Here is a 144179-nt window from a genome sequence, read left to right as displayed (position 1 = left end):
CTCTTGCTTTTTCGATGATCCAGCGGATGTTGGCAATTTGATCTCTGATTCCTCTGCCTTCTCTAAAACTAGCTTGAACATCTGGAAGTTCATGGTTCACATATTGCTGAAGCATGGCTTGGAGAATTTTGAGCATTACTTTACTAGTGTGTGAGATGAGTGCAATTGTGTGGTAGTTTGAGCATTCTTTGGCATTGCCTTTCTTTGGGATTGGAATGAAAACTGACCTTTTCCAGTCCTGTGGCCACTGCTGAGTTTTCCAAATTCGCTGGCATATTGAGTGCAGCACTTTCACAGAATCATCTTCAGGATTTGAAATAGCTCCATTGGAATTCCATCACCTCCACTAGCTTTGTTCGTAGTGATGCTTTCTAAGGCCCACTTGACTTCACATTCCAGGATGTCTGGCTCTAGGTGAGTGATCACACCATCGTGATTATCTGGGTCATGAAGATCTTTTTTGTACAGTTCTTCTGTGTATTCTTGCCACCTCTTCTTAATATCTTCTGCTTCTGTTAGGTCCATACCATTTCTGTCCTTTATCGAGCCCATCTTTGCATGAAATGTTCCCTTGGTATCTCTAATTTTCTTGAAGAGATCTCTAGTCTTTGCCATTCTGTTTTTTCCTCTATTTCTTTGCATTGATTGCTGAGGAAGGCTTTCTTATCTCTCCTTGCTATTCTTTGGAACTCTGCATTCAAATGAGAATATCTTTCTTTTTCTCCTTTGCTTTTCACTTCTCTTCTTTTCACAGCTATTTGTAAGGCCTCCTCAGACAGCCATTTTGCTTACCAGATACTAAAATTTAACTTATCAGATACTAAAATTTATAAGAAAGTTATTGAAAGCAAAATAGCATCATATGCTATATCAAGAGACAAATAGAGTTTTGATATTGTACTATAGTTATAGAAGATGCTACCCTTGGGAGAGTGGGGTGAAGGATACATGGGACTCTTTGTACCATTGCATAACTTTGTGTTAGTCTCCGAATGTTTCCAAATAAAAAGTTAAAAACAAACAAACAAACAAATGATATTCTGAGGATAAAAGGGAACCTTTGTAAAACATATGGATGTGTGTGTGTTAGTCACTCAGTCGTGTCTGACTCTTTGCCACCCCATGGACTGCAGCCCACCAGGCTCCTCTGTCCGTGGAATTCTCCAGGTGAGAATACTGGAGTGGGTTGCCATTTCCTTCTCCAAAACATATGGATAAAGATGAACAATTACTAATATTCAAACAGCTTTCACCCAATGATTAAAAAAAAGATAACTGAATAGAGAAATGAGCAGGCAATTCACATAAGGGAATGTACAAATTGTCAATAAACACAGTAAGATATTCAATGTCTAGAGAAGTCAGGGAAATGCAAATTAAACCATCGAAGCATGTTTTTCACTCATTACATTGACCAAAATTTGCAAGTGGAAGAATGATGATGTCCAGTTCCAGCTGACAGCATTGAGGAATAGGAATTCTACAACCTTTTAGAAAAGTAATCTGGATGCATCAATTAAAATTAAAAATACAAACTTCCACTGACCTAGATATCCTGCCTTTGAGAATCTATTTTACTGAAATAAAAGTCCCAATATACCCAGGTTCATCTCAAGGATACAGCAATATTTTTGTAGTTGCTGAAAATGAAAAACAACTTGTCAACTGGCAAGAGAATATTTAAATGAATAAATGAATGAAGCCTCACTCATCTGGAGGGATGTCCATATATTGTTAAGGGAAAAAAACAAGGTACAGAATAATAAGTACAGCCGGCCTTCTGCAGCCTTGCAGTCTGCATTGGCAGATTCAACCAATCTCGAATTAAAGATATTTGGGGAAAGAAATTTTCAGAAAGTACCAAAAAGCAAAACTTGAATTTGCCTCCCACAAGCAACTATTTACATAGCATTTACAGCGTATTGGTATTATTAGTAATCTAGAGATGATTTAAAGTATAAAGGAGAATGTGCATAGGTTATATGCAAATAGTACACTATTTTATATAAGGGACGAGCATCTTTGGCTTTTGCCATCCACAGGAATCCTGAAACCAATCTACCATACCAAGGGACAACTCTGGATCTTCTTTTGCAATTCAGGTGAGCTCAAATAAGCAAACGAATCAACCCTCAATAAGAGAAAGATATGTCAGGATACCCTCCTGTTTACCTGCCCTGGCTACTGCCAAAATGAGAGAGGACAGAAATTGTGACCTTTTTTCTCCTTTTTTTTTTTTTTTTGTTATTGTTCAGTCGCTAAGTCATGTCCAACATTTTGCAACCCTATGGACTCTAGCTTTTCTTCCAAGGAGCAAGTATCTTTTAATTTCATGGCTGCAGTCACCATCTGCAGTGATTTTGGAGCCCAAGAAAATAAAGTCTGTCACTGTTCCCACTTTTCCCCCATCTATTTGCTATGAAATGATGGGACTGGATGACATGACCTTAATTTTCTGAATGTTGAATTTCAAGCCAGCTTTTTCACCATCATCAAGAGGTTCTTTAGTTCCTTTTCACTTTCTGCCATTAGAATGTTAACATTTGCATATCTGAGGTTGTCAATATTTCTCCTGGTAATCTTGGAGAAGGAAATGGCAACCCACTCCAATATTCTTGCCTGGAAAATTCTGTGGACAGAGGAGCCTGGCAGGCTATAGTTCATGGGGTCGTGAAGAGGTGAACATGACTGAACAAACAGGCAATCTTGATTTCAGTTTGTGAGTCATTCAGCCCAGCATTTCTCATGATGTACTCTGCATGTAAGTTAAATGAGTAGGTTGACAATATACAGCCCTTGATGTACTCTTTCCCCAATTTTGAACCAGTATTGTTTAATGTCCAGTTCTGTAACCTCTTGGCCTGCATTCAGGTTTCTCAGGAGACATATAAGGTGGTCTAGTATTCCCATCTCTTTAAGAATTTTCCAGAGTTTGCTGTGTCCACACAGTCAAAGGCTTTAGCATAGTCAATGAAGCAGAAGTAGATGTCTTTTTGGAGTTCCCTTGCTTTTTCCATGATCCAACAGATGTTGAGAATTTGATCTCTGTTTCCTCTGCCTTTTCTAAATCCAGCTTGTACATTTAGAAGTTCAAGGTTCACACACTGTTGAAGCCTAGCTTGAAGGATTTTGACCACTACCTTGTTAGCATTTGAGATGAACTCAATTATACTGTAGTTTGAACATTTCTTTGGCATTGCCTTTCTTTGGAACTGGAATGAAAACTGACCTTTTCCAGTCCTGTGGCCACTGCTGAGTTTTCCAAATTTGCTGGCATATTGAGTGCAGCATTTTCACAGCATCATCTTTTAGGATTTGAAATAGCTCAACTGGAATTCCATCATATCCACTAGCTTTGTTTGTAGTGATGCTTCCTTAGGCCCACTTGACTTTGCATTCCAGGATGTCTGGCTCTAGGTGAGTGATCACACCATTGTGGTTATCTGGATTATAAGAACTTTTTTGTACAGTTCTTCTGTACATTCTTGCCACCTCTTCTTAATATCTTCTGCTTCTGTTAGATTCTTGCCGTTTCTGTTCTTTATTGTCCCCATCTTTGCATGAGACATTCCCTTGATAGCTCCAGTTTTCTTAAAGAGATCTCCAGTCTTTCCCATTCTATTGTTTTCCTCTGTTTCTCTGCATTGTTCACTTAAGAAGGCATTCTTATCTCTCCTTGCTATTCTCTGGAACTCCCCATGCAGTTGGGTATATCCCTTTCTCCTTTGCCTTTCACTTCTCTTTTTACCTCAGCCATTTTTAAGGCTTCCTCAGACAGCCACTTTGCCTTCTTGCATTTCTTTTTCTTGGGGATGGTTTTGGTCACCACCTCCTGAACAGCATTATGAACCTCTGCGCATAGACCTCCAGACACTCTGTCCACCAGATCTAATCCCTTGAATCAATCCTTGTATTCTACTGAAATTGTCTGTGTCTATATGTGTGTGCATATGTGTTGTGTCACCCTTCAATTGTGCTTGACTGCCATACAAAAAGTTTTTAATGCTTGCTGGATGAACTTATATTAATCAAATTAGTTTTTTAAGGACTTTCCTGGCAGTCCACTTGTTAAGACTCTCATGCTTCCAATGCAGGGGGCATGGGTTTGATCCTTCATCAGGGAGCTATGATCCCTTATGCTGTGTAGCCTAGCCAAAAATTTTTTTAAATAAAAAACACTTTTTTTAAATTTCGTGTTTTATAATGTCTGTGCTTTTTGACCTAACAAGAGTACCACTCAAACTGTTTTGATGATTTGTGTTTTCAATGGGCTCTTGTGGGTGCAACATTTTATAAATATGCTAATACAGTCTGATGGAATATTTTGTTAAAAGTTGAGACAGTTGCAATGACAACTTTTCAACAGTTAAAGTTCATTTTTAGTTTGGGTTAAATACCTGAATCAGTTCAGTTCAGTCACTTAGTCGTGTCCGACTCTTTGCAACCCCATGGACTACAGCACCCCAGGCTTCCTTGTCCATCACCAACTCCCAGAGCTTGCTTAGTCTCAAGTCCATCGAGTCAGTGATGCCATCCAACCATCTCATCATCTATCATCCCCTTCTCCTCCTGCCTTCAATCTTTCCCAGCATCAGGGTCTTTTCTAATGAGTCAGTTCTTTGCATCAGGTGGTCAAAGTGTTGGAGCTTCAGCATCAGTCCTTCCAATGAATATTCAGGACTGATTTCCTTCAGGATTCACTGGTTTGATCTCCTTGCAGTCCTGAATGGGGAATACAAATAAAAAAGAAGTAGTTCGACTTCTTTTTCTTTCTCCCAAAGGATGTGTAGGATCAGTCTTGGGCCTATTAGGACTTGCATCCATTCCCAGGCCTTTGCCTCCTCTGCTCTGTGTTGCAGAAGGGACTGGTCCCTGAAGCCTGCATCTCCAGGCTCCTGTCCCACCTGGCTGCCAGCCAAACTCAGCTCATAATGTCTAGCCCTGGTGGGAGACTGGAGGGCAAACAGAAGAGAGAAAGCTGGGTATTTCACTCTCTCTGCTTCAATCAGCTCTGGCTGCTCTGCACCTCTAAGCCTCCATGAGTCATCTCTGCCCTTATTCCTCTTCTGTTGGGTGTTCAGGTTACCCAGGGCCCCTCCTCCCTATGTCTCTACAGCCACCAATAGTAACAACCCCTACTGTTGCTAATTTCTGGATTACTTCATGTACTGGTTTGCTTTTGTTCTGAAACAAACTACTTTACAACTTAATGGCTAAAACAACAACCATTCTTTGTAGCTCACCAAGCATGCAGTAGCAATTTAGACTGAGATCAGCTGGGAAATTCTTCTGCTGGTCTTGGCTGGGCACACTCAGGCATCCATAGTCAGCAGCCAGATCTGCAGGGGCCTCCACTTAGGGAGCTGGCTGGCTGTCATCTGGGGTGATGGTGGGTCCATATGTCTCTCATTATCCAACAGCCTAGCCTAGATACATTCAGTTGGCAGCTGGTTCTAAGAACAAGAAGGGAAATAGGAAAGACCTCTTGAGGCCCATGCTTAAACTTACACAACATCACTTCTTTCCAAAGCAAGTCACAAGACCTGTCTCAGTTCCACAGGTAAAGATATAGGCTCCATTTCTAAACTGGGGAGAAAAAAATCTTAGGGCCATTTTTAGAATCAGCCATATCTTACCATTTTCTCCTCCATCACCAAGTCCCTTCATAAATTTCCTCTGTGATAAGTACTGGAAGTCATTATTGTTTCCCTAGTTAGACTTTGTGTGTATGCTTGAATGTACTTGAAAGATAAGAGTTAAGGAAAACAGGAAAAAACCTGTTCCTAGTGGGTTCCCCTTGAATTTGAATGTTTCTGTTTTAAAAGTTGCCTGCCCAGGCTTTTTTATAATTAATCAACATGACAATATAGATGAATCACAAATTCAACAGAGATGAGTTAAGTGTCTGCCGTGTGGCACACACGATGCTGGGCACAATGGCCCACGGCAGGTGTGGGGGATGGTACACAGAGTGAGTAAGGCATGGTGCCTGCCTTATTGGGAGTTAATATGTGGTACACACATATGAGCCAGGCACATAGCAAGTGATATATAGAGTTTGGTAAGATGAGAAAAATAACCACTATGATAGTAAAGCAGTTCATAACTTAGGAAGATAAATATTTCGTGAGAGTTTTTTGGTCTGTCTCTGCAACCTAGAAAGTAAGCTCCAGAGGGACTTCCCTGGTGATCCAGTGGTTCAAACTCTGCACTGTCTATGCAGGAAGCCCAGGTTCTACCCCTGGTCAGGGAACCAGATCCTGCATGCCACAGTGGAAGATCCCTTGTGCCACAGCTAAGACCTGGTACAGCCAAATAAATTTTTTAAAAAATGAAAATAAGCTTCAGGAAGGCTAAACTCTTATATATTGTCACACATCACTATTTTTCCATCGCCTAACAAAAGACCAGCACCAGTAACCAGTGAATATGCTATGCTATGCTATACTAAGTCGCTTCAGTCGTGTCTGACTCTGTGTGACCCCATAGACGGCAGCCCACCAGGCTCCCTGGTCCCTGGGATTCTCCAGGCAAGAATACTGGAGTGGGTTGCCATTTCCTTCTCCAATGCATGAAAATGAAAAGTGAAAGTGAAGTCGTTCTGTCGTGCCCGACTCTTAGCGACCCCATGGACTGCAGCCTACCAGGCTCCTCTGTCCATGGGATTTTCCAAGCAAGAGTACTGGAGTGGGGTGCCATTGCCTTCTCCGAACTAGTGAATAACCATGCATTAAGTATAGGAGTGAAAGTTGTATGCACGATGCTAACAGAGAACAAACAAAAAAAAAAGTTAATTCTGAAAACAGGGCAAACAATGCCAACAACAGGGGAAATTTTCATAAAAACAGATGATGTCTAAAATTTCTACTAAGATAGGGCTGTCAATATGTGGCAGCAGAGAAGGCGAAAGGGAAAGCAAAGGACTAGAGTGAATAATATCAAGGAGAATTGGAGGGTGGGCTAACTCCCTTGGGGGTGATGGAGGCACCCCCCTGCAGATCACCCCGTGTCATCACCAGCTGCGTGCAGACCCTTGGATGGAGGTGGCTGATTGTTGATTCTCTGAACCCATCTCACTGAGTAGTCAGAAAGTGACTTGAGGCCCAAACTGCTTGGATTTGGCAAAGGACAACTCTACTGTCCTTCAGGCTGTTGTGAAAGTTCCCTGACCCAGTATAGCTGGGGGGGCAGTGCTGTATGGATGGGTACAATGTGAATCTGGGCAAATTTCACCTCCTGGCTTGGGTGTTTTTGAACATGTGCCCAGAGACAGATGTAATAAATCCCTTTTTAGAATCTAAACAAACACAATGGGAAGGGAGGGGGCAGCCAGAGGCAATGGAAATGCCTCCTGGGGGGACATCTGAGTTGACAGGGAAGACATCTGGACCAGAGGAGGAGAGGAATCCTGGCAAGAGCTGGAGTGCTCAGCTTAAAGACCTTCACTGAGCCACCCTCTCTGCTTATTTCCAGCAGGAAATAAGTCAAACTGCTCCTTTTTTCTGCCTGGGATTCCAGAGATGGCCTAAGAAAGCTCCACGAGGACAGCACTCTTTATCTGGGAAAGACTACAACCCCTCCACACGCAGTAAGCCAGAAGGGACATGAAGTCATTTACAGGAACAGAAACTTTAGCTGTCCTTGCTATTATATTGGTGCTTCAAGTTCAAGGTATTTCAGAGTTTTCAGTTCTCAACCTTGGGGCTGAAATCTTAGAGTGATGCTCAACTTCTCTTCCACCTCCATACTGCCAAACTCCACAGTGTTACTAACCCATTGAACTTCAGGTTTCCTGTAGGTTAGAGGAGATTTCTGGTCTCATATCAGATTATAAATTGGAAATGGTTATAAGTGAGAGGTCAAGATGGTTATAAGAGGTCAGGAGGGGCGGCCGTGAAGAGATACCCCTCGTCCAAGGTAAGGAGCAGTGGCTGTGCTTTGCTGGAGCAGCTGTGAAGAGATACCCCACATCCAAGGTAAGAGAAACCCAAGTAAGACAGTAGGTGTTGAGAGAGGGCATCAGAGGGCAGACACACTGAAACCATAATCACAGAAAACTAGCCAATCTGATTACATGGACCACAGATGTGTCTAACCCAATGAAACTAAGCCATGCCCTGTGGGGCCACCCAAGGCGGGAGGGTCATGGTGGAGAGATCTGACAGAATGTGGCCCACTGGAGAAGGGAATGGCAAACCACTTCAGTATTCTTGCCTTGAGAACCCCATAAACAGTACGAAAAGGCAAAATGATAGGATACTGAAAGAGGAAATCCCCAGGTCGGTAGGTACTCAATATGCTACTGGAGATCAGTGGAGAAATAACTCCAGAAAGAATGAAGTGATGGAGCCAAAGCAAAAACAATACCCACTTGTGGATGTGACTGGTGATAGAAGCAAGGTCTGATGCTGTAAAGAGCAATATTGCATAGGAACCTGGAATGTCAGGCCCATGAATCAAGGCAAATTGGAAGTGGTCAAACAAGAGATGGCAAGAGTGATTGTCAACATTCTAGGAATCAGCGAACTAAAAGGTACTGGAACGGGTGAATTCAACTCAGATGACCATTATATCTACTACTGCAGGCAGGAATCCCTTAGAAGAAATGGAGTAGCCATCATGGTCAACAAGAGAATCCAAAATGCAGTACTTGGATGCAATCTCAAAAACGACAGAATGATCTCTGTTCGTTTCCAAGGCAAACCATTCAATATCACAGTAATCCAAGCCTATGCCCCAACCTGTAAAGCTGAAGAAGCTGAAGTTGAATGGCTCTATGAAGACCTACAAGACCTTTTAGAACTAACACCCAAAAAAGATGTCCTTTTCATAGGGGACTGGAATGCAAAAGTAGAAAGTCAAGAAACAGCTGGAGTAACAGGCAAATTTGGCCTTGGAGTACGGAATAAAGCAGGGCAAAGGCTAACAGAGTTTTGCCAAGAGAAGTCACTGGTCATAGCAAACACCCTCTTCCAACAACACAAGAGAAGACTACACATGGACATCACCAGATGGTCAACACCGAAATCAGATTGATTATATTCTTTGCAGCCAAAGATGGAGAAGCTCTATACAGTCAGCAAAAACAAGACTGGGAGCTGACTGTGGCTCAGATCATGACCTCCTTATTTCTAAATTCAGACTTAAATTGAAGAAAGTAGGGAAAACCACTAGACCATTCAGGTATGACCTAAATCAAATCCCTTATGATTATACAGTGGAAGTGAGAAATAGATGTAAGGGACTAGATCTGATAGATAGAGTGCCTGATGAACTATGGATGGAGATTGGTGACATTGTACAGGAGACAGGGATCAAGACCATCCCCATGGAAAAGAAATGCAAAAAAGCAAAATGGCTGTCTGAAGGCCTTACAAATAGCTGTGAAAAGAAGAGAAGTGAAAAGCAAAAGAGAAAAGAAAAGATATAAGCATTTGAATGCAGAGTTCCAAAGAATAGCAAGGAGAGATAAGAAAGCCTTCCTCCACGATCAATGCAAAGAAATAGAGGAAAAAACAGAATGGGAAAGACTAGAGATCTCTTCAAGAAAATTAGAGATACCAAGGGAACATTTCATGCAAAGATGGGCTGAATAAAGGACAGAAATGGTATGGACCTAACAGAAGCAGAAGATATTAAGAAGAGGTGGCAAGAATACACAGGAGGACTATACAAAAAAGATCTTCACGACCCAGATAATCACGATGGTGTGATCACTCACGTAGAGCCAGACATCTGGAATATGAAGTCAAGTGGGCCTAAGGAAGCATCACTATGAACAAAGCTAGTGGAGGTGATGGAATTCCAATGGAGCTATTTCAAATCCTGAAAGATGATTCTGTGAAAGTGCTGCACTCAATATGCCAGCAAATTTGAAAAACTCAGCAGTGGCCACAGGACTGGGAAAGGTCAGTTTTCATTTCAATACCAAAGAAAGGCAATGCCAAAGAATGCTCAAACTACCACACAATTGCACTAGTCTCACACGCTAGTAAAGTAATGCTCAAAATTCTCCAAGCTAGGCTTCAGCAATACGTGAACCGTGAAGTTCCAGATGTTCAAGCTGGTTTTAGAAAAGGCAGAGGAACCAGAGATCAAATTGCCAACATCCGCTGGATCATCGAAAAAGCAAGAGAGTTCCAGAAAAACATCTATTTCTGTTTTATTGACTATGCCAAAGCCTTTGACTGTGTGAATAACATTAAACTGTGGAAAATTCTGCAAGAGATGGGAATACCAGACCACCTGACTTGCCTCTTGAGAAACCTATAGGCAGATCAGGAAGCAACAGTTAGAACTGGACATGGAACAACAGACTGGTTCCAAATAGGAAAAGGAGTCCGTCAAGGCTGTATATTGTCACCCTGCTTATTTAACTTCTATGCAGAGTACATCATGAGAAACGCTGGGCTGGAAGAAGAACAAGCTGGAATCAAGATTGCCAGGAGAAATATCAATAACCTCAGATATGCTGATGACACCACCCTTATGGCAGAAAGTGAAGAGGAACTCAAAAGCCTCTTGATGAAAGTTAGTGAAAAAGTTGGCTTAAAGCTCAGCATTCAGAAAACTAAGATCATGGTATCTGGTCCCATCACTTCATGGGAAATAGATGGGGAAACAGTGGAAACAGTGTCAGACTTTATTTTCCTGGGCTCCAAAATCACTGTAGATGGTGATTGTAGCCATGAAATTAAAAGACGCTTACTCCTTGGAAGGAAAGTTATGACCAACCTAGACAGTATATTAAAAAGCAGACATTACTTTGCCAACAAAGGTCCATCTAGTCAAGGCTATGGTTTTTCCAGTGGTCATGTATGGACGTGAGAGTTGGACTGTGAAGAAAGCTGAGCACCGAAGAATTGATGCTTTTGAACTGTGGTGCTGGAGAAGACTCTTGCGAGTCCCTTGGACTGTAAGGAGATCCAACCAGTCCATTCTAAAGGAGACCAGTCCTGGGTGTTCATTGGAAGGGCTGATGCTGAGGCTGAAACTCCAGTACTTTGGCCACCTCATGTGAAGAGTTGACTCATTGGAAAAGACCCTGATGCTGGGAGGGATTGGGGGCAGGAGGAGAAGGGGATGACAGAGGATGAGATGGCTGGATGGCATCACCGACTTGATGGACATGAGTTTGAGTGGACTCTGGGAGTTGGTGATGAACAGTGAGGTCTGGTGTGCTGCAATTCATGGGGTCGCAAAGAGTAGGACACGAGTGAGCGACTGAACTGAACTGATAAGTGAGAGGGCTGGTACAGAGAAAGCAGTGAAGCATAGTCAAAGCTATGATTTTTCCAGTAGTCATGTACAAATGTGAGAGTTGGACCATAAAGAAGCCTGAGCACTGAAGAATTGGCACCTCAAGTTGTGGTGCTGGAGAAGACTCTTGAGAGTCCCTTGGACAGCAAGGATACCAAATCAGTCAATCCTAAAGGAAAGCAACCCTGAATATTCATTAAAGTATTGACGCTGAAGCTGAAGCTCCAAGCCTTTGTCCACCTGTTTCAAAGAGCCAACTCATCGGAAAAGACCCAGATGCTGGGAAAGATTGATGGCAAAAGAAAAGAGTGGCAGAGGATGAGATGGTTAGATAATATCACCAACTCAATGGACATGAATCTGAGCAAACTCTGGGAGGTACTGGAGGACAGGGGAGCCTAGCAAGCTGCAGTCTATGGGGTCAAAAAGAGTTGGACATGAGTTAGTGACTGAACAACAAGCCTTACCCTGAACATTGGAGTAAGGTTTCTATGGGCAGGTGGGCAGCTCCCTCAGGCAGCTCCTGTTTTATCTGTGTGTTTATTAACTTGAGTTATTAAAGCAGATGGCTTCCCCTTCCTCTCAGAAGGCATGCCTGCACGATCATTATATTTATTTCATATATAGTGCCCAACTGATATTCACTTCCTTAGAGTTCTTGCAAAAGCACAAAACGGCAACCACAGTGAAGGGACACCTTGAACAGGAAATGACCTGGGAAAACCTCATTTTGTGAATTTTTTTAAATTTATTTTTTTACTGAAGGATAATTGCTTTACAGAATTTTGTTGTTTTCTGTCAAACCTCAACATGAATCAGCCATAGGTATACATATATCCCCTCCCTTCTGAACCTCCCTCCCCTCTCCCTCCCCATCCCACTCCTCTAGGTTGATACAGAGCCCCTATTTGAGTTTCTTGAGCCATACAGCAAATTCCCATTAGCTATCTATTTTACATATGGTAATGTAAGTTTCCTTGTTACTCTTTTCATACATCTCACCCTCTCCTCCCCTCTCCCCATGTCCATAAGTCTGTTCCCTATCTGTTTCTCCATTCCTGCCCTGAAAATAAATCTTTCAGTACCATTTTTCTCGATTCTGTATATATATGTTAGAAGACAATGTTTATCTTTCTCTTTCTGACTCACTTCACTCTGTATAATAGGTTCTAGGTTCATCCACCTCATCAGAACTGACTCATTTTGTGAATTTTTTTATTCAAGTAGAAGCAGGGAAGAGCAGATTGGTTATGGCAGGAAAACAAATAAAAGGCTTAAAGGCCAAATACAAGAAAATCTCCAGAATTTCTGTATTTTTTTTTTTAAATACAGAGATAAAACTATTTGAGGACAGATAAGAGATAGGAAGGATAGATATTTGATATTCACAAAATGTATGTAGTAGCTATTTCAGATGGAGAGAACAGAAAAACCAGAATTGTAGCATTCAGCAATTTAGCACAGATTTGATGAGAGCAGACTCTAAAATCAGAGATACCCAGACTTGAATCTGAGCTCTGGCACTTTTATCTTTAAACTTTGACAATTTTCTTAAACTCTCTATTTCAGTTGTTTTTTTTTTTTTTTTTTTTTTTTAATAAATTGAGTTACAATAGTACAGACTTCTGGCTAGGTAGGAAAATTATGTGAGATGATTGACATTTGCAAAATATTAAGCATGAGGCTAACATGCAATAAATACTCAACAAATGTCACACATTATGGATTGCATTATGTCCCCTCAAAACTTCTATGTTGAAGCCATAAGCCTGTGCCTCAAAATGTGACTGTATTTGGAGAAAGGGTCTCTGATGAAAGACCATGTGAGTACACAGAGATGTTAGATGGGCAGTGGTCTACACGTCAAGGAGAGAGGCCTCAGGACAAACCAAACCTGCTGACACCTTGATCTTAGACCATCCACTTCCGGAACTGTGAGAAATAAAGTTTTTATTGTTTACACCACCCAGCCTGTGGTATTTTGTTATGGCAGCCTGAGCAGACTAACATATCCCCTATTGTTATTATTTTGAAATCCAGATGCAAAGTTGAGAAGCAAGGTGCCCTTGGTTTTCACTACTGATAAAGGCTCCCAGGCCAATTATGCAGAGGAAGGCAGAATCCACATTCCTTCCAGCCCTGTCACGTGGGCTGACTGGCTGCAGAGACCACCACTGTATGACTCAGGCCATCTCTGGTTTCCTTGCAGGGTGCAGATCTCTAGAGACCAGCTGACAACTGCTATGAGTCAGGGGACTCAGGGGAGTCCCTGAGATTCCAAGACATGCTCCATTACCCAGCCCCCGGTTCCTTGACAGATGCTGAGAACGTGTCACCCCCAAATAGTGAGGTTCTCCCTTGGTTTCTCAGTCATCTCGATTGCCTTCCCATCACCTTCTAGAAGGTCAGAAAGTCAGATTCCACCAAAGGCTGCCACAGATGTGGTTTTAAAATAGTCCCTTCAGAAGCCCACAATTAAAGCCTAATTACACATCTTTGCCAATTAGTGAAGGAGTTGCCGTATCCGATGATAGCAGAATCCCCCAAAATCCACAATTGCTCTTGCCTGCTCCCCCCAAAAACCACTGTAGCCTTTATTTGTAATCCTGGAAAAGTAACCAAACCTCTGATCTTGATGAATTATCTACAACATTGTGCTAACAACACCTCTCGTTAGAAGGGTGCTAAGAAGTCATTAATGTTTTAAAAAGTCATTAATTCAGTTGATATTTTCTGACTGACCTACTGTACATTCATTCTTTCATTCAGCAAATATTTACTGAATATCTGCCACATGTCAATTGAATAATATCTAGAAAGTTGCAGTTTACCTTCTCAAAGAGAGATCAGGAACAAGTAGACAAAATGACTTCAGACAGTGATACGCTATACAGGAAACAAATGCAGTAATGAGATGGAAATTAAACAAGAGATAGGTTAGAGATGGGATGACACAGAAGGCTTCTAAGAGGTCTGGTTGATAAGTTGGCCATGAGAGGGCCTAGAGAAAGAATATGCTCCTAGAACAATGCAAAGGAAACCACAGGTGAAGCAGCTCTGAAAAGAGAGAAGTATTTTATGAACAGAAAAACAGACAGAAGGGCAGTAGGAGGAGGGAGAGAATGTCCAGGAGAGATGGGACAGGTGGCCAGGTCACATAGGGTCTCCCAGAACATGGAAATTATGATCTTCCCATGATGACAAGTATGGAAAAGTCTTTGATCCACACAGACCCAAGATCTGCAAGACTACTAACTTAAGCTGAGTTAAGACAGGAGGGACCATATCAGTCAGGGCCTCCCTGGTTATGGTCAGTCATTTGGATTTAATTCAGAATCTAATGTTGGAGAAGGCAATGGCACCCCACTCCAGTACTCTTGCCTGGAAAATCTCATGGACGGAGGAGCCTGGTAGGCTGCAGTCCATGGGGTTGCAAACAGTCAGACACGACTGAGCGATTTAACTTTCACTTTTTCACTTTCATGCATTGGAGAAGGATTTGGCAACCCACTCCAGTGTTCTTGCCTGGAGAATCCCAGGAACAGGGGAGCCTGGTGGGCTGCCGTCTATGGGGTTGCACAGGGTCGGACACGACTGAAGCGACTTAGCAGCAGCAGCAGCAGCAACAGCAGCAGAATCTAATGCAGTGGTTCTTAATGTTGACCACAAGTGGGAACTATTGTAGGGAAGAGTCAATTGTGACTCCATGGTGGATCTATGTCACTGACTTTAACCTTTGTTTTTCATTGCTTTTGTTATTATGGCACTATTATTTAGTCACTAATTCGTGTCCAACTCTTTGTGACCCCATGGACGGCAGCACGCCTCAGTCCTCCACTGTCTCCCAGAGTCTGCTTGAACTCGTGTCAATTGAGTCAGTGGTGCCTTCCAACCGTCTCATCCTGTTACCCCCTTCTTCTCCTGCCCTCAATCTTTCCCAGCGTCAGAGTCTTTTCTAATAACTTGGTTTTTCTTCCCTAATAGCTCACCTGTTAAAGAATCCACCTGCAATGCGGGAGACCCGGGTTCAATCCCTGGGTTGGGAAGATCCCCTGGAGAAGGGAACAGCTACCCACTTCGGTATTCTGGCCTGGAGAATTCTTGGGTCACAAACAATTGGACATGATTGAGTCACTTTCACTTCACTATCCCATCAGGTGGCCAAATTATTGGAGCTTCAGCTTCAGCATCAGTCCCTCCAATGAATATTTAGAGTTGATTTCCTTAAGATTGACTGGTTTGTTATTATAATCATTCATAATGTCCTGCCTCAGGGAAACCTGCCCCTCTGCCTAAAGAGATTAACACGTTCCCTCCCTGAGGTTGGCCATTCCAGGAGATATTTATAAGATACTGGTTTTTACTTTCTCAACTCCTCTCCCTCTTTGTCCTATGAAAGAACCTGGCAGCCAAACCCCAACAATTAGATATTTTGAAACATCAGTCTGCCATCTTCTCAGTCAGCTGGCTTGCCAAACAAAGTCATATTCCTTGCCTCAACACCTCATCTCTCTGATTTATTGGCCTGTCATGTGGTGAGCAGACCAAGCTTGGACTCAGTAACAGAACAACCTAGAAAGCTTTAAACAAATGCTTATGTCTGAGTCCCACCCCACTAATGCTGATATGGTTTGTCTGGGGTGCAGCCTAGTCAGTGGGGTTTTTTTTTAAGCTCTCCAATTATTCTTATGGGCAGCCAAGGTGGAATTGTTGCTGTTTAGTAGCTAAATTGTGTCAGATTCTTTTGATATCCCAAGGACTATAGCCTGCCAGGCTCTTCTGTCCATGAAATTTTCCAGGCAAGAATACTGGAGTGGGTTGCCATTTCCTTCTCCAAGGGATCTTTCTGACCCACAGATCATACCCGCATCTCCAGGTGAATTCTTTACCACTGAGCCACCAGGAAAGCCAACCCAGGTGGAGACTGCTGGACAAAGATGCCACTGGGGGTGAGTTTCAAGCAAGAGAATGACATGGTCTGAATTCTCTTCAAGAGAGATCATGCTGGCAGCCTTATAAATATATAAAGCTCCCATGACAGTGCCTTGATGCTTCCTTCCTTCCTTCCCATATGCTTTCAATCTTTTAGAAGCATGGAATCGCTGAACATTGCAGAGAGAAAGCCCAACCAGATACTAAGAGGGAAGACTCTCACTGGCTCTGCCTCCAGCTAGAGACTGTCTTTTCCTTTCTCTGTCTCTGGAATTGTCCATCCATTTCCTCCACGTCCCCCTCTCCCAGCCTGAGACCTCATCTCCTGTGTTTTTCATATCCAGTCTATGCTTCTTCTTTGACAGCCCTGAGGGCCCCCCAGCCCCCAGCAGAGCAGCTCCAAGGAACAGTCAGAAGCAACTTAGTGAGTTTATTTTGATGAAATACAATAATTATCATGCTTAGCAGCTGTTGCTATTTAAAATAAGAAAAACCTGGGCTTGAATTTAAACTGTTTGGTAAAGCATGTGCCCCACCAATCTGGTCCAACGAAATCAGACATTATGAAATCTACAGAAGAACTGGAGCTTGTTACAGGAAGTTAAGATGCAAATCATATTTTGTTTCAAATGAGCCCGATGAATGCGTAATTTTCCACAAAGAAATACTTTTGTGTTGGGATCCTTTTGCCAGGAACCGAAGTTCTTGGGCTGCAGCTGTTAGCAGCGTCTGATTGTCCATTTCAAACCGCAGGCAGTTCTGCTTTTCTAAGGAGGATTTGGAGCAAAGACAGGAAGAGGGCAGAGATGCTCTTGTCAATTGTCTTCCAGAATATTCTCTATGAGATCTGCTTGTGCTTCCCCAACAACCAGACTTGTCCTTAGACTTTCAGGGACTAGACACCACAGTGAACCAATAGCTACTCCCAACATAATATCCATTCAGAAGGGATATCCTTTCTCCCAGAATCTTCTCTTAGCTTGGGTCATTCATTCTATTTGTCTGGAGTCTTTTGATTTCAAGTGGAAGAAACCCAATTCAAATTCAATAAACACTCCAATTAGACGGAAGAGAAATTGTTTGTTCTTCTAACTGCAAAGTCCAAACATGACTTGGCTTCAGGCCCGCTGAACGCAGGTTGAGGGAAACCAGAGAAGAAATTAGTTGCAGACAAGTGAAAGGATTTATGAGCAGCTCTGGGGGACCAGCATCTGTTGCCATGGATTTGCAAGGCACCAGTGTTCAAGTCGTGTGATTTTCTCCAGGGGTAGATGCAGAGATGTCCCACTGAGGAATTCGGATTGAATTTGGCTTGACAGGTATGATAAAAAGACAGACATGGGTAAGTACAAGGGAAATAATCCTTCAGAGGACCACCCCTGAGATGGGTCACAGCTGTGAAGGGATGAAGAGACATCAGACAGGGGCCAGGGGATTGGAGAGAATGGAGCTCTGGAAGTCACTCTAAGTTGGAAGAATAGGTGTTGTGGGAGGGATGGAAACAAAAGCCCTGCACAGATGGGAGATGATGGAGCCCGAGGGGTGTGATGAGGACAAATCATATGATGAATGGTTATAATTTCCCACCCACATGCACATCCATTTCCCAAGGAGAGGAGGGTTCTTTGATTGCTTGATCTGCTGATGAGGCAATGGATGAAGATGCAGAACACACGAAGAATCCTACACAAGGGCGTTTTTAAAAGATATAGACAAATATCATATGATGTTGCTTATATTTGGAATCTAAAACATGGTACAAATGAGCTTATTTACAAAAGAGAAATAAGAGTACAGATGAAGAAAACTAACTTATGGTTACCAGGGGGAAAGAGGCAGGGAGGGATAACTTAGGAGGTTGGGATTGACATATATACACGACTATATATAAAATAGATAACTATTAAGGACCTGGGTTTCCCAGCTGGCACAGTGGTAAAGAATCTGCCTGCCAAAGCAGGAGATGCAAGAGATGCAGGTTTGATCCCTGGATTGAGAAGATCCCCTGAGTAGAAACTGGGAACCCACTCCAGTATTCTTGCCTGGAAAATTCCATGGACAGAAGAGGCTGGGGTTACAGTTCATGGGGTTGCAAAGAGTTGGACATGACTGACGGACTGAGCACACAATAAGGACCTGTATAGCACAGCGGAGAAGGCAATGGCAACCCCACTCCAGTACTCTTGCCTGGAAAATCCCATGGATGGAGGAGCCTGGTAGGCTGCAGTCCATGGGGTCACTAAGAGTCGGACACAACTGAGCGACTCACTGTCACCTTTCACTTTCATGCATTGGAGAAGGAAATGGCAACCCACTCCAGTGTTCTTGCCTGGAGAATCCCAGGGATGGGAGAGCCAGGTGGGCTGCCATCTACGGGGTCGCACAGAGTCAGACACAACTTAGAGCAGCAGCAGCAGCAGGGGACCCTACTCGATACTCTGTAATGGCCTATATGGGGAAAGAATCTATAAAAGAGTGGATACATGTATAACTGATTCACTTTGGTGTTCGCCTGAGACTAACGCCGTATTGTAAATCAACTATACCTCAATTTTTAAAAAAGACATAGATCTGAGTTAAGGAGGAGTTGCAAAGAGGGGGCGAGGAGAGGAAAGAACGAGTGAGACAGGAGAACTAAGTGGACTTGGGGGTTGAACAGAAGGAAGGAGATAAGGAACTGCCATAAGATGTGGGACTTTGTGGGGAGAGGTGAACAGAGGTGATTTTTAGAAAGTCTTCTTGTATATTATGTGAGGTACCTCACCCCTCTGCCACTGTCTCAAGATCCTTTCAGGAAGAACTAGTAACGTTTTCCATGGCTCTCTCCAGAAGAATAGTCGTTTGTTTTTTTAACCTGTGAAATCAAGCTGAGAAACAGTCTTGAGGAAACCTGGTTTTGCCCTGTTTAGAGTGATACATTGAGCTTTAAGACTTTTCTTTTTGGCCACACTGGGCAGAATGCAGAACTTCCCTGACCAGGAATCGAACCTGAGTCCTCTGCAGGGGAAGCATGGAGTCTTAACCCCTAGACTACCAGGGAAGTCCTGGAACTTTTAAGATTGTTAAGGTGGAGCCCACACAAGTCCAAGTGGCTGAAGTGGGTTGAAGGTGAAAGTCAAAAGGATTAAAGCCAAAGAATGTCTAAGGGTCTAAGCATCAGGCAAACAGTGCAGCTGATGGTCAGTATTTGGCTTGAAAAAGCAGACAGTGGACCAAGTCCTAAAGTCTTCAATGAATGGAACGGGGGGTATGAGTGAACGACAGCAGTGAGAGGGAGGAAGTGAGGTAATCAGGTGGCGGGAGTCTCAAAGGACTGGGGACATTGATGTGCCAGTGGAAAGAGCACTAGGAATGAGGGTTCCAACACCCTGTTTCTGACCTGGAATCAATGGGGTGTGGAGAATGAGCAACTACTATATTGAAGCTGAAACTCCAATACTTGGGGCACCTGATGAGAAGAGCTGACTCATTGAAAAGACCCTGATGCTGGGAAAGATCGAAGGCAGGAGGAGAAGGGGACGACAGAGGATGAGACGGTTGGATGGCATCACCGACTCAATGGACATGAGTTTGGGTAAACTCCAGGAGTTGGTGATGAACGGGGAGGCCTGGCATGTCGAGTCAGACATGACAGAGGGACTGAACTGAACTGAACTATTTGCAAGAGCAGCAGGGGGAATCAATATCCTGAAAGAAGAATCAAGTGTCAGTTAAAACAATTTCCAAAAGCAGTGGAAATGGGCACAGGAAGAAGAGTCAGGAGGGAGGGAACCAGTGGGGGATTTGGGTCAGGGACTTGGCTTTTCCTATGCCTGGGTCCTTCTCAGCTCACAATTTCCTTGACTTCATCATCCAAAGTTCCCTGTCACCCTAGGAAATTATATATCATTTCTCCCTGTACATTTCTTACAAGTTACCTAATATTGAATACATAAATACAGTAATTTACTGCATTGTTCCCCAATCAGCAGCCACCATGTCCACTAGAAGATAAACTCCATGTTTACATTCAGAAAACATGAACAGAAAATGAACTGAAACTGGTCTGTTCATTCACAGACATTATCGTCAGTGCCTGGCACATAGTGAGCACTCCATAAATGTATGTCGAATGACTTAGCGAACAGATGAATAAAAGTAGCCCTATGAAATTGGAAACAGAGTTCAATGGAAGAGCATAGATGTTCATGAAGCTTCCACATTTGATGAGATGCCCTGGGATAAAAGGATGTGTTACCTCATTTACCTGGAGAATCCTAATCTGACACCTGTGGACAGATCCCTCTGGACTTGCTGTGCCCTGGGAGGTAAATCTTAAGGAGAGATGCTTAAATCTGGGCTTTCCCAGGGGCTCAGTGATAAAGAATCTGCCTGCAGTGCAGGAGATGTGGGTTTGATTCCTAGGTTGGAAAGATCCCCTGGAGGAGGGCATGGCAACCCACTCCAATATTCTTGCCAGGAAAATCTCGTGGACAGAGGAGCCTGGCAGGCTGCGACCCATGGGATTGCAAAGAGTTGAACACGCCTGAAGCAACTGAGCATGCATGCATGCTTGAATCTACACTCCTGCATTTGCGATGTGTTAGTTCCAAGTTCTAGCCTAAAAATACTCCTCTCTGATATCAAGGACAAAATTTATAAACATGAAAGTGGTTATTATGGTTTAATCACAGGCTTGGTGTAGTGACTCTTGGCAATCTCTCTGGGGTATTAACAAGAACAGAGTAAATATGTCACATAGGTGGTATTTTTAGTCTCACCCACCCTTCCAGCCCAAAAGGAAACATCCCTGCAGAAGGTCCTTATGACTCCCTGGGCCCCACCCCAGCCCTTGCTGCCCAGAAACCAGAGTCATGGGGGCCATGGTGGCAGCCGCTAAGCCAAGGAGAGTGAGGAGGGCAGTGGTGCCGCCTGGACCCACTTCTTCTTTTTTTTTTTTTTCACAATCCTTGTTGGATGGGCACCAAGTCCTGGTCCCAGGGTTAACCACCCAACAAATGCCTCCCAGTTCCTGTGGCCCACTCATGCACCCCTTCCCCAGGATGCGGCTGAAAGTTAAAGGCAACTAGTGGGAATGAAAAGACCCATCCCTGAAAACCCTCTTTCTGTGACCCTCTCCCCAAGATCATCAGCTTAAAAAAAAAAAAAAGGAAAAAAACAAATAATCCCTGACTGAGCCCTAGAGCCCTGAGCCCAACCAAGAGTTTCCCAGACTACCAATTCGTCTTTGCTTTTCAGTGCTAGAAGGGTTTAAACCTGAAATTCACACTCCAGTGTCAAGGGGTGACCTATGACAGGAGCTATGTATTGTGTGCGTGTGTACTCGGTTGCTCAGTCGTGTCCGACTCTTTGAGACCCCATAGACTGTAGCCCACCAGGCTCCTCTGTCCATGGGATTCTCCAGGCAAGAGGAGTGGAATGAGTTACCATTTCCTCCTCCAGGGGATCTTCTCAACCCAGAGATCGAACCTGAGTCTCCTGTATTGGCAGATGGATGCTTTACCGCTGAGCCACCTGAGAAGCCAGGCACTGCTGCTGCTGCTGCTAAGTCGCTTCAGTCGTGTCCGACTCTGTGTGACCCCATAGACGGCAGCCCACCAGGCTCCCCCATCCCTGGGATTCTCCAGGCAAGAACACTGGAGTGGGTTGCCATTTCCTTCTCCAATGCGTGAAAGTGAAGTTGCTCAGTCGTGTCTCTTAGCGACCCCATGGACTGCAGCCCACCGGGCTCCTCCCTCCATGGGATTTTCCAGGCAAGAGTACTGGAGTGGGGTGCCATTGCCTTCTCCTCACCAGGCACTATGCAGAGCCTTATGCTGTTAGGTACTGGGATCAAGGATTAGACTGCCTCTCCCACACATCTTCCACAGCATGCCTCCAGAGCCTGGCTCTTATATACGATGAGGCTTTATTTCAATAGCTCATTGCACCCTGCCCAGTAATTTATGGTCTACAGAACATATTGTTTCAGGCCCTACTGAACTTACTTCCTTACTTCCTTACCTTACCTTACTTCCTTACTTCCTTACCACTTACCTTACTTCCATCTGGGGAACAAAGTTCCTTCACTTTAAGAACATACACTTAAGACTTAACCTGGTGGTCCATGGTTAAGAATCTGCCTGCCAATGCAGGGGACACAGGTTCGATCCCTGGTCCAGAAAGATCCCATATGCCAAGGGACAATTAACTCTACATGCTCTAGGGCCTGAGCACTGCAACAAGAGAAACCATGGCTCAATGCAGAGAGACAAAGCCCATCGGCAGCCGTAAAAATATACACGCAAAAAAAAAAAATTGTGATTTTATTTTGGATCTTAGTTACCCAAGTGGCTGAACCTACACCCTCAGCAGTGAAAGTGTGAAGTCCTAACCAGTGGACCCCCAGGGAACTGCCAAGAATGTGTTGTTCTGATGGAGTTCACACTACCCCTCACTGAAAAGGTGACCGGGGACCCAGGCCCAGCCATTCACAACCTCCCATCTGCCCTGACCCCTGAGGGGTCAATGGGGTTGATCCAGGTATGAGTGTATGGTATTAGGTTGGTGCAAACGTAATTACAGTTTATGACCCTGAATTTTAAATCAGTATAACTAGGCTCAAACACATCTTTATTAATCAAAATAGAAACCTTTACAATCAACACATTTGTTGATTTCACATTGCCAATGAGAAATAAGTTTATTTATTCCTGTAGCGTAAAAATCCATGTTTTGGAATTCAACAAACCCTTGAATAGCATTTTCCGTGTCCTGCTGGTTGTGGAAGCATTTTCCCTGCAAAAAGTTGTCAAGATGCTTGAAGAAGTGGTAGTCAGTTGGCGAGAGGTCAGGTGAATATGGCAGATGAGGCAAAACTTTGTAACCCAATTCATTCAACTTTTGATGCATCGGTTGTTCGATGTGTGGTCGGGTGTTGTGGAGAACTGGGCCCTTTCTGTTGACCAATGCTGGCTGCAGGCATTCTAGTTTTCTGTACATCTCATTGATTTACTAAGCATACTGCTCAGCTGTAATGGTTTTGCCTCGATTCAGAAAGCTGTCGTGGATCAGACCAACAGCATACCACCAAACAATGACCATGACCTTGATTTGGTGCAAATTTGGCTTTGGGAAGTCCTTTGGAGCTTCTTCTCAGTCCAGCCACTGAACTGCTTGTCACCGGTTGTCATATAAAATCTACTTTTCATCACATGTCACAATCTGATCAAGAAATGGTTTGTTGTGGAGAATAAGAGAAGATGATACTTTAGATTGACGATATTTTTTTGATTTGTGGTCAGCTCATGAGGCATCCACTTACTGAGCTTTTTCACATTTCCAATTTGCTTCAGATGCCAAATGACCATAGAATGGTCGACTTCAAGTTCTTGGGCAACTTCTCATTTTGGTTGTAAGAGGATCAGTCAGTGATCCCATCAGTTGATCAGTTGTCAGTTCAATGATCCTCTCAGTTGGTTGTTGTCAACTTCTGATGGCCACCCACCGTGCTCCTTATCTTCAAGACTCTCATCTCCTTTGCAAAACTCCTTGAACCACCACTGCACTGTATGTTCATTAGCCGTTCTTGGGCCAAATGCATTGTTGATGTTGCAAGTTGTCTCCACTGCTTTATGACACATTTTGAACTCAAATAAGAAAATCCCTCAAGTTTGCTTTTCACTTAACATCATTTCCATAGTCTAAAATACATATAAAATAAACAGCAAGTAATAATTCATTAGCAAAAAGCACAAAGCAAGAAATGCGTGTTAAAATGAAGTGTAACATAACCACATTTATTTAAGAATATATTCTAATATCAAAAGGCAAAACTCAACAAGGCAAGACCAAAATTACTTTTGCACCAATTTAATATAAGCGTTGTTGACAAAAAGTGAATCAGTTGATCTAAGAAGAGATGGAAACTTTTATTCCAGTCAAATTGAGGATTATAAACCTGGGAACAACATCACAGAAAGCTCCAAGAACTCTTTCACCTGTTTGAAGTCAAAGCACAGTTATAAAAGGGTTTTTGAGATAAAAGGCTGTACGTTAAATGGCATATTATGGACAGTTTATACAATCCATATCCAAGCAGCATCATGACCTCTTACAAGATCATGAAGGAATGCTATCCATTTAAGGAGTTGTCTTGATGGGCTTCCCCGGTGGCTCAGAGGGTAAAGCGTCTGCCTGCAATGCAGGAGACCCGGGTTCAATCCCTGGGTCGAGAAGATCCCCTGGAGAAGGAAATGGCAACCCACTCCAGTATTCTTGCCTGGAGAATCCCATGGACAGAGAAGCCTGGTGGGCTACAGTCCACGGGGTCACAAAGAGTCAGACACGACTGCGCAACTTCAATTTCGCTTTCACGTTCACTTGTTGGTGCTAGGAGAATGCTGGTCTTTACGGTTGAGCAGGTATTTCTGCTGCCCAGGGAGGTTTGATTAACACAAAATGCAGATGCACAATGTACAGTAGGGGTAAGTAAGTGAGTGAAAGCTGATCAGTCGTGTCCGACTCTTTGTGACCCCATGGACTGCAGCACACCAGACTCCTGTGTCCGTGGAATTCTCCAGGCAAGTATACTGGAGTGCTTTACCATTTCCTTCTCCAGGGGATCTTCCCGACCCAGGAATTAAACCCAGGTCTCCCGCATTGCAGGCAGATTATGATCTCAGCCACCAGGGAAGGGAAGAGGCCAAAAGGCGGGGAAAATTTATGTTTAATTTTTCTTGTCATGTCACAAAATGTGCATTTGATTTCACAGAGCTAATACAGATCCTTGAGCCATCCATCTTATACAGTAAGTCTATTGACTTACTGTATAACCTTAAGAGAATCACTTATATCTGTGGGTGCCATTTTTCAAAATGTTACATTAGGGGATTTTCCTGGTGGTGCAGTGTTTAGGACTCTGTGCTTCCACTACATGGGCGTGGGTTTGATCCCTGGTCAAGGAACTAAGATCCCACATGTTACAAGGCCTGGCCAAAAAAAAATTTTTTTCCAATAAAAAAAAATTTTTTTGATAAAATATTAGATTAGATTAGAGCTACACACACCATGGGCAAGGGCTTTGGCATCACCTACAGAGATACAAATTTTGGGGCCCTACCCAAAATTTCTATATCAGAAATTCTGGAAGAAGGGACCAGAAATTTCATGCTGCAACAAACCATCCGGAAAATTCTGATGCACAAAGAAGTTTGAGAAGCCTTGGATGAACTGGTCTCTAAGTCTATGAGTCTATCAATCACTGTGTCAAGAAAATCAGTAAAAACAAACAGGGACCATCTAGCACTGACTATTCTTTTTCCTTTTTGTTTTCCTTTCCATTCTCACTTAACTACTACCTCCTACTTTCATTTCAGGGGCTCTCCAGGCCACTCGAGGGCAACAGGAAATGTGTGGAGAGTCTTATGCCCTTTCTGCTTTGCCACCATCAAACAGTTCCTAGGTTCTGGCTGTTACACTGTGGGGGTACAATGTTATATAATGCAAGCAGGAGCTGTGTCTCTTGGTTCACAGTTATATCCTTGGCTCCCAGATTGCCCCTCATTAAGATTTGTTGAATGGGACTGCCCTGGAAGCCCAGTGAGCATGGGGTTTGATCCCTGGTTAGAGTATTAGATCCCACATGCCACAACTAAGAGCTCGAATGCTGCAACTAAGACCCAGTGCAGCTAAGAAAATAGTTTTTAAAAATAATTTATTTATTTATTTTGGCTGTGCTTGGTCTTCGTAGCTGCATGCTGGCTTGTTCTCGTTGCAGTGAGCAGGGGCTACTCTCTAGTTGCAGTGCTTGGGCTTCTCATGGCCGTGGCTTCTCCTGTTGCAGAGCAAAGGCTCCAAGGCTCCCAAGCTTCAGTAGTTGTGGTTCCCAGGCTCTGGAACACAGGCTCAATAGTTGTGGTGCAAGGGCTGTGTTGCTCAATGGCGTGTCCGATCTTCTGGGGCCAGGGATTGATGAGAGATATCCCCAAACCTGTCCTAGAGTTTATGTGGGCTGCCGTAACAAGACATGACTTAAACAATAGAAATTTGTCTTCTCAAAGTTCTGGAGGCTGAAAAGTCTAAGATCAAGGTCCAATGGGCCCAATATCTCTCTTCCTGGCTTGCACACAAGCCCCTTCTCTCTGTGTCCTCACATGCACGTGGAGGGGTGAGGGAGCAGCAGCTCTCTTGTGTCTTCTTATAAAGACACTAATCCTATTGGGTCAGGGCTCCACCCTTATGACCCCATTTAACCTTTGTTGTTGTTCAGTCCCTAAATCATGTCTGACTCCTTGTGACCTTAATTGCTTCCTTATTCCAAACAAAGCCACACTGGAGTTTAGGCATTCAACACAGGAGTTTGGGGAGATGCAAACATTTGGTCTATAATACAGTCCCATTAATTTTCCCTTCCCACCTCTATCTCATTCTTACACTCTTTTCTTCACCTCTCTCCTAGTCCAGGGAATTTTTATCTCCTCTATCATCTTCTAAATCTAGGGCATAGACCATGACCTCAACTTTAGAGGCTCAAAAGCACTTCTGTTGTGACACTCTCCCTTCAGGCAACAGATGATTGATTTCCAGTTGTCCAAATGGAAGAGGGTCATTGGGTAAAGAGAAACTACAAGGGGAAAAACTCATCAGTTGATATAACAGATTATTTTCCCTCTATGTAAATAATCAAAATATAATACATGGAATAAATCATGAAGGTGCTGATTTTTATTCCATTTAAGTGCAGAAAGAAAAAATAAAATAAATAAGGTTGAAAGTGAGAACAATCATGACATGTGAAAAGCAACAGCAAAAAAAAGTAAACAAAGGTAAGATCAATAATGTTCAGGATAGTGTGATCTCGTTTCTAATAAAGAAATGAATGTGAGTGGTAACATGTTTATATAATATATCAGTTTACAGAAAACAAACAAACAAAACACCCGAATGGGGCAGACACCTAACCATTAACAGCAGTTACCTCTAGGAGTTACCCTTGAGTAACTAATGCATGCTGAGTTGCTTCAGTTCAGTTCAGTTCAGTCGCTCAGTTGTGTCCAACTCTTTGCAACCCCATGAACTGCAGCACGCCAGGCCTGCCTGTACATCACCAACTCCCGGAATTTACCCAAACTCACATCCATCGAGTCAGTGATGCCATCCAGCCATCTCATCCTCTGTCATCCCCTTCTCCTCCTGCCCCCAATCCCTCCCAGCATCAGAGTCTTTTCCAATGAGTCAACTCTTCGCATGAGGTGGCCAAAGTACTGCAGTTTCAGCTTCAGCATCATTCCTTCCAAAGAAATCCCAGGGCTGATCTCCTTCAGAATGGACTGGTTGGATCTCCTTGAAGTCCAAGGGACTCGCAAGAGTCTTCTCCAACACCACACTTCAAAAGCATCAATTCTTCAGCGCTCAGTTTTCTTTATAGTCCATTCTCACATGCATACATGACCACTGGAAAAACCATAACCTTGACTAGACAGACCTTTGTTGACAAAGAATATCTCTGCTTTTTAATATGCTATCTAGGTTGGTCATAACTTTCCTTCCAAGGAATAAGCATCTTTTAATTTCATGGCTGCAGTCACCATGTGCAGTGATTTTGGAGCTCCAAAAAATAAAGTCTGACACTGTTTCCACTGTTTCCCCATCTATTTCCCATGAAGTGATGGGACCAGACGCCATGATCTTCGTTTTCTGAATGTTGAGCTTTAAGCCAAGTTTTTCACTCTCTACTTTCACTTTCATCAAGAGGCTTTTTGGTTCCTCTTCACTTTGTGCCATAAGGGTGGTGTCATCTGCATATCTGAGGTTGTTGATATTTCTCCCAGCAATCTTGATTCCAGTTGCTTCAGTTGTGTCCAAGACTCTTTGTGACTCTATGGACTGTAGCCCACCAGGTTCCTCTGTCAAGAACACTGGAGTGGGTTGCCATGCCCTCCTCCAGGGTATCTTCCAGACCCAGGGATTGAACCCACTTCTTTAACATCTCCTGCAGTGGCAGGCAGGTTCTTTACCACTAGCGCTACTTAGGAAGCCTAGGAGTTACCTCTAGGGAATGCATTGGGAAAGGAGAACTTTTACTCTTTGTTCATACACATCTGCATTTAAATATATCTGTTAAAATTTCCAGGTGAATAATAAAATGCTAAAATGTGATGAGGGAGAAAATGAAAAGACTAGATTCTTAAGATACAATGATTATTTCATGAAGATTTCAATAAAACACAGCTGAGATTTATAAAAAGACAAAAATAGACATGACTTGAAATAAAAGAAGGGAAATCAATACAAAGTTACAATAATCCTACATTCAAAGCTTAAAGAGAAAAAAACACCCTATGAAAAATTAAAGATCAAAAGGTAAAGCTGTTTTTTCAAAAAAAGTTAAAGATGTAACAATAAGGGTGTATAATCTACATTTTTTAAAAAAGTTGTAGGAGAAAATAAAGCAAAGACAAAAGTTTAGAAACATAAAAGAAGGCAGAGAAAACAGCTGCCAGAAGCAGTTAAGGGTTAAAGCTTTGGTCACAGGATTTTTGTCTGGCTTCCCTAGTGAAAAGTCTCTCATTGGAAATACTATGTCTGCCAACACCCTCATCCCCTTTCACGGTCAACTCAGTCCCCACCGTGGCTTCAGTTTCTTTCTGCAGTTGACTTTCTTGAGCATGTACTTGTGAACATGGAGAAAGAAAGTGAAGTAGCTCAATCGTGTCCGACTCTTTGCAACCCCATGGACTGAAGCCTATCAGGCTCCTGGGTCCATGGGATTCTCCAGGCAGGAATACTGGAGTGGGTTGCCATTTCCTTCTCCAGGAGATCTTCCCAACCCAGGGACTGAATCTGGGTCTCCTGCATTGTAGGCAGACACTTTACCATCTGAGCCACCAGGGAAGTCGTGAACATGGAGAGTGTCTCCTCAAATTAAAAAAGAAAAACCAGAAGTCAACAAAAAATGATTGAGCTGGTGGATTCTGAACCAAAGAGGTACAATTTTGTTCTTTTCAGTGGCATCAGCTTTGTAGAGCTTTTCTGAAATCTTAGATCTCAGAAGGAATCCACACTCACCCTCGCAGGAGCAGAACAGAACTGAGTACAAATCCCAGGCAAGATACCTCTCTACACCTCCGTTTCCTCTTTTATAAAGTAGGATATAGAATAAAATTCATATTTTATTGCAAGACAAAAAAATGTAAAACATCTGCTCTGCCCTTTGTTCTCCTCTCTCCCCACACTGTGCATTGTGTACCTGCGTTATGCATGGACCAAACTTCCCCATTGGCAGAAACCTGCTCAGCCACAAAGAACAGCATTCTTCAAGCACCAGTAAGACAACTCTTTAAAAGATGACACACGTTCTTGATTTTGTAAAGGGTCACAATGACCCACTACTTTGTACTTGCAGAGCTGGATTGCACAAACTATCTACATCGTTTATCAAAGACCTGCATAACTGTGCTTTGATCTCAATGGACAGAACAGTCCTTGGAACTTTCTGAGAGGCTGTTCCTGTGTTATAATCCTCAGTTTGCCTTAAATTAAATTTTCCATTTCTCTCTCTTTTTTGGCCCCATTGCACAGCATGTGGGATCTTAGTTCCCTGACTAGGGATTGAACCCCGGCCACCTGCAGTGGAAGCATGGAGTCTTAACCACCAGACTGCTAGGGAAGTCCTGAAATTTTCTATTTCTTAAAAAAAATTTTTTTTTCATCTCTTCCTTAGATCTACTGGTTAATTTCTTTTTTTTTATTGACAAGGGGAATTAAGAACCCACCTCATGGAATTTTTATGAGGACTGAATACACAGAAAGAGCAGTAGAAAACACTCAAATAAGTCCAATTCTATCCTTTGTGAAGGAGTAGAATACAATTTGAAGATTTCTTCAATATCACAAAGTAAATATGCAGAGGAATTTACATTGAACTCAATGGCCTCTCTCTCCCAGGGCCACTTTTCATTATGCCAGGCTTGCTTTGGGGATTATATTCTTTGTTTGTTCATTGCCTTTGAGGGCCATTTCTGGTTGTGTGCCTTTAAAGTTTCCAAGGAGTAGAGATTTTCCCTGCCCTCCAAAACTATTTTAGGATCAGCTGCATCCCCTGAAGCTGGGATAGAAGTTCGGCGTTCACCCGAAAGGACTTCTCGCGTGATAAGAGGAAGACTCACATGTCCTTTCCCAAAGTAGGGGTGGACAGGCACCCTCGCCTTTCATTTGTCTGTCATTACAGACTAGAAGTTTAAAAGGGCAGTGTAATGGAGCCCTATTTTGTAAAATGAATTAAAATGATATCAGATCAGTATATCAGTCTTGTCCGACTCTTTGCGACCCCATGAATCACAGCATGCCAGGCCTCCCTGTCCATCACCAACCCCCAGAGTTCACTGAGACTGACGTCCATCGAGTCAGTGATGCCATCCAGCCATCTCATCTTCTGTCGTCCCCTTCTCCTCTTGCCCCCAATCCCTCCCAGCATCAGAGTCTTTCCAATGAGTCAGTCAACTCTTCGAATGAAGTGGCCAAAGTACTGGAGTTTCAGCTTTAGCATCATTCCTTCCAAAGAAATCCCAGGGCTGATCTCCTTGGATCTCTTTACAGTCCAAGGGACTCTCAAGAGTCTTCTCCAACACCACAGTTCAAAAGCGTCAATTCTTCGGTGCTCAGCCTTTTTCACAGTCCAACTCTCACGTCCATACATGACCACAGGAAAAACCATAGCCTTGACTAGACGAACCTTTGTTGGCAAAGTAATGTCTCTGCTTTTGAATATGCTATCTAGGTTGGTCATAACTTTCCTTCCAAGGAGTAAGCGTCTTTTAATTTCATGGTTGCAGTCACCATTTGCAGTGATTTTGGAGCCCCAAAAAATAAAGTCTGACACTGTTTCCACTGTTTCCCCATCTATTTTCCATGAATGATGGGACCGGATGCCATAATCTTCATTTTCTGAATGTTGAGCTTTGAGCCAACTTACATGGACCAAATAGTAGCTAAGCAGTCAAAGGAACTGCCATCTCCCAACCTGCAACCCAAGGCTGCTTTACATCCTCTTACGCCTGGCCTCAAAGCCAAGAGTGGAATTAACATGAAGAAAGCAGCACCAAGAGCTGGAGAGTGTGAGATGGAAACCTGATGTCCCATCTGAGTCGCCTGATCCAGATACCCCTGAACTCTTTCATTATATGAGCCGGTATCTTGCTCTGTTTCAAAGCCAGTTTGCTTGCTTTCCATCTGTCTAAATGGAAAAGATCCTTGTGAATACACGTGGCCTCCTCTACCTTTTCCAAAAAAAAAAAATCTTTCGAGCTAAACTTCCCTGCCTCAACAGTAGTCTCCCCATACCTACTGTCTCACCTAGGGACAAACGGGGTTAAAATCTCAGTAAAGTCAAATATTTTCTCTTTATTTGGTGTAACCCAAGGTCCAGGAGCGTCATCAGATCACTCTGGTACCATTCATCTAGCAATTTATTAACCATAATGAGGAGAAAACTCTGGGCCCTCTATTCCAGAGGTAGGGGCTAATCATCACATGAGGATTCAGGTAACACTGGGCTAAAATAGGATTGGCAGGCAGGGTCCACCTTCAGCCTGTCCTCCATCCAATGGGTGGTTAATGAAACCAAGCAGAGCCCTGTGAGGCTCCTGAGCATGGAGGCCTTTTTGTCCCCCATTTCTTATATGCAAGAGTCCAGCCTCCGTGACCTTCTCTGAGCTCCAAAGGGCAGATTTGAAGAGTTGCTAGACATGGGAAGAGCTGCCACAAAACCACCTGAGGCAAGGACAGAGAAGCTCCTCCAGATTAGGACCCCACCTGGGACCGTTGCGTGCATGGGTGCTCTGTCGTGTCCAAGTCTTTGCAACCCTATGGACTGTAGCCCGCCAGGCTCCACTGACCATGGGACTCTCCAGGCAAGAATACTGGAGTGGGTTGTCATTTTCTTCTCCAGGGGATCTTCCTGACTCAGGTTCCAACCCGGGTCTCCTGCATTGCCAGGCAGGTTCTTCACCACTAGCACCAATCTAAGACCCTGCACACCCCCTAATCTTGTCAGCAAGACACCCTTTTGAAATTTTACAGAAGAAAGAAGAGTGCAAGTTTGTTTCTGCCTTGATACTTAAAGTACTTCCCTGACCACGAGCAACTGACTGTAAGACCTCTCCCTTTTTCCCAGGGAGTGGAACACAGTGCTTGAGGTGCTAGCCTACTTTGGTCCCTCTTTGCCTGGCAAAAAAAGAATGCAACTCTCTATTTCTCCTCCATATCTCTGTCTCTGTATTTCTGTTCAGCCTCGGTGCACAGAGAGCCAAGATTTTGGCATCACTAGTACCATCCATCAAACAGCATGACATTTCCCTCTTGTGTGTTTCTAGGTGTTCTCAGAGGAGGTGGGTGGATGTGTCACATGCGAGCCAGCTTCCATATGCAGCATGGAAGTCAACTGCACCAGCTCTAGTCCTGTTTCCTCCCTGTGTCTCTGCTGCTTGGCCACTCCCAGCCCTGGTGCATCATGCTGTTGACAGAGCCAGTGGCCTGCCCACTATTCACCACCAATGATGCTGGAAACTCAGCTTCTCTGAACACTGCTGCCAAATCGAATCTTGGAGACGGAGTTTTGGATGAAGTAGGAAAGCATAGTGTTGAGTCCTCTCCAAGGCCGCAGGTGTGAGGCCTTGCACCAAGGCCACAGAAGCAGAGCCCAGAACAAAGGTCACCTCTGAAGCTGACTGAGCCCCATTGTAGCTGTTGCCAAAAGCCTCCCTGATCATCACTAACAGGCTTCCTGACTCCAAATTAGGTAAAAATGCCACCTTGGTACTCACCCTATAATAGCACCCTAACCAATCATCTGACTCTTTGCTACCTTGTGGAGTATAGCCCACCAACCTTCTCTGTCCATGGGATTTTCCAGGCAAGAATACTGGAGTGGTTGTCATTTCCTTCTCCAGGGGATCCTCCCAACCCAGGGACTGAACCCAGGTCTCCTTCATTGTAGGCAGATGCTTTAACTTCTGAGTCACTAGGGAAGCCCAACCAATCATCTAATGCCAGTCTTCCAGCAGGAACATTCTTTGTCTTGAGGCTCTGAAAACTGGCTACTAACCCACAAAAACCGTCGACTCTCCCTGGCCTGTCAGGAGTTGTTGGCCCACTGCCTCAAAGCACCCGTATTATCTCTGCTCTTTGTTCTTAATTAACTCACTCCTTTCCACAATACTCCATGTCTAGAAATTCTTTTCCAACTGGCGTTCGGACTCGTCAACAGATAGCTTTATTGCTTTACCAGGCAAAGAGGGGCACAGTGGGCTCCTGTCCTTAAAAACTATGCGTCCCAACTCAGGGGACTTTGGTGAGGAGTTTTATGGCAATGGTTCAAGAGTAGGGTTGCTGATAAGATTAGAGGGTGTGCAGGGTCCCAGGTGATCAGTCTCCTAATCTTTTTTTTTTTAATTATGTATTTATTTATTTGTGGCTGAAATGGGTCTTCGTGGCTTTCTCTTTTTCTGCACTGGGCTTTCTCTTGTTGTGGCGAGTGGACGCTACTCCTCTTTGCAATCCGTGGGCTTCTCCTGCTGCTGAACACAGGCTCTAGGCGCACGGGCTTCAGTAGTTGCGGCACACAGGCTCTGGGCTTGTGGCTGGCTGGCCCTAGAACTCTCGGGCTTCAGTAGTTTCAGTGCTCGGGCTTAGTTGCTCCACTGCACGTGGAATCCTCCCAGACCAGGGATCCAGCACTTCGCCCCTGCATTGCCTGGGGGATTCTTCTCCGCTGTGCCACCAGGAAAGTCTCGGTCTCCTCATCTTGATGAGCTTCTCTGGTCCCCTGAATCTTGCCTCAGATGGTTTCTTGGCTGCTCCTCCTTTAATTAGCAGCTGTTGGAATATGCCCTTTGGAACTAAGGGAAGGTCACAGAGGTGGGAGTATTGCCTTCAAGATACAGAGGACAAAAGAAAAAGGCCTCCATGCCTGGGAGTCCTTATTGCCAAATTCAGACTTAAATAGAAGAAAGTAGGGAAAACCACTTGACCATTCAGGTATGACCTAAATCAAATCCCTTGTGATTATACAGTGGAAGTGAGAAATAGATTTAAGGGACTAGATCTGATAGACAGACTGCCTGATGAACTATGGTTGAAGGTTGGTGACATTGTACAGGAGACAGGGATCAAGACCATCCTCATGGAAAAGAAATGCAAAAAAGCAAAATGGCTGTCTGAGGAGGCCTTACAAATAGCTGTGAAAAGAAGAGAAGCAAAAAGCAAAGGAGAAAAGGAAAGATATAAGCATCTGAATGCAGAGTTCCAAAGAATAGCAAGGAGAGATAAGAAAGCCTTCCTCAGCGATCAATGCAAAGAAATAGAGGAAAACAACAGAATGGGAAAGACTAGAGATCTCTTCAAGAAAATTAGAGATACCAAGGGAACATTTCATGCAAAGATGGGCTCGATAAAGGACAGAAATGGTATGGACCTAACAGAAGCAGAAGATATTAAGAAGAGGTGGCAAGAATACACAGGAGAACTGTACAAAAAAGATCTTCACGACCCAGATAGTCACGATGGTGTGATCACTCACCTAGAGCCAGACATCCTGGAATGGGAAGTTAAGTGGGCTGAAGGAAGCATCACTATGAACAAAGCTAGTGGAGGTGATGGAATTCCAGTGGAGCTATTTCAAATCCTGAAAGATGATGCTGTGAAAGTGCTGCAATCAATATGCCAGCAAATTTGGAAAACTCAACAGTGGCCACAGAACTGGAAAAGTTCAGTTTTCATTCCAATCCCAAAGAAAGGCAATGCCAAAGAATGCTCAAACTACCACACAATTGCACTCGTCTCACACGCTAGTAAAGTAATGCTCAAAATTCTTTAAGCCAGGCTTCAGTGATAGGTGAACCATGAACTTCCAGATGTTCAAGCTGGTTTTAGAAAAGGCAGAGGAACCAGAGATCAAATTGCCAACATCTGCTGCATCATCGAAAACGCAAGAGAGTTCCAGAAAAACATCTATTTCTGCCTTATTGACTATGCCAAAGCCTTTGACTGTGTGAATAACATTAAACTGTGGAAAATTCTGCAAGAGATGGGAATACCAGACCACCTGACCTGCCTCTTGAGAAACCTATATGCAGTTCAGGAAGAAACAGTTAGAACTGGACATGGAACAACAGACTGGTTCCAAATAGGAAAAGGAATACGTCAAGGCTGTGTATTGTCACCCTGCTTATTTAACCTCTGTGCAGAGTACATCATGAGAAACGCTGGGCTGGAAGAAGCACAAGCTGGAATCAAGAATGCTAGGAGAAATATCAATAACTTCCGATATGCAGATGACACCACCCTTATGGCAGAAGGTGAAGAGGAACTCAAAAGCCTCTTGATGAAAGAGAAAGAGGAGAGTGAAAAAGTTGGCTTAAAGCTCAACATTCAGAAAACGAAGATCATGGCATCTGGTCCCATCACTTCATGGCAAATAGATGGGGAAACAGTGTCAGACTTTATTTTTGGGGGGCTCCAAAATCACTGTAGATGGTGATTGCAGCCATGAAATTAAAAGACACTTACTCCTTGGAAGGAAAGTTATGACCAACCTAGATAGCATATTAAAAAGCAGAGATATTACTTTGCCAACAAAGGTCCATCTAGTCAAGGCTATGGTTTTTCCAGTGGTCATGTATGGATGTGAGAGTTGGACTGTGAAGAAAGCTGAGTTCCGAAGAATTGATACTTTTGAACTGTGGTGTTGGAGAAGACTCTTGAGAGTCCCTTGGACTGCAAGGAGTTCCAACCAGTCCATCCTGAAGGAGATCAGTCCTGGGTGTTCATTGAAAGGACTGATGCTAAAGCTGAAACTCCAATACTTTGGCCACCTCATGTGAAGAGTTGACTCATTGGAAAAGACCCTGATGCTGGGAGGGATTGGGGGCAGGAGGAGAAGGGGATGACAGAGGATGAGATGGTTGGATGGCATCACCAACTCGATGGATGTGAGTTTGAGTGGACTCAGGGAGTTGGTGATGGAAAGGGAGGCCTGGCGTTCTGCGATTCATGGGATTGCAAAGAGTTGGACACAACTGAGTGACTGAACTGAACTGAACTGATGCTGCCTTTGACTGCTTAAGTAGTGAAATTGAAAGTGAAGTCACTCAGTCATGTCAGACTCTTTATATCCCATGGACTGTAGCCTACCAGGCTCCTCCCTCCATGGGATTCTCCAGGCAAGAGTACTGGAGTGGGTTGCCATTTCCTTCTCCAGGGGATCTTCCCGACCCAGGGATCGAACCTGGTCTCCTGCATTCCAGGCAGATGCTTTAACCTCTGAGCCAGCAGGGAAGCCACCATGACTGCTTAAGCTTGTCAACAAATATTAATCAGTTCATCTAAGAAATAAATGGAAGATTTTATTTGAGCTAACCAGAGGTTTATAAATCTGAGAGACAGCCTTTCCAAAAGCTCTAAGGACTGTTCTACCCATCAGAGGTCAAAGCACAGATAAGTAGGTTTTTGAGACAGAGGGCCATACAGGAAATTACACGTTATTGACAGTTTACACAATCCACATCTACACACACACAAAGGAAGCAGTGGGTCATGGGTCCCATGACCCCTTACAAGGTTAAGAAAGAAGGTTATCTCCTAAGAAGTTATGACTCATGATGAGATTAAGAGGGAATGTTATCTCCTAAGGATGTCTGGTTAATGCAGGAACTTTAATAGAAGGGTTAAACTGTTTTATTATGGTTGTTACCTATTTAGGTACACACCATGAATCTATGTCCTTTGGCTGATTTTTCATATGTGGGTATTATTGAGGTTTTCCTATTGAATTGCAAGACTGTTTTTGATATTAAAGTGTTTTTCCCACAGTGCCTGCTGCCTCTTCATTTTTTGAACACATATTTGATTCACAGATACTTGAAGAATAGTGTAGTAAAATCAACCACTTTCTTCACAATTTCTCCCATTATTTTTATGTTTACCAGGGTTCTCTTTGTTTCTTTGTAATTTTTCTAAACACTGTTTTGAATTTTTATGTACTAAAACCCAAGGGCATTCTCCTTTACAGGTTTTCTTCTTGCTGTTAAGCTCAAAAAGGCTTTCCTCTTCCCAAGGATCTGATAAAATAATCACACACCTTTTTTCATAGTTCTTTTGCGATTTTCATCTTATGATTAACTCTTCTTGACTAAATTAAAATGAATAATATTTTATTATAAAAATAACATTTGTGACAAAATACAATGTCTGTATATGCGTCTACAACGTGATACTTAGGAAAGATATAAATGGCATATAATCCCAATCATGAGATTATTCAAACACTCCTTTAGCATTGTCTATTAAAGAGCATATATTAATTTTTTAATAATTCATTTGGTGCTTCTTAATGCCCCAGCTTAAAGTTCAATATTCTTTTTTTTAAATTAAATAATTAATTTACTTTTGGCTGTGCTGGATCTTCACTGCTGCATAAGGGCTTAGCACCAGCTTTTTCTAGTTGCAGTGGGTAGGATTCTCACTGCTGTGGCTTCTCTCATTGTGGAGCACAGGTCCTAGAGTGAGGGCTTCAGTAGTTGTGGGAAGCAGGCTTAGTTGCCTGCATGTGGAATCTTTCTGGACCAGGAGTCAAACCATTGTCTCCTGCATTGACAGGCAGATTCTTAAGCAGTGGACCACCAGGGCAGTCCCTCAATATTTTGGTCTTGATAGATAAAACCCTTCTTAAGTTTGGTTCTGTGGTATAATAAGAAATATATTTGATGTTTGTCCCCAGTTCTAGCACAAAGCTCCTAAAACCTTTGGAATTTCCTGAGTCATAGGGATGGCTTTTGTTATTCCTAAGGAGCATGTTTTAAAGGAGGCACCCTAGATAGCCTTGGAGTGGGGTTCATTGCCCGAAAGACCAAGTAGTTAAATGGCTGGAACCTTCAGCCCCACCCACTGACCTCTGGGAAGGGAAGTGGAAAGGGGCTGAAAATTAAACTTTATAAAAACTCTTGGACAATGAGATTTGAAGAGTTTCTTGGTTGCAAGATCAGGATTGTTTCAGACCTTGATCTATGTACTTCTTCACCTGGATGTTCATCTGTATCTTTTTCTCTTTTGAGGATTTTTTTTTAACATTTATTTTTGCTTATTTATTTATTTACTTGGCTGCACTGGGTCTTAGTCACAGCACACAGGATCTTCCATCTTTGTTGAGGCATGAGAGCTCTTTAGTTGGGGCAAGGAAACTCCAAACTCTAAGTTGTGGCATGTGGGATCTAGTTCCCTCACCAGGGATCAAACCTGGGCCCCCTGTATTGGGATTGTGGAGTCTTAGCCACTGGACCAGGAAAATTTATGTTCATAAACTTCAAAAAATGTGAATCTCTCTGTTGCACACCTGAAGCATGCATGCATGCTAAGTTGCTTCAGTCGTGTCTGTATCCTCCCCACCCCCCCCCCCAAGGCTCCTCTGTCCATGGGATTCTCCAGGCAAGAATACTGGAGGTGGGTGCTACGCCCTCCTCCAGGGGAACTTCCCGACCCAGGGATCAAACTCCCCATCTCATGCAGCTCCTGCACTGCAGGCAGATTCTTCACTGCTGAGTTATTAGGGAAGCCCACACCTGAAACGTATATAATATTGTAAATCAACTACACCTCAATAAAAAATAAACATACTGGTAAAAACAGTAAATGTTTTCTGAGTCCTGTGAGCCACTCTAGCAAATTAATTGAACGTGAGGGAGGGGCCAGGGAACCTCCAATTTATAGCCAGTTCATGAGATGTTCAAGTGACAACGTGGACTTGTGATTGCTGTGTGAAGCAGGGTGTGTGAAGTGTGAAGTCTCTCATGAGACTGAGCCCTTAACTTGTGGGATTTGGCGCTGTCTCCAGGAACACGGTGTAAGAACTGAATTAAATTTGTAGGACACTCAGTCAAAGTCTGCTGAAGACCGGAGAACCGCGTGGTGGTATTGGGAAAAACACATCAGAAGTCCCTTCTTACTTCTCCCACTTCTAGATAAGCCTGCACTTGTTTTCCCCCTACTTATGCTCCCTGATACTCCAAGTCCTTTAAAGATGCTTATCCTTTCCCCTGGTGCAGGGCTTTTCAGGCTTGGCACAATTGATATTTGGGGCCAGACAGCCATAGGGGCTGTCCTGGCACTATAAGATGTTAGCAGCAGCCCTGGCCTCTACCTACTAGATGCCCCTCCCCAACCCCGCCAAGTTCCAACAACCAAAAATGTCTCTAAGCATTGCCTAATGTCTGGGGAGGGTCAGGGAGGGGGTGTTACCCACTGATGAGAACCACTGTTCTATAGTGACCTTCCTCCTAAGGATCTCCCCTGCCTATTTTATGCTTACTTAACCCCTGAGATTGGGGTCAAGCCTTATCTCTGCCTAAACTTGTTCTTTGACCTCCCCAAGTAAATAAGGTACATCACATCCCCACGAACAGGTTGCAATCTCTTTCTTTCTTTCATTAAACTATCTTTTGGAGGTCAACTCCCACACTGGACTATTAGCTCCCCAAGTGTCTACATCTTTCAATCATGGTGCATGAAGAGGGCTTGTAGACTGTATGGTAATTAGTGCTTTAGCCTCTCAGTTGTGTCTGACTCTTTGAGATTCCATGGACTGTAGCCTGCCATGCTCCTCTGCCTATAGAATTCTCCAGGCAAGAATACTGGAGTGGGTAGCCATTTCCTACTCCAGGGGATCTTCCCAACAAAAGGATTGAACCTGGGTCTCCTACATTGCAGGTGGATTCCTTACCAACTGAGCCAGAGTGCTGTCAGCATAGAATGTACATAAAAGTCCTATCCTATGCACAGCCCCTCTGAAATGTCATCTCTCTGTACACAGGAAGTGGGACATTGGAAGTTCCTGGGCCCCAAGGATGGGTACATTGGCCAGACTCAGGGTCCCCAAATTAAAACCTTACATCTCTACATGTTATCCTCTTGAGAATGTCATGCTGTGGGGATCATAAATTATGTCCAGTCACTACCAATAGCCACGCTTACTCAGCTCCCGCAACAGATCAGGGAGTAATGGGCTTTCCCTCCACCCTTGGGTGACAAGAAAGAGATTGTCAGCCAGTCAACGAGTGGAAAAACACCCAGGGCTCCTTTTTTTTTTTCTTTTAATTTTTTAGCTCCACCATGTGGCATGCAGTATCTTAGTTCCCTAACCAGGGATCAAACCCTCACTACTTACAGTGGAAACGAGGAGTCTTAACCACTCAGCGCATTTTTTTTTTTTTTTTGAAGTACGGAGATTTACAATGCCGTGTTAGTTTCAGGTGTACAGCAAAGTAATTCAGTTTTTTTTACATATTTTCTTCAGATCCTTTTCCATTATAGGTTGTTACAAGATACTGAATACAGTTACTATGCTCTACAGTAGATCCTTGTTGTTTATTTGATATACAGTAGTATATACTTGGGAGAAGGCAATAGCATCCCACTCCAGTACTCTTGCCTGGAAAATCCCATGGACGGAGGAGCCTGGTAGGCTGCAGTCCATGGGGTCGTGAAGAGTTGGACACGACTGAGCGACTTGACTTTCACTTCTCACTTTCATGCATTGGAGAAGGAAATGGCAGCCCACTCCAGTGTTCTTGCCTGGAGAATCCCAGGGACGGGGGAGCCTGGTGGGCTGCCATCTATGGGGTCGCACAGAGTCGGACATGACTGAAGCGACTTAGCAGCAGCAGCCGTGTATATATTTGCAAATCCCTACTCCTAATGTATCCCTCCACCTTCCCTTCCCCTTTGGTAACCATAACTATGTTTTCTATGTTTGAATCACATCCTTTATAAGCAGGGCAATGAAATCTTGTTACTACAAGCTTAGTGCAGCGGTATTTCCTGAAGTCAGATGTTATCAAACATCCAGAGACATTCCTTTCTGTGTCTGGTGCCAGGAACCACCTGGACCTCATGCCAGGTCTGGGCTTCCAGAAAGTTGACAATGGTGCTTTGTGGGAGGCAAATCTTTCCCAGCATCAGGGTCTTTTCCAATGGGTCAGTTCTTTGCATCAGGTGGCCCAAGTATTGGAGCTTCAGCTTCAGCATCAGTCCTACAGCATCAGGAGGGCTACAGGCTTATCTGCTCAAAGATACCAACCTCCTGCCGCCTGTGCTGAATGAGTAAATGACTTAGCCCATCTGAGCTGCTGTAACAAAATACCATGGACTTATAAACATTAGAAGCTTATTTCTCACAGTTCTGGAGGTTGGGGAATCCAAGGTTAGGGTGCCTACAGATTCTGGGTCTAGTGACGACTCCCATCCTAGCTCACAGACAGCTGTCTTTTCCCTGTATCCTCACATGGCTGAAAGGGCAAGGGAGCTCTCTGGGATTTCTTTTAAAGGACACTAAGCAGAGACATCACTTTAACAACAAAATCCAAAGCTATGGTTTTTCAAATAGTCAAGTATGGATGTCAGAGTTGGACCGTAAAGAAGGCTGAGTGCCGAAGAATTGACGCTTCCGAACTGTGGTGTTAGAGAGGACTCTTGAGAATCCCTTGGACTGCAAGGAAATCAAACCAGTCAATCCTAGAGGAAATCAACCCTGAAAATTCACTGGAAGGACTGATACTGAAGCTGAAGCTCCAATACTTTGGCCACCTGATGCAAAGAGCTGACTCACTGGAAAAGACCCTGATGCTAGGAAAGATTGAGAGCAGGAGGAGAAGGGGGCAACAAAGGAAGAAATAGTTGGATGGCCTCACCAACTCAATGGACATGAGTTTGAGCAAATTTTGGGAGATAGTGAAGGACAGGGAAGCCTGGCATGCTGCAGTTCATGGGGCAGCAAAGAATCAGACAAGATTTAGCAACTGAACAACAATCCCATTCATGAGGGCTCCACCCTCACAACCTAATCGCCTCCCAAAGACATCACCTGCTATCATCATATTGGGGGTTAGACTTTTAACACATAAATTTGAGATGGGCGGAGGACATAAATATTCCATCTATTGGTTGGTAATCATCACATCCCCAACACCCAGAGAGCAATCTGCATATGCTTCTTAAGTTCCAGTACAAGAAACATTTCCTCAAGTTAATAAAAAATATCTTTTTCTTTTTTGCTATTACTGAAAACCTGAATACTTTTTCTGAATGGGCAAAAGTGATCTTAGTGGGACTTCCCTGGTGGTCCAGTGATTAAGACTCTAAGGTTTCATTGCAGGGGTTCAGGTTCAATCCCTGATAAGGGAATTAAGATCCCACAAGCCTCATGGTGCAGCCCAAAAACAAAAAACAGAATGGAAAAATAGAAGACAAAAACAGGTATTGACAAGTTTTTTTTTTCCTTTCTGTTTTCATTTGTGTATGAATTTTTAATTAAAAAAAAACAGGGACATAAAGCATTCATGCAAATCAAAATATTCAATGACCAATTCTATAATAATAATAAGTATACTAGTTAAGTATTTTCTAGATCATGCCAGCATTTGGATTTTTAAGACTGGTACTTAGGCCTCCTTGATGGTCCAGTGATTAAGCCACAGGCTTCCCCTGTGGCTCAGCTGGTAAAGAATCAGCCTGCAATGCAGGAGACCTGGGTATGATCCCTGGACTGGGAAGATCTGCTGGAGAAGGGAAAGGCTGCTGCTGCTGCTGCTAAGTCGCTTCAGTCGTGTCCAACTCTTCACGACCCCATGGACTGCAGCCTACTAGGCTCCTCCGTCCATGGGATTTTCCAGGCAAGAGTACTGGAGTGGGGTGCCATTGCCTTCTACCAGGGAAAGGCTACCCACTCCAGTATTCTGGCCTGGAGAATTCCATGGACTGTATAGTCCATGGGGTCGCAGAGAGTCAGACATGACTGAGCGATTTTCACTTTGATCCCGTCTGCCGTGGGGGAACTAAGCCATGTGCCATAACTGCTGAGCCTGAGCTCTAGAGCCTGGGTGTCATGGCTACTGATGCATGTGCACCTAGAGCCCGTGCTTGGTACCGTGAGAAGCCACCACAACGAGAAGCCCACGCAATACAAATGAAGAGTAGTCCCAGCTTGCCACAACCGGACAAAGCCTGTCCACAGGAACTAAGACCCCGCACAGCCAAAAATAAAATAAAATAAATAAGTCTTTTAAAAAATATTTTAAAAGACTGGTACTTTTCTTTCACTTCTTTCTGTCTTCTTTTCTTTCCTTCTTTCCCTTCTACCTTTTTAGTAGAAGATGACATTTATCTGAGTTTTGAGATATAGCACACAATTTCATTGCTTCACAGTATCCACTCTTACTCTATGACATTAGAGGTATATCCATGAAAATGTCTGAAAAGCATTAATACAGATTTTTTTAAGTTACCATTATCAAAGAATAACTAGTAAATGCTTCTAGCACTAACTAGAGAGACCAGAGAAGAAGGCATCAACATTTAGTAAAATAGGCATCCTATGATAATTGGTGCCCCATCCAGATGCTCTGTACTTGAATAGTGAACATCACACCCTGCTCCTGTATTAGCTGCCCATGTCTGCCTCCTATTATATAGATTTTCTCCTCCAATGAAAGCCATCTTAACGAGGCATATTTCTTATTCAATGACAACAAAATGATGTTGTAGCCCTTTGATTGAATAGTAGATTCCATTTATTCACTTTTTTTAATTTATTTTTTTATTGAAGGATAATTGCTTTACAGAATTTTGCTGTTTTCAGTCAAACCTCAACATGAATCAGCCATAGGTATACATATATCCCCTCCTTTTTGAACCTCTCTCCCATCTCCCACCCCTCTAGGTTGATCCAGAGCCCCTGTTTGAGTTTCCTGAGCCATACAGCAAATTCCTGTTGGCTATCTACTTTACATATGGTAATGTAAGTTTCCATGTTACTCTTTCCATACATCTCACCCTTTCCTCCCCTCTCCCCAGGTGCATATGTCTCTCCATTGCTTCCCTGTAAATGAGTTCTTCAGTACCATTCTTATAGATTCCATATATATGTGTTAGAATATGATATTTATCTTTCTCTTTCTGACTCACTTCACTCTGTATAATAGGTTCTAGGTTCATCCACCTCATCAGAACTAACTCAACTGTGTTCCTTTTTAATGGATGATTAACATTCCATTGTGTATATGTATCACAACATCTTTATCCATTCTTCTGCCAATAGACGTCTAGGTTGCTTGTATATTCGAGCTATTGTAAATAGTACTGCAATGAACAATGGGATACATGTGCCTTTTTCAACTTTGGTTTTCTCAGGGTATATAGCTAGGAGTGGGATTGCTGGGTCATATGATGGTTTTATTCATAGTTTTTTAAGGAATCTCCATACTGTCTTAGTGGCTGTATCAATTCTATTCCCACCAACAGTGCAAGAGAATTCCCTTTCTTCATACCCTCTCCAGCATTTATTGTTTGTAGGCTTTTCCATGATGGCCATTCTGACTGGTGTGAGGTGGTATCTCATTGTAGTTTTGATTTGCATTTCTCTAATAATGAGGAGAGTGAAAAAGTTGGCTTAAAGCTCAACATTCAGAAAACGAAGATCATGGCATCTGGTCCCATCACTTCATGGCAAATAGATGGGGAAACAGTGTCAGACTTTATTTTGGGGGGCTCCAAAATCACTGCAGATGGTGATTGCAGCCATGAAGTTAAAAGATGCTTACTCCTTGGAAGGACAGTTATGAGAAACCTAGATAGCATATTCAAAAGCAGAGACATTACTTTGCCAAAAAAGGTCCATCTAGTCAAGGCAATGGTTTTTCCAGTGGTCATGCATGGATGTGAAAGTTGGACTGTAAGAAAGCTGAGCGCCGAAGAATTGATGCTTTCGAACTGTGGTGCTTGGAGAAGACTCTGAGAGTCCCTTGGACTGCAAGGAGATCCAACCAGTCCATTCTAAAGGAAATCAGTCCTGGGATTTCTTTGGAAGGAATGATGCTGAAGCTGAAACTCCAGTACTTTGGCCACCTGATGCGAAGAGCTGACTCACTGGAAAAGACTCTGATGCTGGGAGGGATTGGGGGCAAGAGGAGAAAGGGATGACAGAGGATGAGATGGCTGGATGGCACCACCGACTCAATGGAATAAGTTTGAGTGAACTCCGGGAGTTGGTGATGGACAGGGAGGCCTGGCTTGCTGCAATTCATGGGATTGCAAAGAGTTGGACACAACTGAGCAACTGAACTGAACTGAATAATGAATGATGTTGAGCATCTTTTCATGTGTTTATTAGCCATCTGTATGTCTTCTTTGGAGAAGTATCTGTTTAAGTCTTTTCCCCACTTTTTGACTGGGTTGTTTATTTTTCTGGTTTTGAGTTGTATGAGCTGCTTATATATGTTGGAAATTAATCCTTTGTTAGTTGTTTCATTTGCTTTTATTTTCTCCCATTCTGAGGGTTGTCTTTTTACCTTGCTTATAGTTTCCTTTGCTGTTCAAAAGCTTTTAAGTTTAATTAGGTCCCACTTGTTTACTTTTGTTTTTATTTCCATTGCTCTAGGAGGTGGGTCATAGAGGATTTTGCTTTGATTTATGTCATTGAGTGTTTTGCTTATGTTTTCCTCTAAGAGTTTTATAGTTTCTGGTCTTACATTTAGGTCTTTAATCCATTTTGAGTTTATCTTTGTTTATGGTGTTAGGAAGCGTTTTAATTTCATTCTTTTACATGTTACTGTCCAGTTTTCCCAGCACCATTTATTGAAGAGGTTGCCTTTGCCCCATTGTATATTCTTGCCTCTTTTGTAAAAAATAAGGTACCCATAGGTGCACTGGTTTATTTTGGGGCTCTCTATCTTGTCCCATTGGTCTATATTTCTGGTTTTGTGCCAGTACCATACTGTCTTGATGACTGTAACTTTGTAGTATAATCTGAAGTTAGGAAGGTTGATTCCTCCAGCTCCATTCTTCTTTCTCAAAACTGCTTTAGATGTTTGGGGTCTTTTGTGTTTCCATATGAATTGTGAATTTTTTTGTTCTAGTTCTGTGAAAAATGTCATTGGTAGTTTGATAGAGATCTCATTGAATCTGTAGATTGCGTTTGGTAGTATAGTCATTTTCACAATCTTGATTCTTCCTACCCAGAAACATGGAATATCTTTCCATCTGTTTATGTCATCTTTGATTTCTTTCATTGAGTTCAGTTCAGTTCAGTCGCTCAGTCACGTCCGACTCTTTGCGACCCCATGAATTGCAGCACGTCAGGCCTCCCTGTCCATCACCAACTCCCAGAGTTCACTCAAACTCACGTCCATCGAGTCAGTGATGCCATCCAACCATCTCATCCTCTGCCATCCCCTTTTCCTCCTGCCCCCAATCCCTCCCAGCATCAGAGTCTTTTCCAGTGAGTCAGCTCTTCACATGAGGTGACCAAAGTACTGGAGTTTCAGCTTCAGCATCATTCCTTCCAAGAAATCCCAGGACTGATTTCCTTTAGAATGGACTTGTTGGATCTCCTTGCAGTCCAAGGGACTCTCAAGAGTTTTCTCCAACACCAAAGTTCAAAAGCATCAATTCTTTGGTGCTCAGCTTTCTTCACAGTCCAACTTTTACATCCATGCATGACCACTGGAAAAACCATAGCCTTTTTTGGCTAGATGGACCTTTTTTGGCAAAGTAATGTCTCTGCTTTTGAATATGCTATCTAGGTTGGTCATAACTTTCCTTCCAAGGAGTAAGTGTCTTTTAACTTCATGGCTGCAATCACCATCTGCAGTGATTTTGGAGCCCCCAAAAATAAAGTCTGACACTGTTTCCACTGTTTCCCCATCTATTTGCCATGAAGTGATGGGACCAGATGCCATGATCTTCGTTTTCTGAATGTTGAGCTTTAAGCCAACTTTTTCACTCTCCTCTTTCACTTTCATCAAGAGGTTTTTAGTTCCTCTTCACTTTCTGCCATAAGGATGGTGTCATCTGCATATCTGAGGTTATTGATATTTCTCCTTGCAATCTTGATTCCAGCTGTGCTTCTTCCAGCCCAGTGTTTCTCATGATGTACTCTTCACAGAAGTTAAATAAGCAGGGTGACAGTATACAGCCTTGACGTACTCCTTTTCCTATTTGGAACTGTCTGTTGTTCCATGTCCAGTTCTAACTGTTGCTTCCTGACCTGCCTACAGGTTTCTCAAGAGGCAGGTGGTCTGGTATTCCCATCTCTTTCAGAATTTTCCACAGTTTATTGTAATCCACACAGTCAAAGGCTTTGGCATAGTCAATAAAGCAGAAATAGATGTTTTTCTGGAACTCTCTTGCTTTTTCAATGATCCAGCAGATTTTGGCAATTTGATCTCTGGTTCCTCTGCCTTTCATTAGTGTCTTATAGTTTTCTGTGTACAGTTCTTTTGTCTCCTTAGGTAAGTTTATTCCTAGATATTTAATTCTTTTTGTTGCAATGGTGAATGGGATTGATTCCTTAATTTTTCTTTCTGATTTTTTTCTGATTTTTCATTGTTAGTATATAGAAATGCAAGTGATTTCTGTGTATTGATTTGTATCCTGCAACTTTGCTAAATTCACTGATTAGCTCTAGTAATTTTCTGATACTATCTTTAGGGTTTCCTATGTACAGTATCATGTCATCTGCATACAGTGAGAGCTTTACTTCTTCTTTTCTGATCTAGATTCCTTTTATTTCTTTGTCTTCTCTGATTGCTGTAGCTAGGACTTCCAGAACTATGTTGAATAATAGTAGTGAAAGTGGTCACCCTTGTCTTGTTCCTGATCTTAGGGGAATGCTTTCAGTTTTTCACCATTGAGAATAATGTTTGCTGTAGGCTTATCATATATAGCCTTTACTATGTTGAGGTAGGTTCCTTCTGTGCCCATTTTTGGAAGAGTTTAATCATAAATGGGTGCTGAATTTTGTCAAAGGCTTTTTCTGCATCTATTGAGACAATCATATGATTTTTATCTTTCAATCTGTTAATATGGTGCATCACATTGATTGATTTACATATATTGAAGAATACTTGCATTCTTGGAAGAAACCCAACTTGATCATGGTGTGTGAGCTTTTTGATGTGTTGCTGAATTCTGTTTGCTAGAATTTTGTTGAAGATTTTTGCATCTATGTTCATCAGTGCTACCAGTCTGTAGTTTTCTTTTTTGTGTGTGTTATCTTTGTCTAGTTTTGGTATCAGGGTGATGGTGGCCTTGTAGAATGAATTTGAAAGTGTTCCTTCTTCTGCAATTTTTTGAAAGAGTTTTAGAAGGATAGGCATTAGCTCTTCTCTAATGTTTGACAGAATTCTCCTATGAAGCCATCTGGTCCTGGGCTTTTGGTTTTTTAAGAGATTTTTTTTATCACAACTTCAATTTCAGCACTTGTAATTGGGTTGTTCATAATTTTTATTTCTTCCTTGTTCAGTCTTGGAAGATTGAACTTTTCTTAAGAATCTGTCCATTTCTTCCAGGTTATCCATTTTATTGCCATATAGTTGTTCATAATAGTCTCATAAACCATTGTACTTCTGCATTGTCTGTTGTAACCTCTCCTTTTTCATTTCTAATTTTATTGATTTGATTCTTTTCTCTTCCTTTCTTGATGAGTCTGGCTAAAGGTTTTTCAGTTTTGTTTATCTTCTCAAAGGACCAGATTTTAGTTTTATTAATCTTTACTATTGTTTCTTTCATTTCTTTTTCATTTATTTCTGCTCAGATCTTTACGATTTCTTTCCTTCTACTAATTTTGAGGGGCTTTTTGTTCTTCTTTCTCCAGTTGCTTTAGGTGTAAAGTCAGGTTATCTATTCGATATTTTTCTTGTTTCTTGAGGTAGGATTGTATTGCTATCAACTTCCCTCTTAGGACTGCTTTTGCTGTATCCCATAGGTTTTCAGTTTGTTGTGTTTTCATTGCCATTTGTCCCTAGAAAGTTTTTTATTTCCCTTTTGATTTCTTCAGTAACCTGTTGGTTATTTAGAAATGTGTTGTTTAATTTCTATGCTTTTGTGTTTCTTACAGTTTTTTTCTTATAATTGATATCTAGTCTCATAGTGTTGTGGTCGGAGAAGATACTTGATATGATTTCAATTTTCTTAAATTTACTGAGGTTTGATTTGTGACCCAAGATGTGGTCTATCCTGGAGAATGTTTCATGTGCACTTGAGAAGAAGGTGTATTCTTCTGCATTTGGATGGAATGTCCTGGAGATATCAATGAGATCCATCTCATTTAATGTATCATTTAAGACTTGTGTTTCCTTATTAATTTTCTGCTTTGATGATCTGTCTGTTGGTGTGAGTGGGGTGTTAAAGCCTCCTACTATTATTATGTCATGGTCAATTTCTCCTTTTATGTCTGCTAGTGTTTGTCTTGGAGAAGGAAATGGCAACCCACTCCAGTGTTCTTGCCTGGAGAATCCCAGGGACGGGGGAGCCTGGTGGGCTGCTGTCTATGGGGTCGCACAGAGTCGGACACAACTGAAGTGACTTAGCAGCAGCAGCAGCAGCAGTGTTTGTCTTATGTATTGAGGTGCTCCTATGTTGGTTGCATAGATATTTACAATTGTTATGTCTTCCTCTTGGATTGATCCCTTGATCATTATGTAGTGTTCTTCCTTATTTCTTGTAAAATTCTTTATTTTAAGGTCTATTTTGTCTGCCATGAGAATTTCTACTCCAGCTTTCTTTTGCTTCCCATTTGCAAGGAATATATTTTTCCATCCTCTCACTATCAGTCTATATGTGTCTTTAGGTCTGAAGTGGGTTTCTTGTTTACGGCATATATATGGGTCTTGTTTTTGTATCCATTCAGCCAGTCTGTGTCTTTGGGTTGGAGCATTTAATTCATTTACATTTAATTATTGCTATATATGTTCCTATTGCCATTTTCTTAATTGTTTGGGGTTGATTTTGTAGATCTTTTTTCTTCTTTTGTATTTCTTGACTATATAAGTCCCTTTAACATTTGTTGTAAAACTGGTTTGGTGGTACTGAATTCTCTTAACTTTTGCTTGTCTGAAAAGCTTTTTATTTCTCCATCAATTTTGAATGAGATCTTTGCCACGTATAGTAGTCTTGGTTGTAGAATTTTCCCTTTCAGTACTTTAAATATATCCTGCCATTCCCTTCTGGCCTGCAGAGTTTCTGCTGAAAGGTCAACTGTTAAGCATATGGGGTTTCCCTTGTATGTTACTTGTTGCTTTTCGCTTGCTGCTTTTAATATTCTTTCTTTGTGTTTAGTTTTGTTAGTTTGATTAGTATGTGTCTTGGCATGTTTCTCCTTGGGTGTGTCCTGTATGCGACTCTTTGTGCTTCTTGGACTTGATTGACTATTTCCTTTTCCATGTTGGGGAAATTTTCAACTATAATCTCTTCAAAAATTTTCTCATACCCTTTCTTTTTCTCTTCTTCTTCTGGGACCCCTATAATTCAAATGTTGGTGTGTTTGATATTGTCTGAGAGGTCTCTGAGACTATCCTCAGTACTTATCATTCTTTTTATTTTATTCTGCCCATCAAGAGTTATTTCTACCATTTTATCTTCCAGCTCACTGATTTGTTCTTCTGCTTCAGGTATTCTGCTACTGATTCCTTCTAGAGTGTTTTTAATTTCAGTAATTGTGTTGTTTGTGTCTGCATGTTTATTCTTTAATTCTTCTAAGTCTTTCTTAATTGATTCTTGCATTTTCTCCATTTTGTCCTCAAGCTTTTTGATCATCTTTACTATCATTATTCTGAATTCTTTTTCAGGTAGTTTGCCTATTTCCTTCTCATTTATTTGGACTTCTGTGTTTCTAGTTTGTTCCTTCATTTGGGTAGTATTTCTCTGACTTTTCATTATTTTTTTTAATTATTGTGTTTGAGGTCTCCTTTTCCCAGTCTTCAAGGTTGAATTCTTTCTTCCTTTTGGTTTCTGCCCTCCTAAGGTTGGTCCAGTGGTTTATGTAAGCTTTGTATAGGGTGAGATTTGTGCTGAGTTTTTGTTTGCTTGTTTGTTTGTTTTTCCTCTGATGGGCAAGGCTGAGTGAGGTGGTAATCCTGTCTGCTGATGATTTGGTTTGTATTTTTGTTTTGTTTGTTGTTTAGATGAGGCATCTTGCACAGGTTACTACTGGTGGTTGGGTGATACGATGTCTTGTATTCAAGTGGTTGCCTTTCTGTGAGTTCTCACTATTTTATACTCCCTAGGCTTAGTTCTCTGGTAGTCTAGGATTGTGGAGTTAATGTTCCCATTCCAAAGGCTCAGGGCTTGGTCTCTGGTCAGGGGTGAACATTCCACAAGTGGTTTGTTATGGCATTAAATGAGATTAAAACAAATATACAAAAACAAGAAACCAAAGATGAACCCCAGACAAATGGCAGTTACAAAATCAGGCAAATAATAATAAAGTAATGGAATATACACATATACATATACACCTATAAGCAAAGTCAAAACAGTCCAACAAAAAGTACAATAGATTGACCCAGTGAACAAAAGAAACCAAAAATTATATTCACCTGTTAAGAACAAAACTAACTAAAGCACAAAATGGAAAACAAAGCTAAAGAAGGTGCCAAGCGGGGAATAAAGCAATGAAAACAAAACTAACAAATATGTTGAGAAGAAAGGAAAGAAAGAATAGATACACAAAGTTAAATAGGGGTAGATGAAGGAGATTTATATGCATTAAAGATTAACTGCAAGGGGAAAAGAACAGTAGGAAAGGCAAACAAAGGAGTAAATGTAGAAAAAAATATCATAGGTTTAAAAAACTAAAAATTAAAATTACAAGAGAAAAAAATAACAGAAGAAGAAACAAAAAAGGAAAAGAAGAAAGAAAACTCCACAGAACTACAAAAGCCCAATGTAGAGGCAGAGGTTTATAACAATAATAAAAAGTGTGACTGAATATACATATATACATATACAGCCATAATCAAAATCAAAACAGTTCAACAAAAATAAAGTAGAATAGATTGAGCCATGAGCAAAGGAAACCAAAATTTATATTTACTAGCACAAAACTAACTAAAGCACAGACTGGAAAACAAAACTAAAGCCAGGTGCAAAGTGGGAAATAAAGCAATGAAAATAAAACTAACAAATATGTTAAGAGGAAAAGAAAGAAAGAAAGAACAGATACGCAAATTGCCAACATCCGCTGGATCATCGAAAAGGCAAGAGAGTTCCAGAAAAACACCTATTTCTGCCTTATTGACTACGCCAAAGCCTTTGACTGTGTGGATTACAATAAACTGTGGAAAATTCTGAAAGTGATGGGAATACCAGACCACCTGACCTGCCTCTTGAGAAACCTATATGCAGGTCAGGAAGCAACAGTTAGAACTGGACATGGAACAACAGACTGGTTCCAAATAGGAAAAGGAGTACGTCAAGGCTGTATATTGTCACCCTGCTTATTTAACTTCTATGCAGAGTACATCATGAGAAATGCTGGGCTGGAAGAAGCACAAGCTGGAATCAAGATTGCCGGGAGAAATATCAATAACCTCAGATATGCAGATGACACCACCCTTATGGCAGAAAGTGAAGAGGAACTAAAAAGCCTCTTGATGAAAGTGAACGTGGAGAGTGAACAAGTTGGCTTAAAGCTCAACATTCAGAAAACGAAGATCATGGCATCTGGTCCCACCACTTCATGGGAAATAGATGGGGAAACAGTGGAAACAATGTCAGACTTTATTTTTGGGGGCTCCAAAATCACTGCAGATGGTGACTGCAGCCATGAAATTAAAAGACGCTTACTCCTTGGAAGGAAAGTTATGACCAACCTAGATACCATATTCAAAAGCACAGACATTATTTTGCCAAAAAAGGACACGACTGAAGTGACTTAGCAGCAGCAGCAGCAGTCAAGGCCATGGTTTTTCCAGTGGTCATGTATGGATGTGAGAGTTGGACTGTGAAGAAGGCTGAGCACCGAAGAATTGACGCTTTTGAACTGTGGTGTTGGAGAAGACTCTTGGGAGTCCCTTGGACTGCAAGGAGATCCAACCAGTCCATTCTGAAGGAGATTAGCCCTGGGATTTCTTTGGAAGGAATGATGCTAAAGCTGAAACTCCAGTACTTTGGCTACCTGATATGAAGAGTTGACTCACTGGAAAAGACTCTGATGCTGGGAGGGATTGGGGGCAGGAGGAGAAGGGGACGACAGAGGATGAGATGGCTGGATGGCATCACTGACTCAATGGACGTGAGTCTCAGTGAACTCCGGAGGTTGGTGATGGACAGCGAGGCCTGGTGTGCTGCAATTCATGGGGTTGCAAAGAGTTGGACACGACTGAGTGACTGAACTGAACTGATGAAGATTAACATTAAAGATTAACTGCAAGGGGGAAAGAACAGCAGGAAAAGTAAACAAAGGAATAAATATAGAAAAAATAATAATAGGTTTAAAAAATTAAAATTAAAAAAGAGAGAGAGAAAAGAAAGAAAGAAAAAAAGGAAAACTCCACAGAACTGCAGAAGCCCATTGTAGAGGCAGAGATATAACAACAACAAAAAATGTGACTGAGGGGAAAAAAAGAAAACCTCAAAAACTTAATTGGATTTCATCAGTTCAGTCCCCACACGGCATGGCTTAGTATCATTGAGTTAGACACTGCTGTGGTCCGTGTGATCAGATTGGCTAGTTTTCTGTGATTATGGTTTCAGTGTTTCTGCCCTCTGATGCCCTCTCGCAACACCTACCATCTTACTTGGGTTTCTCTTACCTTGGACGTGGGGTATCTCTTCATGGCTGCTTCAGCAAAGTGCAGCCGCTGCTCCTTACCTTGGACGAGGGATCTCTCCTCACTGGCTGCCCCTCCTGACCTTGAACATGAAGTAGCTCCTCTCGGCCCTCCTGCGCCCACACAGCCACTGCTCCTTGGATGTGGGGTTGCTCCTCTCAGCTGCTGCCCCTATTGGATATGAAATTGGATTTCATAGTGCCAATAAATTCGACAACTACAACAGAGCAGGGCGGGGTGGGGGGGGAGGAGGAAAAAAAGAAAAGAAATCCAACAGAATCTACAGAACAAATCAAGACATAAGAATAATAGATGTTTTTCTTGAGTCACTGCTGTCAAAGTCCTTCCCTTCCTGGAATCACAGTCCACCTCACCTCCCTAGGATGCCCTCCAACACTGTTCTGATCTCTGGATCTGCTGTGGGGGCAGCTTAGATTCTAATCTGGTCCTACTCCTGTGTGTTCTTGCCTTCAGTGTCCACAGCTATCAGAACTAGTGTGTTTTCTTTTGTAGGAGCTCTCAATGACCTTTTATATATTCCATAGACACAGACTCTGCCTAGTTGATTATGTGGATTTAATCTGCAGCTTGTACAGCTGGTGGGGAGGTTTTGGGTCTTCTTCCTTAGCCACACTGCCCCTGGGTTTCAATTGTGGTTTTATTTCCACCTCTGCATGTGGGTCGTCCACTGGGGTTTGCTCCTAAGGCTGCCCTGGAGGACTTGGGTTTGCCCCTGTGAGGGCCAGGTGTGGAGGTGGTTGCAGGGGTTCTGGCAGCACCCGGTACTCAGGGGACTTGGCAGCTAGGGAAGCAGGAAATGTGGCGCTCTAGAAGGGTATGGCAACCAGCATTGGCCAATATGCTCCAGTATTCTTGCCTGGAGAACCGCACCCCCCCCCCACCACCACCACCCCCTGACAGAGAAGCCTGGCAGGTAACAGTGTACAGGGTTGCAAAGAGTTGGACACTACCAAAGTGATCCTGCTCACATAGACACAAGACTTTTTTGCCTGTGGCAGCTCTGCCCCAGTGAGAGTTGAGCATGAAGGTGGGGCAGCTGCTTGGCTTGCGGGAACCCTGGCAGCACCAAGTGTGCAGGGACACGGACTGTCTCCACCACAGGAGTTATGGCCCTATCAGAGTCTTCTTTCCAGCCTCTTGTAGCTGCGATCAGAAGGCCTCTTTGGCTAGTCTTTCTCCATAGCTCCACCCACTCAGGTCCTTAGAGGGCTTCCTTGCCTGGGGTCCTTCTCTGCTGTTGGGTGCATCAGGCACATAGAGGGGACACCCTGCCTGGGGTCCTACTCTGTAGATTGGCACATCAGGCACTTAAAGGGGCACCCTGGGTGGGGTCCTACTCTGTAGTTCAGTACATCAGGCATTTGATGGGCCAGCCTCTCTACTGTTCAGCTGCAGATGTGGCAGTGTGGGAAGAGAGAGGATATGGTGATGGCTCCATCCACTATGCGTGACTCAGCAGTATCGCCTTGCTTCCGTGGCTGCCTGGCTTTCCTCCACAGGCATTTCCCACCACAGTCTCCTCCCTCACGTCCCCTTGATCTGTCTCTCCACAGTTAAGAGCAGCCCTCACCTTGGGATTGCTCCACACTCCCTAATCTCCAACTCCCAGTTGCTGTGCCTTCCAGGGAATCTGCATCCCTGTCTGGGGTATGTATGGCTGTGGCAAGGACTGTCTGATTCTCATTCCATTTGGGCTGCCACAGATCAGCTGTTTCGCTCTCAGCCTTGAATGTTTCTCCTCTGACTCAGACAATTGCCCCAATATGGGGATTGGCCCGCTGCTTCAGTTCCCCCACTGCCTGAGGGCAGGTCCAGTCCTACTAACACTCCTGTTTTTCCTCCTAGTTCCTTCACCCTACCGAGTTTTGCATGGTTCTATATATTCTTTTCCACTGGTCAGGTACTCCTGTCCACTCTCAGCTAGTGTTCTGCATGCACTTCTGTGTCTGAAGGTGTATTCCTGAAGTATCCAAGAGAGAGATGTACTCCACATCCACCTCATCCTCCACCATCTTGTTGTTGTTGTTTTTAAGAGAAAAGCAAGTCATCCACCATGTAAGTACATGTTTTTAATGTACTTCTCTGTTGTTCTTGTGGGTTTGTTATTAAAACAGAGCAAGTTGTATACACTGATATAATTTTAATGCTGTGTGGAGGCTGGACAATTTTTATTTTTCTAATAAACTGAAGCCTGGTGAGGTTCAGGACAGTGCTTCAAAAGCTGTAATGTGCATCCAAATCACCTGGGAGTCTTATTCACATGAAAGTTCTAGTTCAGTAGGTCTGGACTGGGCCTTAGAGTCTGTATTTTTCACAGGCTCCCAAGTGATGTTTATGCCGCTAGTCTAGAGACCACACTTTGAGAGTGAGGGTTTATAATGATCAAACCTACACAGTTAATGTGTGCCTCTTAGCATGAGGATCCAGTCTCTTCCTCTTCCTCTAGTTATCTTTCAAGTATACTTGATAATGGACTTTAATAAAGTGATCATAAAATGCATCATCCTGACTTTTTTTTTTTCCTTCAAGTAAAAGGGGGCACCATTAACAATTACCAGGGATAAGGCAGAACTGTCCAAGGCAAACAGGGACTTACAGGTACCCTGACTTGAGCAGAAATGGAGATTACCTTCCAATGAACAAATGATCAAACATTTATTTTAAATCTACTGGGAAGAAATGCAGTGCTTTCTCCAAGAGGAAGTCAATCTGGAATATTTTGCAGTTGCTAGTGATGTTTGGAAGGGTAAATAAAGAAGGAGGATAAGAGGGATAAATTTAATTTACGTTGCTGTTCAAAAGGCTATTGATAAGGTTCTCCAGTAAATGCTGATAAAGATGAGTCAGCAGAGGATGGAAGGAATGTTTCCCCGTGATAGGAAACTGACTTAAAGCCCAGAAACAAAGGCGAGGGATAAACAGGCACTTATCTACTCTGGGATGGGTGGCAAGCCCGCCACAGCACTGGGGAGAAAAGAGTGATGGGATTGGCTGTAAGGAACCAAGAATGTGCCCTGGGCTTAAAATAAGGAAGTGAATGTACCAAAAAGGAAGTGTCGAGGTGCTGGAGTTTAGGAAGGGGTGAATGGAAAGCTAGAATAAATGCCAGATAAGATAACACCTTGAATAGGACCAGTCTTTTTTACTCAACGGCAAACTAACTTCAAGGAAAATGCAATTAAAAATAAAATGCTCAGCTTGTCAGCTTGGATGAATATTGGGGGTGAAGTGTGTGACTGAGGGGAATACTCTGCAGAAATTGCAATGAGATAGCAGGAGCTGAAACCAGAGGCTCTCCACCCCAGCTGCCTATCACTATTGCTTGGGGAGTGTCTGCAAACTAGCAAGGCCTAGCTAGGCTCCCACCTGGCTCTCCTGAAGCAAAATCTTAAGAGGATGGGCTCAAGCAACTATGTTTGGGAGGAAGACACACTCCCCTGGAGATTCTGACACACAGCCAGGGCTGAATACCAATGAGTTGACTAATAAAAAATGATGTAGAAACAAAGGTTAATATCTGTTAACCAAAGAAAGGGGATTTCAATTAGGTAATGGAGCATAAGAACATGGTGCATGATTCTTAATCTTCATTTTTCTTCATCATATATAAGAAATAGAATGTACTCTTTGTACATAAAACACAAATATACAATGGAACAAATTATATTAAGTGAATACCTATGAAACCACCATCAGGTTAAGAAATATGCTTATTGCCAGCATCCCCAGAAGTTCTTCCTGTGTTCCCTCCCAATTCCGACCCCTCCTCACTCTCCAGAGATAATAAACATCCTGATTTTTTAATAATCAATTCCTCAATTTGCCTTATAGTTTCACCACCTCTATGCTGCTACTGCTACTGCTAAGTCACTTCAGTCGTGTCCGACTCTGTGCGACCCCATAGACAGCAGCCCACCAGGCTCCCCCGTCCCTGGGATTCTCCAGGCAAGAACACTGGAGTGGGTTGCCATTTCCTTCTCCAGTGCAGGAAAATGAAAAGTGAAAGTGAAGTCGCTCAGTCGTGCCCTAACCTCAGCAACCCCATGGACTGCAGCCTAGCAGGCTCCTCCGTCCATGGGATTTTCCAGGCAAGAGTACTGGAGTGGTGTGCCATTGCCTTCTCCGATATGCACCCTTAAACAATATCGTTTCATTTTTACTGCTTTTGAACTGTATATAAACGGAAGATTTCTTTGTGTCTATCTTTTTTTTGTTTGTTTTGCATTTTGGCCACACAACATGCAGGATAGTTCCCTGACCAAGGACTGAACTCAGTCCTTCTCAGTGAAAACACTATATCCTAATCACCAGGCCACCAGAGAACTCTTATGTTTCTGTCTTCTTTCATTCAATAACTTTCAAAGATTTAGCCATATTGTTATTTCTAGTCATATTATTTCTGCCATTAGTCAGAAATAATTCTAGTCATATTATTTCAGTCATGTTGTTTCTGCTTTCTCAGTACTGTAGAGCAAAAGCCAGAAAACTGGGCCAAATCTGGGCCACCATCTGTTTTGTAAATAAAGTTTTATTGGAACACAGTCACACCTATCCATTTTCATATTGTCCATGGCTGCTCACACACTACAATGGCAGCGTTGTGTAATTGCAACAATGACTCTATGGCCCACAAAGCCTTGAAAGTGAAAGTGAAAGTTGCTCAGTTGTGCCTGATTCTTTGTGACCCCATGGACTATACAGTCCATGGAATTCTCCAGGCCAGAATACTGGAGTGGGTAGCCTTTCCCTTCCCCTGGGGATCTTCCCAACCCAGGGAACAAACCCAGGTCTCCTGCATTGCAGACGGATTCTTCACCAGCCGGGGCACAAGAGAAGCCCTTAGGTATTTGCTATCTCTATATCTGTCCTCAACTGAAATGAGAACAGCAATATCTATTTCCAGAGGAAGATCTATACCTTAATAAGGCTAGCCAGTACAACTTACTAGCTCAAAAACATCAATTACAGTTCCTCCCATTTGTACTCTTTTGTACATCCATTGTAAGGGCTTCTCAGGTGGTTCAGTGGTAAAGAACCCCCTGCCAATGCAGGAGACAGGGGCTCAACCCCTGGGTCAAGAAGATCCCCTGGAGAAGAAAATAGAAATCTACTCCAGTATTCTTGCCTGGAAAATTCCATGGAACGAGGAGCCTAGGGAGCTACAGTCCAAAGGGTCACAAAGAGTTGGACACAACTGAGCATCTGAGTACACGTGAACACATATGTCCATTGTACATCCATTACCTTAACTCATTCAGACAGTAAACATTTACTTTAACCCCACTACATGCTAAGATTTAGGTAGGCATTAGATCATCAGAAGAATGCTATATAATGATTAGCATTCATTGAGCATTTGTTCTGTGCCATTACATTAACCATTCTGCATGTTTTCTTCTTAGCTTTCCTATGGCAGAGACAATTATCTTTCCACCAAATGCTCATGCTCTCCATTCCATGGTTTAAGGTTGTTGGCTGTTTCCAACACAGTATGACATTTCCCAGCCACCTTTATAGTTGGGATACCATATAGTTGAGAAATTATGAAGAAAAGCTATTACAAACCTAGACAGTGTAATAAAAAGCAGCGATATCACTTTGTCGACAAAGGTCCATACAGGCAAAGCTCTGATTTTTCCAGTAGTCATGTATGGATGTGAGAGTTGGACCATAAAGAAGGCTGAATGCCAAAGAATTGATGCTTTCCAACTGTGGCACTGGAGAAGACTCTTGAGAGTCCCTTGACTGCAAGGAGATCAAGCCAGTCAGTCCTAAAGGAAATCAACCCTGAATATTCACTGGAAGGACTTACTGAACCTGAAGCTCCAATACTTTGGCCACCAATTCCAAAGAACTGACTCATTGGAAAAGATCCTGATGCTGGAAAAGAGTAAAGGCCTAAGGTGAAATGGGCAGCAGAGGATAAGATGGTTAGAGAGCATCAATGACTCAATGGACATGAATTTGAACAAATTCCGGGAGATAGTGGAGGACAGAAGAGACTGGCAATGTGTACATTTTCTTTTCCTGGTCCATAAACCCTCCCAATTTGGGGAGGAGCTCATTTGTGCTCTTGGATTTTAGTATTTTCTGCTTCAAGACAGAGGAAGAGGAAAGAGCACAGGATAGAAGGAGCTTAGTGTGGTAGCCAACCTCCAATATGGTTCCCAATGATGCTTATCTCCAGGTATTCATACTCATATATTCACCTCTGCAACGGAACAGGATTGAGTTGTGTAATCAATAGGATTTAATGGAAATGATGAAGTATGACTTCTGAAGATAAATCATAAAAGACATTGTAAGGAATTCCCTGGCAGTCCAGTGGTTACGACTCCAAGCTCTCATTGCTGAGGACTCAGGTTCAGTTCCTGATTGGGGAAGTAAGATCCCATAAGCCATGGGGTGAAACCAAAAAAAAAAAAAAAAAAATGTAGTTTCTGTCTTATCTTTAATCACTCCTCTGAAGGAAGCCAATGCCATGTTGTAAGGACGCTCAAGCAGCTCTAAGGAATTGAGGCTTCTTACCAATGAGCATCTACCTACAGTCACATGAGTGCATCGTCTTGGAAGCAGAAACTACAGTCCCAGTTATGTTTTCAGATGAGACTGCAACCCTGACCAATATCTTGAATATAAGATATTTTACTCGTGAGAGATTCTATCCATAATCACTCATCTAAGGCAGTTCCAAATTCTTGACCCTGTGAAATTATGTGACGTAACAAGTGTTTTCATTAGATAATTTGTTACACAGCGGTAGATAACCAATACAACTGAATCCCTGAATGATTACACGGAAAACTACCACTGACTAACTTCAGGCGTTGAATGAGTGACTCATAATGTCTAGAACATTAAGCCACTAAATAGCTGGGGTTTATGTTACACTGAATAACAACTGCTCCAGCTATTACAATATTATTAGTTTAAGTTTGATTCTTATCTACTGCTTTGCATGGAAGACATACATGACCCTAAAGGTCAAGACAATAATATTTGAGTTGTATGCACTTGTTTCTTCTTATATAACACTGTCATTTTCAAAGTGTATTTTGTAATGGAAATGTTTTTTCCAATAAGCGTTTTCAAAGCCCCCAGTAGAAATCAATTAATATCTAAGTTTGTTCAAATTGGAACAGGGTTGAACTAGTGACAACTTTACATCTTCTATCTACCCCAGCCTTCAACTCATCTCTTGAAGTTACTTTAGATTAAATTTAAACAAGAAGTAACAGCATTTCCACAAAGAAAGACATGGCTTGAGGATTGCAGGTCTATTGGATATGAAATTCTGGGACATTTTGTAATGAAAACAGTCCTTGAAAGGATTAGTCCTTCCCCCCTCTTCCCTCTCCCTCCTGTCCTCTATCCTTCCTTCCATCCTTCCTGCCCTCCCTCTTTTTCCCCAGCTAGTAAATTATCCTGAAATAATTGCACAAAGTAAGTAGGCATATGTGATGATGAGTTCCAAGAAATGTCATTTGATTAGGGGAAAAAATAAGCTCAACCAAAGTAGATACAATTTTGGAAAGTCAGAGAGAACTTTGAATGTTAAAAAGAGAACCAAATTATACAGCTCCAGTCGTTGTTAGCCTTCTATCTCTGGTCAGCTCAGCAGTTAAAATCCAGTTCTTGAAATTCTTTTAGTTATAAGACTTCCTTTTCTCCCATAGGAAAAGGCAAAGGTGATTCTAGTTAAAGCCAAAAATTGGCAGTGAGTTTGATGTTTAACTGCTCCCAGTTCACTTTCCAGGCAACTCTAGAAGAACATATTTTTTTACATTTTAATAATACATGTTAAAAGGGCAAAAAGAATCCCTTTTTTTCATGTTCAAGAAGAATTAACAAGTATGGCTTCATCTCTTCCCTTAGGAAAGCTTTTGAAGACAAGTAAGGGGAGGTGTTAACCACGTGAAGTAGATGCTGCTGTCAAACCCAGAGGGTTCAACAGTCTGGGAATAAAGCTTGCCCGAAGGAAGTGATCCAAGTGGTTTTCAAAGTTAATGACTTAACACCATTTTCCTTCTTACAGCCACATTATATGAAGATATATTTATGAAGCAAGAGTTGCAAGGTCAAAAATTTATCCACATTCTGCCTCATTTAGGATGCTTTTGGCTGCAAGTAGAAGATATTCATCTCAAACAGCTTTAACTTGGGGAATTTATTCTCTTACATAATAAGAGCCCTATTGAGCAAACGTGGTGGCTCAGCTGGTAAAGAATCCATCTGCAATGCAGGAGACCTGAGTTCAATCCCTGGGTTAGGAAGATCCCCTGGAGAGGGGAGCAGCTACCCACTCCAGTATTCTGGCTTGGACAATTCCGTGGACAGTATAGTCCATAGGGTTGCAAAGAGTCGGACATGACTGAGTGACTTTCACTTCACATTCTCTTACATACCAAGGAAGGTAGTAATAAGGTGGTCATTTCAGGAGTCCAAAAGCATCTTCAAGAACCCAGTTTCTGGGACCTCCCTGTTGATCCAGTGGTTAAGACTCTGTGCTTCCAAGGAGCACAGGTTATATCCCTGGTCAGGAAAGTTCACTCGCTTTCTTATTGGTGATGGTGGAGGGGTGGGCTAGGTGTTCCCAGGCACTGGGGAACTGTTAGGGTCTCAAGACACCAGCATAGGCCCTCTTGACATAGGCAACCAAACCCTCAATAGTATAAATACAACCTCCCCACAGTGGTGTGGTTCTCCCTACGACTTTTCACCCCAGAACCTCAAATGGGGATTATGCCCCAAGCACCACTGTTCTAGTATTTCCCCCAAATGCTTCTAGTTGTTTCTAACCCCCATCCTCCACCCTATCCAGCAGGAGCCTTGACCCCCAGGGAGGGAGACTGCACACACTGGTCTGATCCCATGTCCTTCCTCTTTTCTGATACTTTTAGGTCCAACCCCCCAGATCAGAAAGAAGGCATTTACTCCACTTCCCCTCCCTGTTCAGAACTCCTCATGGATCCCATCCTCCTTCTCCCCCATCCTACGGCCTTCCTCGTGCCAGCAGAGGTTTTCATCCCTCCTCTTTCCTGTGAACACAAATCTCATGAATGAGCCTTAATAGAGAAAACTGTTCCCCTTAAGAGGAAAAATGACTCAGATCACTGAAAGAGGAAAAACACTTCTGTTTGCAAAACAGCATTCATTGCTATGGGTTTTTAAAAAATATTATCCCTGCTCCGTCACTTGTCAATTGTCTATGTCAAATGCATGCTTCTCAGTTTGAAACAAAGTTTTATTAAAGGCAGTTTCTTTCACAAACATATTTATTTATGATTAGCCTTTAGAGCAGTGACTCAGAAGCCAGGGATTCATTCACAGAGTTCTTGTCCACCTGGTAGCAATGTTCTATAAATTAGCGTAGTTTAGTGGGTTATTATGATACATGTCCTTTGTTGAGCACCTATTACACACCCCAAGTTTTACATCCATTGATTCAACAATCTTAATTCTGACCCCTAACCCATAGGGAGTAATTATGATTTCCATCTTACTTCTTACTAAAGCTCAGAGAGGTTAAGTAACTTTCCCAAAGTCACACAGTGCTGAATTCAGAATTTAAGTGCAAGTCTTCTGACTCCCAAATCTGAATCCTTTCCTCTCCAATGGAAGCTGCAATGACACTTTAGCACAGTTAAGAGCACAGATTCTGGAATCTGACCAACCTGGATTGCAGTTCCAAGTAGACAATAATGTGTGACCTTGAACAAGTCATGTGACCAATTGAATCTTCAATTTCTCATCTCCAAAAGGAGGTAATAATAGTTCACACCTAGTATGGATGTTGTGAAGATCAAATGAGATAAAATACCATATGCCTTAGAGTTTAGGACAGCATGTAGGGAACACCCTATATTAATTTTGGCCATTATTCTTGTTGTTACTGCATCTCCCAAGGGTCTTCATGCCAAAAAGAACTTAGTATCTGTTTCTATTGCAAATTTTACAAGTGAGAAACTGAGAGCTTAAAAGTTTACTTATCCATATTAATATATACATGTGTGTGTATATACACACATATAATTTCATATATATATATATATATATATATATATATATATATATAATTTTTGTCTCCAGAACTTGTGATATATATGTACATCACAGACTTTGGAGACAAAAATGTCATTGCTTGTTCAAAGACAAACACTGCAAGTTCAGAAATATATGGATTCCTATTTGGTTCCTCTTCAATCCATTGGTTTGGGGGTGTCTGATGAATCCGTGGGGTCAGAAAGCTGTTAAAAGATGTCATGGGAGAAAAGCATTCATGGGTATGGGCAAAGCAATAAAAAGAAACTCTAGAAGGCCATTAAGAGGACTATGAAGGAAAACTGCCAGGGACCATGAATAGTTCATCTATCAGCAGAAGAAATCAGCCCATAATTTCAAAAAACAAACAAAAATTGGGCCATAATGAGGCCCAATTAACTCATCCTTCAAACACATTCTCCATAGTGGACATCTGTTGTTTTGGCTGCCTTTCTGGTAGTTACAGCCCCGTTTCACATTGGAGGAACTATATGACTGCCATAGAATTGTTTGGGGGTGACCCCATCCCTAACTCTAGGAGTGGGTCCTCATGATTTAAACCAATTAGCTAATCTCATCCCCAAAGCACAGTTTAAACACAGGCACATAGCCCTTCAGAGACAAGGAGACTTGAAGGCATGTGTCTGGGAGAGAAGCAGCTTTTGTTCTTCCTCTGAGTATGTCACAGCCATCTCATCATCATGCAGAGTCATGATGCAGAGCCTGAGGATGAAGCTGACTGACCTAGAGAGGAAGACAGAGTCACGATGGGAGCCCCGAATGAGCCTGAATGTAGGTAACTTCCGGAGCTTCTCTGTACCCTGAGCCTATACTGACCTCCCCACACAGGACATATATTATTTATACCACCAAGTGAGAGGTAGGATATTACCTCCTTTCTTCAGGAAACTCGGGGCTCAGATAGATTAAAAGAATTGCCTTTGTCACAGAAGCCAGGATTTGTACCTGGTTCTCTCCACATGCTCTCTAATCTTCTCAGCAAATGAAAACTCAGAGAGTTTACAGAACATGCCAGCGGTCACACAGTTGTAGGTAAGAGATGGAACTGGACTTCCCGTTCACAATTTTTTGTCTCCGAAGTGTGTGTATTCTGTTCTGATTTTAAACTATGAGCTGATTTTTGAATCAGAGCAAACAAGAAGGGGCTTCCCTGGTGGCTCTAGTGGTAAAGAACCCACATGCCAATGCAGGAGACATATGGGATGCAGATTGATCCCTGGGTAAGGAAGATCCCCTGGAGGAGTGCATGGCAACTCACTCTAGTATTCTTGCTTGGAAAATCCCATGGAAAGAGGAGCCTGGCAGGCTATAGTCCATGGGGTCACAAATAGTTGGACAGGACTGAAAGTGACTTAGCAACTTCAGTTCAGTTCATTCGCTCCATCGTGTCCAACTCTTTGCAACCCCATGAACTGCAGCATGCCAGGCCTCCCTGTCCATCACCAACTCCCGGAATTTACCCAAACTCATGTCCATTTAGTCAGTGATGCCATCCAACCATCTCATCCTCTGTTGTACCCTTCTCCTCCTACCCTCAATCTTTCCCAACATCAGGGTCTTTTCAAATGAGTCAGCTTTTCACATGAGGTGGCCTAAATATTGGAGTTTCAGCTTCAACATCAGTCCTTCCAATGAACACCCAGGACTGATCTCCTCCAGAATGGACTGGTTTGATCTCCCTTCAGTCCAAGGGACTCTCAAGAGGCTTCTCCAACACCACACTTCAAAAGCATCAATTCTTCAGCGCTCAGCTTTCTTTATAGTCCATTCTCACCTGCATACATGACCACTGGAAAAACCATAGCCTTGACTAGACAGACCTTTGTTGACAAAGAATATCTCTGCTTTTTAATATGCTATCTAGGTTGGTCATAACTTTCCTTCCAAGGAGTAAGCGTCTTTTAACTTCATGGCTGCAATCACCATCTGCAGTGATTTTGGAGCCCCCAAAAATAAAGTCAGCCACTGTTTCCACTGTTTCCCCATCTATTTCCCATGAAGTGATGGGACCAGATGCCATGATCTTTGTTTTCTGAATGTTGAGCTTTAAGCCAACTTTTTCACTCTCTTCTTTCACTCTCATCAAGAGGCTTTTTAGTTCCTCTTCACTTTCTGCCATAAGGGTGGTGTCATCTGCATATCTGAGGTTATTGATATTTCTCCCGGCAATCTTGATTCCAGCTTGTGCTTCTTCCAGCCCAGTGTTTCTCATGATGTACTCTGCATAGAAGTTAAACAAGCAGGGTGACAATATACAGCCTTGATGTACTCCTTTTCCTATTTGGAACCACTCTGTTGTTCCATGTCCAGTTCTAACTGTTGCTTCCTGACCTGCATACAGGTTTCTCAAGAGGCAGGTCAGGTGGTCTGGTATTCCCATCTCTTTCAGAATTTTCCACAGTTTATCATGATCCACACAGTCAAAGGCTTTGGCATAGTCAATAAAGCAGAAATAGATGTTTTTTTGAAACTCCCTTGCTTTTTCCATGATCCAGTGAATGTTGGCAATTTGATATCTGGCTCCTCTGCCTTTTCTAAAACCAGCTTGAACATCTTGAAGTTCATGGTTCACGTATTGCTGAAGCCTGGCTTGGAGAATTTTGAGCATTACTTTACTAGCGTGTGAGATGAGTGCAAATGGTAGTTTGAGCACACATGCAAATAAGAAAATGAATTCACGCTTTTAAGAGTAAGTTTCCAGAATCCATGAGGCTGGTGCACTCTAAACAAATTTGATATGCCTATATATCTTATTGTTAAATTCTCCCTCTGATAGGATATAGGGAGAGGGACAAGAAAGAGAAATATCATGATAACCTCATTATGTGCAGACAGATGCCCTGCTGGGTTTGTTCCCTGTTTGGAGGGTCCATTGGAAGCCACTAGCTTGCCTGCCAATCCATTCTCTCCTTTCTTGGTACCTGGCTGAACTATATTTCCTCCCTTGCAGTTAGATGTGTTCACATGATTCCCTTTCTGCCAATGAAATGCAAGTGGAAGAGATGTGCGCATAGGCCTTAAGCAGTGGGCGTGGCTCCACTGTGTTATTTCCCTTTTCCCTGGCCCACGCTGATGAATTTAATGCTAAGCAGCTAAAGGAAAGCGACATGATCACATAGGTCACTGATGGACCATGCAGATTAGAATTACCCCAGCATGGAAAGTGTTCGCCTCAGAACTGTTAAATGAGAGAGGAAAAACTGCTTTACTCTTTAAAGCCAAGTATTGTTTGGTATTTTTGTTATAGCAACTTAGCGTGTGTATTCTAAGAGGGGCGAGTCTAGTCATCCTGTAGGTGAGCTCAGGGCGTGTAAGTAAACTCAGCTCTTTACCTCAGGTGAAGAGTAGAGTTTCATACCTCTTTGTTAGTCTTTAGGTGTGAAACATGCCTCTTTGTTAGTCTTTAGGTGTGAAAGTCTACCACTGCGAACCTTGGCTCAGGGACGAGCTGCAGAGTCCTTGAAGTATGACGCCAGCATCTGTAGCAGACAGAGGAAGAAGGGGACCCTATAACTTAGAAGAGCTTCCTGAAATTCTGGTGCTGTGAGCAGAGATTTGGGAAGAACAAGTGGACCCCAGAAACCTCTCTTATGTGAAGACCAAAGATTAAACCTCTCTTCTGCCTGGGGGAAGCTTCTGAAAGTACTTTGATGCAGTTTCTTAAAAAAGAAATCAGACAGGCTAGTAATTCATTGATAGCCAAGAACTAGAACTTCCTTTCTCTCTCTTATAGTACCAGTGTTGCAGGAAGGGGGACCTCTTCCAGAAATGAATTGTCCCAGGAGTCACATGTGCTGACAAAGCAAAAGACTTTACTGGAGGGGGCACCCAGGTGGAAAGCAGCAGGGTAAGGCAACCCAGGAGAACTGCTCTGCCACGTGGCTTGCAGCCTCAGATTTTATGGTAATGGGGTTAGTTTCCAGGTTGTCTCTGGCCAGTCATCTTCTTTAGCCCATAGTCTGACTCAGTGTCCTTCCTGGTGGTATGCATATCTCTCAGCCAAGATGGGTTCCCCAGCACAAAGGATTCTGGGAGGTTGATAAGACATATGGACTGGCATCTCCTCCCTCCTTGGGCTCCTCCTGAATTCTTCTAATTAGTTTCAGTGGCAGCACCATATTCCTTCTTGAGACCTCCTCTTGTGAGACAACTCAGGCAAGCGGTTATGATCCTCCCTGGTCAAATTTGAGTGATTTCACTCAAGGGTTCCCTAATAGGTGGATTGATTTCCCAGCATAAATAGTATTTCTGAATAGTCACAATCCCTTTAAGCAGATAGATATTACGCCATTGTGGGCAACAGGAAAATGACCACCTCATACTCTACTGCTCAAAATGCTGGAGAAGCAGCATTGGTGGTACAGGAGTTAAGAGCTAGGAGTCCAAAGCCAGCTCTAGCACTTACTAGCTCAATGATCCAGCAACTGCTGCTGCCTCAGCTTCCTCTTTTTTGAAATGGGATGATAATAGTAGTACCTACTGCGTATCATCATCATGAGGATGTTCTTAGAATAGTGCCTGGCACATAGTAAGCACTAGGTGGATATTTGTTGGAAAATGTTGACACCTTTAAGAATGGGATTTTGAAAATGTGCATCAAAAGCCTCGACCCAGAAATTCCACATCTAAGAATTTTTTTCCTAAAGAGTAATCATGGGCATGTGCAAAGATTTATCTGCAAGAAAGCTCATTGCAACAACAGTGTTAGTTGCTCAGTCACATCCAACTCTTTGTGACCATATGGACTGTAGCCCACCAGGCTCTTCTGTCCAGGGAATTCTCCCAGCAAGAATACTGGAGTAGGTTGCCATTCCCTTCCCAGGGGATCTTCCCAACCCAGAGAGCGAACCCAGGTCTCCCACATTACAGGCAGATTCCTTATCATCTGAGCCACCAAGGAAGCCCCATTGCAATAATAAGTGGCCATCAATAGTGGGCTGGCTAAATAAACAGTAGCAGAGGACAGTCACTTTTTATGCAAGGGGTTGTACAGCTGGAGCTCACACAGAATGCAAAACTCACATTATGCAAGATTAAAATCCCTCCCCAAAATAAAGGCAAAGCAAGATTTACATTCTTTCAAATTTTGCCCATAAAACAAATCTTAATTAATATTTTATACCCTACTATTTCTAACTGTGTAATTCAAATTTGCATTAAATGTAACCTACTGTATATTTATTATGGAGCCACACAAAAGTTTATATTACAGAAGAATAAGTAATGGCTGAGCAAGACAGCCATGATACATCAATTTTTAGAAGTGTGACCCCATTTTTATCAGATAGACACTTTTCAAATGCTGGGAAACTATACATCAAAATTTAAAATGTGCCGGCAGTTTTACTGATAATTTTTGGTTCCTGCCTTTATTTATATACCTACATTTTCCAAATATTCTCTGGGCATCGTGTTATTTTTATAATCAGAAATAATAAGTGGAACTTTTAAGGAATAAATATATCATTATATCATTGATACTAACCTAATTTTGAAAAAAATTTACAAAACCATCTATGCAAACAAATAGCTTCATAAAAGAAAATACTTTCAGCTTGTTCAGTGATGTCTACAGTGAACTGGAGATATGTTTTTCTCTAATAGTTTGTCCCAGGAGTAGATCTGGACAGAAAATAGCAAAGTTGACCAGAGCTCAAACTGAGATTCCATTGATCTAATCCAGAACCAATTAAATCAAATTGTGTTTCAGAATGCATCAAAGAACAGTTTCTAAAATTTTGATTTTATACTGGAGTATAGTTGATTTACAATATTGTGTTAGTTTCAGGTATACAGCAAAGTGATTCAGTTTTATATATATATATATATATGTGTGTGTGTGTGTGTGTGAAGAGTTGACTCATTGGAAAAGACCCTGATGCTGGGAAGGACTGGGGGCAGGAGAAGGGGACGACAGAGGATGAGATGGCTGGATGGCATCACCAACCCCTTGCACATGAGTTTGGGTGAACTCCGGGAGGTGGTGATGGACAGGGAGGCCTGGTGTGCTGAGATTCATGAGGTTGCAAAGAGTCGGACACGACTGAGTGACTGAACTGACTGACTGATATACCTAATATATAAAAAAGATATATATATCAATACATATACCTATTTTTTTTCTCAAATTCTTTTCTCATTTAAGGGATTACAGAATACTAAGTAGAGTTTCCTATGCTATACAATAGGTCCTTGTTGGTTATGTATTTTAAATGTAATAATGTGTATATGTCTATCCCAAACTCCCAATTTATCCCTCCCCCTATTGCTCCTGAAAAGAACACTTTAGAAGCCAGATTACACTGGATGACTTGCCTGTGTGTGCTTCTTTCTGAGATTTGGCCGTATCATTAAACAAAAAAGTATGCTGTTTTGGTGACTCAAAGAAAGAGCTAAAGACACTAAAGAGCCTTCAGTTACCTTCTCTGAGCTGTTGCTCTGAGCAGCGCTGGCATGCTCCAGGCAAAGCAGGAAGGAAGAGGAACTACAGCTCTTCAACACCTGGAGGAGGGAGAGGGGGAGGGAGGGGGAGGAGGGGGAGGAGAGGGAGGAGGGGGAGGTCCCTCTCCAAGGGACCCCAGGGAACCAATGGTTCTACGTGACAGCCCAGAGCATGCTGTGGCCTCCTGAATCTTCTGTTACAGTTGGTAAATAGTGGGTATTAGTGCTCATTTGAGACTTTACAGACCTTACCTCGACACACACTAGGCATTGTGAACCCTCTTTAAGTTTTCATTTATTTTTCATTTTGAGTAAACACTCTGTGCTAAGTGAACATATTCCCATGGATTGTCCAGTTTACCCATCACAAAAAGTCTATGAACTTTCAGCTATGCAATGAGTGAGGTCTGAGGATTTAAGGTAAACTGTGGTGACCATACACAGACATAGAAAACAGACTTGTGGTTGCTAAGGGGGAAGGGGGGATGGAGTGGAGGTTCGGGGTTAGCAGATACAAACTATTGCCTATAGAATGGATAAACAAGTTTCTACTTGTTCCCTGTATAGCATAGGGAACTTTATTCAATATCCTGTGATAAGCCATAATGGAAAAGAATATTTAAAGGGATTATATACATATATGTATAACTGAATCACTTTGCTGTACAGGAGAAATTAACACAACATTGTGAATCAGTTACGGTGGTGGTGGTTTAGTCGATAAGTTATGTTCGACTCTTGAGACCCCATAGACTCTAGCCTGCCTCAATTTAAAAAAAAAAAAAATGAAAAAAGAAAAAATCGTGGTGACCATCGTTGATAACACTGAATTGTGGGACTTCTCCGGTGATTGAGTGGTTGAAACTCTGAGCCCCTGTCTATGGGGCCTGGGTTCAGTCCCTGGAACTAGATCTCACATGCAGCAGCTGAGAGCCTGCATGCCACAATGGGCCCAGTGCAGCCAAATAAATAAACAAATACTTAAAGCAACAAAACAAAAAACACTGCCAAGAGAGTACAACTTAGGAAACTTAAAACGTAAATGTTCTCACTTTAAAAAAAAAAAAAAAGGTAAATATGTGAAGTGATGGATGAGTTAATTAGCTACATGATGGAATCCTTTCCCAAAGACTATGTGTATCGAATCACCATGCGGTACAATTAAATATCTTACAATTGTATTTGTCAATTATATGTGAATAAAGCTGAAATAAAATAAAAAATAATTTGTAAACATTGTAAGCCTATAAGGCAAACATGATCATTCTTCTCATCATACAGAACTGAGAACAGCATGAGAGTGTAGAGGACAAGAACTTGGGCTCTGGTTTGAATCCTGGATTCACCAGGCTTCTGAGCTGTGAAATCTTCAGCAAGTTACTAAAGCCTTTGGTGCCCCATCCTTCCATTTCCTCAACTGTAAAATGGAGACAAGTCTTCCCTGATAGCTCAGTTGGTAAAGAATCCGCCTGCAATGCAGGAGACCCTGGTTCGATTTCTGGGCAAGGGAGATCTCCTGGAGAAGGGATAGGCTACCCACTCCGGTATTCTTGGGTTTTCCCTGTGGCTCAGCTTGTAAAGAATCCTCCTGCAACGTGGGAGACCTAGGTTTGATCCCTGGGTTGGGAAGATCCCCTGGAGAAGGGAAAGGCTACCCACTCCAGTATTCTGGCCTGGAGAATTCCATGGACTGCACAGTCCATGGGGTTGCAAAGAGTGGGACACGACTGAGCGACTCACAAAATGGAGATGATGATAACAGCGCCTGTGTAGTTTTCTTGTGGAAAGCTCCTAGAACAATACCTGGCGCAGAACAAATGAGCAGCGTATATTAGCTCTTATGCAACAGATGAGGAAACCTGGGCTGAAACAGATACATTAAGCTACGCACAGTTAACAGAGCAAGTGTTGGAGCCAAGATCTGCTTGGATTTCCTTGAGATTCTCAGATCTTACAGTTTGGTTTGGGTCCTTGTTAATACCTCCTGTGTCTTTCGTTAACATGCTCAAGCTTTCCTCTCTCATCCGGAGCATTTGGTGTGCATTTCTAATAGCTGTTTTAATGTCCTCGTCTACTAATTCTGTCATCTCTGACATTTCTGAATCTGTTTCCAGTGATTGATTTTTCCTCCTCATTATAGCTCATAGCTTCCTGTTTCTTTGTCTGCCTAGTAATTTTTTAATGGGTGTCACACATTTTGAATGTTACACTGTTGAGTGCTGAACTTTTGTTTCGCCAGGCCGCGCAGCTTATGAGATATTAGTTCTCCGACCAGGGATTGAACCTGTACCCCTGGCAGTGAAATCTCAGAGTCCTGACTACTCAACCATCAGGGAATTCCCCCTGAAGTTTTGTTTTGTTTTTTAATTCTTTTAAATACTTGGAGGTTTTGCTTTAGGATGTAGTTAAGTTAGTGGAAATGATCTGAACCTTTTGAGGCCTGTTTTTAAGATTGCTTGGCAAGATCCAGAACAGCCTTAGTCTGGGACTGATTTGGGCACGACCAAGGCAGTATCTTTCTCAGAATTCTGCTCTGTATTCCACATATGAGGCATTCTTTTCTTTCTGGTTGCTGATGTCAAGGAAGGGGAAATTTCTCCCTCTATCCCTTTCGAGTTCTTATGCCTGGACATAATAAAGTGGATGTAAGACAGATTAAGACAAAAACAAAACAAAAACAAATTTTAATTCATGCCCATGGAAACCCTATAGAAACGGGACCTAAGAAGTGGCCAAAGTAGGTAAATTTTACACTTTTCAGACAAAGAAACAATAGGTTTGTGAGGAATTGACAGAACCAAGAAACTTAGTATTTAATCAGTGAGGAATCTGAACAGAGTTTGGGCTTGGGTTAGGACAGTAAAGGAGTGACCAGGCTTGTCTCTACAGGCTTCTGGGCCTGATAAGTCCTGCCTCCGCAGGTACAGGTTGTCCTTCTGCCTCCGGACACAGGGGAGGCAGCTTTCATGTGAGAGGTTTATTTCTCGCTTTCAGGCAGACCCAGAGGAAGGCCAGAAATGTTCCCCTTGCATCAGCTGTTTCTTATTTAATTCAAAAAATCAATATGCCACTGAGGCATATTTGGGGGGTAGCCTGCCCGGGGCCCCAACAGCAAGAACACAGATAGTTCCCCCCACATGTCAGCTCCACCCAAGCCTTCTCGGTGGCCCTTCCTTGGCCTCAGGGAGCATGATGCATGTGCGCTAGTCCGCTCCCACTTGCAGATCTGAAGGGGACCCTCTGCACGTCTCCAGTCCTCTTCTCTGCAGGGAGAATTTGCTGCCAATCCCCAGGCCCTTAACCAGGATTTCAAACTTAAGAAATGTTCAGTAAATGTTCTCCATGGGTCAAGCAAACTTGGGCCAGGGCTTAACATTTGCCTTCTAGAAAACATCCCACAATTGGTCTGCAATTTCTTTGCAAACCAAGGACAGAGGCTCCACTGAAAGAGAACAAAGCTCATTGTTCCAGGAGAGACTTCAGAGCCACCGGTTGATATCAGTGACCAAGCTGCAGGACAGAGCGATCTAGGGTTTAGAGCTACATCATCCCATACAGGAGCCGGTTGGCACGTGTGACTTTTGAGCACTTGAAATGTGACTGGTTTGCAGAAACAGACTCACAGACACAGAGAACAGACTTGCGGTTGCCAAGAGTGAGAATGGACTGAAGAAGGAATGGGCTGGGGGTTTGGGGTTAGCAGGTGCAAACGATTATGTACAGGATAGGTGGACAATAAGGCCCTACTGTACAGCACAGGAAACTATATCCAACGTCTTATGATAAACCATAATGGGAAAGAATATAAAAACGAATATATGTATGTATAACTGACTCACTTTGTTTTACAGTGGAAATTAACACAACACTGTAAATCAATATACTTCCATCTTTCCAATTAATTTTTAAAAAAGAAATGTAGCTGAAACCATTTGGTGGCATCTCGGGGAGCTCTGAAGAGCTCCAGTCCTTTATGTCTAAGAATTCAGTGAGAAGCCAAGTGATGATAGAAGGGATTTGTTAGAATAAGATGCTTGTGAGGTTTACAAGCAGGTGGGCAAAGGGATGCCGTGCCTCCAAGAACTTACTGGGCTACAGGTTCACAATCAAAGGAAAAGTGGGGAGGGGAAGAAGACCTTCTTTTCTTTCTTGAGGAGATGCCATCCTTCCATCATCAGTTCCTCCTCCAGGTTGGGCAGGGGAGATTCCTTGTCCCTACATGGTCAAGCTGGGTCTATAAAGTATCGTTTTTCACGTGTGCAGAGAGCATGTGGCAACATACTGAGCTTCCTGGGCAGGATGTGGGTCTCATGCCACCAGTGTTTTCTTGTTTGGGGGCATGTCTCGTACTTCTGACGCATGGTTTTGTTGCTAAGCGAGCCTGGCTTTGTGGTTAAGCAAACCTGCTTTCTTGAGTGATCATTAACTTACAGGGGTCTGTCATATTCTTACAATCCTGTAGTGGGATTAACTGTTTAATCATCTACTTGGTTCCTTTAATCTATCCCCATAATAACTAGTCTGAACCGAAATGTGATTGTAAGTATAAAATGCACCCTGGCACTTTCCAAGATTTAGTATGACAAAAACAATGTAATGACTTTGTACTGTTAACACACCAAAGCAATGATAGTTTGGGTTAAAACAATATTAAAATTGGTGTCTTTTTTACCCTTTTAAGAAGGCTACCAGAATGTTTAAAATCTTGTGTGGTGGCTTACATGATGTTTAAAATCTTGTGTGGTGGCTTACATGATACGTCGCCCTGGTGGAGAGGGCATCCCAGAAGGGCAGGCCTGGACAGGCCCCAGAATCTTAGAACCCATCCCCAAGGCTTGAGGCTGACAGGAAGTGAAATCAAGTGAAGGCAGAGGAGGGGGGAAACAGGACGCTAGAGGCACAAGTGAGAGATTTCATCTTTTGCTGCTTGTGGTCCTTCCCCACCCCAATCCCCCAGGCAACGTAACATGAGTCACTCACCCACTGCCTTAAGGGAGAAAGTTGTTACTGTAAAAGCAGCGAACAATAGAAGCAGATTCTCAGTTGCTAAGATCAAAAGCCAAAGAAAAAGTCAGTCTCCAGACTGGGAAAAGCCACCCCAGCTTTCATCTATTTACAGCATCCAGGCAGGAGAATTGGACCACCTGGATTCAAATCCTAGCTCTGTCCCTTACAGCTTCCTATCAATGCTTCCTATCTGTGTTTCTCAGTTTCTTCTTCCATAAAATGGAGCTGATAACAGTACCATCACCGACTCAATGGACCTGAGTTTGAGCAAGCTCTGGGAGATGGTGCAGGACAGGGAAGCCTGGCCTCCTTGCAGTCCATGGGGTCACAAAGAGTTGGACACAACTGAGCGACTGAACAACAAGAGTACTGAGCAACTTAGCTCACAAGTCTGCTGTGGGAGTTAATTTACACCAGGACTTAGAGAATAATGACTGATACCTAGGAAATACAGCCAAAATGTTTACTATGCCCCGTGAGTGAGTTCTGTTCAGCAGCAGGGCTGACAAGCCATATAATGAGTCAAGTAAGGACAGCAGTAGCTGCCATGTGGCTGATCAATTATCCTAAGGAATGACATCTATGTGATGTGAACCCCTGTCATTGTTTTGGGTCCATCTGGTCTACCCAGAGATGGCCCAGGAGCCAGGATCCTCCCAATCAGCTGAGGCCCCTAGGTCTTAAGACAAGCAGGTGTGGCTGGGTTGTAATGTGTCCATTTGTATTTAGGATCCAAGACTGTGCACAACATGTGACATGTCCAAGTGTGGCTGGCTGCTTAGGAGCATTAGCAGGCGGCTTGGACTGAAGTGGGCTTCCCTGGTGGCTCAGATGGTAAAGAATCCACCTGCAAAGCAGGAGACCCAGATTTGATCCCTGGGTCAGGAAGATTCCCTAGAGAAGGAAATGGCGCCCCACTCCAGTATACTTGCCTGGAGAATCCCATGGACAGAGGAGCCTGGCAGGCTACAGCCCAGGGGGTCACACAACTGAGCAACTAATATTTTTCACACTTTTGGACCAAAAGCATGACTGTTCCTTGCCTATCCATTCAGAGAAGAGCCCAGACTGGACCCAGCCTGCCCATGGCTCTCTCTTTAGTTCTTTTTTTTTTTTAATTTCTTATTGAAGTACAGTTGGTTGATAATGTTTAAGGTGTACAGAAGAGTGACTCAGTTACACAGATTCGTAGATATAGATATGTGTTCTTTTCCATTATAAGTTATTATGAGATATTGAACATAGTTCCCTGTGCTATACAGTAGGTCCTTGTTGGTTATCTATTTTTTTTTAACTTTCTATTTTATATTGGAATGTAGCCGATTGACAATGTTGTGACAGTTTCCTGTGCACAGCAGAGTGACTCAGCCATTCATATATATGTATCCACTCTCTCCCAGACTCCCCTCCCATCCAGGCTGCCACATAACATTGAGAGATGCTCTGAGTTCTTGACATTTGGAGGCACCTGTTGAGACTGTCCAGCCCTAGAGCTGCTCTCCCCTTAACTGAAGAGACCACTGTTGAATTCTGCTTCTAAGCGGCCAAAAGTCAGATAAACATATGGGGGTGGCAGATCCAACAGGGGATGGGGCCAAGGAGACCCGGACTCACAATCACCAGCTTGTCTCATCTTGAACTTGAAGCTCTCAAGAGTAGGCCGCTTATGCCCCTTGGTAATCTCAGAAGTTGGTAGGAGAGAAGCACACATGTTTGAGAATGAGCGAATGAATGGCCTAACAGTCATTAGGAAATGATTGAGGTCATGTGCTTTCACTGGGAATATAGAAAATGGTGGTGGTGGGGGGTGGTGATGCCACTTCAAGGGACATCCAGTGGAGAGTCAGACACCCATCAAATATTTCTTGAGCACCTACTAGGTGGCAGGCATTGCTCCAAGCATTAGAAAGGATATACGGAGCAATGGAGTCTTCCCTCCAGGAGCTCACATGCCAGTGGACACAGAAGAGCAGTCAGAGAGGCTGGAGGATGACCTGTGGGAGGAAAGCTGGACCACTTGACAGAGGGGGAAACTGAGGCCCAGTGAGGTTCTACTTGCCCAGGCCACAGAGCTGGCAACTGACAGGACAGGATTTGAACCTATGTCTGTGTGATCTCAGAAAAGCCACAGTGAAAAAGGTGCGAGCAATCAAGGGCCCCATCTAGTTCAACACGCCCGAAAGATTTGGCCCAAAGATGGAAAGGATCCATGCCTGGGAAGTGCTCAGAGCCTTTAGTGGTTCTTAGTTCCAGGCCTGAAATAAATTAACTGGCTCCTCATGGCATTCAGGGGCTTCCCAGGACGCTAGTGATAAAGAACCCGCTTGCCAGTGCAGGTAGACATAAGAGACAGCAGGTTCCATCCCTAGGGTGGGAAGATCCCCTGGAGGAGGAAATGGCAACCCACTCCAGTATTCATGCCTGGAGAATCCCATAGACAGAGGAGCCTGGCGGGCTACAGTCCATAGGGTTGGACCCGACTGAAGCGACTTAGCACGCATACATAATTGACTCAGAATTTTTTTTTCTTTTGGCTGTACATTGCGGCCTGTGGGATCTTATGAAAATTTCCCCCAGCAGGGATGGACCCCGCACCCCATGCAGTGGAAGCTTGGAGTCTTAACCACTCCATCACCAGGGAAGTCTTTTTTTTTAAGACTCAAGAAATTATTATGATTTCCGGCTTTCTCCCTCTTTTGCCTCCTTTTGACGCTGATTATTTCTCGAAAGTCACTTCACATATTTGCCCTGTTTGGGTGTCTCCATGCTCTTAGCCTGGACCTGAGCGCTGTTTGGGAAGGACAGAGGCACACTTGGGAAACGCAAATACACGGACACGGGCTAAGTCCGCGTTTGCGTCTGCACACGGTTAAGGTGCTTTGAACTTTGGGGTTAGCCTGACCTCTAGTGGTCAGACAGAGAACTAAGCCGAAAGCTCCTGCCGCTGCTGCTACTGCTAAGTCGCTTCAGTCGTGTCCAACTCTGTGGGACCCTATAGACAGCAGCCCACCAGGCTCTGCCATCCCTGGGATTCTCCAGGCAAGAACACTGGAGTGGGTTGCCATTTTCTTCTCCATTGCATGAAAGCTCCTAGGAGAGGTTCAGACGGTAAAGAGTCTACTTGCAACGCAGGAGACCAGGGTTCAATCCCTGGGTCGGGAAGATCCTGTAGAGAACGAAATGGCAACCCACTCCTGTGTTCTTACTGGAGAATTCCCAAGGACAGAGGAGCCTGGTAGGCTATAGTCCTTGGGGTCAAAGAGTCGACACAACTGAGCGACTAACACAGACAAGGCGCTTTTGGAGGCAGCTTTTACTGAGAGCTTACTAAACGCTGAGTTGTACTAATCCACAGAAGTTACTCCCCGTGGTGACGTCCGCAGAGTTCATAAGTGGAAGTGGCTGCTGCTGCTGCTGCTAAGTCGCTTCAGTCGTGTCCAACTCTGAGCGACCCCATAGACGGTAGCCCCTCAGGCTTCCTGGTCCCTGGGATTCTCCAGGCAAGAACACTGGAGTCGGTTGCCATTTCCTTCCCCAAGGCATGAAAGTGAAAAGTGAAAGTGAAGTCGCTCAGTCGTGGAGAGGAGTTTAACCGAATCCCATCCGACTTGAGAACCCTCTTGTTTATCAAGGAGGCACAGCACCTGACTGGAGAGGGCCATCATCTTGTATTCAGAGAGATAGTCCTGCTTGTAAAGCCCTTCCAGAACATCGCCGGAACAGCACGAACATCCTGTGAGAGAAGCTGCAGTTCTTCAGGGCCTGCCCTAGAGTTACGTGCATAGCTGTCCACCCATATGGAGCGTTATGCAAGACCTTTGCGATAAACCAAAGCAAAAGGCACAGGATCCCTGCTTTCCGAACGTAAAGGCCACCATGTAGGTACCAGGATGGAGGTCCCCCGCTCACCAGCTGAATGTTCTTTTCTTGGGGACCTAGACAGTGCCGTGAAAAGCCATCTCGTTTCAGGGCACCCAGGCTAGAAATTCAGCAGAGCCAGGGATGCCTCCATTTTATTTCCTTTTTCTCCATCCGTGAAGCTCCGAGTGGGACCTGGCCTGCAGTCGGCCAGAGCTCAGGCTGCCCTCCAGGGATGGGGGGGACTCAGGTGTCATGAACGCCATCACCACTAGGATCAGCTGCTGCTGGTTAAGTGTAGACCCTCGTGGTAGGTGCTAAGCAAGCGTGACTTGCCTCCTCTCAGTTCATTCTCCCAGCATCCCAGTGAGGCAGGTACTACGGTATCATCATTTTACCAAAGAGGAAACTGAGGCTTAGAGAGGCTAAAACACTGGTCCAAGAGACGGTAGAGCCACGATCAGAGCTCAGTTCTGATCCCAAATCCCACACTTTGGGGAGGAGGGGGACTAGGGGGAGAGGGAGCTGGAGGAGAAATGGACTGGGAGCTCTGTACAGCATGCAGGATCTTATTTCCCCCGACCAGGAGTTGAAGCTATGACCCCTACAGTGCAAGACCAGGGTCTGAATCACTGGACTGTCAGGGAAGTCCTAAGAAGTTATTCCCATTTTTTAATTGAAGTATAGTCGATTTACAATATTATAAATATTGTAAATTATAAATATTGTAAATATCAATTTACAACATCTTTTTATTTAATATTCTTTTCCATTACGGGTTATCACAGGATATTGAATATAGTCCCCGATATATATATAGGGAATATAGAATATAGTATTCTATAGTTAAGACCTTTCTGTCTATCCATTCTAAATGTAATCGTTTGCATCTACCAACCCTAAACTCTCAGTCCGTCCCTCTCCCTCTGCCCCTCCCCTTTGACAACCTCCAGTCTGCTTTCTATGTCTCTGAGTCTGTGTCTGTTTTGTAGACAGGTTCACTTACGGATATTTTAGATTCCATGTCCCTTTCTTTAGAAAAAAAAGCCAAAAATTATTTTAGCCGAACCAAGTGGCATGCAGGATCTTAGTTCCTGGACCAGGGGTGGAACCCACACCTCCTGCCGTGAAAGGGCAGAGTCCTAACCATTGGACCACCAAGGAATTCCCCCCCAAATCTTTTTTAAGCCCTGAACTCTATTGCTGCATCCCTGACTTCTGAGCATTACAGATTGATCTATAAAGCTCTGTGCATCCCAAGACCTTCTCATCACTGGTCTGAGGGTTGGGTTCCTGGGACAAGGATTTGAGTATCAATTGTTTGTTTGGGAAGTGGTCCCAGGAGGCACCGGGAGAGGATTGGGGAAGCATCTGCTAGGGCTGGCATCACCACATTCCACACACTGGGGGACTTAAACAACAGAGGAGGTTCTGGAGGCTGGAAGTCCAAGATCCAGGCACCAGCCAGGACTTCCCTGGTGGTCCAGTGGCTAAAACTCTCCACTCCCAACGCAGGGGGCCTGGGTTCAATCCCTGGTCAGGGAACTAGATCCCACATGCTGCAACTAAGACCTGGGGCAGTCAGATAAAATAAATAAATAATAAAGATAAAATTACTTTTTTAAAAAGGTGCCAGCAGGCTTGGACTCCTCTGAGGGCTTCCCCCCTGGCTTGCAGATGGCCACTTTCTTGTTTCATCTCCACATGTTGTCCCCCTGTGTGCTCCCCTCAAGTCTCTCTGTGGCCTAAAGCCAGTCAGGTTGCGTTAGGGCCCACCCTAATGGCCTCATTTTTTTTTTTTTTTGGCCGCGTTTGCTGCTGTGGGTCTTCGCTGTGGTGCATGGGCCTCTCTAGTGGGGGTGCATGTGGACTCCGGAGCACATGGGCTCCATAGTTGCAGCACAGGGGGCTTAGTTGCCCCAAGGCAGGTGGGATTTTAGTTCGCCAACCAGGGATCAGACTCACATCTCCTGCAAGGTGGATTCTTAATCATTGGGCCACCAGAGAAGTCCCGTTCTCATTTTGTTTTATTGACAAATAGTTGTTTACCATGTTCTTTCAGTTTCAGGTGGACAGCAAAGAGGTTCAGTTTTAAGTATATCTTCTTGGAAAAACCATAGCCTTGACTAGACGGACCTTTGTTGGCAAAGTAATGTCTCTGCTGTTCAATACGCTATCTAGGTTGGTCATAACTTTCCTTCCAAGGAGTAAGCGTCTTTTAATTTCATGGCTGCAATTGCCATCTGAAGTGATTTTGGAGCCCAAAAAAATAAAGTCTGCCACTGTTTCCACTGTTTCCCCATCTATTTCCCATGAAGTGATGGGACCAGATGCCATGATCTTAGTTTTCTGAATGTTGAGCTTTAAGCCAACTTTTTCACTCTCCTCTTTCACCTTCATCAAGAGGCTTTTTAGTTCCTCTTCACTTTCTGCCATAAGGGTGGTGTCATCTGCATATCTGAGGTTATTGATATTTCTCCCAGCAATCTTGATTCCCGCTTGTGCTTCTTCCAGCCCAGCGTTTCTTGGTCATATATGGATGTAAGAGTTGGACTGTGAAGAAAGCTGAGCACCAAAGAATTGATGCTTTTGAACTGTGGTGTTGGAGAAGACTCTTGAGAGCCCCTTGGACTGCAAGGAGATCCAACAAGTCCATTCTGAAGGAGATCAGTCCTGGGTGTTCTTTGGAAGGAATGATGCTAAAGCTGAAACTCCAATACTTTGGCCACCTCATGCGAAGGGTTGACTCATTGGAAAAGACTCTGATGCTGGGAGGGATTGGGGGCAGGAGGAAAAGGGGATGACAGAGAATGAGATGGCTGGATGGCATCACCGACTCGATGGACATGAGTTTGGGTGAACTCCGGGAGTTGGTGATGGACAGGGAGGCCTGGCGTGCTGCAATTCATGGGGTCGCAAAGAGTCAGACATGACTGAGCGACTGAACTGAACTGAACTGATGTATTTTTTTTTCTGATTCTTTTTCATTTTAGGTTATTATAAGGTATTGAAGGTATATAGTCCTATGTGCTATACAGTAGGTTATTGTTGTTTATCTATTTTATGTATAGTGGTGTGTATCTGTTAATCCCAAATCCCTGATTTATCCCTCCTCCCATTCCCTGCTTTGGTAACCGTAAGTTTGTCTTCGATGTCTATGAGTCTATTTGCTTCGTAAATAAATTCACTTGTATCATTTTTTTAGATTCCACATATAAGAGATATCATGATATATGTCTTGGTCTGACTTGCTTCACTTAATATGATAATCTCTAGGTCCATCTGTGCATGTGTGCTAAGTCACTTTAGTTGTGTCTGACTCTATGCAACTCTATGGACTAGAGCCCACTGGGCTCCTCTGTCCATGGGATTCTCTGGGAAAGAACACTGGGGTTGGTTGCCATGCCCTCCTCCAGGGGCTCTTCCTGACCCAGGGATCAAACCTGCGTCTCTTATGTCTCCTGCATTGGCAGGTAGGTTCTTCACCACTAGGCCACCTGGGAAACCCCAGGTCCTTCCATGTTACTGAAAATGGCCTAATTTCATTCTTTTTGTGGCTGAGTAATATTCCTTTATAAATGTATACCATATCTTCTTCATTCATCTGTCAATGAATATCTAGGTGGCTTCCATGTCTCATGTAACTGAACATGCCAGCACTGCTGAATCTGGTGTTCAAAAAATAGAATTGGGAACTTATCTTTCTGAAATCTTGACTCCATTTTCTGTGCTGGTTTCATTTGAAGGAAGGTTCTCTCTATGTCGCAAGCAGCTCCAGAGCTACATTCTACCAGCCCTTTATCTGTTAGGATGCTTTTGGTTACTAGTAACAGAAAAGCTGGCTTGACAATAAAGATAGTACCCAGGGTCCAGAGAGGGCTGGTCATTCACTGTCTCACATTTTGTTTTTAAGTTACTCAGTCATGTCCAATGCTTTGCGACCCCATGGACTGCAGCATGACAGGCTTCCCTGTCCTTCACCATCTCCTGGAGCTTGCTCAAACTCCTGTCCATTGAGTCAGGGAAGCCATCCAACCATCTTGTCCTCTGTTTTCCCCTTCTCTTCCTGCCTTCAATCTTTCCCAGCATCAGGGTCTTTTCTAATGAATTGGCCTCTGTATCAGGTGGCCAAAGTATTGGAGCTTTAGCTTCAGCATCAGTCCTTCTAAAGAAATTCAAGGTTGATTTCCTTTAGGATTGACTTGCTTGATCTCCTTGCAGTCCAAGGGACACTCAATAGTCTTCTCCAACACCGCAGTTCAAAAGCATCAATTCTTCGGTGCTCAGCCTTCTTTATGGTCCAACTCTCACATCCATACATGACTACTGGAAAAACCATAGCTTTGACTCTACAAACCTTGGTCAAAGTAATGTCTCTGCTTTTTAATACGTAGTTATTCAGAAAATACCACCAAATGCGCCGACGATGACTCCAAATATGCAAAAAGCATAAAATATGAGTTTGGACTGGATCTATTCCCACCCTTTCCTCCAATCTATTCCCTACATAGAATCTCAAGTGACCCTTTACAGTGCAAATATAGCTATATGACTCCCCCAGTCAACACCCTTCAGTGGCTGCCTCTTGCTCTTTGGAAATCTTCGCTGCAAAGATGAACACAGCCTCTGCACTGGGTATATCTGTTGACCTGGCAGGTGAGTTCTTTTCAACCCCCATCAGAAAGGAGGACCTTGGGGCTTCTCTGGTGGAAGAGTGGATAAGAGTCCACCTACCAATGCAGGGGACACAGGTTCGATCCCTGGGTCGGGAAGACTCCATATGCCATGGGGCAATTAAGCCCGTGCACCGCAACAACTGAAGCCCAAGCGCCTAGAGCCAGTACTCCACAAGAGAAGGCACCACAATGGAAAGCCAGAGCAAGAGTAGCCCCCACTTGCTGCAACTAGGAAAAAAACGCCCATGCACAGCAATGAAGACCCAGTGCAGCCAAAAATAAATAAATAATAAAAAAAGAAAGAAGGATCGAGAGGCGTTCCACTCATTTGTTCACATTTGTGGTCTTGTCCAGAGTGACACCAACTCCCCTGCTCTTTGTTATAATGTCGTCCCAAGGGATCTCGATCTTCTGGATAGCCACTGGTCCACCATACATATCTCTCCGGTCCATTATACTGATGACACCATGCCCATCAGAGCTGATGAACAGGAAGTGGAAGATGTCTGGACATTCTGGTGTACCACGGGAGAGGAGACAAACTCAACAGAGACTCTGGAGTCTGCCACACTGGTGATGTTTTCCTTCCAGCCTGGTGGTCTAGGGCATAGCAAGTCATCCCCTCTGAGACAAAGGGAAGGATACTGCACCTCTCATTTCATATTACCAAGAAGATACAGCAGAAGATGTGCGCTCAAGGTTTTAGAGACAAATTATACGTACTTGGGGATGATGCTTCTTACTACCTCAGGGAGCTACTGGTTTTGAATTAGACCCAGAACAAAACAGGGCTGTGTAGTAGGGTTTGCACCTTACAGAGGGTCCTGAAACTGGAGCTGTATAGATTCCATGGAAGAGAGGTATCCATGGTGGAAAATGATACTGGGTAAAATCTCTGCAAGCCCCGATAGGAGAACTGCAACACAGACTCCTTGAGTTCTGGACAAAGGCCATGCCATCTGCTTCAGGGAACTCCTGAGAGTTTGAAAAACCAGCCCCTGGCATGCTACTGGGCTTTAGTAGAGACTGACTACCTAACCATGGGATAACCATCATGAGCTGACTATTGTTAGACCCACGAAATTATAAGATTGAGCGAGTGCCTTAGAAACCCATAGTACAGTAGAAAGGGCACATTTGGGACCAGTCCAGAGCAGGTCCAGAGGTCTTGATTAAATAATACAAACATGTGACCCAGATCTCCCTGTTACCTACCTCTATTGCTCTGACCTTCATCCTTGGCTCATAAGAGTTTCCTATAGGCCTGCTGAAGGAGAAAATACAAGCCAAAATCCTAGATGGGTTGGCTCAATATATTAAAATACTTAATATACTTAAATAAATAAATAATATTTATTTCATCAGTATACTTAAAATATACACTGCTCCTGGCTTCACTGGTGGCTCAGCGGTAAAGAATCCACCTGCCAATGCAGAAGACATGGTTCGATCCCCAATCCAGAAAAATTCCACTAGCCCATGCAGCACAACTATTGAACCTGTGCTCTAGAGTCTGGGAACCACAGCTACGGAAGCCCATGCACCCTAGAGCCTGTGCTCCACAAGAGAAGCCACCACAATGAGAAGCCCGTGCATGGCAACTGCAGAGCAGCCCCCACTTGCCTCAGCAAGAGAAAAGCCCACACAGCAATGAAGATTCAGCACAAGGGAAAATAAATACATAAGTAAATAAAAGAAAATGCAGTGCTCCTACATGACTTCTCCACTCAGGGGCAGCTTTGGAAAACTGGACAGAGCTTTGAGCAGTATATCTGTCATCAATTTTGTGAGAAGAGAGAAGTGGCCTGAGTTAAGGATATATGCTATCTTCTCGGCAGTGGCGAGTGGCTTCAGTGATTGGTCGGGAGCCTTGAAGAAGCAAGATTAGAGGATCAGAGATGTTAGAGCAGAAGTATGTGGGTGGATCTGATCTGTGGGAGAAGCACAAGTATGTGGATCCTCGTGCCTTTTCTTAATAACCATTAGAGGGCAAAAGAGAGCAGCTAAAAGCTGAGTGCACAGGGTGACTTGTCCAGTGGAGGCTGGCCAGCCTCTTCAATCAGCTGTAACCGTGCCATAGCTGTGAGCCCTTAAATGGAATAACCACCTGGCAGAGTTGGAGACTCAGCAAGGACCCAACAATGTGGACTCCCTCCCACCAAGGCTGGTCCAGCCACTGCTGCTGCTGGACACTTAGCCTGTCAGCATCATCCGTCGACACTGAATCCTATCTATGATGGCATCCCTGGAAGAACCCAACCAGCCCACAGGTGGCAAGGAGATTGCATTGGACCATTTCTCCCCTGGATGAGGCAGTGGTTTGTCCCTATTGGGATTCATCTGGATTTCAAGTATGGGTTTGTTTACCTTTCCCGTCCACAGTACTTTGGCCAGCACCACTATTTCAAGATTCACAAAGTGTCTGGGTTTCCATCATGGGAGCCTGGGTGACAAAGTCTTAGACCACGGGATTCCCTTTATGGTGAAGGACTTGGGCATAATATGCCACATCACTCAGAAGCTGCCTGTCTGATAGAACGCTCCAATGGCCTCTTAAAAGCACGGCTAAGACACCAGCTCAAGGATGACACCTTGGAGGGTTAGGATGCTGTCTCTCAAGATACAATATATACTTTGAACCAGTGGCCATTATATGATGGTGTGTCCCTAAAAGTGGTAATGCATGCATATGAGAATCATATTCCTCTCCACCATCACTCCCAGCAATGCACTTAGGGAGTCTATACTGCCTCTCCCTGCAACCTGAAGCTCTGCTGAACTGAAGTCTCTGTTCCTAAGGGAAGGTTTAGGGATCATTCCACTAACCTAAGGCTAATTTGCTACCTGGTCACTTTAAACTCCTTATGCAAGCCAAAAAAAAAAAAAAAAAGCAATTACTATATTGTGTTGTGTGTTCAGCCTCTCAGTTGTGTCCAATGCTTTGCATGTCAGATGATATAGACCCCATGGACTGTAGCCCACCAGGCTCCTCTGTCCATGGAATTTTCCAGGCAAGAATACTATAGTGGGTTGCCATTTGCTATTCCAGGGGATCTTCCCAACCCAGGGGTCAAACCCCAGTCACCTGCATCTCCTGCATTGATAGGTAGATTTTTTACCACTGCGCTACCTGGGAAGCCCAGTTACTATATTAGCAGGGCTAATTGACTCATTATTACAAGGACATAGGATTGCTGCTATCATATATAATGAGAAATATATAATGCTGCTATCATATATCATATATATCAGAGAAGAGGATTCTTAAACTCAGAGGATTTCTTGGGGTGCCCCCTGGGTGCTCCCATGGCCTATTTTAACTGTGAAGAGGCAATTAGAGCAACCCCAGCCTCCTTCCAGCATGGAAACCTAGGACCCAGAGCCTTCAGGGATGAAGATCTAGGCTAAACCACCACACAAGCAAAACTGGTGGCCAAAATAAGCCCAGGAAAAGATGTTCAGCATTATCAGTCATTAGGGAAATGCAAATACAAACCACAGTGAAATATCACTTCCCACCCACTGGGATGTCCACACTCAAAAAGAAGAACAAGCGAGGATGTGAAAAAATTGGGGATGTAAAATAGTACAGTTGCTTTGGAAACAGTGTGGTGATTTCTCAAAATGTTAAGCTTTGAGTTACCATATGACCAAGTAATTCCATGCCGAGGTATCTACCCAAGAGAAATAAAAACATATGTCCACACAAATACTTGTACACAGATGTTCATAGCAGCACTGTCCATCACAGTCAATAAGCAGAAGCAGCCCAAATGTCCACTGAATGGATAAACAAAACATCATATTCATACAGTAGAATATTATTCAGTCATAGGAGTGAAGTACTGATACATAATACAGCGTGGACAAACGTTGAAAATACTGTGCTCTGTGGAGGCCAGCATAGAGGTTCCTTAAAAAATTAAAAATAGAGTAGTATGGAAACATACATTACCATATATGAGAAAGATAGCCAATGAAGATTTGCCGTATGAATCAGGGAACTCAAACTGGGGCTCTGTAGCAACCTAGGAGGGTGGAATGGGGAGGAACGTGGGAGGGAGGTTCAAAAGGGAGAGGATATATGTATACCTACAGTTTATTTATGCTGATGCATGGCAGAAACCAACACAATATTGTAAGACAATTATCCTTCAGTTAAACATAAATTTAAGTGTTAAAAAACATTGAGAAAAAACTAAAAATAGGGTTATAATCCAGCGATCTGACTCCTGGACATATATCCAGAAAAGATGAAAATTCTAATTTGGAAAGATACACGTACCCCAGTGTTCATAGCAGCACTATGTATAATATCCAAGACCCGGAAGAAACCTACATGTCCATCAATAGATGAATGAATAAAGAAGATATGATTATATATATATGGTGTATGGGTATACACACATACATATCATATACAAAATGACTTCATTTTGTATATGAGACATAAAAAAAGAATGACATAATGCCATTTGCAGCAACATGAATGGACCCAAAGATTATCATAGGAAGTGAAGTAAGTCAAATATGTTATCACTTATATGTGTAATCACTTATTTACAAAGCAGAGATAGGCTCACAGACATAGAAAACAAACTTAGGAGGAATTCCTTGGTGATCTTGTAGTTGGGACCCCCCACACACCCTTTCACAGCCAAGGGCGTGGGTTCAATCCATGGTTAGGGAACTATGATCCCAAAAGCTGTGCAGTGCAGTCGAATTAAAAAAAAGTTCCCCAGTGGGGTTTGTGCCCCAGTTACCCACAGCAGTAACCTGTTCCATGAAACACTTTTAACTGGCTTCCTTCCTTTCCCTGTCTCATGACCCTAATTCCCTACTGAGGCTTCTTGGGATCAACTGCCAAATAAACTATGTGCATTTACATCCTTGTCTCAGGATCTGCTTCTAGAGGAACTCAATTCCAGGCAGGGTTTCCCCAGTGGCCATCAGTACATGCAAATTCAAATTTACATTTTATCCTTTCAGCAAACTAAACTGATGCAGAGGTGGGGGGCAGGGCGATAGATTGTTTCTTCTGAATTACTTTTTGGCCCTGGGAGGAGGCAAGTGAAAATCTCTGAGGACGCTAGGCATTTTCAAGTAAGAGGAACAACTCTTTGAGATTCTCAGAATTCCATTGGTCCCAGCACATTTCCAACAGTTGCCAATGTTCCCTAGACTATTTCGTCATATAAGAAGCTATCATTGTGGGGCTTCCCGGGTGGCTCAGTGGTAAAGAATCAGCCTGCCAATGCAGGAGACATGGGTTTGATCCCTGATCTGGGAAGATCCCGCATGCCACGGAGCAATTAAGCCTGTGCCCCACAACTACTGAGCCTGTGCTCTAGAGCCCGGGAGCCAAAACTACTGAGCCCATGTTCTCAACTACTGAAGCCTGCACACCCAGAGCCTGTGCTCTGCAACAAGAGAAGCCACCACTATGAGAAGCCCAGGGCACTGCCCTAGAGAGTAGACCCCTCTTGCCACAACTAGGGAAAAGCCTGTGCAGCAACGAAAACCCAGCACAACCAAAAAATTAATCAACGTTTTCAAAAAGAAGCTACCATTATGCATCAGCTGTACTTCAATTTAAAAAATAATTAAATTTTTAAAAAGGAAGCTACCCCTGTCTTGAAAGAATCTTGTCCCATAGGAGTGGACTCATGCCCTGTGAAATTTCCCCACGCTTTTCTTTTAGGAGAACCTTTTAAGATGTCTCTGGCGGGCTGACAAGTGTTTCTAGATGTATGCTGTGTACCTTCACTAGGACAATATACATGATCTGAAGCGGGTATTTTGGGACTTTCCTGAGGCCCAGTGGTTAGGACTCCATGCTTCCACTGCCAGGGGACCAGGTGTGATCCCTGGTGGGAGAAATAAGGTCCCTGCAAGTGCTGGGGCCAAAAAGGGGATTATTTTAAGTAAAGGAGCAAGTAAGCCTTTATATGTCACCCCAGAAGCTTAGATTGTTTTTGTGTGGTTCCATGAAGTTCATCTGAATGTGACTCTCAAGGGACCTGAAAACAGACTTAGACAGACGCTGCTTTGAGGCCATAAGTGGCTCAGTGGTAAAGAATCTGCCTGCCAATGCAAGAAATGCAGGTTTGATGCCTGGGTGAGGAAGATTCCCTGGAGGAGGAAATAGCAATCCACTCCAGTACTCTTGCCTGGGAAATCCTGCAGACAGAGAAGACTGGTGGGCTATAGTCCATGAGGTTGCAAAAGAGTCAGACACAACTTTGCGACTAAACAAATGGGGTCCTGGCAGACAGAGATGCCTGATAGTTTTCTTTCTTTTTTTCCTTTTTTAAGTGGATGGGTAGAAGGGAGGTGCATGAACAGTGTCTCTGGAGGGAGAGGAGGCACTTAATAAACCAACTCTAATTTACTGGGTAGGGTTTGGGGCAGTGTGACTAAGGGGTTAATTAGCTTCAGGTCTGGGCCGGGGCAGGCCTACCTGGGAATGACCTGAGATCTCTGAGTTCACACAGCAAAATAGAATACCTGCTATAGAAAATAGTTTGTTGGTTCCCCATGAAAGTTAAACATAGGGGCTTCCCTGGTGGCTCAGTGGTAAAGAATCTGCCTGCCAATGCAGGAGACATGGGTTCCATCCTTGACCCAGGAAGATCCCGCGTGTGGTGGAGCAACTAAGCCCATACACCACAACTACTGAGTCTGTGCTCCAGAGCACAGAAGGCACAGCTACTGAAGCCCGGGCACCCCGGAGCCAGTGCTCCAGACGAGAGAAGCCACCGCAATGAGAAGCCTGCACACCGCAACTTGAGGCTAGCCCCAGTTCACCAGAGCTAGAGAAAACCGTACGTTCACCAGTAAAGGAACGGATAAACAAAACTATACAACAGTATATCTTTCAGCCATATAAAAGGTGGACACTTAGTCAGCAAAAAGTACCAATACATGCTGCTGCTGCTGCTGCTGCTAAGTCGCTTCAGTCGTGTCCGACTCTGTGCGACCCCATAGACGGCAGCCCACCAGGCTCCCCTGTCCCTGGGATTCTCCAGGCAAGAACACTGGAGTGGGTTGCCATTTCCTTCTCCAATGCATGAAAGTGAAAAAATAAAGTGAAGTTGCTCAGTTGTGTCCGACTCCTAGTGACCCCATGGACTGCAGCTCACCAGGCCCCTCCGTCCATGCGATTTTCCAGGCAAGAGTACTGGAGTGGGTTGCCATTGCCTTCTCCCCAACACATGCTACAACATGATAAACCTTGAAAATATGGATGAATCTTCAAAACGTGATGCTAGGTGAAAGATACCAGACAGCAAAGACTACATAGAGCATCATTTCATCTATATGAAATGTCCAAATTAAACAAATCCATGAAGACAAATTATGGTTCAGGACAGGACTGAAGGAGGTGAGTTGGTGTTAGCAGGCATGAGTGGGGAATGACTGCTAATGGGTACCAGGTTTCTTGTGGGGTAATTAAAATGTTCTAAAATTAGTGATGATGGCTGCATGACTCTCTGAATATACCTAAAGCCACTGAACTGTATATGTTTAAAAGGTAAATCTTATGGTATGTGAATTATATCTCAAGAATTCTGTTGTTTTTTTTTATTCAATTTTAATTTAAAAAAAATTATACATGTGTTCCCCATCCTGAACCCTCCTTCCTCCTCCCTCCCCATACCATCCCTCTGGGTCGTCCCAGTGCACCAGCCCCAAGCATCCAGCATCGTGCATTGAACCTGGACTGGCATCTCATTTCATACATGACATTTCACATGTTTCAATGCCATTCTCCCAAATCTTCCCACCCTCTCCCTCTCCCACAGAGTCCATAAGCCTGTTCTATACATCAGTGTCTCTTTTGCTGTCTCGTATAAAGATTGTTGTTGCTCAGTAGCTAAGTCATGCCCAATATTTTGCGACTCCATATGGTGACAAATAAGCACTTGAAAAGATGCTTCTCATTATTAACTATTGGGACGTATACATGAGATACTCCCACATATCTGTTAGAAAGACTTTTAAAAAAAAAAAAGGAAAAAGACTGAAAATATCAAGAACTGACAAGGTCGTGGACCCGTGGGGAGTCTCATACATTGCTGGTGGGAATGCAAGATGGAGCAACTTTGGAAAACAGTTTGGCAGGGTTTTTTTGTAAAGTTACATGTACGATGGCTCAATAACTTATTCTTAGGTATTTACCAAAGATAGATGAACACATGTTCATACAGAAACCTAAACCTGAATTTTATAGCACTGTCATGCATAATCGCCCAAACAAGAAACAACTTAAGGACTTCTCTGCAGTCCAGCAGGTAAGACTCCGAGATTCCATTGCAGAGAGCATGGATTCAATCCCTGGTAAGAGAATTAATATCCCATAAGCCGATCCCTGGGTCAGGAAGATCTCCTGGAGGAGGAAATGGCAACCCACTCCAGTATTCTTGCAAGCACAATCCCACGAACTGGGGAGCTTGGCAGGTACAGTCCATGGGGCTGCACAGAGTCTGATGCAGCTAAACATGCTCACATGTTCACTAGTAAATAATAAGCTGCATACAGCCAAAATAAAAAGCAACCCAAATATTTCAGCTGATGAGTAACCAACCACGATGTACCCATACAATGCAAGATGAGTCAGTGACAGAAAGGAATGAACCATGGCTTCAACAACATGGATGAATGTCAAATTAAATAGGTTAAGTGAAAAAAGACAGCCTCAAAAGGCAACATATATATGGTATGGGGACTTCCCCTGGCAGTCCAGTGGATAGGACTCTGTGCCTCCAAAGCAGGAGGCATGAGTTCCATCCCTGATCAGGGAACTAAGATCTCACATGCTGGTATAGTGGAGCCAAAAAAAAGGCAAAATACAGTATGAAGCCATTTATAGGATGAATGGTAAAATAGCAGGAAGAGAAGACAGGTCAATGGTTGTCTGGGACTGGCAGTAGAGCGAGGGGCTGACTACACAGAGGAACCCATGGGAATTTTGGAGGCGATGGTGCTTGGCGATGTGACTGTATTCTGCCAAAAATCAGAAACCTGTAAGCTAAGATGAATGAATTGTTCTGTGTGAAAATTATACCTCAATGAATCTGACTTCAAAAGAAAAAATATGAAAGCAAAGTGGGAAATTACTCTTTCTGCTCATATGGCTGGACCAACCATCTAACTCCATCTTTCCTTCCCAGAAAGCAATCACTGTTATCAGCCTGTGTATCCTTTCAGCTTCTCAGAAATATTCTAGATATACACAAGTGCATATGTACATATGCATGTATGCACACACAATATGAAGTGAAGTGAAGTGAAGCCGCTCAGTTGTGTCCAACTCTTTGCGACCTCATGGACTGTAGCCTACCAGGCTCTTCCGTCCATGGGATTTTTCCAGGCAAGAATACTGGAGTGGGTTGCTATTTCCTTCTCCAGGAGATCTTCCCGACCCAGGGATTGAACCCGGGTCTCCCGCATTGTAGGCAGGTGCTTTACCATCTGAGCCACCAGGGAAATCCCATCCACAATATGCATACATATAATTTTAGAAGTCTATTATACACTGGGTTTTACTGTGCTTTGCACTTTAAAAATCTTGAACATCCTCCCATATCAATTCATAGCAGGTTGTCGCATTCCTTTTTTCTTTTTTTGAAGCAGGCAGACACCGTGGCTGAACTCAAGCTGCAGACCACCTCCCCTGGAAGGTAAGCAGCTGCTGAAGTGTAGCAATTCACTTTGTTTAACCACCACAGCTGGAGTTGACCTGTTTACAAGTGATCTGCTAGAGATTTCAGCAGGGGTCATGTATAGAATGTGAGGTTCCTCTTCTCTGGATCTCCCTTTCCAGGATTTCCCCCTCAATTTCCAGAGGCAGTGTTCATGAAAGGGAAGCCCATGGCTCAATCGGGAAAGAATCTGCTGGCAATGAAGGAGACCCAAGTTTGATCCTGGGCCCCGAATATCCCCTGGAGGAGAAAACAGCAACATACTCCAGTATTCTTACCTGGAAAATCTCATTGACAGAGGAGCCTGGTGGGCTACTGTCCATAGGGTTGCAAAGAGCCAGACATGAATGAAACGACTTAGCACGTGTTCATGAACACTCAGCCCTCTGACTCTTCAGGTCAGTAAACCCAGGAATTCTGGCAGAATTGTAGCCACCCCACCTCCAGCGCCTCCACTTAGCAAAGATTTGCGCTGCCTTTGAAAACAGGACATTCACCCGGTCCTGTCCTTTTCTTCTACGTAATAGCCACCACTAGAACCCGCCTATCTTTAAACATTCCGCAGTGCCCTCATGCATGCTAAGTCCCTTCAGTTATGTCCAGCTCTTTTCGACTCTCTGGACTGTAGCCCACCAGGCTCCTCTGTCCATGGGAATCTCCAGGCAAGAATACTGAAGTGGGTTGCCATGCCCTCCTCCAGGGGATCTTGCCAACCCAGGGATTGAACCTTCGTCTCTTAAGTTTCCTGCATTGCCAGGTGGGTTCTTTACCACTAGTGCCACCTGGGAAGCCCTCGGGTCATTAATTAATTCATTTGTTTTTAATATTTTGTCCAGCATTTTATCACTGTTAACTGCATGTGACTGATCTGGGGGTGTATAAGTCCTTGACTGGAAGAGGGACTTTGCCTCACTCTTTTTAACTGCCACATTTTACCTTCAGGACCACTCTGCAAGAAGGGTAATGTTCTTGCCTCCTGTCTGCAGAGCAAAGTGTCGTATGGGCCCATTGGACCCCAGAGCATTGGAGCATTTTGAGATTGAGTGTGATTTTTTCCCCAAAAAGATTTTATTTTATTTTTTAGCCATTTAAAAAAATTGAAGTGTAGTTAATTTACAATATGTTAGTTTGGCGTGTACAGCAAAGTGATTCAGTCATATATATATATATAATTATGTATGTACATACATACATATTATTTCCTTTTCCAGATTCTTTTCCATCATATGTCATAGCAAGATATTGAATGTAGTTCCCTGTGCTATAGGTCCTTATTGTTTATCTAAGGGGATCTTCCTCCTTCCTGATCCAGGGATCTAACCCACGTGTCTTACGTCTCCTGAGTTGGCAGGTAGGTTCTGTACCACTAGCACCACCTGGGAAGCCCATAGGTAGTAGTGTGTGTCTGTTAACACCAAGTTCCAATTCATCACTTTTCCTGTTTCCATAGATCGTTTTCTATGTCTGTGTGTTTATTTCTGTTTTGTACATAAGTTCATTTATATCATATTTTAGATCCACGTATAAGTGATATCATATGATATCTGTCTTTCTCTGTCTGACTTACTTCACTCAGTATGTTAATCTCTAGGTTCATTCATGTGCTGGAAGTGGCATTATTTCATTCTTTTATGACTAACATTCCATTGTCTATAGATTATACATCTTCTTTATTCATTTATCTGTTGATGGACACTTAGGTTGTTTCTTGGCTATTGTAAATAGTGCTGCTATGAACACCAGGACACATGTATCCTTTCAAATTAGAGGTGTTTTTGTGTATGTGAGTCTCTTCTGCATATGTGCCCAGGAGTCGGATTGCTGGATCATATGGTAATTCTGAATTTTTCAAGGAAACTCTGTGCAGTTCTCTACCGTGATTGCACCAATTTACATTCTCACCAACAGTACGGGAGGGTTCCTGTTTCCCCACACCTTCTCCAGCATTTGTTACTTGTAGACTTTCCTGTATGATTTTATTTGTTTGTTTCTGGCCGTACTGGGTCTTTGTTGCTGCGAGGGCTTTTATCTCTGGTTGCAATTAGTGGGGGCTACGCTCTAGTTTCAGTGTGCAGGCTTCTCATTGCAGTGGCCTCTCTTGTTGCAGATCCCAGGCTCTAGGGCACACGGTCTTCAGTAGTTGCGCACATGGGCTCGGCAGTTGTGACTCCCGGGGTCTAGAGTTCAGGCTCAATTGTTGTGGCTTAGTTGCTCCAAGGCATGTGGGATCTTCCCAGACCAGGGATCGAATCTGTGTCTCCTGCATTGGCAGGCAGATTCTTTAAAACCGAGCCACTAGGGAAGCCTGAGTTTATAGACTTCTTGATGATGACCATTCTGACTGCTGTAAGGTAATATCTCATTGTAGTTTTGATTTGCATTTCTCTAATAATTAGAGACGTTGAGCATTTTTCATGTGCCTATTGGCCATCTGTATGTCTTCTTTGGAGAAATGTCTATTTAGACCTTCTGACCATTTTTTTTCTTGCCATTTAAAAAAATTATTGGCATATAATTGCTTTACAATGTTGGATTAGTTTCCGCTCTACAATGAAGTGAGTCAGCCATATGTAAACATATATTCCCTCCCTCTTGGACCTCTTTCTCACCCCACCCCCCATTTTTTGATTGGGTTGTTGGGGGTTTTTTTGTTGTTGATGTTATTAAGCTGTATGAGATGTTTGTATAATTTAGAAATTAATCCCTTTGTATGAGCATCATTTGCAAATATTTTCTCCCAGTTGTAGTTTGTCTTTTCATTTTCCTTGTGGTTTCCTTTGCTGCACGAAAGCTTTTAAGTTTAATTAGGTCCCATTTATGTACTTCTGTTTTTATTTCTATTACTCTAAAACGTGGCTTAAAAAGGATATTGCTGCTATTTATGTCAAACAGTGTTCTGCCTATGTTTTCCTCTAGAAGTTTTATTGTATCTGGTATAACATTTAGATCTTCAACCCATTTTGAGTTGATTTTTGTATATGGTGTTAGAGAATGTTCTAAACTGTTTCTTTTACATGCAGCTGTCCAGTTTTCCAAGCACCATTTATTGAAGAGACTGTCTTTTCTCCATTGTATTGTGTTGACTCCTTTATCATAGATTAATTGGTCATAAGTGCATGGGTTTATTCCTGAGCTTTCTGTTCTGTTCCATTGATCTATGTGTCTGATTTTGTGCCCATAACATACTGTTTTGAATACTATAGCTTTGTAGTATAGTCTGAAGTCAAGGAGTCAGCAGAGGAGTCTGAAGTCAATTCCTCCCACTCCATTCTCCTTTCTCAAGACTGCTTTGGCTATTGCTTTGGGCTCTTTTGTGTTTCTATACAATTTTTAAAATGTGTTGTTTCAGATTATTGAAGAGATATATGCACTGTCATGGCTACTGCAGCATTATCCACAATAGCCAAGATATGGAGACAACCTCAATGTCCATGATTAAAGAAGATGTGGCACACACACACACACACATACACACACACTAGAATACTATTTATCTAGGAGAATAAAGGAAACCCAGCCACATGTGACAACTTGGATGGACCTTGAGGATATTAAGTGAGATAAGTCAGGCAGAGAAAGACAAACACTGTATAACAAGACACAGATGCAGAGAACAAACAGAGGACACCGAGCGGGAAAGAGAAGCGTGGGGTGAATGGAGAGATCGGGACTGACGTGTATACACTATGGGTATGTGTGTGTGCTTGGTCACTCAGTCGGGCTGACTCTTTGCAACTCCATGGACTATAGCCCATCAGACTGCTCTGTTCATGGGATTCTACAAACAAGAGTATGGAAGTGGGTTACCATTTCCTTCTCCAGGACACTATGGATACTATGTGTAAAATAGATAACTGCTGCTGCTGCTGCTGCTGCTAAGTCGCTTCAGTCGTGTCCGACTCTGTGCGACCCCATAGACGGCAGCCCACCAGGCTCCCCTGTCCCTGGGATTCTCCAGGCAAGAACACTGGAGTGGGTTGCCATTTCCTTCTCCAATGCATGAAAGTGAAAAGTGAAAGTGAAGTCGCTCAGTCGTGCCCGACTCCTCCCAGCGACCCCATGGACTGCAGCCCACCAGGCTCCTCCGTCCATGGGATTTTCCAGGCAAGAGTACTGGAGTGGGGTGCCATTGCCTTCTTCAAAAATAGATAACTAGTGAGAATTTACTCTATAGCAGAGGGAACTCTACTCCATGCTCTGTGGTGACTTATATGGGAAGAAAATTTTTAAAAAGAGGGGATATAGTGTATGTAAAGCTAATTCATTTGGCTGTACAATAGAAATTAACACATTGTAAAGCTATTATACTCCAATAAAAAATTTTTTTAATAAAAATGTTCTAGTTCTGTGAAAGATGTCATAGGTAATTTGATAGCGATTGTGAGTGTGGGTGTTGTATTTTTGGTTTGGGGGATTTTTTGAGGGGGATCTTTTTATTTTGGCAAATGAAATACTTTCAGTGTGACCTTGGAAAGGTCACTTAACTTCAGTTCTCATTTATAAATCTGAATAATGATGATGTTTTCCTTACAGGATGAACCTGACGGTCAATGCAATAATGCAATGATGTTTACATGGCACTTAGTCTATGCAGGTATTGCTCTTGGGTGCTTTAGTTTTTCCAGTAACCTGTGAGTGAGGTACTATTATTATCAGCTGCATTGGACAGTGACAAAAACCAGGGCACAGCAAGTTTACCTGGCTTGTCCAGTGCCCCTCACGTAGTACATGGCAGAGCTGGGATTTCCACCAAGACTATGCGCTGCCTGCATCTGTGCACTCAACCACGTGCAACCAGGAATGTGGAGGCTCTTTATCCTAGCTGTTCATCAGAAACACCTGCACATCCTGCCAAGTCCTGCTGAATCAGAGCCTTCAGGCTCTGCTTTGGAAGCCAGCTCTGTGCCTAGTCACAGAATCAGGGCTCAAATATGGGCATCCCTTTCTCCTCCCAGTCTCCCTCTGCCAGCCTCACTGGGGAGGATGTCTACCCCCAGCTCCTTCCTCTACCAAATCACATACCTAAACGATTAGGGTTACCTTTGACTCATTCCTGCCAGATCTGTGTTACCAGCTTGCACAACAGGTGGAACAGGCTCCAGGAGCTACCGGAAGAAACGGCTCTCCTTTGCATCATCCTTCCCCACCTATCCTCAGTGTAACCCTGGTCGCGTGACCACTGGGAATGATGCTATGAGCCATGGTGTATGTGCCACCCAAACTCTGCCTTTAAACAGCCACACCTGACAGCTCCATGCTATCCCAGGCCCCTCCAAGTTCCTGGAAACTCCCAGATGCTTCTGAGGATAATTATAGTTCAGCTGTGGTATCAGTCATACTCAAATTGCTCTGAATGTTAACACGAGAGGGTCCTGCCTGAGTTCTCATATTTCTCTAGAACATTCCTCTCTAAATCAAACTTTGTTTAAATGGCTTTTATGGTCCTATGTGATTGGGCCCCTGCATATGCTTGTGGCCTAAGCTCGGACACTCCCCATCATTATCCGTGCCTCAGCCATCCCAGCCTTTTGACTGTCCCTTGATTACACCTTAGGACTCTTGCACAAGGCATTCATCCTGCCGGGAATCTTCTTAGAACCTCACACTCAAATGTCACCTCCTCACAGAGGCCTCTCCTGACCATCCAGTGTTAAGTCACCCTCAGCCACCACTCCCATCACTCTCCATCTCCCTAACCTGGTTTAATTTTCTTCACAGCACTTATCACATTCTACAGTTGTCTTCTCTCTACTTGTCTAGTTGCTTATTGTGATATTTCTCGACTAGAACAGAAACTCTAGGATAGCAAAAGCCTCGGCCGTCATGTTCACAGCCTTATCCCACAGGCCTAGAAAAATGCTAGGAACAAGCTGTCACTCAATAAGCATCCATGAGATGAATGATGCCTTTGTCATCAGCAGCAAATTGAAAGCCGGGTAGACACCAAGACAGGCACAGGGGGTAGACACAGCAAGGAACTCCCAACAGAGAGACTCAGTGCACCCACTGGGTTTAAACCTGGCTCTATCACTCCTAACTGTGACCTGGGCCTCACCTCTGAGGGATGCGACCTTGGGCTTTCTTCTCTGGGCCCTGGTTTTCCTCCTGCATGAAATAGGAAAAAGAATCAGACCTACCAGATCAGCAATCCTGGGTGCAGAGTCAGGGGGAGGGGCACACACAAAGCCTGAGAGATGGCCTGTGCACCTAAAGGCACCCCATTTGTACTTCCTTAACAGGTAGATTCAAGGCCACAGCCCTGCTTTAATCTACCAAGCTTGTTACTGCTAGAGAAGCCAGACAGAACCACTTATCAGGAGTCATTTTGTTGTTGTTGTTGTTGAGTTGCTCAGTCATGTCCAACTCTTTGCGACTCTCCATGAACGGCAGCATGCCAGACTTCCCTGTGCTTCACCATCTCCCAAGAGTCATTTTGGGACTCTACAAATAATTATCCAGCACATTCCAGGTGCCTGCCGGGAGACATAGCTGAAGCAGATGCAGTCTGTGCCCTCTGAAAACTTAATCCAGGAGCAGAGATAAGATAAAACAGGGCTGAAGATAACAGAAAAGAAGTGTGAGACGAAAGAAGGTGGGAGACAGTCTGTTGGCCGTGGATCAGCTTTGCTCCTGGTACCCAAAGACGGGGAGCCTCTCCTCGTGGGCCCCTCCGTAGGATACCCCTGCTGTCACATAGAGTCATGGTTAGGAGACCCCCCTGCCCAGCCAGGCACACCCTGTTTTAAATGATGGATCCTATATGACATCAAGCACAGCTTAACCTCTCTGAACCTCATTGCCTCGTTTATAACATGGGGATAATATTAGGATTTATTCGCAGGGTTCTTGGGAAAATTTAAGGAGGGTTGCATTGAAAATACTTGGCACAGGGCATGGTGAATAGGAAATGGGTGGCAAATGCCAGCCAGAGCTGTTGTGTTGTTGTTATGTTTACCTGAACTGGAAGCGCTTCAAAGAAATATCTCTAGCATTTGCCACATGTATTTATGTGGTGCTTCTATGCCAAACACTGTCAGGGAATTATATTAACAACCTTATGAGGAAGATACTAGTTTTTGTCTTTTTTTCACACATAACATAAAATGTAAAAATCATTTTTAAATGTACTTAGTAGTGTGAAGTGTATTTACTTTGTTGCGCAACAGATCTCTAGAGCTTTTTCGTCTAATGAAACTGAAACTCTTCCCATTTCCCCCTCTGCCAATCCCTACTTTCTGTTTCTGTGTGTTTATAGTCTCTCAGTCGTCTCCAACCCTTTTCGACCCCAGGAACTGTAGCCTGCCAGGCTCCTCTCTCCATGGATTTTCCAGGCAAGAATACTGGAGTAGGTTGCCATTTCTTACTGCAGGGGATCTCCCCGACCCAGGGATCAAGCCCGTGACTCTTGCATTGGCAGGCACTGGCAGGCATCGGCAGGCAGATTATTTTATTGCTGAGCCACCAGGGAAGCCCACTTTCTGTTTCTAGGAAAGCACAATTTTAACTCTGTCTTACACAGCAAGAAACTAAGACCGAAGACTTCCTTGATTGTCTGGTGATTAAGAGTCCCTGCTTCCCATGCAAGAGGCTCTGGTCTATCTCTGATTGGAGAACTAGGATCCGGCATGCTGCAGGGCACAGCACCCACCCCCACCCCCCAACCCCCAACGTGAAGTCGCTCAGTCGTGTCCGACTCTTTGCGACCCCATGGACTGTAGCCTACCAGGCTCCTCTATCCATGGGATTTTCCAGGCAATAGTACTGGAGTGGATTGCCATTTCCTTCTCCAACCCCCAATCCCCGCCCAAAAAGACAGGAAACCAAGACTGGCTACACACTCTGTGGGACTCAGGGCAAAATGAAAATGAAACTTGTGAGAAATGTCTAGACAGCAACAGCGCAGCATTAAACCAAGCACAGGATCCTTCTGAGTGCAGTCACGTGAGCCCATAAAACATCCCCGGAGGAAACCAAGGGCCAGAGAAGTTAAGGTACTTTCCTAAGGTCACACAGCAAGTTTGGGAGCCTCTAAAACTACACGACTTTCCTTCCTTATTGTAAATTTCCGACAGGCAGGGGCTTTGATAGGTTTACTGCAGATTGCCCAGCAGCCAGCACAGTGCCTGGAACATACTGACGCTCATTACAAACTTCATATCTGAGGGAATGAATGAATAGGTCGGATTCACCCTAGACAGAAGAAGCTTCTCGGAGGTTCTGAGCTTTGCCTAGGCTCTGGCATAATAATATTTCCATTCCTGTTTCTCTTCTGTGTTTATCCAGAACCCTTGCATTCCTGGAAGAAGTAAGCGTGGCATGTGTCTGTCTATACATAATATTCCCTGATGGCTTTTATGAGGCCTCACCTCTTCAAAACATTCCTGGTTTTGAGTCCCACTTTTATGGGGTGGAGTGAAGTTAGAAGACACAGGACAATGTGAGGTCACCGGTGCCATGTTCTAGCTCCAGGTCCCCCAGGTCAACCCGAGTCTGATGGTCAAGTAGACTCTGATCTGAACACAAGAAAACTAGAACCAAAATATACAAGTATAAGCAAAACATGAGGTTTGTTTGCTTGTTTTTACAGTTATGGCTTTAAGTGCTACAAGAGTTTAGGGAGCTAGACTAACTTTGGTTTCTTTGAAAGAGGCTTCATTTTCCTGTCTGTGAGATTCTTTGCCGGCAGCAGGAAGGAGGGAGGGCTGAAACCTCAGGGGCACATCAATGAATTAATCATAACCCTGATCCCCTGACCACTTGCTATCATTGTTCTGTGCATGACTCCCTTTTAGTTTAATTGTTCTTTATTTTCAGTAAAAGAATGAATACCTGCGAACCTATCAGCTTATCTGGTGGCTCAGATGGCAAAGAATCCTGCAATGTGGGAGACCTAGATTTGATCCCTGGGTTGGGAAGATCCCCTGGAGAAGGGAACGGCAACTCACTCCACTATTCTGGCCTGGAGAATTCCACGGACAGAGGATCCTGGTGGGCTACAGTCCATGTGATCACAAAGAGTGAACCTATCCAAGAACAAGATCATTCCAACAACTCTGAGCTCCTCCTCTGTATTTTATCCTTCCTTCTTAGAGGGAATCACTCTCCAGTTGTCTTGTATAGATGTGTTATATCCAAATGCTTAACTAAATTATACATTGTTTAGTTTTACCTGTTTTTGAAATTCACAGAAAGGGTATTGCATAATATACTATCTTCTGAGACTTGCTTTTTTGATTCAAGAACAGCTAAAAAGATTCCTATCACCATATTATTGCACGTTGCTATATTTTATTTATTTTCACTGCTGTACAACATTCCAGTGTCTGGATAGATTTTAATGTATCTCTTCTCACAGCATGGGCATTTGGGTTGTTTCATCTTTTTGTTATTAAAAAGAGAGCTTCCATAAAATTCCTGTCCAAATTCATGAGCTAAATTTTGCCTTGTGTTTATAACCAATATGAGAAAGATACTATATATATATAATATATATATAAAGTTACTATGTATATATAGAGAGATATTATATATACTATATACATAAAGATACTACATATATAAAAGTGACATATATATATACTAACTCTATACTCATTGAACATCTTCTCATTTCTTCTCCTACAATCCCTTACTCTTTCTAGGAAAGTACTATTTTAACTGTTTCACAAATCAAGGAGGGGAATTACTGATTCATGGGGTAAAGGAATGCTCAGTTTTGCAAGAGAATTCCACTTTTTCTCCAAATGACTGTTCCAGCGTATACCCCGCGATGATCACAAGGGATCTTACTCTTCCCTACACATGTCTTCTATGCATGGTATTGTCATATTTTTTTTTCTGTTTTGGATCACACTGCCTGGCTTGTGGGGATCTTAGTTGCCTGACCAGGAATTGAACCTGTAGTGAAAGTGCTGAGTCCTAACTACTGGACAGCCAGGGAATTCCCAATTGAATGAGTGTTGAGTGAATACATGAATTAATAGTGGGGAGGAAATAGGTTGCTCATATCAGTTTTCAAAAACTCAGTTCATGTGAGGACTTAAATAATCAAAGACCTTTAGCTTACAGCAAATTAAATGTGCCTTAAAATGCTGTTAAGAAGACAAAAGAGAAGGGAGTCAAAACTAATGTAGCAAAAATCTTCTAAAAACTAAAATCATCTATGTATTATAGACATAAGATTTAAAACAACAGTTAAAAAACAAAAGACAGAAAGTCCCTTGCACAGTTTTAAAAGGGATAAAATGATCTTTGCTCTGTGTAGAACCCTTCAAACAGATTACAGAATTTAAACTCAGGAAGTTCATACATAAACTAGAAGGAAACATAGCAAATAAACATCTAAGGTGGGTGCTGAATGGCCAGGAACTGTACAGAAGTAAGGGTAAACACCTTGAAGGAGGGAATTCCCTGGCAGTCCAGGGGTTAGGACTTGACACTTTCATTGGCAAGGGCCCAAGTGTAGTCCCTAGTCCACTGGGGAACTGAGATCCTACAACCTGTGTGATGCAGCCAAAAACAACAACAACGGCAACACACGCACACCACACACAAACACAAAACACACGAAGGGGAGAAGACTGACGCATTTTATAAAAAATGCGAAAACTTTTGTAGCCTTAATGCTAAATAAATAAATACCAAAGTCATATAAGGGCAATCAACCATCTGGGGAAGATATATTGGTAGATCGGCGGTGTGGGGACATACATATCTACCTTTGATGAATTTGGTCTGAGAGCATGCAGACCAGACTAAGAATCTGATGATCTGGGGCATTTGGGAGATTGGATTATAACTGTAAATAAACTGCAGTCTCCATGAGGGCAGTCTTCACCCTAACTTCTGGAGCCTGGGTAGTAGTCCATGTTCCCTGCAGTGGACAGGCAGAGCTTTGTGGGTCTCCCAGTTCACAAATTTTAGCCAAAGGAACTAAGGTAAGGAATCTACTAAATGCACGTGTTTGGTGGAGGGATGAGGTACAGTGGGCTTGAGAAGGACAAAGTTATAAAATCCTAGCTATAAGAGTCCCAAAATTGCTACAGAGGAGACACTTGGAAGGGCTTCCCTGGTGGTTCAGATGGTAAAGAATCTGCCTGCAGTGAAGGAGACCTGGGTTTGATCACGAGGTGGGGAAAAACCCCTGGAGAAGGAAATGGCTACCCACTCCAGTATTCTGGCCTGGAGAATCCCATGGACAGAGGAGCCTGGTGGGCTACAGTCCACAGGGTCACAAAGAGTTGGACACAACTGAGCCACTAAGAGGCTCTTGGAAAGGGAGGCTTCGTTCACCATAGGTATAGCACAAAAGGCTTCTCAAGGACTTACAAAAATATTGGAGAGGGCTTCCCTGGTGGCCCAATGGTAAAGAATCCACCTGCATGTAGGAGACACAGGTTCCATTCCTGATCTGGGAAGATCCCACATGCTGTGGAGCAGCTAAGCTCCACCTGTTGAGCTTGTACTGTAGAGCCCAGGAGCCACAACTGCTGACACTAGAGAAAGTCCTCCAGCAACGAAGACCCAACGGAGCCAAATAAATAAATTATTTGAAAAAACTGGGGAGATGGGTACAACAGTGGCAGGGAATGTAATTCTGTGCAACCAAAAGAAATTTACAAAATTGATATTAATAAAGGAATTTAATGAAATTTTGTCATTAATCAAGCTACTTAATTAAATCCCATCAAAAGTATATTTAATGTGGATACATTTGACCTGTTTGGCGTGATCCAGAGTGAGGTCTCCAAAAATAAGTGCCCAGAGTAAACAGAGTTTTATAAAGGGCTCTTGGTTGTTGGATCCAGTCACATCACTGATTGTGTATTCTTTCAGAGAACTCTTAGTGCTCTTCTGACAGGATTCTGATCTACTCTACCCTAAGGGTGTGGCATCCTTTGAATCTCATCAAGTTGACTGATTAAATTAGGGTTGGTGGGATTAGCTAAAGACTAGTGAAAGGATACAGATTCACCATTTTGGAGGCAGAGATACTAGGATGATTTGTCATTTTCTTTCATTATATGTGATTTTTCCCTCATTCATTCACACAGAAATTTTTTTTTCAAGAAAAGCAGCCCTTCTTAAGTGGACCCAAGAGCAAGAAAATTTTAGTGGGTTACTGAAGAAGATAAAAGAGAAATGTGTTACATGTGAAAAGCATTGATGATGATGTGGTTGAATTAAATTGTATTTGTATCTCTCGGACTGTCCTTAATTTGCCAAAATCTTAAAACCATGCTATTACTATAGATCACATTAAAAATGTGTTAGTTATTCAACACAATGAGTGCCTACTATGTCCAAGCAGTATTCTGAGGCGGAGATACAGCATAAGCTGCTGCTGCTAAGTCACTTAAGTCGTGTCCGACTCTGTGCGACCCCATAGACGGCAGCCTACCAGGCTCCCCCGTCCCTGGGATTCTCCAGGCAAGAACACTGGAGTGGGTTGCCATTTCCTTCTCCAATGCATGAAAGTGAAAAAATAAAGTGAAGTCGCTCAGTCGTGTCCGACTCCTAGCGACCCCACGGACTGCAGCCCACCAGGCCCCTCCGTCCATAGGATTTGCCAGGCAAGAGTACTGGAGTGGGTTGCCATTGCCTTCTCCGATAGCATAAGCAAAAGAGACAAAGTCCCTTTTCTCAGAACAGACGATTTAAAAATAGACATAAACTCTGTGGGTAATGATGAGAGCTTGGAAGAAAATTTAAGTGTATAGGAATGGAGAGTAATGACGGTCCCATTTAAATAAGGTGGCCTCCGGAGACTTTTCCAATAAGATGACATTATGAATTGTATGGATGTAATAGTAACTTCCCCAAGCACCAAGGAGAAAAGATGCCAATCTACTGAGGGGGTTCTTAGTCGCTTAGTTGCTGCTGCTAAGTCGCTTCAGTCGTGTCCGACTCTGTGCGACCCCATAGGTGGCAGCCCACCAGGCTCCCCTGTCCCTGGGATTCTCCGGGCACGAACACTAGACTGGGTGGTGCTTAGTTACTGCCAATTAGCGAAGGAATTTCGGACCCCGCCACCGAAAAGACGTTCCTCTGATTCTGCAAATTCAGAAAGTGCACGACCCCTAGCCTCAGTTTTCTCATCTATAAATTTGAAAGTAGTAGTGCTGACCACCTCGGGTTTTTTGTTGACGTTGTTAAACTGACATTTATTGAGCCACATTAAACCATGTGCTAGGCACGGTCCTGAGCAATGAAAACGTATTCATTTAATCCATGACAATCCTGTAAGCCAAGTACGATTTTTTTTTTTTTAAAGAGTATTTTATAACCTAGGAAACGGGAGGCACAGAGGAGTAAAATCTAGGGTCCCACAGGTAGGGTTTCAAAGCAGGAAACTGCTCAGAACCTGGAAGTGTTGTAAAGCGCTTAGCCCCATGCTTAGCACGTAGTAAGAGCTCAGTAAATCTTCCCAGTAGTGGCTGTTATCTGTTCTAGCCCGGGGCTGCTCCAGAATTTCTCCTGAGGAAGAGCTTTAGATAGCCAGTCTGTTGTGAGGGGAAGCTAGGGGGTGCTTACATGGCAACCATAGTTAACTGCATAGCAACCATAATGTTTACTTAAACTGGGGGGCTCGGGAGGATCGATGGGGGTTGTGTGGAAGGAGGAGTCAGCTAGGTGCCCCTCCCACACGCCAAGTTTCAATGGGAACTAGCCAGGCACCAGCGGAAACCTAAGCTCCCCTCCGGAACCGCGCTATGAGCCGGTCCTCTTTGCTGTCTGTCACCCCGCCTTTTGAGGCAGATGGTTTCTTCCGTTCACCCGGCTGGTTCAGGTTCCGCGCTCGGGAGTCACAAAGCGCGGGGTCACGTGGGCGGGCCGGTGCGCTTTGTGACGCCCAAGCCTCGCCCCTCGGCCCGCCTATCGGCGCACGCCAGCCCCGCCCCTCGCGCGCCGCCCGTGCAATCCCTGCTTAAGAGACCCCGGAGTGGGGCGCTCGCCCGAAGCCAGGCCGCGTCCGCCATAGTGCCTGGCTCAGAGGTGTCGCCGGCGCCTGGTGAGGGCCCGAGAGCGGCAGAGGGGCGAAACAAAACAGGGAGCCGGCGGAGCCCTCGCCGTTGCTCGGCGGTTTCCGGGCTTAATCTCGCGGTACTGGGCCGAGAGGCGACGGAAGCGAAAGGCGAGAGAAGCTCGGAGCACTCGGCGAGAGGAAGCGTCAGGGAGCCTTCGGCGGCGTCGCGAGGGTCGGCCGAAGCCCCCCGGCCGCTGGCTGGGGCCCGGGGTGGTGAGGAAGTGCTGCGAGGCCTAGCCGAGGCCTAGTACCGGCTTTGTGTCTGAGCGGCGTTGGCGTTGGCGTTGGCGGCGGCGGCGGCGGCGGCGGGGGGGAGGCGGAGCCGGGGGCGGCCTGCGGGAAGGCCTCTCCTCCGCCGACCGCGCGTTTCGGCCTAGGCCGCGGGGCCGCCCGTGGCCCTGCGGGGAGCAGGCGAAAGGGGTCTGTTGCGTGGCGGGGGCCTGGGCCTGGGGCAGCCGACGCCGGTCGTCCGGAAGCCAGGAGGAGGCGAGAGGCCGCTCGTGGACTCCGGGCCTAGGCCCTCTCCCCTCTGCCTTCTCCCGGGGCCTGGGTCACCCCCATCCACGGAGAAAGAGACCATCCGGGAGGTGCGGCCGCGCTATGGACCCCTGACCCCACGGGGTCACTTGGACTCTTAACGTGTGGACTGACCGCTACTGACTGCACCGCTGCCCCTGTCTCCTGCCGGCCCTTAGCATGAGCGAGGGGGACCCAGCCGGGTGACATTGTGCCGGTTGGCGGATTCTCGCTTGCCCCCTTGCCCCGTCCTCGTCCGCCTCCTCCCACATGAAGCGATTCTGAATATCCGGGGGGAGGGGCGGGTTCTGAATTATTGTTTTTACGAACCCCTGCTTGTGGTTGGGGGGGTATTTAATCTGAGGCTTTTTAGGGTCCTTCGGTGTCTCTGAGTGTTTTGTGTGTGTACATATTTTGCTCCTAAGTTTATAAATATACATATATTGAGCGTGTCCACGTCTCCTCGCTGAACCTTAGGAATCCTTTGGCACCATGTCCTGTGTGCATTATAAATTTTCTTCTAAACTCAACTATGATACCGTCACCTTTGATGGGCTCCACATCTCCCTCTGCGACTTAAAGAAGCAGATTATGGGGAGAGAGAAGCTGAAAGCTGCCGACTGCGACCTGCAGATCACCAACGCACAGACGAAAGAAGGTAAGAGCCGCCCGGGCTCCGGATCCTGGCTGGTGGAAGAGAGATGCTGGTGGCGAGGTGCCTGGCAGGAGGCTAACCGCCATTATGTCTCTTGTGGGACTCTTCGTTCTAACACTTTGGGGACGACTTTCATTGATAGCCAGGGGTTGCAGCAGTCAGCCCCCCGAGTTTAACTGACTTTGATTTGTTTTCTGTATACTTGGGTCATCTGCAACCGGCCGATCCCCAACTGTCTGATGATTCCTCCCAAATGATTTTTTTTAATGATGGTTTTGATGGTAAGGGGTGGGGACGTCATCCAGGTTGTCTGAGTGCTTACCCGGGGGCATTTCCTAATCTGTTTTCCATCTGAAGGAGGAGAGGAGAGCAAGAGGAAGGCTTCTTTGTAAAGCAGCGCTGGAGAACCTTCTCTAACTTTCTAACTTAATCACCGTAGGGGGTTTGATGGCAAATTTTAAGTCCTCCTCTTCTCCCTTCCCCGATTTATTTAGTTTTAATTTTGGAGTTGCCTGTATTTGGAGAAAGATCCTCCCTTTGATGTTTTTAATCCAGCCGGTTTTTAAAGTTGGAATTGCTTTTGGAACTTGGTATGTTCTGGTGTGACCACTTTTGTCTGGTGTGTTAAGTTTAGAATTAAGTAGTTGAACTCTGCGTTCATCACATTGCTGTTAAATTTTAGCAGTTTCATAAAGATCAAAAGTACATATTTTTTAAAATAGTGGTTGCTTGATTTTATATGATTATATTGATACTAGGATACGGAAAAATAGTCTGCTGCGCTACCATATGAATATACATAAGCCACTAATTGGAATCTTTAAATTTTTCTCTTTTATTAAAGCTTTTTCTATGATACTGAGAATTTAACATAGATACGAGAATGAGAATGGCCTCTTAAGAGTTTCTATTTTCAGATTCTGGCTTTGAACTTCGGTTTCTTTTTCTCAGGACTGCAACGCTGATGTGTCGTTTTGTGTCTTTTGAGTTTTTTTTGATAAGATGAGAAGTAAAGTGAAGTTCTAGTTAGGGTAGTTTATTGATCACTAAATTTGGCTTAGTGGAACATGGGTTCTTTTAGTTGAAATTGGGGGAGGTTCCCCCACTTGTCAAGTACAAGAGCTGTTTTTTACGTTTACATCCAGACATAAATATAATTGTATTAAGGAACAGCACTCAAAAATAGTAAGAAAGAACTTGTGTACTAACTTGATAACATGTACAGGAATATTCTCCGCTTCCCCCCTTTCCAGTTTTTCAGTGTATCAGACCTAAGAGACGCTTCATGTGAGGCTTTGGAAATTGTGATTGTGAGGAAAATTGCTGGTGATCATGATTAGTTGAGAAACAGCTTTTAAAAACATTATTCAAGAAAATACCTTTAAGGAAATATTTTTTAAGGCCACAAAAGCCTTCCTTAAGCATTACAGTCACACTTAACAGAACAGATGGATTTATAATAATTTTAGGACATCTGGATATGTTAATGATGCTTAATGAAGGAGAGAAAATAAACTATTAAGTGAAATTAGAGAATATTAAGACAGTTTTAATCATACAGAGATTTCATATTTTGCTTAAGTATAACACAATTAACTCATTTAAGATTAAACTCCATCAATCTTTTCCATCTAATAACTGATTACAGCTTTGTTAGACTGGAATAAATTATTGTTGATTGAATTTTTGTCCATGAATTTAAGAGTTTGTGATGTGTTATGTTTTTTCTAAGCTAGGAAAGTATTTAATACCTTATTTTTACAAATGCTGAAAGCAGGAAAGTGCTTTGCGCAGCCCCGTGTTTTTTGTTTGTGAACTGTCATTATTGGAGAAAACTTTGCTGTAGTAAGCTTTGCTATTGGATTGGTTAAGAGAAGAGAAGGTTTGCATCTTATGCTGTCCTCAAATTAGGAGAGAAAAAGATATTTAGGCACTTAATGAATTTTATGGCAAGTAGTATCAGTGTCACAAGGCAGCTGAGTAGGAATGCCACTTGCTTTTAGCACCATCCAGTGAATTAAAGAGGACAGAATAAATATTTATAGCTTCATAGTTAGGAGATTGCCTAGGAAAGAATGGCGCACTGGATCACTTTAGTTTGTTTGAATTAATGTTTCTCTCATGTTTCTATAAAAGATTCTGGACAGTTTTGGAAGTCTGTCCATGTTTAGGACTCTTAAATCTTAGACTGCAATGCTTGAATCAGAATTTCATGTTTCAGATTTAAGAATTCTGCTTCTTTGTTTCTAGACTACATTTCAAAATAAATCTCAAATTATCTTTTTGTGTTTTTCCTATATAAACTTGTTTTTCTAAGTTTACTGCTTATTTGCAATTATCCCCCCCCCAAAAAAAAAACACACACACAATAAAACAGCCTTTATTCTGAACTTAGGGTAAAAAAGATTTGGAAGCTGAGGAAAAAGGATTTTCAAAAGACTATTTCTCCATTTCTTAAATTTGTCTTGTTTTTCATTTCATCCATATTCTTCATGTTTTTGGATCAAAAATGGCAGTGTCAAATAGGATCTTTTGAAGCTAACAGGTTACTTATTGAGGTATTCTAAAGGTAGGAAATCATCACTGTAATTCAGATACTTTAAAAGGTCAATTAGAGAGCATGTGGCATCAGAGCCAGACTTTAAGCTTGACAGCACTGTGTTGATGAGGTGAATAAAGTCGTCTTGGAAAGCTCCTGAACACAGTTGCTATTTGTTCCTACAGTGAACTCTTTTGACAGTTGTTACATAGTCAGCAACTTAATTGTCTGGTATTTGACATAAAGTTTTAGAGTTGTTTTTTTTTTTTTAAAGATTCCTCATCTCCCATGCTTCTGGGTGTTTCTTTCTTAGAGCTTGCTTGAAACTTGGAACTATCCTGAACTATGCAAAAGATAATGATGGTAGTCTTACATTAGAAAATTGTATCACTCTAATTGGATACTTATGAAGATAAAGCTTACTACTTGAAATATATATACCAAAAAGAACCCTTTCCTGAACAATTTATGTGTATGTGCACTCAGTCGTGTCCAACTCTTTATGACCCTATAGACTGTAGCCCTCCACTCCTCTGTCTGTGGAATTTTCTAGGCAAGAATACCGGGTAGGTTGCCATTTCGTCCTCCAGGGGATCTCCCCAATCCAGGTATCGAACTTGTGTCTCTTACCACTGTGCCACTTGGGAAATCCAGTTTATGATAATGTGATTAGAAAGGATAGAGTCCAGTACATCTATAAAAGCTTAAAATGCTTACTACATATTTGATAAACTTAAAATAATTAGAACAGAGGTTGATAAGCTTAATAATTAGAGCACTTGGTGCTGAGTAACTTAAGTGAGTCAGGTAAACTCAGTAATTTAAAGAGTGAACCCTAATACTTGATTGTTTGATTAAGGGAGATGGTTACATTTTTACATATATCCCCCTGTAGTGGATTATTTTTGGTAATTTTGCAAATTCCTTTCATAGGAAATTTTTTTTTAAAACCATCGTTGAATTCACTGATTCATTTTTTGTTTGAATTTCGTTCTTAGAGAACTAGTCCAAGTAATAGTCCCAAGAGTAGGATAATTCTTCCTGTCTTGTCTGCTCAGAAAGTAGCATCTGTGTTCGTCCAGTTGCCTAAGCCAGGAACCCAGGAATTCATGACTGATTTCTCTTTCTCCTCCATCTCTGACCCCACCCACATCTGTCGGAAAGCCTTAAAACATTCTCTTGATTTCTCGGTCACTTCCAGAGCAGATCATTATTCTCTCTTAACTGAACTACGCAGCAATCTCCTCCTTAGTCACCCTGTTTCTGTTCTTGTTCCTATACAGATTCATTCTTCACTTAGATACCAGAGTTTTTGTTTTTAATGTGAATCAGATTGTCATCATTTTTATTTAAAATCCTTCAATGATTTCCTGTTGTACTTAGAAACAAAATATAAATATATGTAACCTGCACCTGTGTTTCTGGTCATTCTGTCCTTTTCATCAGCTCTTCTGGCCTTTCTGTGTCATTTTTTCCCACATGCTTCTCTGTCTGAAACATTCTTTGCCAGTGTTTTTGCATATCTTGTCTTCTCAGTCTTCTCTAAGTCTCAGATGTCAGTTCCCCAGAGGGGCTTTCCTTGAATCAACATTCTATCCAGAGTTGCATCCCACTTAGAATTCTTTATTACAAAGCCCTTTTTTCTTTGACTACAAAGTATTCAAAATGTGTCATACTTTTTAGTCTGTCTTCCCCAGTAATACTCTTGTACAGCCCAGGAAAAGAGAAAGTGAAGTCGCTCAGTTGTGTCTGACTCTTTGCGACCCCATGGACTGTAGTCTACCAGGCTCCTCTGTCTATGGGGTTTTCCAGGCAAGAACACTGGAGTGTGTTGCCATTTCCTTCTCCAGATCATCTTCCCAACCCAGGGATTGAACCCAGGTCTCCCGCATTATAGGCAGACGCTTTACCGTCTGAGCCACCAGGAGAGAGAAAATATTTTCATTCTAAATGACAACTTTTTCCTCATATAGTTCAGATGTTCAGCATTACTGGCTAAATAGAGAATGACTTAGTCTTCCTGAGACTTGGGGTTCCACTTCCATCTCTGGTAGAGGTGCCAGAGGCAAGAACCTGTTGACATATTTGGTGTTAACTCCTTATGGCTTTGGATATTTGTTCTGACAATAATCTCGATGCAAGGAACATGTGGTTATTAATGCTCTTTTATATTTAAGATGATTTCCCATAACATTTATGTCTGGTTGAAGTTTTCTAATTCTTGAGGACTATAACTTACCCAAATCTCTAAATAGAAATTCAACTCTTTATCCTTTTATTTACAGAATATACTGATGATAATGCTCTAATTCCTAAAAATTCATCTGTAATTGTTAGAAGAATTCCTATTGGAGGTGTTAAATCTACAAGCAAGACATATGTTATGTAAGTATTTATTAAATTCCACATTTGCAAGTTCTCAAAATACTTTTTACTTTGTGAGAAGGAAAAGGTATACTTTAGAACTGAACTCATTACTTTGTGCTAATGAGTATGTCTTCTTAATCCTTAAAATTACGAGAACGTTTGTTTTCCTGGTTTCTTTCCCCAGTTAAACTGTAGTCAGAAGTAAGAGTGAGTAGGCTTTTTGATCTATATAGGTAATACTAACAAAAAGCAAATGATCTTCAAATAAGTAAATCTTTCCCCTTCGTTGGTTTTTATTACCTGGGCACTTTTCCCCCCTACCATTTTTTCACTACAAGAATGTAAGTGTCTTGAAATCTGTCCTAAATATTTTGTCAGCGTCAGGAGTATTCAGTAATGCTAGTATTTGCTTCTCATTAATAAGGGACTTTGTTGGAAAGCGATGTTTATAGGATTCATGAGCACAGACACTGAAATCAGGCTTAGATTTGACTCCCATTTATTGCTTCACACCAGTTGTGTGAAATTGTATTTGGGTAAATTACCTAAAGTCTGTACCTCAGATTCCTCAAAATAAAATATATGTAACTCCAAGGAATTGGAGGAATTCAGTAGTGCCTGGCACATGGCAAATGCCCTTTATTGGAGTAGGAATTACAGTGGTAATACTTAGGAATGGTCTAGAGCTTAAGGAGTTCACTAAAAGGGCAGGATTATAACTTTATATCTAACTTTCTCTGCTTTCTTGCCATTTTAATGCTGATAACAGTTACTGGGTTGGCCAAAAAGTTTCTTCAGGTTTTTCCAAACAATGGAATGAAAAAACCGAAACGAACTTTTTGACCAACTCAGTATGATCTGTGAAGAGGATAGCAACTTGGGCTATTTAAAAAATACTCAGAGGTAAGATAGACTTACTTGAAATTCTGGCAAATTCTGCTTTTGGTCAGTGAAATTCTGGCAAATTCTGCTTTTGGTCAATGAAACATTCTGGAATTTGCCAGTCCTAGGAAATGGAATGTGTTCTTGGAATTGAGGTAAAATAAAGTCATTTCCTGGAGCTTTGCTTCATGTGGGCAAGTTTTCTTTCTAAGACTGTTCTCATTTAGTTTAAAGTTCTATTCCATATTTTAACATTTGGAGGTTCTTAAATCTTTTGTATAGTAACTTTAAAAGCTGAAGACTTTTTTTTTTCCTTCTGTAAATACCAAGTGAGCTATGTACCTTTAACTTTATATAATTTTGAGACATTATAAGGGAAGAATTATTTCCTAGAATTTAGTGTGAAGTTATACCTTAATTTACTAAGTGCTTTGTAAAAATAGCAAACATTCAGTTTCAGGAGATTGTTTTGATATTCAGAAACTTTAGGGAGAGAATTGTTTAAAGTACATGGGAAAATAGTTGCCTCTTACAGAATTGCATGTGTAATTCACTATGTATTTGGTTTCTTTTATAATATACTTGCCTCATGAAGTGTTTTTGAGTTTGTTGAGCAAATACTAGTAAATGAAACTTTCATTTTTATCTCAGGATGTCCCAGTCATGTACAAACCAGAAATTCCTTTCATATCCTATCTAACATTTTTCTGTCAGGATAGCATAAACTTAAAACTAAAACTAAGCCTTTACAGGCTATATTTTAGCAACTTGACCCTCATACCCTTTCCTGTGTGGACTTTTAAAGGAATTTCTTCTTGAGCTTACTTGTGTATATATTTTTAAAAATCAGTTCAATTCTCCATAACCAACTTATTAAACTTATTCTTTTAACGAAAATACACTGTCAAACTGTTGATTTTTCTGGAAGATAGCGTTCCTATTTTATCTTGGTCACTGTGTTGAGACTTTTAAAAAGATGAAACTGCCAACCTGTCTTTTCTGGATTTGAAATTTAGTTTTTGGAGCATAACAGTTTCTCAGGGCTCCAAATTATAAAGTATTTACAGCAGCAGTCTTGCTGTAAGGTAATTCAGGGTATGAAAATTCTCATCTGTACCTATTAAAAAGTGAGGATTAATATACTTGTTCAGCCTATTAAGAAATAGCCACAAAGTTTCTTGAATAACAAAATCCTCATACTGCCTTTCAGAAAACATTTATTTTAGGTAGAAAGATACACATCTATTCTATAATTACCAAGTATGGATTTTTTTTTAAACCAAAAATGCATCTTAAACTGTTCAAAGGTAGTAAAAATTAAATAAGGTAGTATATTTATTACTTCTGAAATTGGTTGTTTTTAAATCTTTGTGCCAAGGAAAAGTTGTGATCCTAAAAAATTTATGATTGGAGAGATGTTTTTAGCACAAAAATTGATTAATAGCTACTCAGAGAGTTAATGCTGTTTTTCTTTTTGTCTTTTTAGAAGTCGAACTGAACCAGTGATGGGAACTTCAAAAGCAGTATGTAAAAACACAATCTCACACTTTTTCTACACGTTGCTTTTTCCTTTATAATGTAGCAGTGAAGTAAATCATTTTTAGAACGTAATATCCAGTTGATCATAGTACATATTGTAAATAAAATGTATTTTGATGACAGCTCAGTTGAATATGGATATATGTGGCATAATTTACACACTTTATTTTGTAGAAATGGGTAATTTGTGCCCAAAAACCACTGTTTCATATTAAATATGGTAGCATTCTCCCTGTATGACACTGTGTTGTACAGTTAATGTATGATCCTTTTTAGATCGTGTAGGTTTTACACTGATGAACATGGTAACATGTTCTGCATCTGTCTGTCTATAGTTAGTATTTTGTATGTATGTACAGGCTGTTGTGTGCTTTTTGTTTCCTGCAATAAAAAAAATGTTTGGAATGTATATTTTGCCATTTTCACGTTGTATCACTTAGTTTTTTTTTGGTTTTTGGGTTTTTTTTTTTTCTTTTTTTCTGCCTGATTGATGGCTTTGAAAAATGCATTAGCAACATCCAAAGCTTATATTTAAAGTTTGATGCTTTCTCCAAGTTCAGACACGTCATAGAGCTTTCCAGAGACCATTGACGCAGCTTTTATTATTTAGTTTTGCTTTATTTGGCAGTTTTGAGCTCCTATTCTTTGTTTACATCTGTACTGTAAAGTGAAACCTGGAATTGGGCCCCCTACAAGTATACAATGTTTCGTCGATGATTTTGATGATTTTATACAATTGAGTACTCAAGTTTTAATAGAGATCTTTTACTTCTAGTCTGCTCAGTTGTCCGAATTAAAATAATTCCCTCTTTCTCATAAGGTATTAAAATGCTGCATTAATTGTAAGCTAACTGAAAGCTGTAGCTTATCAAAGGTAACTCCTCTTAACCAGGTTAACATCTTAGTAACCTTAAGTATGACACCTTTTTGACTTTGAGCTTTTAAGTAAAAGGTAGCAGCATTCCTGAGTTATAGGGTGAAACACCCGGTTCAGAACAGAGATCTGTAGTAATTGAGTTCTGTAAAACTTGATGGTTCTCTAAACGTTTGAGTGCTCAGGCTTGATTTGTACACAATACAAGATGTCTGAAATCCTCACTTAGAATTTAAGGGTATTGCTTGCTCTTTCAACTTTATCCTTTTAAAATACTAGTGATCTTTTAATTGTGTATCAGGTATTTTCACTAACCTTGGATCATTGAATCTTAAACACGATAACATAGAATATCTGAACTTTGGACTTGTTTTCTAAAGTATATGGCCTTTAGTTCTCATGGAACTAAATATAGTGATTCAAAAATCAAAACTTAGTGTTTTGGGAGTTTTTTTCCCTCTTTGGGGTATATGGTTTTTTGGGGGTTTGGGGTTTTTTTTTTTTTTTAAAGCATAATGCTGTAAAAACTGTCCACAAGTTTCTGTTTTGCTGGTGATTGGTTTAAAACTGATTTTTATGTATCCAAATGCTAGCACAAATTAGATTGACTATACTGGTGACTGTAGTAGTTAATGTAACACATTTTGTATAAAGTACATTTTATACAGTATTTAAACTAATTCAGATGAAGTTTTATTTCTTGAAAACAATTATTTCCTTTTTGTTTATTAGCATGTGTATAAGCACAGATCACATGTTCATAAATAAAGTTAACATTCTTTTAGCCTTGTGTGTTCCCTGGCATGTCTGTATTACACTTATAAGAAGCAGTTTATTTTATGCTTATTTAGGTTTCTCTTTTCTTTCTTCTTTTTTAAAAAAAAAAATAACTAAAAGTGGCTTTAATTTTTAGGTAGAATTATTTGAAGTGGAGAAATTAGATAACATAATATCCCCATTATTTGCTTGGGGTACATTTGCTGACATTTAAAATACGAGAAAATATATTCATAAAGCATCATTAGTGCCCATCTTAGGAGACTTAGGTGTCCTATGCACATTCACAATTAAGACAAAATCACTAAAGCCAGATTTTTTAATTCTGATTAGTAAAAGTAAATGTATGTACATTTTTGGTAACTTAAGCCAGCTCTAATCAAGGATGGCTGTTTCTATATTGCACAGCTTTGCTGTTTGTAGTTATCCTTCCGTGTTCCAAAGCTGTGGGCCTTCTGCTAACGTCAGAATTACATTTTGTAAGATCCTTTAATTTCAGGCAAGTATAGTTGACATAAAAGATTTCAGATTCTTGCTCCCAGAAGCAAGACCACAAATTAGATGTGAGAGAGGTAGGTTAATTTTAATCATGTCCACAGTGTGCATATTAATCAGTGTTTCTAGAGACTACTTTTTTAAAGTAGGGTTTTTTTAATTGATGTTTAATACATATAAATTCCTACTCATTTTTAAATCATTTCTTGTCAGTATTTTCACTTATTTCTTAATATCTTGCTATATGTAGAAAACAATTGGATGCCTTCCTAAATTTGTGGTAAATTATACCTCCTTGTATTTTTATAGGGTATTAATGTGCTATATATAGGGGCTTCCCTTATAGCTCAGTTGGTAAAGAATCCACAGATTATTTGATGGGAAAAAAGTGATTTAGATGCTGTTGAATATCTAAAAGCACTCATAACTAAATATATGCTCCTAATAACAAGTTGGCCCAAAGGAAGAATAGGAAAGCCTGGCATAATAACAAAAAGACAGCTGTATTTGAGGAGAAGAAGAACAACAAAAAAGTTAGGTTTTTTTGGTTTCAGCAGTAAAAAAGTGTAATATAACTGCTGCTTTCTTTCTAAGGAAGTGATCAGCATGCATATTCTGTATAGTAAAAGGCTATTTTAAAAGGCTATTTGTTTCTTTGATTAGAAACATAGTATAGATGATGGTTGACAGCAGTTTGTTCAGTCCTTATTTCTTAAAATTCAGGTAATTCCTGGTTGATATAAAATGTTATGCTCTTCAAAATAGATTGAATAGGTCAGAATTTTTCTGGGTAAAAATAGGCTGTGTTCTTTCAATTTTTCTTTCCTAAATTTACCTCTTGAGATATTCATTCTTTAAGGAAAGAACACTTCAACCCACTGATAGATTATATGGCTAGGAATGTATATGGGGTTAGTGCATTTATGGACTCTATAGTCCCTCAATGTGGAGCTGAGAACCTTTTGTTTAGATAAACATCCCAACAGTAATATCCATCAAACTAGCTTTTAAAACTCTTAAGACATGTATAAGATGTATTTTAAATTTAGCCAACATTAGTTTTATTTCCATTTATTGCATTCCTGCTGTGGTGGCATTAAGCTAAGAACTACATATTGAAACTGGTTACATTTCTATTTGGGGCTCCAAGTCATGCTGCTTTTTTTTTTTTCTTTTTCAAATACTCTCAGTTCTTTGGAATCCTTGAAAAATGCATGATGAAGACTCACTTTTTTTTTCCTTTGATCCAGACATCTCTACATTCTCTCCATTTTAAAGAAGAGTTCTGACCAGTAATGCATGAGAAATTTGTAACATGTTGAATAAGCAACCCACTTACTATATAGGAAGCTGATAATGTTTTCATTTTGGTACACTTGTAGGGAAATCATGTCTTTAGAGTTACACGCTAAAGATTGTGTGTGTGTATACATTTACACACCCATGCATAAACACTTTTTAAAAACTGATATTAATATAGTTCAGGGAAACAAATAAGCACTTTTAAATACATTTGAACATACGTGTTTTAAAGCCCTCTTATATCCATGTTTAATACTTGCTCCCTTTGATTAAAGTAACTATTTCCCCCGCATATTGAAGTCCATCCTATAACTGCTCTGTTTGCCCTGCCCCGGGATGCCTTTTGTTTCCCTTTATTTGGCTTAAAATTTTTGCCCTGATAAAGCTGTGGTTTCTTTGGCGAGATTAGCTACTGATGCTTTGCATGGGAGAATAAACTTATTCAGACCGAGCAGTACGTACTCAAAAGAGGGGAAAGTAGCAATTATTTGGGAGCTGTTTTATTAAAGCAATTATCTGAGCCTTTAAAGAGCTGCTTGTTTTTACAGGGTTGTATACTGGCATTATAGGAAAGTTAGATTTCTTATTCTCTCTTCTAGTGTACATTGTCTTGAGCATCATTAGTTTTAGAAATCACTGATAAACCTGGGACTCTTAGTATTTAATCACCACACTGAGCAGCTTTCCTATCCTTTTCTTTACTGTTTTCTCATTGTAATAGCATCCCCTTCAACCATTAACCTTTATTTATTGTATGTGAGATGTGTGGAAAAGGATAAGTTGGGTGAGCTACATTTCAGCTTAAAACAAGATAACATTCTTTCGAAAACTTCTAATAAAAATACCCAATATTTGAACATTAAGTGGCAGTAGGGAGTAAATGATCACTTTCAGATGTTTTCAGTGTGGAACTTGAATGTGTGTTTAATTTTTTATGAACAGATTGATGACTCTTCTGCGTCTATTTCTCTGGCCCAGCTTACAAAGGTATATATATATTCTTGAAAATATAAATCTTTTTCTAACATCGTAATTTTTTTTAATGTGGAGCAGTTGTTTTAAGAGGGGTTGGGGGAGGAAATACTTTGCAGAAACATTTGTACATATTATTACTATCCTGTAAAGAGTAGCTGCTGTTTTGAGAAGATAGGGGGAGTATTTTGCTTCACCATAATGTTGGAGTTTCATCTTCAAGACAGAAGAAACAAATGAAGCTACACTTACTTGCCTTTTTTCTCATACATTTTGTTTATTTATACATTGGAAACTAACAGATTTCTGGAGGAATTCCCTGATTTTGGCTGTAATTTATGTGGACTTTATACAGCCAAAATAGAAGCTTTCCTTTACATGGACAATTGCGTGGTTATTTCTTGAATATTTGAATTGATCCCTTGAAAGTTAACGTTTTAAATGTGATACAGTTGTTTCTCTATGCTATAGACTTGTAGTCTGTCTGCATTAGAAAAAGTTTTAAACAACCTAATTTGTTTGAACACAGACTACATGAATTGTGTAAATGTATAAAGTTGTTCGCAGGAATATACCAATGTGTATGTTTGGCAGAGGGGCAAATTGTTACCTCCTGAAATCATTGTATATGCCATGTTTTGCGATAAGATTGCTTGCAGTTTTCTGCTCAACAGTGTGTACCTTTTGTTTGGGAAAGCACTAGTGATGGATTAATTTTTAAAACAATAGACTTAGTTTGCAAATTATGCCTTTAGGGGAAAAAAGGCAAATGATAGAGAACAGGTAGTGTTTTGAGGGCCAAGAAGGAAGTTTTCCAAAAATCCTTTTTTCCCCTGCTATCAGAAATATAAAATTATATTTAGCAACCAAAGTGAATTAGTAGACAAGTTTTCCATTAGTGCTGTCCCTATCTTGTCCTTGGCTTTGTTGTAGGTTTTGTCCTTATCCCCTAGAATGTATCCCCAAAATGTCCTAGTAACAAATACAGCTTTTTAAACTCCTGTTGTGGGAAAAGTATAAAGTTGATAATTCTAAAACCAACCTCAATAATTTTTTAATGCAAAGTGGTTTAGCATAGAGTTAACATCTTTAGCAACTTATAGTTCACTGTTTAAAGTCTTCTGTACTGTAAGGACCATATTTGAGTTCTGGTCTATTCCTCCATTGTTTCTTTGTGGGAAGCAGTTGGGGAGTTTTGGAGGTTTGGGGGACTTTTTTTTTCTTTAACTATTTGTAAGTTAATGTTTGGGTTCAAACAAATTAGTTGTTCAACATCTGTAATCCAGTTTTTTGTAAATGTTGCTGTTGTTCTAAGCTCTGTTAATGTTAAGCATTCTTTGTATATAAAATTACAATAAAGTGTTAAAACTGGTTGCTTGTTTTGTGGATGAATGTAAAGCTAAAACCTAATGAATGGCTGATAATGAGTGCTAGATGCTTGAAGATTCAAGTTATTAGGACTCACTCCCTTAGACCCTGCTTATTATCTAGACTACTGTATGTAATACCTCAGAGATGAAGTTCATAAATCTTTGGAGAGTTGGATTTATAATTTGAATGCTCAATGCATGTGCTTTGCACTTAATTTTAAATTTGGCACCACTACTTAAAGAGCCTTCTGATTTCTAGTATCTGCTGCATAATATGTTCAGTGTCCTGTCCCCAACCCTACCTCTAAGTCGTGTGCTTGACACTTGATGCTTAATGCTATGACACTTGAATTATTTTTAATATTTAAAAATGTCAAGTGTTTCTCTAACTTAATCTCAGTTTTTAACTTAGAAGAGTAGTATGTAAATCTTAATGTAAGGTACAAACAGGGTCTAAGGTTTGAGTGCCCCCAGAAGGACTTTCTTCAACCCATAGACACCCAAACATCATGTAATGACCTAAGGCACTCCCCATGCCTCTTCTAGGTTATACTTGTTAATAACTGTTTTTATGCAAGATTAGATATTGCTCTTTACAGGATGAGTGGTGTTGTCTTTGGCTGTGTGGTCTTAAATGTGTTTCTAATGTGTGTGTCAAATAATTACCTGTTAAACAGACTGCCAATCTGGCTGAAGCCAATGCTTCTGAAGAAGATAAAATTAAAGCAATGATGTCGCAATCTGGCCATGAATACGACCCGATCAAGTAAGTTTATAAGTACTTTATTCTAGTACGTATTTTGGGGTGGTACTTAACAGCCCCCCATGTCAAGAGCTTTTTTTTTTTTTAAAAAGTCTTTGTGTTCATGTAATCTTTTTTTTTCCCCTTTCAGTTACATGAAGAAACCTTTAGGTCCACCACCTCCATCTTATACTTGTTTCCGTTGTGGTAAACCTGGCCATTATATTAAGAATTGCCCAACAAATGGGGTAAGTTCAAACTAAAATTTTTCCTTAGCCATATTATTTCTCTTGGTAAATATTGGCTTCTACGTTATAGTGGCAAATGAGCACAGCTTCTGGAGCCAAACTACCGGTGTCAAATCTTGACACTGCCACTGAGTGAGCAAGTTACGTGAATGTCTCCAAGCCTGTTGTTTCTTCTCTGTGAAATGAAGATAGTGATAGTACTTACCTCACATGGCTGTTGTGAGGATTAAATGAGATCATACATGTAAAGCTCTACAAATAATACAAGCAGATAGTAAATACTGTGTGTTAGCTAATATTATTAAATAATGGTAACTGCTTTTTCTCTTCCTCCTCTCTCCTTTCCCCTACCTGTAGGATAAGAACTTTGAATCTGGTCCTAGGATTAAAAAGAGCACTGGAATTCCCAGAAGTTTTATGATGGAAGTGAAAGATCCTAACATGAAAGGTGCAATGCTTACCAACACTGGAAAATATGCCATACCAACTATAGATGCGTAAGTATTCAAATTGGGTATGATCTGTGGAGATTACAGTCAATCCCGGTGATAGTGTTTTATTTAATCTTGGGCTTGTAACTTGGCTACTTGGATTCCTTACAAACATTGTATACCAAGTCTTAGTCTATATGTCGCATTTCTGTGTTAAGAATGAGAGGCTGCAGTCTGCTCCATTTAAAGCAAATTAAAAATGTATTTGGGGTTTTTGTTACCAGTGAGTGCCACTTTCCTTGTGGTCTTCTAATTTTTCTTTTTTCTGTCATTCCCTGCTTTCTTCCTCATTCACATACATACTCCTACATAATCTTGTATGCTATTTGCATCTTTTAAATGAACAAGTTAAGTGTCTTAGACTTTTTAAGAAACAAGAGGCTTAAGAATAAAAGTTCTGCAAGATATCAAGGCAGATTTAAGTGTGAAGATTATAGGAAATACTCAAGTATCTTGACTAGTTTGGATATACTATGTGAATCTTAAGATTCTAAAGTATGGTTTATTTTATAAACTGTTAGTTGAGATCTGTTATATAACAGTTCAGAACTATTTTTCTGTTATAAACTGTTTGTAGCTCTGTAAGCCATACCTTAATGCTTATTTTTCACATGTTTTCAGGTTTTATTTTAGGAGCCAATTTTTAATGAAATGAATAGACAGGAAACCTAGTGGCATAATTCAGTTGGGTCACTTCCCATTTTATCTGCTTTTATTAATACATTTAGTTATCTTTTGATTACCCTCAACTGTTGCAAACTCACACAACATAAAACACAGTATTAAGTGTTCCCTGAGACTGTGACTCTGTAACTTTATTGTACAAAAGAATCTCTTGCAGAAGTGTGTTAAAACAGTCTAGGTGCCCTGTCCCACTCCTCTCCCCACCCCCGAGGGATTATATTCTCAGTCTGCATCTTTAACAAGTCCTCCAGGAGAATATGAGGTTAGAGGATGCTCAAGGCATGCCTTGAGAAACATCAATTTAAAGAATAGATATCCATGTTCCCAGTGACAGAATATTTATTAAGAACAGTTTTTGTCGGCTTTGTGCTATATTATCAAAATGTGATGAGCAGGTAAGGACAACGAAAATGCTACGCTTACAGAATGATTCTGAAAAAAGATTGTTTTTGAGTAGGTAAATACATTGCTTTAGTTAACAGATAAGAATTAATGTTTTTCTAAACTCCCAACCCTGCTCACTTTCTCAGCTTCACTCCCATCTATTTTTTATCAGTCTACCATTGTGTGTTTTTGTGGTTCATCTTAGAGCAGTTTGTTGTATGCTGTTTCTAATTCAGACATTTCATACATGCATCCAAACAGTTTTAGGTTGAAATTGATGGCTTTTTACAGACAAAGTTTAAGAGCAGACCGCTTCATCTTAATACAATAAGATGTAAATGTAAAAGTATTTAAGTAGAAATCTGTGTTGGAAGAATTAACATCACCTGTAAACTCATAACTAATAATTAACTTCATTGCTGTTTGAATCCTGGAGTACAAAAGTGCATTTGTGACAGACACACAGCAAATACTGGGGAAAATGGGAACCCAAATATTTTAAATGAAACTTTCACCCTCTCCACTAACACCACTGATACGCAACTCAGACTCTTCTTCTGTTTCTTTTTCTATCCTCTGTTCTCCTCTTTTTTTTTTTTCTTTTCTTTTCTCTCTTTTGGGCAGTGGGAGACTCCTCTTTCACAAATTGGGAACAATGGGGCATAAGCAAATTGATACTTATTTCTGGAATCGTGGTGATGTCTATGGAGCAACTGCAACACAAATAACACACCTAAGGTACCCTGCTCTGTCCAGATGAGATTCTTTCATTTTTAGCATTGAGTTGAACACACTCTGTTCCTGAATGAAAGAGAAAAGATTTCTCTAAGAATTCCTATGTTTTACAAATGTGCCTGATTACAGAGAAGATGGGGGTATTGGAAGCGGTGGTGATAAGTCTGAGAATGGCTTATTTTTTTCTTTGTTTTTAATGTATTTAATATCCAACATTTCCACAAAATTTTTACAAAAAAATGGACCCCCCCAAATGTCTAATGAGGTGTTACTTTTAAGTTTTTTACACATTTTTCTAATTAAATCATTAATATTTCTTGTGCTCAGTCATGTCCAACTCTTTGTGACCCCATGGACTGTAGCCCACCAGGCTCCTCTGTCCATGGAATTTTCTAGACAGGAATGTTGGAGTGGATTGCCATTTCCTACTCCGACTGTCTATACATAGATTAATCTCTCATAATATTAAGTATAAGACCACTGTTTTGAAGTCTAATTCTGTTTATTAATTATAGATGTGATTAGTGACATATTTCCTTTGAATTATCCACCTTAATTGTGTAATGTCAGTACCAATTTTAGTTTCCCGTATTGTGACATTCACACTAGTATTTTCACAGGTTTGGAGACTGTTAGACTCAGGGGGAAAAAAACTTTTCCAGGAAACATGGTAGGCTGGAGAGCAGTGATTAGGGCGTTGTCATCACTAAAGCTCAAATCCTGTCTCTGCCATTTAAATATAACTTTGTGGTACTTGATTGTGTCACAGTACCACTCTGACTCACAGTTCTTAGAAATACAGAATCTAAGATCCTTTTAGCCAATTTTATGGCTTTTTTTTTTTCTTTCTGTTTTGTTATACTCTCTTAGGATTTTGTTTTATATCTTTTTGTTTAGGGGAGGATATTCATAACTGCTTTCTTATTTTGGAAAGTACTACACTTGTATAAACTAATTTGGCATCATACTAGATTATAAGTTCCCACTGTTGTATAGTAGAATATATAAATATCTTGGAAATACTTTCCCATAACAGTGTTAAAACACTAAGACCTTCTTTTACAGAGAGGCATATGCAATTGGGAAGAAAGAAAAACCACCTTTTTTGCCAGAGGAACCATCATCATCTTCAGAAGAAGATGATCCTATCCCGGATGAGTTGTTGTGTCTCATCTGCAAAGATATTATGACTGATGCTGTTGTCATTCCCTGCTGTGGAAACAGTTACTGTGATGAATGTAAGAAATGTTGAACCTTTGAAGATATGTATTTTAGAGTGTGTGTATTTCCTTGGAAAGGCTCTTAGAACAATATATATTTAAATGATAAAATATGAATTATTGATACATGCATCTGAACATTTAATAACTTTTTGTTGCTCCTTTTTTTTTTTTTAAAAAGTCTGTCCTTTAGAATTGACCACTTTCTTTACCTTCATCAAGGTGTCTTTACTGAGGTTTTATAAAATGTAGGATTTTTGTTTCAAATATGTTTTAAATGGTATCAGTATAGAGAAATTTAAAAGCTTTTGGGGCCTTAGACATTTCCAAAGTATTTTTTAAAAATAAGTCCTTTTCTAGGAATGTGAAAAATAGCTTACTCTAAAATTCCTAAGGGTGATTGAGAACTACGGTCTGTAAACATATTATCCAAACAGTTGCCAGGGGGTTGCTTGTGACTTTTTTTTCCTAGTCATTTATCTTATATTAGCACTTGATTCTCTTCTGCCACTTACCTTAAGTTTTTCCGTTCTTCCCCAGATGAAAATAATGTCATCTAAAAATTTCATTGCCCAGTCCTGCTTTGGTCCTTTTCATTTCTAAAGATTGTTTTGGGGGACTTCCTTTGTGGTCCAGTGGTTAAGACTCCTTGTGTTTCTGCTGGAGTCAGAGGGTGTTCAGTCCCTGGTCAGGGAACGTAAGATCCACTAAGATCCTGTATGCCATGTGGTGCAGCCGAAAGAAAAACAAGAAAAGAGAGTTTTGGAATACAAATCTTTGTTATGAAGCTCTTCAGTGAAGACAAAAGTCAAGAAGAGGTTACTTAAGGCTTGTTTCAGAGTGTGTCTTAAATTTACAAACCACTTTATATAACTGGAATTTTTTTTTACTATACTGAATCATAATCAGTACATCTGTAATTTGGTATTCCTTCTTACCTGCTGTGCTATAGATGTTTCTGATTTCCTTGCCTGAATAATGCTTCTGCTATATTAATGCCCTTTCCTAGTGATGCCTTTTTAAATTTTGTTTATGCCACATAGCTTATAAGATCTAAACTCCCTGACTAGGTATTTAACCCTGGCCCTCAGCAGTGTAGAGTCCTAACCACTGGACCACTGGGGTATTCCTAAGTGATTGCTTTTTTTAAAGCCCTGTATTTACAACATAATGATTTTGTCTTTTTCTAGGCTATATTTCTATTTTCTCCCTATAATACATTAGATGTTAGCTAACCAAAGAGAATGGTATTTGAGAAAGAGTGTCCTTTCTCTCAATTTAAATGTTTGTTTAGCTTATATCCATTACTTCTGTGTTTAAGGTAGAGGTTAGAGCAGAGGAGTGATAACCAGGAGAGAAATTTTACTTTTAAATTTCTTAAATTTAAAATTTACTTTTAAATTTCTTAATCTAAGAATAGAAGTGATGAGTAATGTGTGCTTGGAAAATAGTAGTGTAACTGAACACATATAAGCCATCTTTTCAATTCATGGCCAAAAACTGGGTTCCTAACTGTGCTTTTGTTAATATTTAAAATCTTATACATAGGTATAAGGACAGCACTCTTGGAATCAGATGAACATACATGTCCAACATGTCATCAGAATGACGTCTCTCCTGACGCTTTAATTGCCAATAAGTTCTTACGACAGGTAGCTATATTTATATTCCTTTTTATGAAAATTTTTAAAAAATCTTTTGATTTAACTGTACTTGAGTAAATACTACATCTTTTTCTGCATTTTTATGTTTGGTGTCTATAGGCTGTTAATAACTTCAAAAATGAAACTGGTTATACGAAAAGACTAAGAAAACAGTTACCCCCACCCCCTCCCCCAATACCACCTCCAAGACCACTCATCCAGCGGAACCTACAGCCTCTGATGAGATCTCCAATATCAAGACAGCAGGATCCTCTGATGATTCCAGTGACATCTTCATCAACTCACCCAGCTCCATCTATGTCTTCACTAACCTCTAATCAGTCTTCTTTGGCCCCTCCTGTCCCTGGAAATCCATCTTCTGCCCCAGCCCCCGTACCTGATATAACTGCAACAGTCTCCATATCAGTCCACTCAGAAAAATCAGATGGACCTTTTCGGTAAGTCTGTATTTCTCACTGTTAGGAAACAACTGAGACCAGAGATGGTTTTTTTTTGTTTGTTTTTTTGTATATTGCTTAAATTGTTGTTTTATTGACTGGCAGTCTGTAGCATCCTACTGTATTCAGTAAGGTGGGTGACTTGTAAGAAACGGCTTAGTCTTTTGGAATTCCCTGGCAGTCCAGTGATTAGGACTTGGCTCTTGAATTGCTGGAGCCCGGGTTCAATCCCTTTTGGAGATCTGAGATCCCATAAGCCACACAGCATGGCCAAATGAAAAAAAAAGAAATGACTTAGTCTTACTGGAGGAATAAACAGATGAAGCAGATTCATTTGTAAATGATTAAATGTCCCAAAGTCAAAAACTATACAGATTGCCAGCAACCCCTCTTAAATGTTGAATAGTATCCCATAACAGCTTTGCAGTTCACAGGAGGGAGCGTTCACTTGTGATCATAATGATGGTATTAAAAAACAGTAGATTTGAGTAGAACTAAGAACAGAGGGGACGGGATGAAACACTGGTAGAAAGGTCAGAAATAATTGTTTTGGAGCATAATTATGTAGGAGAGTAGCAAAACCTCACTTAAATCCTACTGCTTCTGAAATGAAAGGGACCTATGACTATATAGTCCAGTGGCTCTGTAAGTCCAAGTCTTAAAAAAATGAACCAGCTTTGAAAAATTAAGATGCCAGGGGTATTTTCCCAGAAGCAAAATTTTTAGGAGTAGGACCTTTACAAGTATACTAAAGAGATCCCTGCAAACTACTTGTATATATAGGATGGGTAAACAACAAGATCCTACTGTACAGCACAGGAAACTTGAGTATCATGTCACAAATCATGATGAAAAAGAATAAAATCCCACTGATCTAGTTCAGCCTTTCATTTGATTAATAGTGGGAGTGGTCTTTTATTCATTGACTTACCTTAGAGTACCTTTTTGACTTACTAGAGCTGGAAGTAGAATTTAACTCTAAATCCTTTTTTTCTCTTTTTGGTTTTGCAACATTTTTTTTTTAAGCTTTAATAGTCTTAAAACTGCACCAGTTTCTATCATTTCATAGATTGTACTTTTTACAAGATTCCTTCATCATACATTTTACTTACATATGAAGAACTCTTCCAAAGTCCAGTCTGGCTCATTTTCCCCAGAAGTTTACATCACCTTTGATTTAAGTCACTTTAATGCAAGTGTGATGGAGAACAGTGTTAGGAACAACAAGATGTAATTTAAAACTTTTTTTCCCGTTAATAATTTTTTAGTTACGTGCAAAAGGAAACCTTATAATCCTGTCATCACAGATAATGCATTCCTGAAGTAAGAATATTTGTGTACTGCAGACATTTTCTGCAGACCTATTATTTTTTGAACTCTGCAAGTGTTTCAGTTCAGTTCAGTCACTCAGTCGTGTCTGACTTTTGGGACCCCATGAATTGCAGCACACCAGGCCTCCCTGTCCATCACCAACTCCCAGAGTTCACCCAAACTCATGTCCATCAAGTTGGTGATGCCATCCAGCCATCTCATCCTCTATTGTCCCCTTTTCCTCCTGCCCCCAGTGCCTCCCAGCATCAGGATCTTTTCCAGTAAGTCAATTCTTCGCATGAGGTGGCCAAAGTATTGGAGTTTCAGCTTCAGCATCAGTCCCTCCAGTGAACACGCAGGACTGATCTCCTTTAGGATGGACTGGTTGGACCTCCTTGCAGTCCAAGGGACTCTCAAGATCTCTCTTCCAACACCACAGTTCAAAAGCATCAATTCTTTGGTGCTCAGCTTTCTTCAGAATCCCGGCTCTCACATCCACACATGACCACTGGAAAAACCATAGCCTTGACAAAGTAATACCTCTGCTTTTCAATATGCTATCTAGGTTGGTCATAACTTTTCTTCCAAGGCGTAAGCGTCTTTTAATTTCATGGCTGGAATCACCATCTGCAATGATTTTGGAGCCCCCAAAAAATAAAGTCTGACACTGTTTCCACTGTTTCCCCATCTATTTGCCATGAAGTGCCATCCAGCCATCTCATCCTCTATTGTCCCCTTCTCCTCCTGCCCCCAATCCCTCCCAGCATCAGAGTCTTTTCCAGTGAGTCAACTCTTTGCATCAGGTGGCCAAAGTATTGGAGTTTCACCTTTAGCATCAGTCCTTCCAATGAACACCCAGGACTGATACCCTTTAGAATGGACTGGTTGGATCTCCTTGCAGTCCAAGGGAGCCCTCAGAAAATAAAGTCTGACACTGTTTCCACTGTTTCCCCATCTATTTCCCATGAAGTGATGGGACCAGATGCCATGATCTTTGTTTTCTGAATGTTGACCTTTAAGCCAAGTTTTTCACTCTCCTTTCACTTTCATGAGGAGGCTATTCTTAGTTCCTCTTCACTTTCTGCCATAAGGGTGGTGTCATCTGCATATCTGAGGTCATTGATATTTCTCCCGGCAAGCTTGATTCCAGCTTGTGCTTCTTCCAGCCCACCATTTCTCATGATGTACTCTGCATAGAAGTTAAATGAGTAGGGTGACAATATACAGCCTTGACATGCTCCTTTTCCTATTTGGAACCAGTCTGTTGTTCCATGTCCAGTTCTAACTGTTGCTTCCTGACCTGCATATAGGCTTCTCAAGGGGCAGGTCAGGTGGTCTGGTATTCCCATCTCTTTCAGAATTTTCCACAGTTTATTGTGATCCACACAGTCAAAGGCTTTGGCATAGTCAATAAAGCAGAAATAGATGTTTTTCTGGAACTCTCTTGCTTTTTTGATGATCCAGCGGATGTTGGCAATCTGATCTCTGGTTGCTCTGCCTTTTCTAAAACCAGCTTGAACATCTTGAAGTTCATGGTTCACATATTGCTGAAGCCTGGCTTGGAGAATTTTGAGCATTACTTTACTAGCGTGTGAGATGAGTGCAATTGTGTGGTAGTTTGAGCATTCTTTGGCATTGCCTTTCTTTGGGATTGGCATGAAAACTGACCTTTTCCCAGTTCTGTGGCCACTGTTGAGTTTTCCAAATTTGCTGGCATACTGAGTGCAGCACTTTCACAGCATCATCTTTGGATTTGAAATAGCTCCACTGGAATTCCATCACCTCCACTAGCTTTGTTCATAGTGATGCTCTCTAAGGCCCATTTGACTTCCCATTCCAGGATGTGTGGCTCTAGGTGAGTGATCACACCATCGTGATTATCTGGGTCATGAAGATCTTTTTTGTACAGTTCTCCTGTGTATTCTTGCCACCTCTTCTTAATATCTTCTGCTTCTGTTAGGTCCATACCATTTCTGTCCTTTATCGAGCCCATTTTTGCATGAAATGTTCCCTTGGTATCTCTGATTTTCTTGAAGAGATCTCTAGTCTTTCCCATTCTGTTGTTTTCCTCTATTTGCATTGATTGCTGAGGAAGGCTTTCTTATCTCCCCTTGCTATTCTTTGGAACTCTGTATTCAGATGCTTATATCTTTCCTTTTCTCCTTTGCTTTTTGCTTCTCTTCTTTTCACAGCTGTTTGTAAGGCCTCCCCAGATAGCCATTTTGCTTTTTTGCATTTGTTTTCCATGGGGATGGTTTTTATCCCTGTATCCTGTACAATGTCACGAACCTCTGTCCATAGTTCATCAGGCACTCTATCAGATGTAGTCCCTTAAATCTATTTCTCACTTCCACTGTATAATCATAAGGGATTTGATTTAGGTCATACCTGAATGGTCTAGTGGTTTTCCCCACTTTCTTCAATTTAAGTCTGAATTTGGCAATAGAGTGTTCATGATCTGAGCCACAGTCAGCTCCCAGTCTTGTTTTTGCTGACTGTATAGAGCTCCTCCATCTTTGGCTGCCAAGAATATAATCAATCTGATTTCGGTGTTGACCATCTGGTGATGTCCGTGTGTAGAGTCTTCTCTTGTGTTGTTGGAAGAGGGTGTTTGCTATGACCAGTGCGTTCTCTTGGCAAAACTCTATTAGCCTTTTCCCTGCTTCATTCCATACTCCAAGGCCAAATTTGCCTGTTATTCCAGGTGTTTCTTGACTTCCTACTGCATTCCAGTCCCCTATAATGAAAAGGACATCTGTTTTGGGTGTTAGTTCTAGAAAGCCTTGTAGGTCTTCATAGAGCCATTCAACTTCAGCTTCTTCAGCGTTACTGGTTGGGGCACAGGCTTGAATTACTGTGATATTGAATGGTTTGCCTTGGAAACGAAGAGATCATTCTGTCATTTTTGAGGTTGCATCCAAGTACTGCATTTCGGACTCTTTTGTTGACCATGATGGCTACTCCATTTCTTCTAAGGGTTCCTGCCCACAGTAGTAGATATAATGGTCATCTGAGTTAAATTCACCCATTCCAGTCCATTTTAGTTTGCTGATTCCTAGAATGTCGACGTTCACTCTTGCCATCTCCTGTTTGACCACTTCCAATTTGCCTTGATTCATGGACCTAACATTCCAGGTTCCTATGCAATATTGCTCTTTACAGCATCGGGCCTTGCTTCGATCACCAGTCACATCCACAGCTGGGTATTGTTTTTGCTTTGGCTCCATCCCTTCGTGCTTTCTGGAGTTATTTCTCCACTGATCTCCAGTAGCATATTGAGTACCTACCAACCCAGGGAGTTTCCCTTTCAGTATCCTATCATTTTGCCTTTTCATACTGTTCATGGGGTTCTCAAGGCAAGAAAAGTGAAGTGGTTTGCCATTCCCTTCTCCAGTGGGCCACATTCTGTCAGATCTCTCCATCATGACCCTCCCATCTTGGGTGGCCCCACACAGCATGGCTTAGTTTCATTGAGTTAGACAAGGCTGTGGTTCTTGTGATCAGATTGGCTAGTTTTCTGTGATTATGGTTTCAGTGTGTCTGCCCTCTGATGCCCTCTTGCAACACCTACCATCTTACTTGGGTTTCTCTTACCTTAGATGTGGGGTATCTCTTCACAGCTGCTCCAGCAAAGTGCAGCTGCTGTCCCTTACCTTGGACGAGGGGTATCTCCTCACTGGCCAACCCTCCTGACCTTGAACATGGAGTAGCTCCTCTCGGCCCTCCTTTGCGCGCGCAGCCACTGCTCCTTGGACGTGCGGTGGCTCCTCTCCGCAAGTGTTTGAGGCCTTTAAATATGACTCAATCTTTGGAATAATAGAATTTTTCTTCAAAAATACGGAAAATATTCTCATTGAAATTTAAGGCACACAGTGTGCTGATTTGACTTACACATATTGTGAAATAATTACTGCAGTAGGATCAGCTAACATCCGTCTTCTCACCTAAATACAATAAGAAGTGGAAAAAAGAGTTCTCACCTCCTTGTGATGAGAAGTCTTAGGATTTAATCTCTCTTAACAGCTTTCCAGTATACCATACAGCTGTGTTACCTACAGTCATCATGTTGTACATTGCATCCTGAGTACTTATCTTACATAACTGGAAGTTTGTACCTTTAATTCTTTATTTGTAATGACCTTTTAATGTTGTTGTAAATTATTTTATTTTCTAGGGATTCAGATAATAAAATACTGCCAGCTGCAGCACTTGCATCAGAACATTCAAAGGGAGCTTCTTCAATTGCAATTACTGCTCTTATGGAAGAGAAGGTAAGTTTCATTGGCTTTTAAATTTGGAGACCTTTTTATATTATTACAGTAGTTTTTTGTTTTGTTTTTTAACTATTTGTGTTTTTTTCTAAAGGGTTACCAGGTGCCTGTACTTGGAACCCCCTCTTTGCTTGGACAGTCATTATTGCATGGACAGTTGATCCCCACAACTGGTGAGTATAAAATCATTTTGGTTTGAATTTTTTCCCTTAAAAAATAATTTTAGCTTTATTCAGCATATAATTGTATATTTAGTTGTTCTTATTTTTTTGTCCAAGGTCCAGTAAGAATAAATGCTGCTCGTCCAGGTGGTGGTCGACCAGGTTGGGAACAGTAAGTATATGTTTCACATAATCTTCAGATGATTGCTTTCAAACCAGAGATAGAAATTACAATCTAAGTAGTGTGTTGCTGAGTGTCTTTTATTATAAACTCTCTTATATGCCGTAGTTTACAGTTTTTATGTAAAATGTCACAAACTCAAGACTATATGAAGAATTATTTTCTAAAAGAATGTGTTTTCTAAAATAATTATAAACTTATAAATTCTTTTTAAAGTGTATCAATCACAAAATTTCTCATTTTGAATAGTTCAGTTAATTAAATTCTATTACATATTAAAATCTATGAAGTTTGAGCGACATGCTTTGTGAACAGTCCCTGTAATAAGTCCTTCCTCCTCTCAGAAGAAAAAGCAAAAAATTCTATAGGGTATAATTTTTTATGGCATTAAAAATCAGATTTGTTTATTGTTTTATATAATATTTATGTTTATATAGCTCATATATTTAATTCATATAAACTGGCTTATATTCTAAAACTTTGATCTTTTTGTTTGAAAGATAAATCAGACTCATAGAAAAAGTATGTTAAGAATGTATCAGTAGAAAAGGCTTCCCTGGTGGCTCAGATGGTGAAGAATCTGCCTGCAGTGTGGGAGACCCAGGTTCAATGCCTGGATTGGGACGATTTCCCTGGAGAAGGGAATGGCTACCCACTCCAGTATTCTTGCCTGAAGAATTACATAGACAGAAGATCCTGGTGGGCTAAAGTCCATGAAGTCACAGAGTCAGCCATGACTGAGTGACTAACACACACACATACAAATCTATCAGTAGAAAGAATACAGGATTTGAAGACAGATCTGGGTTTGAATCCCAGCTCCTGCATTTACTAGCTGTATGACAGTGAGTGTGTGATTGTACTTCTCAGCCTCCTCTGTAGAATTGGAATGGTGCTACTTACCTTAGCCTCATCTGTAGAATTGGAATGGTGCTACTTACCTCACATGTCAGACACCTCCACATAGTTCCCAGCAGATAAAAGGACTCTTTTCCTTTTCTGTAACAGTTAAGTTCAAGGCTTCCCTGGTGGCTCATTGGTGAAGAACCCACCTGCCAACGCAGGGTTCTGATGCCTGGTCCGGGGACATCCCACATGCCTAGGACCAACCAAGCCCATACACCACAGCTGTTGAGCCTGTGTTCTCTAGAGCCCAGGAACTGCAACTGCTGAGCCCAGGGTTCGTAACTGCTGAAGTACATGCGCCCTAGAGTCCATGCTGTGCAACAGGAGAAGCCACCCCAGTGAGAATCCTGCACACTGCCACAAAGACCAGCCCCTGCTCCCCACAAGCAGAGAAGAGCCCGAGCAGCAATCCAGCACAGCCAATAAATAAATACTTAACTTTTTTTAAGTACATGGGATCTTTTTAAAAAAAAAAAACACACAGTTCAAAGTAACGTTATAAAATGCTAATTAAAATGTACTACATGAAGTTTATATTGAGGCTTCATTGTTTATAATGTTAATCAGAAAAAATATTCAGGTACATATAATGCTTGCTCATATCTCTCTATCTGGAACAAGCAAGAATCAGGGAGTAAGGAAAAGTTTCCGGAATAGTTAAAAAATAGGTGTCTTAAAGTCTGTGCACCAAAAGATCATGTATTATACTCAAGCCTATTTTATCTTTCCACATAGTTCCAACAAACTTGGATACTTGGTTTCTCCACCACAGCAAATTAGAAGAGGAGAGAGAAGCTGCTACAGGTAGGCTTGCTAAAAGTCGTGAATAACAGTAATCTGATGACACACTGAAAAATACAGCAAAAATTAAAGCATAGCAGTGGCAAGGGAAATGAGTTCATTTGGTTTGCAGATACCTCACTTAAATCTTGAGTTGCGCTTGAGAGGCCTATAAAAGAATAGGTTACATTTAGTATTTTAAATATTGGGTTTTTAAGGCTACATCTTTGCTACTCCTTCTTAAGGACTACTTTCTCCTTGTCAGCACATAGCAGAATATTGGCTTATCTCTGTTGAGTGTAGAGGGAAGTCAGTAAAGCCTATACAATGTTTAAGATGTTGTCATTAATTTAAAGTGAATGTTAACCAGTTCAACTCCTAATGTAAAGAAGAATTGCACATATTTCTCTCCTAGACTCAGTTGTCCCAGTCTTCTGCCATCTTTTCTTCTAAAAGAAGAGACAGGAGATTGTTAGGGACCCTTGCTCTGGAGATACACAAGCAGTGTCAATCTAAGAAGTAACCCATATAAGTTTTACTCTCTAGGTCATTCTTAAGGATATCTTCTAGTGCACCAAAGGGAATTGCTAAGCTTATGAAGGATAACTACTGTTTTGTTGCTAAATCACGTATTTAATAGGATATTTACTAAATCAGACTCTCTGAAAAGAGGCTTAAAATCTAAACCCCTACTGCTGCTGTTGTATACCAGTTACCTGTAATTTAAAGATCCTTTTAAAAAGCTGAACAGAAATAAGCCCACTTTTTTTTTTTTTTTAAACCACTGTTTCTTTGATGAGGCAGAATTTTAGCACTTAATTTTAACTGTGTGAGAATAAAACAGATTTTCAGTTACTGATTACAACTGTTAAACTAATAATTGTTCTAGTTTGAAGGGTCTTTACATATTTACTCAAAAAGATTATAGGAAGTGGGTTTTCTTCATTTAAACTTGATCTTGGAAGGCATTTTGGGGAGAACCAGATCACAGGCTTTAACCTATCAGCTCCTTTAAATGATGGATTAAGAAGTAACAAGAGATCATTGTGAAGTGATAATTGGAACTTCACAAGAGAACATAGTGTCTCCATATAAAGAAGGCCTTGTAAACGTATATCTTCTCAGTCCCTAACTGGCCTGAAAAGTTGTTTTTAACATGTGAATGATGTTACCTTTACATTCAGTTTATATCAGTGTCCTGATGCTTATTTAAAGAGTTTTGGGATAGAAAAGATAAGCTTCCTTATCTCAGATGCTTTAATATCTTGGAATTATTTTTCCAGAAGTATAAACCGTGGACGACACCACAGCGAAAGATCACAGAGAACTCAAGGCCCGTCACTGCCAGCGACTCCAGTGTTTGTGCCTGTCCCACCCCCTCCCTTGTATCCGCCTCCTCCCCACACACTTCCTCTCCCAGGTGTTCCTCCACCACAGTTCTCTCCTCAGTTTCCTCCTGGCCAGCCACCACCTGCTGGGTATAGTGTTCCCCCTCCAGGGTTTCCTCCAGCTCCAACCAATTTATCTGCACCTTGGGTGTCATCTGGAGTACAGACTGCTCATTCTAATACCATCCCAACAACACAAGCACCACCTTTGTCCAGGGAAGAATTCTATAGAGAGCAACGACGACTAAAAGAAGAGTAAGTGTTCTAATTTGAAATTACTCTACACGTTCATTTTCTGATGTAACATTAAACAGGTATCTTTGGAAGCATTTTCCAGTGTTTCCAGTTAGTGTAAGAAAAATCACCTAAAACTTAAACCAAGTCATACAAGCAACTTCCTCAGGGATTCCTAGTTATTTATAGTTTTAAAGTGGAAAACTAATGGCAATTTCATTCATTTCATTCATAATCTAATTACATTTGTCTTGTTAGTTTTCTTAAATGGTTTTTGTTAACTTTCACTCTTTAACTTTATTTTACTAGGGAAAAGAAAAAGTCCAAGCTAGATGAGTTTACAAATGATTTTGCTAAGGAATTGATGGAATACAAAAAGATTCAAAAGGAGCGTAGGCGCTCATTTTCCAGGTTAGTGTTTTGCAAGCCTTCACAACAGAATTGCAAATGGGACTTTGAATATCCAGGGATTAGCTATGGATATAAATAACATCACAGTTATGGAATTTTTCTGATTCGGTCTAGGTTTATAGAAATGGAAATGTAGCTTATTTCCCAGTATCTGTTTATGGAAATAATATCTCACTGTAAATTCTATTGTGTAGAACTAGCAGTTATGGGGATTAAATTACCCTTGTCCCTTGAAGTTATTTATAGTATGAAAAAAATTGGGAAATGTTTATAGAAGGAAAGAAATAGGGGAGTAGCCGAAGAATACATTTCTGAGGACCCTCTTAAGGCTACAGCTTTCTGCTGGAACATTAACCTGTGTGATTATGAAATAACAGTAGACTACAAATTGCTTTATTGATAGAAAAACTGAATTATAAAAATTCCCTAGAAGCTTGTTTAGAAGACTTCTTTTTTAAGCTTATGCTCAAAATATGGTTCCTTTTAAAGCTAGACTGTTGGCCAGTAAAGGACAAAAAGAGAAAAATCAGTGCTACTTAAAATAATCAGATAGGAAGTAAAATTTAAATTTAATTGGCATTTTGTCTAGTGTTGATTAGCTCATATAATTCACGGTACATTAATGCACTTCACTCTAATTATTAAGACTTCACTTTTGTTTTGCAACAAGTGATTGCTCTGATCTTTGTGTACTTTATTCCATTCCAGTAGAGGTCACTGTGCCTCTTTAATCATCTAAGATGAAACTTGATATAAAGAAATATGGAACCATGAGGAGAACATACTTGAATGCAAGAATCTGTATTTTATTTAGTATATATTTCTCAACTATCAATTATTGTTTTTTTTTTTTTTTTTTTTAGGTCCAAGTCTCCCTATAGTGGTTCATCCTATTCAAGAAGTTCATATACTTATTCTAAATCAAGATCTGGTTCAACGCGGTCACGTTCTTATTCTCGATCATTTAGCCGCTCACATTCTCGTTCCTATTCACGATCACCTCCATACCCCAGAAGAGGCAGAGGAAAGAGTCGAAATTACCGTTCACGGTCTAGATCGCACGGGTATCATCGATCTAGGTCAAGGTCACCTCCATATAGACGGTATCACTCACGATCAAGATCTCCTCAAGCATTTAGGGGACAGTCTCCTAATAAACGTAATGTACCTCAAGGAGAAACAGAGCGTGAATATTTTAACAGATTCAGAGAAGTTCCACCACCTTATGACATGAAAGCTTATTATGGGAGGAGTGTTGACTTTAGAGACCCATTTGAGAAAGAACGTTATCGAGAATGGGAGAGAAAATATCGAGAGTGGTATGAAAAATATTACAAAGGCTTTGCTACTGGAGCACAGCCTAGACCATCAGCAAATAGAGAGAACTTTTCTCCAGAAAGATTTTTACCACTTAACCTTAGGAATTCTCCCTTCACAAGAGGCCGCAGAGAGGATTACTCTGGTGGACAGAGTCATAGAAGTCGAAATGTAGGTGGCAACTATCCAGAAAAGCTTTCATCGAGAGACAGTCACAATCAGAAGGATAATACAAAGTCAAAAGACAAGGAAGGTGAAAATGCTCCAGGAGATGGTAAAGGAAATAAACATAAGAAACATCGAAAAAGAAGAAAGGGAGAAGAAAGTGAAGGCTTTCTGAACCCAGAGTTACTAGACACTTCTAGGAAATCAAGAGAGCCTACAAGTGGTGAGGAAAATAAAACAGACTCATTGTTTGTTCTCCCAAGTAGAGATGATGCTACACCTGTTAGAGATGAACCAATGGATGCTGAATCCATTACTTTTAAATCAGTGTCTGAAAAAGACAAGAGAGAAAAAGATAAACCTAAAGCAAAAGGTGACAAGACCAAACGGAAAAATGATGGATCTACTGTATCCAAAAAAGAAACTGTTGTAAAACCTGCTAAAGGACCCCAAGAAAAACTAGATGGAGAGCGTGAAAAATCTCCTCGATCTGAACCTCCACTTAAAAAAGCCAAAGAGGAGACCCCGAAGACTGACAATGTGAAATCATCATCTTCCTCTCAAAAAGATGAAAAGACGGTTGGTACCCCCAGAAAAGCTCACTCAAAGTCAGTAAAGGAGCACCAGGAGACAAAACCAGTCAAAGAGGAAAAAGTGAAGAAGGACTACTCCAAAGACATCAAGTCAGAGAAGGTAGCTAGTAAGGAAGAAAAGGCCAGGAAGCCTAATGAGAAAAGTAAACCACTTGATAGCAAGGGAGAAAAAAGGAAGAGAAAAACTGAAGAAAAAAGTGTAGATAAAGATTTTGAGTCATCTTCAATGAAAATCTCTAAATTAGAAGTAACTGAAATAGTGAAACCATCACCCAAGCGCAAAATGGAGCTTGATATTGAAAAGATGGATAGGACACCTGAAAAAGACAAAATTTCATCATCAGCTGCTCCAGCCAAAAAAATCAAGCTTAACAGAGAAACTGGTAAAAAAATTGGAAGTACAGAAAATGTATCTAACACAAAAGAACCCTCTGAAAAATTGGAATCAACATCTGGCAAAGTGAAACAAGAAAAAGTCAAAGGAAAGGTCAGGCGGAAAGTGACTGGAACTGAAGGATCCAGCTCAACACTTGTGGATTATACCAGGTATCTGATAATTGGGGAGGGGTGGGGTGGGGGAGGGTTGCATTGTGGATTATACCAGGTAGCTGATAATGGCAGGGGTGAAAAAAGGAGAATATGTTTCTTAAGAATGTATTGATGTTAGGGGTTAGCTGGTTACTCTTGTCTTTGAGGATAACAATTGTTAAAAGATAACAGATGTTAAGTAGATTTTGGGAGTGAGCCACACTTACTTTTATGTAATCATACACACATATCTTAGAGCAGAGTAAGTGGGCTTTTGAAACTTGAAAGGGCATTTATTATATTTAAGTTAAGTCTTTTTATACTCATCAGTGTTTAACAGTTACGAGTTCTTCATTGAATAAAAAATATTTTAATTCTTTTTAGTACCAGTTCGACTGGAGGCAGTCCTGTGCGGAAATCTGAGGAAAAAACAGATACAAAGCGAACTGTCATTAAGACAATGGAAGAATATAATAATGACAACACAGCTCCTGCTGAAGACGTTATTATTATGATCCAGGTTCCCCAATCCAAATGGGATAAAGATGACTTTGAATCTGAAGAAGAAGATGTTAAATCCACCTCACAGCCTATATCAAGTGTAGGAAAACCTGCCAGTGTTATAAAAAATGTTAGCACTAAACCACCAAATGCAATCAAGTATACTGAAAAAGAAAGTGAATCATCAGAGAAAATTCAGAAACTCACCAAGGAAGTGAGCCATGAAACTGCACAGCATGAGGTCAAAAGTTCAAAAAACTCTGCATCTAGTGAAAAAGGGAAAACCAAAGATCGAGATCACTCAGTATTGGAAAAGGAAAACCCAGAAAAGAGAAAGAACAACAGCACTCAGCCAGAGAAAGATAGTAATCTGGACCGTCTGAATGAGCAAGGAAATTTTAAAAGTCTGTCTCAGTCTTCCAAAGAGACTAGAACTTCTGGGAAAGAAGATAAGCATGATTCCATTCGAGGGTCCTCAAATAAAGACTTCACTCCCAACAGAGACAAAAAAACAGATTATGACAACAGAGAGTATTCAAGTTCCAAACGTAGAGATGAAAGGAATGAATTAACAAGAAGAAAAGACTCTCCTTCTCGGAGTAAAGACTCTGCATCTGGACAAAAAACTAAGCCAAGGGAGGAGAGAGATTTGCCTAAAAAAGGAACAGGAGATTCCAAAAAAAGTAATTCTAGTCCCACGAGAGACAAAAAACCTCATGATCATAAAGCCACTTATGATACTAAACGCTTAAGTGAAGAGACAAAATCTGTAGATAAAAATCCCTGTAAAGATCGTGAGAAACATATGTTAGAGGCAAAGAACAGTAAAGAGTCAAGTGGCAATAAATCACTTAATATACTTAACCCACCTGACCCACAGATTGAGAAAGAGCCAGTTACTGGGCAAATTGATAAGAACACCATCAAGCCTAAGCCCCAGTTAAGTCACTCCTCTCGACTGTCCTCTGACTTAACTAGAGAAACCGATGAAGCTGCTTTTGAACCAGACTATAATGAAAGTGACAGTGAAAGCAATGTGTCTATAAAAGAGGAAGAAACTGCAGGAAAGGTTTCTAAGGAACTGAAAGATAAAGTAGTGGAGAAAGCAAAGGAGAGCCTGGACACGGCAGCAGTCAGCCAGGCAGGCGTCACCAGGAGCCAGAGTCAGAGCAGCCCGAGTGTCAGTCCAAGCAGAAGTCACAGCCCTTCTGGAAGCCAAACCCGGAGCCACAGCAGCAGTGCCAGCTCTGCAGAAAGTCAGGACAGCAAGAAGAAGAAGAAAAAGAAGGAAAAGAAAAAGCACAAGAAACATAAAAAGCATAAGAAGCATAAGAAGCATGCAGGCACTGAAGCAGAATTGGAAAAAAGCCAAAAACACAAACATAAGAAAAAGAAGTCAAAGAAGAGCAAAGATAAAGAAAAGGAGAAGGAGAAGGATGACCAAAAAGTGAAATCTGTCACTGTGTAGAAGGGCAGATTTTTAAAAATTGACTTAATTCCTAAGTCATCTGTATTAAATTTTGTTATAATGTAAAGAGATTCAAGCCTTGTAAATAATGATACGGAAGACCCTGTGCTGCACTTAAAATATTGCTGCTTGATTATTTGATTTTTACATCAGAGCTTTATAACACGAACTTTTGTACAGAATTGTGAGTTGTGACCATGTAACATGAGAGGTTTTGCTAGGGCCTATTATTTTTAACCACCATTAATTAGTTGGGGTGGAGTTTACTGTACTGTGAAATTTTCACATTTGAATTTTTTTAATTGCCTGGCAAAAGCTGATATCAGTTCTAAAATATCAGCAGAATGATTTGCTGAATTCATTACAACCCTGTTATGTCACTTTTTGATTACAATAAAAGTTTTCAGTAAACTTTTCAAATGTTGAATGATTGCCTTATTTGAAGGAAAGTGTGTCATGACTTCACTTCCCTCTTCCATTTCCCTATTTAAAGTATCCTTTGAGTCTTTAGTATAAACTGAACTGTATGTATAAAATCCTGAAGTAAACATGGAAGATATACTTCATTTGTTGGCTGATAAAAGGTGGCCAGAAACAAGGAATCGTGGTTAATTTGATTTCTGGTTGAATAAGTCTTAAAGTTCTAGATCGCACTTACCATACGTGGCCTATCCAATCTGTGTCCAGCAGCGAGTAGTAATAGGTCCAGAAGCAGTAGGTAGAGACTACAATGGATCTCCTTAATGGCTCTGGTTCAGGAAGTTTATTGTGGGCAATAAAAAGCTATTGAAAAGATGTTGGGAGCTAGGGTAAGATTGGTACTTTAGAAATACAGCTGTATAAATAGAGATTAAGAAGACAGTGGCTAGAAGGAAAAGAGACTAGTTCTAGTGTGAGGTAATGATCCTGAAATACTTTGGTCCAGGGCACTGGACTGGTAGTGAGAGAACAGGTTTACATTAGCAGCAACTCAGTTCATTTCCTTGATATTATTTCCGAAGTGTACCATATTTACAGTCTTGTATGCTGCTGTTGGTACTCGGTTTTAGGTGGTATACAAACATACGTGAGGATGTTTTCTAATGCAGCATTTAATACGTAAGGAAAAACATTAAGTGATTGAAAGCATGTAAGGGTAATAACGAAAATGCTGTTCACATCAGGAAAGCCATTCAGGACTGAGTTAAGCTTGGGGAGATGTTGCCTTTAAGTGAAACCAACTTGACTTTTAAAGAGCTCTTTTGCTGTGATTCTTAAGTCACTCTTTTTATTTCCAGACATCTGCATCACGGGGGAGTTCCACCCACTGCTCGCCTCACCCCTTTCCAAGCTCACAACACGGTCCCCTTGTGCTTTCAGATAGTCCAGCAAGACCACACTCCATTCTTATTAATCTCGGCCCCACATCTAGACCATATCGCCCACATTCACTGAGGACTTTGGCTTCTAGAACT

At 41.9% G+C, this 144179-nt stretch overlaps 1 protein-coding gene and 1 long non-coding RNA gene across 16 annotated transcripts; both read left to right on the top strand.

Annotated features, from left to right (window-relative positions):
* The first annotated feature begins 55602 nt into the window (after window positions 1-55602).
* LOC147345239 (uncharacterized) lies at window positions 55603-105242 on the top strand. Of its 12 annotated transcripts, none has more exons than XR_015154628.1 (4): window positions 55605-55898; window positions 93524-93570; window positions 94859-94942; window positions 102406-105242. It is a non-coding gene; the product is annotated as an uncharacterized LOC147345239 (long non-coding RNA). The 12 variants fall into 12 exon arrangements; XR_015154625.1 differs by having other exon boundaries at window positions 93521-93570; XR_015154622.1 differs by lacking the exon at window positions 94859-94942 and adding an exon at window positions 98125-98185 and having other exon boundaries at window positions 55606-55898; window positions 93521-93570.
* Window positions 105243-107548: 2306 nt separating this feature from the next.
* RBBP6 (RB binding protein 6, ubiquitin ligase) lies at window positions 107549-143145 on the top strand. Of its 4 annotated transcripts, XM_086375290.1 has the most exons (19): window positions 108611-108791; window positions 113613-113712; window positions 116063-116099; window positions 120506-120550; window positions 122583-122671; window positions 122799-122895; window positions 123253-123392; window positions 125079-125192; window positions 126255-126427; window positions 127958-128061; window positions 128173-128510; window positions 133996-134092; window positions 134187-134265; window positions 134371-134425; window positions 136076-136144; window positions 137404-137763; window positions 138052-138153; window positions 139017-140774; window positions 141141-143145. In XM_086375290.1, exons 1-19 carry the CDS (start codon window positions 108626-108628, stop codon window positions 142723-142725), a joined length of 5508 nt encoding a protein of 1835 aa, XP_086231416.1. In that variant the 5' UTR covers window positions 108611-108625; the 3' UTR covers window positions 142726-143145. The 4 variants fall into 4 exon arrangements, with proteins under 4 accessions (XP_086231413.1, XP_086231415.1, XP_086231414.1 ...); XM_086375287.1 differs by lacking the exon at window positions 125079-125192 and having other exon boundaries at window positions 107549-108791; XM_086375289.1 differs by lacking the exon at window positions 125079-125192 and having other exon boundaries at window positions 107549-108791; window positions 139017-140832.
* The last annotated feature ends 1034 nt before the right edge of the window (window positions 143146-144179 follow it).

The sequence above is a fragment of the Bos grunniens genome, chromosome 25 (genome assembly GCF_055505025.1).
Source record: "Bos grunniens cultivar Pamir isolate PY7600 chromosome 25, Bosgru_T2T1.0, whole genome shotgun sequence".
Classification (NCBI taxonomy): domain Eukaryota; kingdom Metazoa; phylum Chordata; class Mammalia; order Artiodactyla; family Bovidae; genus Bos; species Bos grunniens.
This window is presented reverse-complemented; position numbering and strand designations above follow the sequence as displayed.

Coding starts and splice junctions, on each gene's coding strand:
- RBBP6 (XM_086375290.1), top strand. CDS start 108,626: ATGTCCTGTGTGCATTATAAATTTTCTTCTAAACTCAACTATGATACC. Junction 122,672..122,798: donor CATGAATACGACCCGATCAA/GTAAGTTTATAA, acceptor TTCCCCTTTCAG/TTACATGAAGAAACCTTTAG. Junction 134,266..134,370: donor ACAGTTGATCCCCACAACTG/GTGAGTATAAAA, acceptor TTTTTGTCCAAG/GTCCAGTAAGAATAAATGCT.